Below are 120,565 nucleotides of genomic sequence, written 5' to 3' on the forward strand. Positions count from 1 at the left end.
CACAGGTGGTGGAGTTACATGAAGGAGGCAAGTAAAAGTGACAGAACGGCAACAGAAGTGTGAGATCGATAAGGTGGATATAACACACCCCTGTGCTGATAATCTACAAGGAGAGCACACAACTGTGTCCTTCATGACAAGGAAGAAAACACAGAAGTAGGTTTGCTTGTGGTAGAGATTAACTAGCTGGAATGATGCGGAGATTTTGTAGTTATTCATTTGTAAAGTAAAGTGAAAGTGAAGGACATCTGGGAACTTTTTGGCAAATAAGCAGGTCAATGTGGACGTGCTGTTTCCCTCAAAGACACTTCAGGAAATTAAACTGTTACTTATTAAGGAAGCAGCTGAAATTTGTCCTCAACAAGTGCAAAATGTAGCTATGAAATTACTCAATTTCTCAAAGATTTACATTTTCAGGAATCAATTCAAATCTACCAAAGAAAGGTAGGAGAAGAGTAGTGTTTTAGAACAGCTGAGTGAAATCCATGATGCTGATCCAATAAGAATGTGTGAATGTGTCATAAGAAAATCCACCAACATCCCACACTGGAAGATCTTTATCAGACAGAAGGATTTGTGTGACTTACACACGGATACAGACAATTCCGGAGGACTCACTAACTTTTCATGTAACTGAGAAACAGCAGTTTGGGGAGTTCATCCATCCATTGTCTTCTGCTTGTCCTTATCAGGGTTGTGGCCAGGCTGGAGCCTATCCCTGGTACCATATGGCAAGAAGCGGGACATAAACCCTGGAAAGGTCGCCAATCTGTTGCAGGGCAGTTTGGAGTGTTAATTTTGGACATCAACATTTTACTGATGACTAATTTTGACAGCCAAAAACTTAAAATCATTGTAATCATAATAATGCTAAGAAAATTTGGGTTCTGGGATTCATGTGAATACCATCCAGGACTGGTGAGTGACGGCCCAATGGCGCTCCCCGATGGCAGCAGTCTCCCCCAGCAGGACCACATCTCCCACTTTGAGGGATAGTGGGCTACACCTGTGAAACACCCCCTTCCTGTCACTGTAACATAGTTTACCTCCACATTTAATCCCTGAGATTTCTCAATATAGAAAAAACAAGCGCAATTACGAGTTTTTCTACACGATAAAGAAATGAACAGCTTTTACTTTGGTTTAGTATGATGGGGGAAGTTTTTAAGGAAAATTGATGAAAATCCATTTAAATAGCAGCAGGTAACATCCCATCAGTGTTCATTCGCCAGCGCTAGGCTCTACAGCTAATCTAAGCTCACATTGTCTCCTTTAAAAATGTGCCAAAGAAAAGTGGCTTTTTTAGAAAGAAAATGACATTAATTTCATTCACTGAGATATTGGTTTTTTACACCTGTTTGAAGAAGCAAAGAAGAGACAAAGAAACAGTTTTTTTCCACATGAACTGAGGTGTTTTTACTGCATTTCAGTAACAGACACAGCCTTATTACACATCGCACTCACAGCGAAGAAGAAGACACATCCTCAATGTCAGTGGACAAAGTGATCCAAAGTGGCCTTTAGGGAGAGAGAGCCTGCAGGTTAGAGCTACAGGCTCTCTTCAATCAAAAGCTGCACTCCAGAATGCAGGCATTAAAAGCACCCAGTTGATGCCTTGGTGGGTCAATACAACACACACAATGGGTGTAGATGTGATCGACAAAACTGTGGGGCGGAGGGGGGAGGAAGGGGGGACGATCCACTGACATAAAATCACTGGAATGGAGAGAACTTTTCATGCAGACCGTACAAAAAAACCCTCTCTGGAGTTATTCTGAAAGCTTACTGGCACTGGAGGATGTGTGCAAAAAAATGAAAAACCTAGCCACTGTTGAGGAGAACTGGCCTATTTTATGACCTAAAAAGTACACATGGGGCGGCCCATTCACCGCCGTTGATCAGGTGATGCTCCAGTGATGCTATGCCAGTGCGGGGTCATGTTAAAACAGGTAGGCCCCCTCAGGATGTGAAAAGGTTAACCCAACCTTTCCTCCTGGGGGGTCAACACTTCTACTGATTACTGCTAACACCAGTTTTGTCCTTTTTGTCCACATGAAAAAAACTTTTCTGTGTTATTTTTTGGAATATGATACTCTTGCAAAGTCATACACATCCATATAGATAGATCAACTCTTTTTTTATGTCAGCATACAAGGTAAGCTGGGTGACTATATATGAAGACAACAACTACAACTTTCACAGCACTGGCATTGGTTAATTTTAAATACAGTACTCAAGCATTGTTAGATTGATAAAATCAAATAAGATCAAATAAAAAACAAAATAAAAAATTAAAAGGAAATATAAAACCCCCGAAGAAAAAGAAAAGAAAAGCTACTGTATGGAAGTTGGTTTTCTCCCCTAATGTGTTTCTTTTGTATTTCAATGGCATGATGTACATTATTTGTTTTAACCATACCAACATCTATCCAAAGGGAAAATTGTCTATGCAGGGTATCGCTTTGGACTTCCCTTGATTTTACACAGTACCATGCATTTATCATTAGCTTGTATTGTATTTATTCATTTATCTTGTCCTCTAAATTTTGACTGAAATCATCAATAAACGTGTTAAGATAGCGTTGTCTTCACATAGACTCGGGTAATGGTGTTTTAGTCGGTCATTTCTCGGTGCACATCCACCCTATTGCATGTTGACAGGTTTTGCAGGATACAGTGGCGATCGTGAGGGGTAGAGAGGGTAGGGTGGGGACTGCGGGTGGTGGCTGGAGGTTATGTGGGATCAGGGTTATAGGAGGCGGGGTTGGGAGTGTGTATGTTGAAGGAGAGGTTCGGGGGGTTGTCAGCTCCTAGACGACAGCCTTTGAATCCTTGCAGACCTGAGTGGTGGTGCCTGAGTTAGTCTGTTTAATGTCCGTCCTCCCTCCCACATGGTTCAGTGGTCTGAAACGAAAAGTGAAACTTTGAGTTAGGAGGGGAATGCTGCCAATAATTACTCCTGTACTGGGAAGTTTACTCTACGGGTTTCTCATGAAAAGATTCCATCAGTCTTTAATGAGTAATACTTTGTCAAAAAGAAAAACAGGTGATTGTTGTTGTAAAAGAACGTCCAAGCAGACAGACTGAAAGTGCTTCAGCTATGAGTCAAGACACTTATCAAGCCCTTGACCTCAGTCTGTTTCACACTAACTGATCAGCTGTGGCTCCTGTTCTCGGGCTGTTTTATTAGGAGGACATAATCATCTGTGATAGCACTGACAATGATAAGACAGTAGGTTCAAATTTGTACTGCTTTGTGTTTTCATCTTGGCAACAGCAACCATCTGAAAACAACAACTGAGAATGTGCTAATAGAAAAGTATGGGTGACTTAATGAGTCTGAGGACCACAAGGGGAAAGACTGGAAAGAGAAAGGAGTGATTAACTGCTCAGGTGAAAGAGTAATTGCTGCCATATTTGCTCCTCATTTCTGTTGGTGACGTAAATAAAGCTGTTGCAACACTGCAGTTGTTTTTCCTCCCTTTTGTTCCTTTCCCCTTTTTTTCTTCTAAAGGAGACACGGGGCTGTAAAAAACCTTTGTTTTTCTTCTTCTTCTCCTTCTTCTTCTTTTTTTTCTTCCAGGGCACACCTACTATGAAAATACACCACAGGCGCTTGACAGTAATTTCCTCCCCGGTTTCCAAAAACCCCCCTGCGGTGCTCCTGCTTTCCCACTTGATTCTCCGTTGTCGGCCTTCCTCCTTCCTTCCCTCCCTTCCTCATCGTGGAGGAAAGAATGAATGAAGGGAAGCCCCTGTGTCTGTCATGACTGAGCCTTAATAGTGATAGCGATCATGCAAAGTATTCGGCACTGACAGGAACGTAGTGCATGTAAATGCAATACGCCTACCGCTGCTTTCCTATGGAAGAAAAATGTCGAGCGGAAGTGATGGACGTGTGTGCGTGGGTGTACACGGAGCTGATCTAAGCCCACCATCACTGGCTGGAGCTGGTTAATAAACCCAGCAGCCATGTGGGCATCATTCAGGTCTTACTGTACCTTGATGGGGCCATCCACTGGGTCCAGTCCCTGCTCCGACAGCTGTTTCAAGGCACTTAGAGCAGCCTGAGAAGAGAAGGAACAACAGATGGTCGAGTGAGTGGGGAGGGAGGGAAGAAAAGGAAGGGAGATTTGGGTGGGAAGAGAGTGAGTGTCACCCTTCAGCTGCTTTTCAAATAACACTTAGTCTGGGAAACCTGATGCCAGCAGGACACTTTCCCTTCACTCTCTGTTGTCTTTGGCCTCTCTCCTCTCACTGTTTATCTAGCGTTATTGGGTTAACATTTCCACTTTATGTTTTGGCTGCTCCGCATTTTCCTACGTCAATCCAGAGTGACATCTGTATTCGTGGCGACCGTAGCTAAACAAAAGCAGCAGGTCGGAATAAATCATAAAGTTTTCAGCGCACAGTGCGCAGAAAAATCCAATCAGTCTAGCCTAAAAAACACACTAAAGACAGACAAGTGTGTATGTAACATTTTTATTGTTAATTGTGTAATGACTTAATTAGGGTTAATTTGTGGCCGAGAAAGAAAACTGTAGTGCAGCCTCATGTGCTCGGCAGAGTATTTATCTTAGAATTTACCGTGTCTGCCACATTTAGCTCATAATCACAACCAGCCACTTGAAGCAATCCGATGCGATGTCATTAAAAAACGGCACTACATGCTATCTATATTTTCAAACTTGGACCAAAAATCCCATGAAGTCATTTCCTTCCTGCTCATTGCCTGCCTGTGGCAGCTCGAGGGGCTGCTAGCAAAGTGAGAAGGGTCCCGCCTGCTATCATAACATATACAACATGTGTGGGAGTCAAGGGGTGCAGCATAGACACACACACACACACACACACACACACACAATGCAACTTGGGCCTGGAAGGCAACAACAACAACAAGCGAGTTTTTTCACCAGTGTTTTCTTAACATTTGTACTGTGACATTAAAACTTTACAACCACTGACCACAGTTTGATATAACAGCTGTTTACATGTCCCAATATGAACTGTTCTACCTGATCTTGACAAGTGTGAAGGAAAAATCATAGATCCTTCCATTATTCTTAACCTTCATCTTGGATGTGTTTAGCACTTTTGTTCCTCTTGATACAGATTGAGGATACAGGGTAGGTGGGGAATATATCCAACAGCAGAACTAATACCACTGGTATCAACACAAATGACCCCATAACGAGGAAGCACTTGGCGACAGTGGGAAAGAAAAACTCCCTTTTAACAGGAAGACAACTCCAGCAGAATCAGGCTCTGGCTCAGGAAGGGGCAGATATCTACAGGGTCACCTGATCCAGCCCTAACAATACGTTATATCAAAAAGGAAGGTTTTAAGGATAATCTTAAAAGTAGAGAGGGTATCCATCTCGTGAATCCAAACTGGGAGCTGACCTGGGAGTGGGACCTGAAATCTCATTTTACTTTTCCAAGGAGACACAAGTAAACTAGCAGTCTGTGAGTGAAAGACTTTCAAGACTTGTATGTGAGCAGAATGATTTTAAATTTAATTCTGGATTTAACAGGGAGCCAGTGAAGAGAAGCCAATATGGGAGAAATATCCTCTCTCTTTCTAGTCTGTCAGTACTCTCACTACAGCATTTTGGATCAACTTAAAGCTTTTCAGGGATACAGTAGTCCAGTTTAGAAATGATAAATCCATAAACATAATGTTTCTCAGCATCACAGAGGGACAGGATGTTTCTAATGTTAGAGATGTTGCGCAAATGGAAGAAAGCAGCCCTACATACTTGTGCAATATGTGCATTGAAGCACATATCCTAGTCAAAAAACAACTCCAAGATTCCTCACAGAGGAATGTGAGAAATTCCTCAAGTTTATGCCATCCAGACCAAGTAATATGGTTAGATATCGTGTTTCTTGGGCCTAGTACAATAACCTCTGTTTTATATGAATTTAGAAGCAGGAAATCATAGATCATCCAGGTCTTTATGTCTTTAAGACCTGCCTGTAATTAAACAAATTGGTCTGTTTTCTGGCTTCACATATAGATAAAGCTGGATATCATCTGCATAGTAATGAAAATGCATGCTATGCTTTCTAGTAACACTGCCTAAGGAAAAAATATCAATCTATATGTCTACACGAGTGATCACTGTTGGAGATACTAACACTTTGTGTCTAAAAGTACACATATTATCTGTTTGAGGAGGAACTTGTTCTACTGTTTTGTCTCTGAGCAATTATCTGTGATGGTGCTGGAGAGATGAAGAAAGACAATTAAAACTGAATTAGTTTTATATAATTAGATTTACATACCTAAAATGAAAAGAAATATAAAGACAGGCCAAACACAACAAAACCAAATGGGATGGAAGTCAGCTGACTCACTCCACCACCTTATAGCTCAGTTACACTTGAGTAAAACTTGAAAGGCAATTTTAATGTCCCTGATAATTCAGCAAATTTCATCACCCAGTGTATCCAGTTACACTTCTTTCATATACTTTAACATACTATAAAAACTCATTGTAACAAAGAGGAAAAATCCCAACAGTTTCACTTTATTATTCAACACACATCTGCTATGACAGTGGCCTAAGCTAGCCAGGACCCGTTACACTTCATCACTGGTTAATCAGAGTCGAGATAAGACACAAGTGGTTTTGCGCTCTAGATGAGTGAGATGTGATGACTGGCTGAGTTTACCTCATTATGAAGCCCACCAACGTCACTCAGTACTTTATTCTCATAATAAATTAGCCATTCTCCTCACAAGGATATCTGACTGAGAGGCATTTTCTCTGATAGTCCAGAATAGACAGACAGAGACATCTCCATGTGAATACCCATTTGTATTTAAGCCATATGCAAGCGAGAGGAAACATTAATCATGCTTTAATCCTGAGAAAATATGAATCCCAGTACATGCCATATCACTATGTCTCCATGGAATGCAATATGCCCAGAAGGCTGTTACAAACTATTATCTGTGTGCTTGTGTCCAAAATAATTTTAAAAGTGTTTCACTTCAAACTATGAGAAACATAAACCAGGAACTGTAATTTATGACTGACAGGTGCAAGGGTCAAAATCTGGTTTGTATCCATCAAATTGAGGGGAAAAAAATCTGTGATGCGTACAGGTACTAAAAAATCTACAACGCTAATAGCTGAACTGATGTAAAAAATTGATACTGCTGAGTTACTACTTATAGGCCCTTTCTCCAGAGACACAGAAATCAAGTGAAGCCCTTCTGAGTCTGTAGCAGATAATTTATGGTTCGGGTTGGGCTATGTGTGTTTTTTTTACTCTGTGAGCATCTGACAGCCAACAAAGATTTAGAGGTAGAGTATACTTGAAGAGATTTAAGGCGAAAACCGCCCAGAACATGACAGATGATGGGATTTTTTCACAATTACACTTTTAATAACCACAGATGATACAAGGGGAACGCTGCTGTAATGCTTGTGATGATTTGTTTTATAAATATGCAGTTACATGTCATTTTACAATGGTCAAGGTTGTCCACATACTGAAGTGGGAAGTCATCAAGATAAGAAGGTAACCAGTCAGATTCATCTAGCAGATATTATCAGTATCATTCCTGATCACAAAAACAGGGGCAGATATCCTGTTTTCTCACATGACAAATAACTTGAAATCAGCCTTCCCATAAACTTCTTTTTTGTTGTATTTAAGCAACCAGATTGGGACCATTTTCTCCCTGAGTAAATAGCTAGAGACCATCTGTTGGAGTGGGAGGGGTGCTGGTGGTGGGGTAGGGGCTAGAGATAAACAGCCATAAATCAGGGGGCTTGACAGTGGCAGCGTTGCTGATATACGACAGGCAGGCATAAGGCACAGCAGCACAGTGAAGGACACGGAGCCTAAGACAAACACTGGGCCTATCTGTGGGAATGGCAGCCAGTGAAATCATTATTTTTCTAATGTGATAAGTTGACCATCGTTAGAGTCAGTCGCTACACTGATGCATCAACACAAGGAGAGTGTGTTTAGTCTGAGGCCGGGAAACGCAAGGTGGAGGTGTTCCATCTCTGCCATGGAGCAAAGAGACAGTGAGAGGCGGGTGAGGAGACAATGAGGAGGATGCTGTGCCCCAAGCCGTTGACAAATGGAAGAGGACAGCAATGATTTTTGAATTTGAAGCTTAAAACTAACTAACTAGAAAATTGTTTAATATCCTCTTAAGTCTCTGTCTGCTTTCCCACTCCCACATACCTCGCAATAGCTTCAGTGGTGTAAATATTTGGTTGTGAGTTTGAGAAAGTTAGAGCCAGGTCTAAATCCAAAAACAAAAAGGTGTGGGAAAGGCAGTTTGTCTGAAACGGTGAGATCCCCTGACAAGCATTTCTGAGTATAGCATAAGAACAGGATTACATATGATCATGGACAACACAAACTATTAGCTGTTGTTATTAAACTATGCCCTGGTCTGCTTGGACAAATGGACAACGGTGCCTATATATTCAGGAATGTAGTGTCAGAAATAAAAAAAAAACATGATGAGGAAATTTTCATCCCTTGGACCCGAGCCGAACCTCACATATGAAATGTTTAATATGCCATGTGTAGCCAACTTTAAAACAAACAAACAAAAGCCAAAAACAAGATCACAGTTTTTGCAAAAGCAACGTGCTGACACAGAGCCCCCCAGCAGGAAGTAACAAGCATGAAGTTCTACATACAAGTTTACCTTTTGTTATAGCATGTACAATTCTAGTAATGATGCACGGATCAGCCCAACTTCAGTTGGGTTGGGCTGATCTGCAAATCAGAGGACACATACTGCATTGGTGCCTGGTAACTGTTTGTTGTGTCATATCAATTTTTGGCTGGTAAGATGTTATAAGATGGTTTGAAAAAGAGCTTAAAGAGTTTTAATCATATATTTATTTATGACATTGGCTAACTGGGTAAGTTATCAATCCCAAGAAAACAGCATTATACTCTTTTTACCTCACAGTCATAGAGATGTAAAACACTGGTGTCTCCTGTGTACTTTCTGCAATTACTAAACATCCTGTGCATTGTGTGTGTATTTCCATTCGGGTGTTCTTCAAATGTTTGGACGTTTGAAGCACAGTTTGTCGAATCTACAGGGAAACCACTCCAGTTATTCCAGTTATTCCTCTTTATTTGCTCTAGCTTTAGATAACAAGCCAGCACCCATCATTAATGCAAGCCTGGTAGCCAACCTGAAGAACCCCAAAAGCACTTCACACGTGAGCTCATCCATCTATCTATCTAGCAGTCCCGAGTTCAAAGGCTTAGACAAACACTGGTTGAATGTGACAGGTCTGAGGAGGATCTGTAACCGTGGCTGAGCTCCTGATGTGGAGTGACAAGGGTGGCTCATTTTTCTGGGCCTGCTGCGCTCTTAATAGCTTCACCGACAGAGGCTACGCTTCCATCAGCGGCTTAGCCAAACAAAGTTCAAGTCCCAGAGGAGTCTACCGCATCAGCATGTCAGATCTGATGGATCGTTGGATCACATTGACCCTGACAAATCAGACCCCTGTATCAGCTCTCACTACTAGACAACTGAGTTTCAGAGAAGCAATATAGACAATCTGGGGAACAAAGAGAAGACACAGCAGAATGCTGAGAACCAGGGATCAGCGTTTTCAGACTTTGAATCTCCATCACTTCATTCTCTGACCTTTAGCAGCCATCAAAGACACCAAGGAGGCCCCAATTAGGTGAAGACCACCAGCATATCATTCAGTCTTGCATGTTTGCTTTCTGCACGTATTCTGAAAGAAAACATTTGCCTAGTTTTTTTCATTCTGTTGGGTTATCAGATAAGATCCTGTTTATGCTCTACAGAAGGCAAGATGACAGTCCAGTCATCAGTACACTCTGAGATAATCCACAGAGTACTGAAGTGTCTCCCTTTTAACCAAGAAAAGGCTTTGTTCTGGTTCTGTGCAGTCCAGCACAAATAACCCTTTTCTAATCTCTTTTTTTTTTTTTTTTTTTTTTTTTTTACTTTGATTTTTATTAGGTTATTTTATCATTGTGGACATACAGTAAAGAAAATAACAAACAGACATACATATAAACAAACAGAGTCTGGAGTTTACATATCTTTCTCCATTTATCACATTGCAGAAAAAAAAAAGAAAACCTATTATGTTATTTCATTTGTGTCACTTCTGAATGTTTTCCACTTCCTCCATAGTCTGTCGTATTTACCTCCCATCAGTCTAATGTTGAGTGTTATTTTTTCCATCTCTGAGATATCCTCTACAATACTGATCCAATCCTGCTGGGTGGGAGGATCTGGATGTAACCACTTCTTTGTAATTGCTTTTTTTGTTGCGGCCAGAATTATTTTGACTAAATACACGTCCTCTTTTTGTATGTATTCTTTTATGTTTCCTAGATACATCTGTGTCTCCCTTTTAACCAAGAAAAGGCTTTGTTCTGGTTCTGTGCAGTCCAGCACAAATAACCCTTTTCTAATCTCAAGTCCATTCTATGAGAATCAGAGTCAACCACCCCTCCCCTGCAGCTGAGCCACAAACCACACCCCACCACACTCCCATTCTCACTTTGATCAGGCTTCATTATCTAAACCAGGGGTCTCCAATCCCAGTCCACGAGGGCCTGTGTCCCTGCAGGTTTTAGATCTCACCCTGGGTCAACACACCTGAATCACATGATTAGCTCATTATCATGCCTCTGGAGAACTTCAAGACATGTTGAGAAGGTAATTTATCCATTTAAATCAGCTGTGATGGATCAAGGACGCATCTAAAACCTGCAGGGACACCGGCCCTCGTGGACTGGGATTGGGGACCCCTGGTCTAAACCATGTGTCATTTAAAAGGAAAAAACACAAATTCTTCCTGTTCTTAAGACTACAATCCACCCCAAGCTGCTACGCCAACATGCATACCAAAATAAAACCCATTAAGCGTGAGAGACTAACCTGAAATGAAACCAAAACTGAAATCATTCATGAGCTGCTCGACAAATAATAATAATTATGGGCAGAAATTGGAGCGCTGCATCGCTTACAGGAACAATATTAGCCAAGACACACTTCCTCACTTCTACCAAGTACCACTACACACACCCCTGTTATACACAAACCACAGCATTGTTACACAAGCACTTCCAGTTTCATTGAAGAACTTGAGACTGCGATGGGGTGGACGAACTGTAACTCAAACTGTTCGCTTTTGTTTGTTCAATAGTGCAATAACCCTTCATCCTCTCATCCCACAAAAAAACATGCCCAATCTTAGTAATGCTTCAAAATTGACGACAGGTGACTGTTCTGGGGCTGCTATGAGATGGGGACGCAAAGAACATAAAGGGGATGCAGGACAGCTGCTGATGAAGATGATCTAAGGGATATCCACTAGACTAAACAATGACCAGAGTGGATATCAAACAGGGTGTTTTACAGGGAGGACCTGGGAAGTTGAGAAAATGAGTGCGCTCATGTCGGAGAAGTTCTGAGGCTGGATATATTGTTCTGTAGAGGGTTTGTTCTGTTTTCAAAAGGCCACATAAAACCTTGACAGTGCTCCCTTTTTTTGCGCTCATTCCTCAAAGCAGAAAGAAATATGAGATACCCGGGAAGAGAAAACCCCAGCCATCTTTTTTTGTCCTTTGTTAACCCTGTTGTTACCATCATGTCATCACGTCAAACCTTCCTCTGATCTCCAATAAATTCTGTCAGATATACTTTGCAGACCCTCTCTTCTCTTTTTCTTAAATATCTGCCATCTACTCCTCGGCTTCATCTCATCCCTTGGCTTTCGTTTTCCGCTAAATTCTTTCCTTTTTCCTCTACCCACATCAAAACCCTGGACAGGGATCACTGGAACATTCCGGGACAGCTCGTGCAGAACACCTGTGTGTGCATGAGGGCTGGCAGTGTATGCTTCTATTTGTTAATGCGGTGTGATATGTACATGGATTCTTGAGTAACTACAGAGAAAATGTATTCAGATCCACACACCAAACCTCTTCCTCACTCTCTCTCCAGATTTCACATCCTTTCCCACATCAGAGGCATGAATAAAAGAGGCAGTGTGTGCCTGGCAGTGGCCTAGCTTCAGCCTGATATGACGTTAATTCCTCTGAAGTAGCACTTCATGTATGTGGGTTTGCTTCTTTCCAACAGTGTAGCAATTGTGATGTGACAGCTAAAAAAAACCTTCTCTATGAGGAATTCAATTTGATTTCTCCGTACGACTCGGTCACATGTGCATGCTTCCACATTATGCTGATCTGAATTCCGGGAGTGGATAGTGTTTCCCTTTGTGCATCTTCCAGGCGTGATATTAGCCCTGAGGACTGGCTGAGCTAAGTTAGCGGATAACGGCTGTGGGGCTCCCCAGGGGAGCAAGCCTCTGCTGACATGGGAAGCCATAAATAAGGGCCCGGGGCGCAGCACCATGTCATGCGTCATTTGGGCCAGAGAGGCCTGCTTTATCCCCTTCCACCACCGCGCTGCTGAGCATGGCACCTCCTAGGGCGTAAATACAAAACATATGGGCAAAGGGCGAGGGGCAGAATCACCTCAGCATACCATACTTCTGCCTTGTCAGCAAAGCATCTTAGAGGATAAGCAGATACAGACGGGCTCTGTGATAAGACTGAGTTAACTTTGCCACGATATAACTTTTCAAGGAATTTTATCACTGGGCTCAGTTATTTTTGATACGATAACATTACATCAGCAGAAGCCGCATGAAGCAGATAAAACTGCTAGCACTATTTTTAAACTGTTAGCACTATCCAGCCTGTATGAACCGTTCAGTATATATGGCTTGCAAAAGAAGAAAGAATTATATTATTTAGTATTCTGCTAGAATTCTTTATTCTAACATTGTGCATGCATACATACATATAAATAGAGAACAGATTAAAATTTTAACTGGAAGTCACAATTTTCCTTAAAAACATAAAAACACCAGTCAGTTGCATTTCTGTGCTGTTGTGTGTAGTATACCAGTCCTTTGCCTTCACTATAATCCAATCTAGGTCAATGATGGGGCGATCGTGGCTCAAGAGTTAGGAGTTCGCCTTGTAATTGGAAGGTTGCCGGTTCGAGCCCCGGCTCGGACAGTCTCGGTCATTGTGTCCTTGGGCAAGACACTTCACCCGTTGCCTACTGGTGGTGGTCAGAGGGCCCGGTGGCGCCAGTGTCCGGCAGCCTCGCCTCTGTCAGTGCACCCCAGGGTGGCTGTGGCTACAATGTAGCTTGCCATCACCAGTGTGTGAATGTGTGTGTGAATGGGTGGATGACTGGATATGTAAAGCGCTTTGGGGTCCTTAGGGACTAATAAAGCGCTATATAAATACAGGCCATTTACCATTTACCATTTACCAATGATAAGCAACTGCCATCAAGAGTCTCTGACACAGCAGAGAAACTTACATTTCCAATAAAATGAAGGTAGGGACACATTTTCAGTGAGAATGGTTTACTCAAGAGAACCTGTGTACGTCTGCCAAATTACTCAGTGATTGTTAATGAAACACTGACTAAATTCTCCTTTGGATGAGACACAGAGCGTGTGGAATGCATTAGTGACGGGACTACTGCCTGTGAAGATACTCAGTCTGTCAAAAAAACAGCCTCAAGGCCGGTGACTCACCAACCTGACCACTGACTAAGATGAAAGTTCCCTAAAACGTAGATGCCTTGAATTTTTATGGAGAAAAAACCACCATACAGACACAACCTGGATAATGAGACCATCTGGATGGACTATTCTTTTATGATTCATTCAATGAACTGAGATTATTTGATTCATAATGTTAATGGCATGCCTATGTGGATGACACAAATAAAAAAAACCTCTGATTGTAAGTCTTTCAAAGTACTGGGAAGTTGAGATTTTCATAAAATGTCTTTCTCAAGTTCCTTGTCTGGGATTATAGTAAAGTCATGGTGGGAGGCTTGGAAAACAGCACCTAACCATCCATTTCTATCAGGTTTCCCCGCTGACTGCAAAACAGAGTTACATCACCCCGTCTCCACCTGCAGGGATCCACCTTTCTATGCCAGAGGGAGCAGCTTCTATAATCCTGGACAATTGGACTCAAATTGCTCTGGGGAAGGCACAAAAAGCGGTGGGAAGGAAAGCCAGCCTTCAGGCACTCGCTCTCTTATCAACGCAGAGATAGTGATCGGCCCCAAGAGACGTCCCATTTCTCTCTTTTCTGCGGGCTAATCTACCTTTCCTTTCGATCTGACTGTCAAAGATGGATCCTTTCAACAGCTGTCTCCCTGCCAATTCTCAGTGTGTGGGTTTTAAAATGACAAACTCACACTGTTTGCTTGGTGATGAAGTGCACAGACAAGTTAAAGTGGGCAGTGGTACGAGGGTGGGGATGCAAATGTAATAGTTGTGGTTGTTGCTACACAACCAAAGGAAAAAGACCTTTCCTACGTGCAGGGTGGAAGCTCAAACACAAGAGGTAGGATCCAAGGTCTTAATCGCATCCACAATTTGCATAGATAATAACCTTAGCAGAGATACCACATGAAACAAATCAATCTCTATTGAGGATATCAGGGTGGATGTCAAAGAGCATTGCTCGCTGTTATCAGCCCTCCCAATTTAAATTGTAGTCCAATTATTTCTTCATTGTGGGATAAGTGATAGAAGCTAATATCCTGTTTGTATTAAAAATGGTTCAGACAAATGAGAAGTTGGGTAAGATGAGTCATCAGGACAGTAACTTCATGCAAGTTAAAAACTCCTATACCTTGAGTTACGAAATTTTTTAACAGTTTAGGAACAAAAAGAGAACTTGAGTGCAAGACTGATAGAGACTTAAAGTTATTAATCATCCCAAAACCTAAATATAGTTATACTGTGACTCATTCTAAAGCATTACTCTTTGAATTTACACCCAAAACATTAAAAGGTTATATTCATTGTGTTTGTTCTCGACCTCATTTTACATTTTTATCTAACTGAATGCTTGGCACACATAAAGTGATTATAGCAGTTGACTAACAAGCATGCAGGTTTAGTTTAGTTTATTATTACACTCATTTGGCTTGTCAATGAACCTGATCATTGCTGTTAATCACACTATCTATTTTGTTCCGACGCAGATCGGTCGGGACAGTTAATAGTTAACTGTTAATGCAGGAAAACAACTCCAAGTTTTTTTTGTAGGGATATAGGAGATAAAGGTTTGTTGAGCATTGCATCCATTTACTTGACTACATGAGCTCTTTAGAAATACAAAAACTATTAGAGAAAACAAATGGTAAATGGCCTGTATTTGTATAGCGCTTTACTAGTCCCTAAGGACCCCAAAGCGCTTTACACAATCAGTCATCCACCCATTCACACACTGGTGATGGCAAGCTACATTGTAGCCACACTGACAGAGGCGAGGCTGCCAAACACTGGCGCCACCGGGCCCTCTGACCACCACCGGTAGGCAACGGGTAAAGTGTCTTGCCCAAGGACACAACGACCGAGACTGTCCGAGCCGGGGCTCGAACCGGCAACCTTCTGATTACAAGACAAACTGCCAACTCTTGAGCCACGATCGCCCCAAAACAAGTCAATAAAAAACGTTCCCTCAAATCTAACAGCTGCATTGTCAAGTACAGCAGCTTCAGAAATATTGATAATGCCTATTTGTATTTTATACACCATACCAAGTACACCGGTCAAGGATGTTCCAGTGTCATTTACATGTAACCAATCTATCTTTGTGAAAAGGTGCTGCAGGATTTGAAAAATGTTAGAATTTAATCTTTACTTAAAAACTCCAACAGTATACCATTACATCTAACTTACTACATGAAATCTTTAAAATAAACAAATGAATTACATGAACACTTACACAGAAATTATTTGAGTGTTTTCAGTTCGGATTTATAGCATGTTGTACTGTAGCACACAAACAGCAATGGTCAATAACTTGTCCTAGATTTCAAAGACCAGAACACATCAGTAGGATTAAATAAACTGGTACTATGCTAATTTAAGTCAAATTTATGAAATTCAGATTCCAATTAGTTCATGTAAATGATCGTGTGTTGAAACACATAAATTGGGGTTTACAGGTCTCTGTGCTAGCACCACGAGTTTTCATGTTATACAAGCTTCATTTTGGCAAAATTATTAGCGAATAGCTTCCACTGCTATGCAGACACAATGCTGTGAAACATTTGTGAAAGAATAGGTCTTTCTAAAAAGGTCACTGAATTCCACTGAAGTATTGTAACAGGATGCTTTCATTGCAATAAGCCAGTCTATAAAATTTCTTCATTTGTAGAGCTTCCATGATCAACTGTATTATTGTGAAACAGAAGAGTTTAGGAGCCACAGCTACTAAGCCACATAGCGGCAGACCATGTAAAGTTACAGAGTCTCCAAACGTTCAGGCCCACAGCATGTAAAAGTTGTCATGCTGACTCAACAACCTTGTCTGGCATTAACATCAGCACTAAACCTGTGGGCTGGGAGCTTCATAGTGTGGTTTTCCATAAGGGCTATGCCATATTATACTGACTGTGATAATACTGGTATAAATTTTTACATGATATAAAAGTATCATATCACCTTCAGTGTTTAAGTCCCCCAGTGTGTGAGCTAATTTAACAACCTCCAACAGACAATGCTTTGCAAAATTTCCTCTAAATGTGGAATCAACAACAATTGAGGCAAAAACAAACTGTCAACTACAACCAGGCTATGAAGGAGGCCACACTAGGAGCTACTGATGAGCGACTCAAAAGTAAACAAATGACTCAACCAAGCATCACTAGCTTCACTTGCTAGGTGGACATCATTTAGGAAGAGTAACCAGTGCAGGGAAATTACTGATGCAGTTAGATTGTAAAAAAGCACAGCTTTAAGCAGCTGGCTAAAAAGTCTGACCGAAGATACGAATTATTTTTCAGTGTTATGATTGAAAACATTGCACAGGCTCCTGACGAGTCACAAGGTTAAGTTACTTTAGTTACTTAACTAAAGCAGCGGTCCCCACACTTTTTGGCGCCACGGACCGGTTTATGTCCGCTAAAAACTATTTCAAAAATAACGCTAAAACCTGATAAAAACCCTGAAAACCATGAATTTCACACCCGAGCCTCAACTCACGCGGCCTGGTACCAAACGACTCCGTGGGCCGGGGATTGGGGACCGCTGAACTAAAGCATTAAGCAGTTATTCTTATACTTACTACGTAAAATGTCTGGGGCAAACAGTAACTGTGCTACTTTTGACTTCTGCTGTATCACTAGATATATTGTTGAGTCACTACTACTGCACTATAAGGTTTACTGCTTTATACTGCTTACTGCTACCGGCACCATGTGGCAACAAATTCCCATTTTGAAATAGCCAGTGAGTCATCAGTGACAGAAGCTCATTTACTCACACTTTAAATGTTGCTGCCTGCACCCCCACCCCTGACCACATCGTAAGAAATACTATTATCGCAAATGTTCTTGAAATATTGTGATATAATTTTGAGGCTCACCCCCAGTTTCCATGAATGAGCATCTCCTGTAGTCGTAACGACTAGGTGGCCCAGTACTTTTGCCCATATAGTTTATTTATGTAAGAGACCAAAATAAAGCAAATCACTTACTACAACTGAATCCAAGTGACATACATTTTGTCATTAGTTGGTGAATATGAGGATCCGTGTTGATGTCTGCGTGTCTGCCATTTTTGGGGGGATTGTGTGGACTCGATCGTAGAGACTTTACAACGCACCAACTGCGCATGTGCCCCTGCCAACAACTTTGGCCGTCATGTGTCAAGCTGTTGGTGTGTCAGAGTATAATCAAAACTTTAAAATTATGCTGAAAACTGTCGATTGTGACAAAACTGACACACTGATATTTAATATTATCAAAAATTCCCAATAGTTCACAGATAGCCAGTCATTGATGAGGCTTTCTCAGTGGTTGTATACAGGAAATTGTTCTGAAATGGTGCTACATACATTAGAAAAAAATGATTTTTAAGCTTTATAACTTGCTGCCTTTTCAGGAGAAGCTTGTAGGCGTGAATATTAGCAGTATATGAAAGGGTTAAGATACAGAGTAGAAGATGTGCTTAGGCTATATAGTGACAGAAACCAGCTGTATGTAATAATCCTCGACCCTCCATCATGAGCCTTTTTATATTTTTGTGTTAGAGACAGCAGTGTTTATGCGGATACATGTTTGCTGGACAAGGACATCCGGTAACAAGAGAGGACATGGAGTCAGACAGCGTTTTACACATTCTTCCTCTTGTCTCTTGTGCTTTGTTGCTCCCTCAGCTCCTTTTTGGACTTTAATCACCTACTACACACAAGGGACCCATCTTTAAAACCTGTTGTGCTGCTTTATAATTTGCAATGGATCCCCACAAAGCTGGTGAGTGTTTTTCATTAGAATCATAAGAAGAAGACAGACATTTTTATCTTACACTAAAATCCAAAGAAATACTGAGCTGGGCCTGAAACTCACTGTGTGACAGGAGCGACTGAGACCCATCATGCCTTAGCCCTTCATGTGTTATGAAAACCCTACTTTGTTCCTATGGCAACTGGCAGTGTGTATTGAGAAGACAGATTATGTATAAGGCATGTTTACAGAAAACAATAAATTCCAGCATGCTTATATCAAGAGGCAGGCTTTCCCTAAAAGGCTGGTTTTCTGATGAATTGGTTGAGGGGCCACATAAACTAGCCAAAGATGGAACTAGAAGAGAATAAAAGACTTTTAAATGTTAGCCTAATGCATCTGCCAAGTTAGCATATAGCTGGCAGGCCTGTCACAAACAACATGAAACCGACCTCTACAGAAAAAAAACAATGTTATGGACTCCAATTGCAAGCACATACATGAGCAAAAGCCAAACACACAGTAGGTGACGTAATAAGCAAACATAGAATAGCCTTACACACAACATAAAAGCAGCATGACACAAGGTTTTCCAAAGGGAAGGGATTTCTATGTCTCTGTTTATCCCTATCTGTATATGTATAGTATACCGTCATGGTAAAAAGAAAGTACACCCTCCTTCATTTCTAAGGTTTTATGTGTCAGGACATAATAAAAAACATTGTCTGGTCTTTACAAGTTAAAGTTGGGTAAATACTTCAGCTGAACAACAACATGCACTGCACTTTGACATTATTTGACAAAAAACTAAGCTAAAATGCAGCTGTAGGTGAAAAACTAAGCACACCTTTACTGCTTCAATAGAAATTATGGTAAGCAGATGCAAGGTGCTGCTAGATCAGACAGTGCAATGCTTAGAGAAATTGCAAAAGACCCAGGAACTAGATCTTAGACTTTACAGGCCTCATTGAGCTTGTTAAATGTTAAAGATAAGTATGGCTTGCTTAGGAGGGTTGCCAGGAAAAAGCCTCTTTTCTCTAAAAAGAAGCAGCACGGCTAAGGTTGGTAAAGTTGTGTCTGAAGAAACTACAAAATGTCTTTTGAAAAGATGAGACCAAAGTAGAAATGTCTGGCCACTCTGGGCATAAATCATGCAACCACAGCAAATCTGCATTAACACCTCACACCAATGGTAAATAAATAATAATAAGATAATTTTTATTAGTGAAAACCTCAGATCTGTGTGCTTTTTTCCCATGCCTGTATATTGCACCGATACTTGGTGGATAAGTACAACACTAGAATGTAATTTGGTTAAAATGTGAACACTGTAAATGTTTTGCTTAGTCACAAACTTCCTTAAAATGAAGCTTTTCATAAAATAAAGAACACAATTAAAAGCATTGTCTGGTATAGCCAAACTAAATAAGTCTATCAGTGTTAACTTTTATGCAGCTGCACAATACAAAGGCTATAATCTGTTATTCGTTATCAACGCTTTGATCTTGCCCATTAAATGAAAGTGAGGACTTATCTGTGGGCAAGTTTTTATGAGCAAACTCACACATTTTTACAGCATGGCAAACAGACAGTAAACACCAAGACTGTGCTGTGTTTTTATGTGTATTAAGACACAGCTAATTAGATGGTGAACAGTAAAACAGTGAGTAGAATCGTAAAACAGGGAGCAGAGACAGGTCTGAGTGAGGGATCAGGTACAAGTAACAGACGTCAGAGTCAGGACACAGCAGGCCACTGACAAATGATCGAGGTAGGGTTTCTCATTTGTGCTGTCTTCTCTGTGGTGAAAATGTAAATAACAGACTTTCTTATGTAAAAAAGACCCCTCCACCCCCTTCACCAAGTACCCCTATCCCTCTATTCTTCTACTCCTGTCTTCTCCTGTGCAGTGGTTGGTCCCATGAAGCAGGGGTCAAGGTATTAATGGAGGACCTTGTGGCCTTGTGTGCCTCTGGAAACACTTCCCCCCCTCCACCACCACCAGCAACACTCTCTGCTCACTTATAAATCAAGTAGGCTTCATTGAGAGTGTCAGGGTCCTCTGATGTCCTAGCTATGTCTCATTTCAAAGTCCTTCTGAAAGCTCACACGGTTCCACGTTTACTCACTGGACACAAGGGAGAAGTGTACGTGGGAGTCAGTGTGAGACTCAAAGAGAGAAAGACAGACAGAGAAGCAGAGAGCAAAAAAAAAAAGGGAACGAGTTTGGGTTCAGAGAGAAGGAGAGGGAAATCAGGAATAGAAGAATGGAAGGGGTCCCTGAGGGAAAGTGGGAACCAAAAAACAAAGGTTTATGTACCAACTGTGCTGAATTAAAGCTCCTATTTGAAAGCATCTCCAATAAACCACACCAGTTTGGGGAAAGCCATTAACTGCATCACTCAAACAAGATGCGTGCATATATGTGCATGTGGGCATTTGCAAATGAAATAGATAAAACAACTTCCTCTACTGAACACACACAGTTTACAATGCACTTATAGAACTGCAATCAAAACATAATTCCCTCCCTTGTGGTAAATCGAGGTGTACATTCTGCAGAAGTACATGCAATCGCTGAGATAATAACACTGCGGTTTCCTTTAGTGGAAGTAATCACAGCAAAACACAGATGAGTAACATATGGATTTAAAATATTTTTTTCTGGACTGCAGCTTATTGTTGTAGTAAGCATTCATATACATCATAAAAGGAAACAATGAAATAATATAGTTTCTAAAGAGACACACATTTGTAAAGCGAGCATATGAGAACGCCTTTGATCAAACTTTAAAACTAATCAACAAAAAGATTACAATTAGCACTTTCTTTCATAATGGGCTAAACTGTTTGAGGTATGGAGTCTACTCCTTAAAAAACATAATTCTCCAGTCACACAGTCCTACAGACCAGTTGCAACCGCCTGGCAACCACCAGTCACTACAGAAAAATTAGCATTCCCTAACTGGTTGCTCGTGGTTGCTGAAGCCTCATTCACAGAGCTGTCACTAACCCCTTGGTAACCAGCAGTTATGCCTTATCCCTTGAGGTCACGCTTGCCATCTCTCCCCTTTTACCAGCCATATAAGCAACCCAATAATATAATTGAAAGGAGAAATTAGCTACTTCTTCTTTGCATCTTATATATTTCACTGGAAAAGCACAAGTTAAAAGCTCTAGCATCAACTCTCTGGATAACGCAGATCTGTAATTCATCACTGAATAGTGCTTCATCAAATCACAGTCAATGACTGTTTCTCTTTGGCCCACTAAAACCTTTTTTTCTTCTGTTGTTAGCACTGTTTTTGTCACAGGCACTGACTCCTGTTTCTGACCATTTGCTTTTCATTTCTTTTGTTGTGCAATTTTCCATTTTCAGGACATATTGCTTTGAGTTTTCTGTCCAGATGCTTTGAGATCTTCCTTTCGTAATCTTCCCGTTTTGCCTGACTGGGAACAACCAGCATCTCTTGCCACACTCTGCTGGGTTTCCATCTTAAAAGAGTTGTACAACCCTTTGAGCGTTTCAGCTGACAGCTCTCTTGTTGGGGCTGTTCTTCCATTAAATCGATCAGGTGCAACAGCTTCTTAAGATATGCAAACACACACTTTTAACATCGGACTATTTTGCATATTAAGCTTTGATTTAAAAAAAAATTTCCTCTTAAAAAATGCCATAAATTAAAATCATTTAAAAAAATTGAGTTATGCTTCAATAAGCCAGACTGTTCAGCAATTAAATAACATTTTCTATCATATCTCTGAACATCCTCCAAGCATAGTACACTATCTGAAGTAGTCATTTCTAACATATAGCACACAACAGGATATAGTTCACTTCATGTTGCTAGAACAAAACAAACAATTAAATGTGTAGTCTCCCGAGGGGTCCAACAGACATCACAAAGATGATACATGAGAGTATCAAACTGACATTTTCTTTCTCACATGCAGCTACATTGTGTGACCTCTAGTGAAGTCCAGAGCTGCATTGCATGTGTGAAAATGTCTTTATATAACCAGAGTCAGTGATTAACCTAGCTTAGTAAAAACAAACAAACACTGGAATATGGGGAATCAATGCTCTTCACACGTAATAAAAATTACCTAGTAGCATCTCTAGAGCAGAAAAGCAATTTCAAGGAGATGACATGTCTGTGGGAAATTTAAGGTCCCTGCCATCATGCAATCATACAGCGCTATCCATAAAAAGGAAGCTTTAACAATTTAATTATGATATAAGTTGTTAATGAGTGAGATTAAGAAATGATGGTAGATGGGGTTTTTTATCTTTAATCTCAGTCCCCATAAAATCAATAAAAGCTGCTGTATATATGTAATTCATTGCCCTGCAATTATGTTCCTTTGCATATGCATACACAAAGACATATAAGCTTTTCCCCAGCAAAAGCCTAAAGAAAGGGGTTTTCACCTAACGCTAACATGTTCCCATGCAGTCCCCCAAAATCCCAAGTGCATAATGCTGGATGTGGATGACACTGTGCTTGATTGGTTGACAACTAGACTGGAAAAGGAAAGAGTGCTACAGCGGATTTTAATGGAGAAAAAACTGTGTGAAAAAAAGCACAACAAAACATCCAAAAAAGAAAAAATACAGCATGAAAAGCCCAGACAGTGGCTGCAGTGTTGCATGCTGCATGTTCCATTGTTTTTAACACCCAGCTCAACTTCAGCTCTTTGAATGTTATAACTCCGCTCTACTCAGCAACTGGCTGATGGCTTGACAGCAGCACGAGCAAGACTAGCCCAAAGACTGGTACCACAGACTTTGTACACTGCCTCCATCGACTCTACAGGTATTTGGACCATTCACGGACTGCCAACGCTCTACCACAGCTGACAGCAGTCTTTGTTTTGCTCTTGGTGTAGCAACACATGAACCAGGTCAACCTGGAAGGTTTCTCTAACTAGAGCCTGTTATAGGCAAGAAGCTTTCCAGCTCGCAGACGCTCTTTAGAGCAGGCAGTGATAGGAAAAGACAGCAACTACACTTTCAAAACAAGAACATAGCAGTTGTCTACAAGCAAATCGTGTCATTATCTCCAGCAAATAAAAGAATGACAAAATAAAATCATAAAAAAAAGCCCTGTAGGGGAGCAGTGTGTATTCAGTAATGTCGGTAATGTTTATGGCTCTATAATTGCCTAATCTGACACAGTGACAAACATATTAACCAAAGATATCTTGTAGTCTCAGCCCTTTCAATATTGGACAGCAGTTGTGCCCGTTACCCATTATTTGTGACTTTCAAACAATTCAGTATAGAGTCATTTGAATTACCAGTAGATCAGAATCACATTAGTATTTGATCAATCAGATATTTAACTTGGTGCAGGATGCAGAGCATATGATAGAAGTCATATTGAAGAGAAAAGAGGAGGCACATTGGTTGCTAAGATGTGCAAAATAGGGGCTCATCAGCCTTAACAAAAAAGAGCGAATGCCCATGTTTCACTTGCCACTGTAGCCTCTTCCGCTCACATTTATGTAGTGACAGTGTGGTTTGCTTAATCTTTCCTTATCTCCTTTAAATGCAAAGGGCTGGGCTGAATTTGCATATAAAACAGAACACAAGTTGTCACTTGTGACTTTATTTACAGAGGAGATTTAGTAGATCACGAAGATACTGTTAGGAGGCGGGCAGGCACACACACACACACACACACACACACACACACACACACACACACACACACACACACACACACACACACACAAAGTGTTAAACCACAGGGGTAAGTGACACCTTAATTGTAAGTGGTGTTAACCTCCTATGGGACTGTTGTTTTGAGTGTTTCAAAATGTCTGTTGCTAGAGGCCTGAGAATTTGTTCACATCGGGATGAGGGGGAGGTGGCTGTGGTGGTGGGACTCAGACAGACAGAATAACATTCCCCAATTGCTACGGTCATTTCCATAACTCAGTACACATCCAGACACACTGATCACCGCTAGAGGTTTAGTTATTTGCAGCTGAACACTTAAGTAGATTGGATAAAACAAATCACTGGTAATTCTGTAAAAGGCAGGAGGAACCTCGACTTCTGCTCCCCCCCCCAAGAAGCTGTCAACAAAACCTGAATGCCAGTAATTTCGGTAAATAATGACAGTATTCAGTGGGAATCAAAAACAACCGTTGCAAACAAATAGGGTGTACGCATCTCGGAGATCAGATTTCATCAAGTCAGGAAAGCAACAAAGAGCATAATTACAACTCATAATACAGGTCATTGTGCAGCATGTGTGTTTGTCTATGTGTGTGTGTGATTGTATTTATGCTTGTGAGATAGACATGTATGCCTGCAATTACTGTCAGGGTGTGATATGGTTTTGGAGCAGTCCTGCGATGATTAATTCTTTTTTTCTTTAAGTCTTTTTAACCACAAGAAGTGTCGTTCCATATCAAGTCAAAGGATTTTATTTTAAATCCAGAGATTTTCCTTGAACAATAGGAGTTTGGTATATTTTGCAACTTTCCAAGGACAGGATGAGACTGACAGTTTCAATGTTGGTTTGTGTTTTATCTATGTCGTAAGACATTGGCCTGGATGGCAGTGGATGAAGAGATTAGGATGATTAATGCACATCACTGTCACAACTGTGCACCAAATGGATTATTTCCAAAGAGCTCAAATAGACAGAGGAAGGCTGAAGCTCTGAAAATGTCTTCTTGGCATCACTCTACTGCTGTGTGGCTTGTATATTAGGTCAACAAAGCATAAGTGGATTCGGTGAAGCAGCTTGCATAACACAGATTATTAAACGGAGGAGAAATATTAACCTTTGAGGAGTAAAACATCACTGTGCTGCCATTAGAAAAAGGTGATGTCCCCACAGATGACACATCTCACACATTGTTACTGAAAGATTGCAGAGCAGAGGAAAAGATTAAATGCATGGTCCTTATCTTGGGGACCTTTTCAGCAAAGCGAGCTATCACTCAGTATCAAATGACATGAAGCTAATGAGCAAAAGACGCTACAAAGAGCAGTGGGTAGCCCAGCTCTCCTTTACCTCCCACAGAGGTGCCGAGTGAAAGAAGGTGCGACTGCTTTACAAACCTTTATCCGCACCTAATTTGTGTGCGTGAGAAATCACACGCAAAACCTGACGCCCCTGAAGGCTGCAAAGTCACTGCCAAAACATCTTGCTCCTCTCACCGTGAATGTGATAATGAATCCGGCACCTTTGCTTGTTCTAAAGTAGTCACACTGGTCTGGGAGAACAATTCATTTCAATAAAAACATAAATTATTCTTTTTGACAGAATTTTGATTAAAAAGGTTATTTGCGCAAAAAAAGCCAATATATGACAGAATGACAAATCGGCTAAGAGAAAGGATCTCACTCTTAACGTTATTTGCTCTCAAAGTGTATTATATCTCCAAAACTCCAGTTTCAGAGACACTCCAAGCAATGGAACGTAATCCAGATTGGCAGGCACAGTAACACTATCTGCGAGCGAAAATTGCACTAATGCCTTTATGTGAGTGTCTAAAAATTGTACTAAAACGTGTCAAATTACTTTGTAGCTCATACCTTACTAACACGTGCTGACAGCCTGAAACGCAGGCCTTTTTAATTTTAGTTTTGGAACAGAAGTTATCATATGTTTTGCTAGCACTTGTGGGTAAACTGTGTTTCTGGACGTGCAGTCATCCATAAATGTGTTATTACTAGTACATATTAATTATTCAATTCAATTTTATATAGTGTCAAATCACAATAGCTGCCTCGAGATGCTTTGTATTTGCAAAGGTAAAAACCCTACGATAACACAGACGGCTCCTTTTTAGCAAGCACTTGGTGAAACCAGAACCAGGCTCATATATTCCCAAAGCATGGATGACGGTTAGTTCAGTGATGGTCACTAGGAAAACACTCAAATTCCCGGATAGGCTATGTAACGAAGGGCATCTGGCGTAAAAAATTGGCCAAATCAAATGCATCTGCTGTGGCGACCCCTTGTGGATAAGTGAATAGCTAACAGATTTTGTGGTTAGCACTATTGCCTCACAGCAAGATGGTTCTTGGTTCTAACCCTGAATGGGGTGTTCTGTGTGGGCAGCCCAAAGACATTGGTGTTAGGTGAAATAGCGATTTTAAACTGGCTGTGGACATGAGGTAGATAAAATGTTTTAAAACATATAGTACAAATATGGTCTCTATTACTAGAAAATTGCTCTATTAATGGCAGTCCATTCTTTTTACTTAGATTACTTTGAAGTGAAAATCTGATTGGCCCGAGGACCATAGTGCAGCTTTTTGAGTACATTCTTCTCCACTGTAGTGGAACAAAAACAATTTGCTAAATAATGGACTAATCAATTGACCAAAAAATAAATAAATCAAAAATCAAAACAGATTAGCTTGTTTTGGCAAATCTGTGGGATGCACAATCGAATTGGAATCCGGGGAGTTGATTTGATTTGATATACCTTTATTAGTCCCACAAGGGGAAATGGGTCTAAGCCATTGCCTTGGGGCCATTTTCCAAGCCAATACAGAGCAGCTTTGTGGTTTGGTGTGTGTCTGGGGGAGCTTGAACTACAATGTTTACATTGGTGGTACGTGTCAAGGTCTCCCAGCAAAATCTTCCATGTTAAAAAGACTTATCACACATTAACTGTTGTGGCAAATGAGTTTGTAAATGATACAAGTCTACTGGAGCAGACTTGTATTGTTTACACATACATACAACTTTCTCACATAATGTCTAGAAAGGTTCAAGGTTATAGTGCATGTGTGAAAATGGCTGATGTCTACCCTTAAAAGCTTTGCTAATGTTCCAAGAGGCCACTAGGAGATATCAACAAGTCCCCTAATGGGCAAGTTCATGTTTATTCCTACTGGCGTTCTCTAGGTAGCGAAAAAAGACACTTGTATCTCCCATTTTCTCATTCCTTGCCTCAACAGTCTTTTGTTTGCCCAGTTAATCAGTTTCTCTGCAGTTCTTCTCTAGCCTTTCCCTCTTAATCATTTACACCTTCCTCTTCCTCCTCCATCATTCTTTCACTGCTCTTCTCTCTTCCCGTCACACTCTAATCTCCTGGTCTGAAAGGTGTTTCCTGAGGAGGGCAAGTGGGAAGACAGGCAGGAATGATGGATCGCTCTATAGATACTTCGCTTTGTCTCTCTCTGGGGTAGGGAAAGGGTGGTGATGGGTAAGGGGATAATCATGGTTTGGATACGTCTGACAGTGTGAATGTAAGGTATGAGCTTTTCCTTAGCAGGATTTAGGTTCTGCAGAACCTTTAGAGGAACCTACGGGCACCACCTGTAGTAATCTCTAAATGTTCAGGTAGCTTCTGGGTGAGGGTTGTATTGCTTGATGTTGGTGACTGCTAAGACAGGTAATTTTTCTATAAACCAGCAACTGCAATAAGTTTATTTTCCACTTGCTGTTTTTGGCTAGGCACAACAATGTAGAGCTTAAGACTAAACAAAGTCCAGGTCTCATTATGTACTATATAAAGAAAAAGACATCCAACCCAAATATGCAATAGTGGTCTGCAGTGACTCGCAATAACGTAGTGTAAACAATACTTGCATTTCTAGCTGATGAGTTCTTCAACTGACCCAGTTAACAGAAGCAACAGACCAATTCTCCTGCAAGCCAAATTTTTGGATCATTACACTCAGCCGTGACTTGATATCAGCCAAATATTTATGGCGTCATTTATTTTGTTCTGAAATGACCCAAATTTTGTGTCAGGATGTTGTTTGCCAGAAAAAGCGACAAAAACACAATCGAACCAGGGTCTTCCTGGCTCAGAAACTGGTCCTTGATGGGCGACTGGCATGTAAGTATAGAATCAGGGCAGGACACTGTGTTACTCCAGCTGATTGAAATTTATCTATCTTCCTGTCATTTTTGATCACGTCACAAGTGAAACCACAACTAAAAATCTCCTTTTCTTTAGTTCCACCAAAAAAACCCTCCATGCAGGCAATCAGTTACTATACACATTTAATACGTTTAATTAAAAACTGTCTCCAGTCCTCATTCAGGTGATTGGTGTTTCGATGTCTGAGTGACAGACCAGTGTGCCCTGTGTTCTCCACATTCAGTGATTTAGGATATGTCCAGGTGCTGGTTTTGGTTACAAAACACTGGCACATAAAGAGGAGACAGCTAAGACAGATAAGCAGGGAGAAGAAGCTGTTCAACAGCTGCCAGCCTGGTTGGGTAACACTCCAGAGGACCCCCTGAGAGGAGCACAGCTTGGGGTAACGTCTGCACTGCAGTCAGGGAGGAAGACTTCAAACACAAGGCTTGTACAACCTCTGGCCCTCTGCAGCTCCCTCTCCTGCTGTTCCCCTGAGCTCCACGGGGGATCTCTGAAGACCATGCCAGCAGTTATCCTACTATCTTCCACTATACTTCGTTACTTTCAGCTTTTTTCTCCTAACTTAAACACAGTAAACATGGGTTTATAATAGTGATTACCAGCCCTTAAATGCAACCAAGAAACTATCCACTAGCACTGTAGTAAGTGTTGTATTCACTGCCTTAAAAGGCAACTTCCTTTTTAAATATATACATTTTAAAAATATAAATCAAAGTAGAGGTTTCAGGCATCTGCAGTGGTCATGCTGTAGCCTATTCCATACTCACTTGGGTCAAACATGAATCCAAGCCTTTTCAACACATTTCATGTAAACAAAGACAGGAATGTGTGTAACATTTAGAGTCCCTAAACGGGCTCCTTATAGCTCTGCCCTTTCATCCTTTGTTCCAATATCATTGCTCTGCCAGAGCACGATCAGATTCCCAGTCAATTTTACCAGAACTGTTACATTTTCTGTGGTATAAACGAACAAAAATGGTCAAGAGAGCAAGAAAACAGTGTTTACCTACTGTAACCCTGGCGTGGAATGAATTGGGAATAAAAGCACTGGCTCAGCAAATAATGAACCACTTATGCAAAACTTTGCATCACAGCTTCATGATAAATTGTTAAGGAATACCTGGAAAAACTGGTACAACTTAATAACCAAACAAATCCAGAAAAAAGTGGCCCTCATTACCTGAAAGAATGTCTGCAACACATTTTAATCCTAACAGATTATAGTCAATGTGTCACATCAAAGCAGCCAAAAAGTGCCTTTGCTGCAGGAAACCCAAGCAGTCACAGCTGACAATCTGGGAGACAGGGCTCCTGGGACCTAGGGTGGCTCAGCTGAGGACATTACTGCACGCAAAGCAATCCCACACACAACCAAATGCACATAGACACACACAAGAGTCTGGTGGCAGACAACAGTCACCCTGTCATCTTCGATTGCAGGCCACTCATGTTGGACCAGCGACACCTTACACTCAGACCAGAGGGCCTCGGCCCCCCTGGTGTCCCACTGCCGCCACAGAGGGACTGCCGGAAGAGTTAGTTCAGCTCTGAAGAACAAACACAGGAATCAGCCTGTCCAGAAAGCATGTAGTCCTATCAAAAATATGTCTAAATACAGTATGTTACGGAGCCTGTTATTTGTTTTTGGAAGTGAGATAAAAGCTGTTTGAATGTGAATTTAACCAAGCAAATCTAATTTAACTAAAATGAATTAATACAGTATAAAACCACAACACAACAACAGTCTCCTCACAGTGCTTTTTTGATCATGTAAAGACTATAGAACAATAAAGAGAAACCCCAACAATCCAATGACCCCCTGTGAGCAAGCACTTGGCAACAGTAGGAAGGAAAAACTCCCTTTTAACAGGAAGCAACCTTTTTCAGAAACAGGCTCACGAAGGGGCACCTATCTCCTACAACTAGCTGGGAGTGAGAAAGGACAAAAGACACACTAAGGAAGAGAGAGGGATTAAAATTACCTAATGATTAAATGCAGAGTGGTGAACAAACACAGAGAGTGAAAAGAGGTGAGAGAAGAAGAAACAGTGCATCATGGGAAGCCCCCAGCAGCCTAGGCTATTACAGAGTAACTAAGGGAGGGTTCAGGATCACCTGATACACCTGATCTTAATAACATGTTAATTTATCCTTGCTTTTATGTGACTTAGAAAACAGGGTTATGGTACTTTTAAAAGAATACATTATATCTGATTTCTCAGCTCATGTGTGCCTAAGCTGTTCCTCCATATTAAATAAAGGAATCTATCATTAAACCCTAATCACTAATCTTCCTTTTATTTAACACCTCATTTATGGACATGCGCTTGTTCAAAAACCTAAGTAAAGCCTGAAATGCCAGAACCATGCAAACACAAATAGAAAATGAGTACTATGGGGTTTTTTCAACTCTATTTTGTGTTTGCAAACTCCTTCATAACTGTACTCTGTATCATGCATATCTTTCCTTTAACATCATGGGCAGAGAAGTATGGAGAGGATTTCCTCTGGCTGTGGATCTTTATCAGTTACTCTGGCCTAGTAGACATAAACCTCCACCAGAGTGCGGATAACACTGCAGGAAATTCCCAGCGAGATCATAAATTGAGTCACCGCATGTCACTGTGGTAATTTTGTGTGTGCAGCAACAGAGAGAGGCTCCAGGAAAAGTTTTTTATCAGGTCTTAGCGCTGAGATTCCCAGTTCCATCTCATCAGATTTACAATCTTTAAATGTACATATTAAATTGTGAGATGAGAGTGCCTGTGAGTGGGTGCTGAGGCATTTGGCCTAGGGGACACATAGCTCACTCACTCACTTAGTAATTGGCAAATCAATCTGAATTTATGAAAGCGCATGCCTAAAATGAACTAGGAGACCTTTTACAATAACTTATAAGTAAGTCAGGTGCAGCCACTAAGTCACATGCACGTTTACAGGAACTGACTAATTGGCTCTTTCAGCTTTTCTGCTTCAATTGTAACAGGGCTTCAACAAGAAACACATGTGACGTCATAATTTTGCTTTAACTAACATTTAAATAATTTGACGTCATTGATGTAAGCATGGAACTGTGAGTCCATAAAAACAGGATGACTGAGGGAACAAATATAGTTGTTGTGTTGCTGATTGTTGCATTGCCTTACTGTTTTTTTTTTTAAGTGCTGTCTCAGCATTGAGTCTTGCCTAGTAGTACTTCAGGGGCGCTCAGAGCTACTTATCCTGGAATTTATACTTTTTCCCACCACGGAAACAGCCCATAAAGAGGTCATACAGGGATAGCTTCCATGGTTGGAACATGTAAAAAAGGAGCATGACACCCTAATATGACCTGCTAGTTCCTGTGATGGAAAATGGTCTATGGTAAAGCCATCCAAATGTGTGATGCCTTCAGAATTGTTAAAGTGTTGTGGACTGAAGGGCTGCTGGGGGTAACCCCTTATTGTTAGGTGCTCCCTTTGTGGTCATACTCTTCACTGTACTGAGAAGAGGAAAAGAAAGGCTTTCTCTAACAGTCGGTCATGCCCCAGTGCTCCTGGCAACAACAGGTCCCAGGGACGCAGACCTGCCTGGCCTATATTGGCTTGGCTCTCAGTTAGCGGTGGCGACACTATCCCCCTGTCAGCTGGCCCAATCGGGGCCGACCAGGCCCTTTATTAAAGCTTTGAAGACTGCTGAACAAAGAGGCGTCCTATGTTTAGATGATAGATTGTAAGCAACTGGTTTTCTGCTTGGGCAACACAAGACAAAGAACCTCCTTCTGAATGCAGTGAGTATGCGAAAGAGAGTGAGCGAGAAAACTAGAGAGGGAGGGAGGGAGAGAGAATGACAGGGTCTGCCATAAGTTTAATCAGATTTGTGGATGAGGATTATTTTTGATGGATAGAAAAACTAAAGCTGTCGGGACGAAATGCAGTGAGTGAATATTAACACGGGTGGGTCTAACACCCTGGTGATTAATAATAAAAGCAGAGATTCTCTGTTAATTAGAGGATGAGACCTGTCAAAGTCTCACAATACGTCCTATATAGTACACCATATACAGCATACGGTACACTTGACTGCACCAGGAAAGGAAGCCCATCTGATAACATAGTGGGACAGTTGCAGTTTATTTTTTATTATTATTGCAAAAAATAATAGAAAATCAAGATTAGCTAATGATATTTACAGTTTAATATGTACTCAACTTCTTGATCCGATTTTTGGATGGATAAAATCTTTGATTTAACTGTCAAATGTCTTTAATAAGATACTTGATTATTACAAGTATCTGTTTATAATATTTGATATGTTATCTTTCACAAGCATGACTATCAGTATTAGATTCAACTGGAAAAACCAACTTGATTGTACTGATTCTGTAGCACTGCTAACCAGCGAACTAACTATAAAATATCATTATTTCATTTCTTGCTATTTCATATTTCTGTGAAATGTTTTTACAATTGTCAAATTAATTCTTACATTGGAAAAAAACTTTTTTTTTTTTTTTTGGTCAGGTCACTGTAACCATTACCAATGACCACCAGATTTAAAAATCAGTTTGTCCATGAGTCCAAGTACACATTTTTGCCAGATGTAGTGTCATTTGTAATGAACACTCTGCAGGTGTCTTAGATATCCCCTTCACAAGGGGTAGACTTGAGATCACAGTGACCTTGGACTTTGACCACCAAAATCTATTCAGCCCTGACTTTAGTCCAAGTGACCATCTGAGCCAAATGTGACTAAAATACATCAAGGCCATCCAAGAGATATCATGTTCACCAGATTTGGATGGACAGGCAACCAAAAGCATAAACGCTCGGGCCACGGCGGTCACTGTTATGGAGCCATAAAAATCCAATTTAATTGCCATGAAGGATCATTGATTACAGTCCACAGGAAGATTTGGTCAACTCAGAGCGCTTTATAAATATATAAACGTAGGAAGAAATATATTTCAGTTTTTTTAAAGTGGATATATCTATAGTCAATGTACTTCTTAAAATGTGTTATGGTAGGAAACCCCCCAGTTTGACAAAGTAAACACAAGGATCAGCACAGAAGCGTCATACTGCTGTGGATGCATCAAAATACATTTTAAGCAACTTAAAAAAGACTCAGTCGGGTGATGGGGGTATGTGGCGGGGTGTGCTCTGTAGCACTGCTGCAGGGAGGCTGACACACCAGAGCTGCATCAGCTCATCACGCCTCCCGTGCATTAAAATCTGTGCTGTGTCCTGACTGTGTTGTTGTTGTTGTTGTTGTTGTTGGTGTGTATGTTCGGCTGCGAGCCGAAAAGCTGCAGCCATGTGTTTGTAACAGCAACCGGTTAATAAAAGAAGTATGCTAGAGAGCATGAAAACATGGCAGGGTCTGTTATGGATTTGTTACATCATGTTATCAGTCTCCTCAAAGCGACTGGACTTCTTTGACTGACATGACTTTCTCTGCAGAACACTGAAGCTGGTAGTCAATGGCCTTGATTGTTAGTTTGTTTGAAACACTGAGTTTGACTTTGATGTTTTAACACATTACACTGGACCCTTAAAAAAGTCATAAAGTAATTGACTCCAGAGGTAAACTGCTAACTTGTGCTTTAATAAAGCATGGATGTTGTGGGTTTTTTGTTTAGTGTACTTTACATTCAGTTCATTGATAACCACAAAAACAAAACAAACAAAAAAATGGGCATATTTTTTAAAAACATCCTCACTTTACTGTTATTGTATACAACTTTTACACAATACTGAATGCATCTAAGCAGACTCACCTGGTCATGGCTGGCTTGGAGGGTGCTCCCAGTGCCGTGGAAAGTCATTTGCACAGGGGAGAGAGTCAGATAGGTCACAAAATCCTTACCACTCTGCGCATCGCTGTACTGCACCTGGACAGAGGCAGGCAGATAAAGTGAGTTACCTCAGATAATGCAGGAAAAAAGAAATCAACGCAGAAAACACAAGGGAACTGAAGCATCTCAAGCTTTTAGTGGGATACAATATTTTTTGAAGTGGTTGGCTTGAGAGTAAATCTTCCATGTCTAATAGCCACCAAGGAGCATTTGTGGGCAATTATCCCACACCGTACAGAGATGGCATTAGGGGAGAATGAATGCAAGAGTGTGTATATGCAGTTGGCAGGGAAGCATCAGAGGGGTTAGTGATCACATCACTGGTGACCCCTCATCACTGAAAGGTTAACTCTGCAGGCATTCCTAAATGGTGTGCAATCAGGACTGTTATGACATGATGCTCCTCTGGGACAGCCTGCCCCTGATATCCAAGGGCTTTTGGTAATACTGCCTGCTTGTCTGCCCTACTTCTTACTAGCTCTCACTCTGCGCATGTATCTGTATTTGCATTGGTTCATCTGCGTACTAGCCTGCCCTACTTCGGTCCAAGACAGCTGCAGGCATCTGAATAAAAAGTAGGTTTCTCAATAACTGTGAGGTAACCGAAAGGAGTAAAATATCTGACTGATGCAGAAAGACAACAGGACAGAAGGAACAAGACAGTGACTTCACATTTGAGTGAGAAAAAGGGTAAAAAAAACAAGTATTCAGGTATGGAAGATTATCACTGTAACACAGCTTCAAGCTTCTGCAGTACAAAAGGGCACAAGCTTCAAACTCTCATCATATATAAGCCTAATCACACACAATCTTATGCATCACTTACATTACAGCATGTATTCTAGCAAATATTTTGATATCAGTAACTGCAAAATCTCTAAACAACAAGAGTGCAGTGAGCTTCGTCATATTTTAGTTGTCTGAGTAGAATCATTTCATGCCAATTAACAGAAAATGTGTGTTATAAGCACAAACCTGTGTGTGCTCCTCTGTGCACCAACTATCCGACTGGATCAAAGTTTCATCTTATCTAGACCTTAATTCAGTGATTGTACAAGCTGAACGTGTGTGTGTGTGTGTGTGTGTGTGAGAGGGTATGCACACCAAAGTGGCTGTATACGATCTGTGACTGAAAGCTTCCAGAACGAGATGTGTGCCTTTCCCTCCCAGTGAGTTACGATCAGCCAGCCAGACACACTGAAGTCTGCCTAAAGACACAGACCCATCGTGACACACACACACTCACATACCCACACACCCATCATAATATATACTCACACAGAGATATGAATATGCGCACACAAAGATATGTTTGTGTGCGCTCGTCATGTTACATCCAAAACATGCACACACTTGTGGGAAAATTCATGCAAACCTGCTGATGAAGAGATGGGGCCACGGTGATAAACTGTGGAAAGCTATTTTAAATGTGTATGAATCATTAATGCAGTAAAGTGAGCCACAGAAAAAAGCATTCCCTGACAAGTTATTCTCCAATAAATTGTCTAGACTTCAACATTAAAGAGAGGAAAAGACAGAAAGGAGGGGTGAAAAAAAGAGGTACTTTTTGGGGTAAGAAAAAAAAGGTTTTGCAACAGTAATCCTATGGCACAAAGTTTGCAAATGAGCTAAAAATACTCATATTCTTGAGCAATAACCATGTGTGACTAAGTTTAGACTACACAGTTATACTTCAGCGTCTGAACACAGAGACACATACAAATCTTTGTATGTGTTTAACTGCCCCGTATGCTGGTGCGTTTAGGCAGGATGGAGGCCTGTGTTTAGGAACCTGTGATGTATGGTGTAATCACGCTGTCTGATCAGCGGGTACTCTGCACGGTTCGTCTGTCATAAGCTGTCAGGACTCCAGCTGAGGGTGAGGCCCTTAATGGTGCTGGAGGAAACAGGCGTTCTTTTAAAGTTGTTCACTGGAAGGAGATATACACTTATATGCATATCAGATTTCTTATAATTCACAACTTCTGCCATTGTCTGCGAGGGTACACGTGTGTATTTTTAGCTAATAGTGAGTACAAATTACAAAGTCAGTATGCTGACTTTGAACGGGCAGAGATCAGGAGCTCTCATACACAGAGTAAGGTAAGTGGCAGCTCTGTTGCCTTTGGTCATGACAAAATTATTAACTACAGGGAGTGCAGAATTATTAGGCAAATGAGTATTTTGTCCACATCATCCTCTTCATGCATGTTGTCTTACTCCAAGCTGTATAGGCTCGAAAGCCTACTACCAATTAAGCATATTAGGTGATGTGCATCTCTGTAATGAGAAGGGGTGTGGTCTAATGACATCAACACCCTATATCAGGTGTGCATAATTATTAGGCAACGTCCTTTCCTTTGGCAAAATGGGTCAAAAGAAGGACTTGACAGGCTCAGAAAAGTCAAAAATAGTGAGATATCTTGCAGAGGGATGCAGCAGTCTCAAAATTGCAAAGCTTCTGAAGCGTGATCATCGAACAATCAAGCGTTTCATTCAAAATAGTCAACAGGGTCGCAAGAAGCGTGTGGAAAAACCAAGGCGCAAAATAACTGCCCATGAACTGAGAAAAGTCAAGCGTGCAGCTGCCAAGATGCCACTTGCCACCAGTTTGGTCATATTTCAGAGCTGCAACATCACTGGAGTGCCCAAAAGCACAAGGTGTGCAATACTCAGAGACATGGCCAAGGTAAGAAAGACTGAAAGACGACCACCACTGAACAAGACACACAAGCTGAAACGTCAAGACTGGGCCAAGAAATATCTCAAGACTGGTTTTTCTAAGGTTTTATGGACTGATGACATGAGAGTGAGTCTTGATGGGCCAGATGGATGGGCCCGTGGCTGGATTGGTAAAGGGCAGAGAGCTCCAGTCCGACTCAGACGCCAGCAAGGTGGAGGTGGAGTACTGGTTTGGGCTGGTATCATCAAAGATGAGCTTGTGGGGCCTTTTCGGGTTGAGGATGGAGTCAAGCTCAACTCCCAGTCCTACTGCCAGTTTCTGGAAGACACCTTCTTCAAGCAGTGGTACAGGAAGAAGTCTGCATCCTTCAAGAAAAACATGATTTTCATGCAGGACAATGCTCCATCACACGCTCCATGCTCCAAGTACTCCACAGCGTGGCTGGCAAGAAAGGGTATAAAAGAAGGAAAACTAATGACATGGCCTCCTTGTTCACCTGATCTGAACCCCATTGAGAACCTGTGGTCCATCATCAAATGTGAGATTTACAAGGAGGGAAAACAGTACACCTCTCTGAACAGTGTCTGGGAGGCTGTGGTTGCTGCTGCACGCAATGTTGATGGTGAACAGATCAAAACACTGACAGAATCCATGGATGGCAGGCTTTTGAGTGTCCTTGCAAAGAAAGGTGGCTATATTGGTCGCTGATTTGGTTTTGTTTTGTTTTTGAATGTCAGAAATGTATATTTGTGAATGTGGAGATGTTATATTGGTTTCACTGGTAAAAATAAATAATTGAAATGGGTATATATTTGTTTTTTGTTAAGTTGCCTAATAATTATGCACAGTAATAGTCACCTGCACACACAGATATCCCCCTAAAATAGGTAAAACTAAAAACAAACTAAAAACTACTTCCAAAAACATTCAGCTTTGATATTAATGAGTTTTTTGGGTTCATTGAGAACATGGTTGTTGTTCAATAATAAAATTATTCCTCAAAAATACAACTTGCCTAATAATTCTGCACTACCTGTATAAACTTGTTTTCATCCATCCATCCACTGCTTATCTGAGTCTGAGTCGGCAGTGTAAGCAGACACCCAGACCTCCTTTGTCCTGGCCAATTTGTCCAGATCTTCAGGGGGACACCAAGATATTCTTAAAATAGCCAAAAGATGGAATCTTTCCACTGTGTCTTGGATCTGCCTCAGGAGAGGGCATTCCTGAAACACCTCACCCAGGAAGTATCCTAGTCAGATCTCCAGACCACCTCAACTGCCTACTTTCATTGTGGAGGAGTAGTGGCTCTGCTCCAAGTCCCTCTGGAGTTATGGAGCTCCTCATCCTATTTCAAAGGCTGATTCCAGATACTCTCTGATGGAACGTTCTAATGACGCTTGCATCAGAAATCTCATTGTTTTGGTCACTTTGGTCATGGCCAGGGGTGAGAATAGCAACGTAGATCAGTCGATCATGGATCAATCAGCCCTTGTTCGTTTTCTCTTCATAGTGGTGTTTTGAATCGCTTTTCATCTGGTCCTACCCAGGACCAATTTGCCTTGAGACACAATACTGGGGCAAACTCCCACCAACAAAGTAGCTCCTGGGATCTCTACGGCACCAGGTAAAGGTGTTGATTCCATCTATTTTGTGAACAACTTATCCAACTACAGGGCTGTATCCTATCTGAGCTAACATTTTGTAACAGGAGGGATATGGCATGACTGCAGTTTTGTGTGTGATCCATTTCCCAGAATAAAGAAACTGTTAAACCTATTATGAAGGAACAGTGGTTCCTGATGTCATAGTTTCTCTTCTATGTAGCATTGCATTCTGTTCATTATTTGTCATTACCATTTAGCTGCAAAACTATGTAAGGAGTAGGGTTTCTTTCTGACCTCCCCCTGAGATTTCCTACACTTAAATATCTTAACAACTACTGGATCATATCCAAAGTATCCTAATGAATTTGGCTATTCCCTAGCACAGCTCTTGGTCGATTATGCTTTGTTTTCTTTGGGGTATATGTTACAGTCCCCCCTCTGAGATCTGGAGCTGGAAACACTTCCTCTTTAAGCCTGTAATGCCCCTGACACGCTGTATGATACTGGATCATAAAAGTACACATGACGTAGTCAAGCTAACAGCAAAATTGCAGCTAAAATAGCAAAGTGGCAAGTCACCAAACATCAACAGGAGGGTTTTCTTTCTTGGTGGCTTTTTGATAAAAGTGCCTGATTATGAGTATTTACCAGAGACTGTGACCTAGAGGAAGGACAGAAATTTTCGTGATCTCCCAGCATCAAAGAACATAATGGCATCATCTGATTTATGATGATTTGTTGGAAACTAAAATAAATGAGCATCTTAAAAACAAAGGTCTATTCTACCATCCAGGCCGTCTGTTTTGAGTGCATGTTTGCATGCATCTGTGAGAGCATGCATTCTAAACAGGCCAAACTAATCATCCCAGGTCCCATCACAGAAAACAGCCTCTAATCCACTTCCTTCAGAGACAAAGAGGCAGGAAAGTTATGCAAGGCCTGCGATTGATCGGCGGCACTAATGTGGAACGACCTTTGACATCTGGCTTCTAAAGCTGGATAGCTCCAGTGCTCCTCCTCATTTGAACAAACATGAACATGCACAAACTGAAACACAACTGCAGTCATCGCTCTTGCAGCCATGCTAAGAATTTATCTTTAGTGCACAAATATGCACGTCCACAGACAAAAATACAGGTAAAATATCCAAATTCAAGCAATCCACAATGAGGATTGTGCTACACAACGCTGTTAAGGTAACTATGAATACAAATATCTGTGTAGTCACGTTCTCCATGTGACTGCACACTAAACTGAGTGTGAGTGGCACACAGTCAAAAATCGCAGAAATAACTTGGACTTCACAATAAAGTCTCCCAGGCTGGCATTGTTGGTGAGAACCAATTAGAAGTCCATGTTGAGCAACTTCAGTGAGGACTCAAAGGCCTGTGAGTGTTCGAAGGACTCTGTTAATATACCTTTGGCTTCTATAATGGGCAGGAGGTTGAAGGCAAACAAAGTGGCTGCTCTTAAAAACTTTAAGTGCACTTTGCCTGAATCACAGAGAGATGTCCTAAGAAAAAGAACAAAGCAAGTTCGACCTTCTATTGAAACCAGTCCATTATCAGAAACTTCCCAGAGGAGTTTGCTAAAATAAGTGCAATGAGTGACATGAGAAAAATTAACAATGGAATATTTTACTGCAATCACACATGTCAGGCATGCAAGCCTTTTCAAAATTTGTAAAAGGTATCTGTTTCAACTGCTGACACAGTCTGAAGGCTGCTGTTTTAGCAAAACAGATAAGATCGTATTTTGATTGGTACAAAAAGTTATTTTTTGAGGTTATTTAAGAGAAAAAAAGAATGATGTAATCAGACATATACATAGATTGGTGTGCAATTACATCTTCTAACAAAATAAACAAACCTTTTAGGTAATAACCCATTAGGAATATATAGGAGCAAGCACCATCTGGAACACCGTGGCTCATTTTTTTTGCATGTAACTAGAGACAGGCTACATACATACTGCGGCTAATAAGTTACTTGTAATTTAAAGATCACAAATAGTTCTTTAAAACTTTATATGAAGTCAGAGCTGTAACATACAGTGGGGCAAAAAAGTATTTAGTCAGCCACCGATTGTGCAAGTTCCCCCACCTAAAATGATGACAGAGGTCAGTAATTTGCACCAGAGGTACACTTCAACTGTGAGAGACAGAATGTGAAAAAAGAAATCCATGAATCCACATGGTAGGATTTGTAAAGAATTTATTCGTAAATCAGGGTGGAAAATAAGTATTTGGTCAATAACAAAAATACAACTCAATACTTTGTAACATAACCTTTGTTGGCAATAACAGAGGTCAAACGTTTACTATAGGTCTTTACCAGGTTTGCACACACAGTAGCTGGTATTTTGGCCCATTCCTCCATGCAGATCTTCTCGAGAGCAGTGATGTTTTGGGGCTGTCGCCGAGCAACACGGACTTTCAACTCCCGCCACAGATTTTCTATGGGGTTGAGGTCTGGAGACTGGCTAGGCCACTCCAGGACTTTCAAATGCTTCTTACGGAGCCACTCCTTTGTTGCCCGGGCGGTGTGTTTTGGATCATTGTCATGTTGGAAGACCCAGCCTCGTTTCATCTTCAAAGTTCTCACTGATGGAAGGAGGTTTTGGCTCAAAATCTCACGATACATGGCCCCATTCATTCTGTCCTTAACACGGATCAGTCGTCCTGTCCCCTTGGCAGAAAAACAGCCCCATAGCATGATGTTTCCACCCCCATGCTTCACAGTAGGTATGGTGTTCTTGGGATGCAACTCAGTATTCTTCTTCCTCCAAACACGACGAGTTGAGTTTATACCAAAAAGTTCTACTTTGGTTTCATCTGACCACATGACATTCTCCCAATCCTCTGCTGTATCATCCATGTGCTCTCTGGCAAACTTCAGACGGGCCTGGACATGCACTGGCTTCAGCAGCGGAACACGTCTGGCACTGCGGGATTTGATTCCCTGCCGTTGTAGTGTGTTACTGATGGTGACCTTTGTTACTTTGGTCCCAGCTCTCTGCAGGTCATTCACCAGGTCCCCCCGTGTGGTTCTGGGATCTTTGCTCACCGTTCTCATGATCATTTTGACCCCACGGGATGAGATCTTGCGTGGAGCCCCAGATCGAGGGAGATTATCAGTGGTCTTGTATGTCTTCCATTTTCTTATGATTGCTCCCACAGTTGATTTTTTCACACCAAGCTGCTTGCCTATTGTAGATTCACTCTTCCCAGTCTGGTGCAGGCCTACAATACTTTTCCTGGTGTCCTTCGAAAGCTCTTTGGTCTTGGCCATGGCGGAGTTTGGAGTCTGACTGTTTGAGGCTGTGGACAGGTGTCTTTTATACAGATGATGAGTTCAAACAGGTGCCATTCATACAGGTAACGAGTGGGGGACAGAAAAGCTTCTTACAGAAGACGTTACAGGTCTGTGAGAGCCAGAGATTTTCCTTGTTTGAGGTGACCAAATACTTATTTTCCACCCTGATTTACGAATAAATTCTTTACAAATCCTACCATGTGGATTCATGGATTTTTTTTTCACATTCTGTCTCTCACAGTTGAAGTGTACCTCTGGTGCAAATTACTGACCTTTGTCATCATTTTAGGTGGGGGAACTTGCACAATCGGTGGCTGACTAAATACTTTTTTGCCCCACTGTACAAAACATGCATAAAATTGCTCATTTATTCCTAAAATTGTCACAGTCATTTATTGTCAGCAGATTAGACATGTGAGCCTCGCATCTCAGATCAGCTGTTTAAAAGCTAACAATATGCTAGCTAATGTTAGGCTCGAACATCCTAAAGATCAACACAGCATATCGAAACTCTAGCTGTCACGGTCTGGCTGGCAGACCGTGGGGATGTGGGGAAAGGAGGACCCAGGCGCGGTGCTCTATGTATAAACAGTGTGTTTATTTACAGAGTGGAACAAAAACAACAATAAATCCCCGTGTTCTCCCAGACTCCCGTGTCGTGTCTCTGCGTGAATAGTTCGTGTCTCTGTGCTCTCCGCTCCCGTGTCAGCACCCCCCGGTGCTCGCTGCTCTTCGTGCCTTCCACGCTCCTCCTGCGGGAAACAATAGACGCAGCCGTCAGGACACAAATAACCGCGGGCATACACTTACACACATTAACTCAATTCAATGGGACGACTAACGTGGAGTCTCAAGGAAATGATCCCGCGTCGGTGGGAGCTCCAACTCTCTCCTAAGTAGCTCCCCCGACGAGGCCTGATCAGCAGCAGGTGTGTGACTTCGGGTGTGGCCAGTCCTTCCGCAGGGCCACACCCCTCAGGCCTGCAGGTGGCTGAGCTCCATCCTCCAAGCATACCCGCAGACACACACACACACACACACTCACATCTACAAGCATGGAGAAGAGCAGCAGCAACACCAAAATACATATAGTAATAATAATATAATTCATAACTGCTCAGGGATCCTGGGTTGCTCAGACCCAGGACCCTGACACTAGCGATATTGACAGCTGCGGTAAACGGTGGATTGACAGCCTACAATCTGCCTGTTTGTCCTACTGTGGCCACCATAGATAGGATTATGTACTTGAATTGTGAGGGGTAAAAAACACGAATTAAGTTGACTGCAATCTCTAATATAATGACATCTAGTAGTGGGATTTTACACACTGTACCTTTAAGCAAGCAATAATGCAAAGAGACAATAACTGAGGTTAAAATTACAAATGTAAGGAGCCAAAGGTCCAAAGTAGCAGCAGAGCAGTTACTGATTCGAAGATCAGAGCAATTATCCACTTTTTTTCAACAGCTAGAAAAACATTACTGTGTGTTTAAACAGATACGAACATTTTAATATCTCCTATAGTCCATAAAAGCTATTTCTCCCTAGAACGATCCTCTTGATTACTCTTTCGGAATTGCGATTTATAGAAACCAGTGCAGGGCCCTTTAAACTCTGCAGCAGGAGTGAGTGAAGTCTATCATGGCAGGAGGAATGGGGTGTGTCAGCAAAACACACAGCTGATTCAGGGTGCCAAAATTTAGCTGCAGTAATTCAACAACGCTGGTCTTGAACTGAAATCCAGAAATATGACATTATCTAGTGCGATCTGCAGAGGCCAGCATCTATGTTGAGCTCAGTGTGTGTGTCTATAATAAAAACACAAACACCAAAGTCAAATAGAGGAGCACAAATGTACACACACGCACCATTACTGCTTTTGAAAAGACAGAATAACTGTACAGCAATACATTTACAAAGGTCTATTAAATAGAACTCCAAACTTAACACTTCAGCTTATCAGGTCCCCACCAATACACCAAAACAACTAGATACACACAGGCACACACACAGACACACCTTCATTTAGTAAAGAGATAGCAGACACTTTGGGAAATACCCTTACCTCCCTTCAAGAGACTGATACCACTCAAATGTAAGAATGAAACTATAGTCAACAGTCCACGACTACTCTGTCACTTATTGTGGTTTCATATTTAGGAGCATTAAGATAGCTATTATGGGCATTTCTGTAACTTTTGTAAAAGCCAATGTTTTTTTACAACTTCAAAAATGATCACTTTATTGTAATCTCATTCTTTAAGTAGCTGCCCACAGCTTGTGGCCGCGGATGAGGATGGAAGCATCTATTAACTTAAATCAGCAGCTCTGCTCTCACGACCACCACCACCATCTCTTCACCGCAACAGATCAGGCCAGCAGCTGCATCTCTGCTGAAGTCCCACCAATCCTAAGACAAGTCTTTGCAACCGGGGATTGGATCGTCAGGGTCGGTGAGGTAAAAATGGATAGTGTTTGTTTTCTCAGTGCTAAAATAAAATGCCCACAAGTCGTGCAGAATTTTTTTAAGTGGTAAAAGAAAACATTCATGAAATTGCTATTGTAACATTACGCTGTTCTGTGGTCACAGTTATCATAGTACGAACCAAATATCCAGAGAGATTTGGGGACAGAAAACAACACAAAGGGGGCATTTTCATTCTGTGATTTTATATCATTAAATTGTCAACAGATCACTTGTGACTTTGTCTGCAGCTTGTGAAACAGCTCACTCAGTTGAGAAGGAGTCGCAATGAATAGAAGCATCCAGGCTGGAGACTTTCTGAGAACGGCGGCTTATGTGAAGAAAATAAAAATAAATAACTGTTTGGGAATCAAAGCGGTCGGTTAACACGCCCTCGGTCTCCTAATGCTAAGCCTGCACTGACACAAAACTGCAATCACAGTGTAGTTTTGAGAATTACATGAAATATGATCAATACTATCAAAATACAAGAGAACAAAGGCGAGTAAAAAAACGATTATGCTGCATATTCAAATTTGCAATATGCTGCGCTCGCACTTGAGGGTATATGATTTAAAGGTTTGCAAATGGGCTTGATTGTGGTGTAAAAACATCATCACTCAGTTTTGCCAAGCACACAGACGCAGGCATATCCACTAACACGCATACGGAGGGCCACCATGTAAGCAGAGACTGCGCGCCGAGCCAGCACAGCATTAGTGGTCTGATTTATACCACCGACAAAACTTGTTTTCGAAGATCGCTCTTCACACAAATATGCCGCAGAGCGCAGCTGGAAGCCATCACCCTGCCGCGGAAATCAAACGTGCAGGGATTAGCCATCCCAAAATGTATTTTCTAATGCAAATCCCAGAGTAAACAGAGAATAGAGGGATGAGATGATGACAAGGAAGTTGGAAACAAACTGTTAGAGTCTTTGAACGTTTGTACCAGATCAGGCGTTTGATGTTAATACAGAGAGATGCGAGTGAGCAATGGAGATTGGAGAAGAGGGAAAGGTGGAAAGGGAGTGGTGCAGAAAGTGCCAGGGTGGGTACGAGGTGGAGACGGCACCATTTGAAGTGGTTTTTCTGCAAAGCCAAAGAGGGAAGCGTAGAGAGAAGAACAAATACCGTATAAGTGTGAGAAATCCTGGGAACTGCACTGAATGGATATCAACACCAGTCACTCGCCAAGGATAGTGTTTTCATTAACATGGGATTTCCCCCCACAAAAGTTCTGCCTCCAGCACGGCAACATCTACATCCCTCCATTTTCTCCAAATCCATCTTCCAAGTTAAGCCTGCCGTGACTAGTTAAAATAACTCAGCTGATTAATATCTCTACTGTGTTATTGCTTTGGACAGAACTGATAGACACAGTAGATACAAATCAACTCCTCTAGACACAGACTGGAATGACAGTGCAGTGAGCTGATCTCTGTCCACTGTAATACATACCCAAGTAAGTAGACCTTATCAGTTTTTTTAATCCAATAAGTGGTTACATATTTGTACATTTCATTGTGCACCTTTTACTGTGATTCTGTGAATGGTTTGGGAAACATCAAGTAATCTAATATGTTATGCTTTAATGTAAGAATTCTGCAGGTTTGTTGAAAACTAGGTTACACTTAAGAAAGTGATTCTGTCATGTGTCCCACTGCAAATCCAAGATACAAACTCAGGAAGGGTGTAAATTCTAACTTTTGCTGAAAAAAAGCTACCCCCTTTCACCCCTTACTATATAGCTTAGGGTTTTAAGAGTATGAAGAGCAAAACACTATTACCATTGCCATTATAGTGGACCTTATCTACAGAGAAGCCCATTCTTACACTTCAAACTGAAAAATTAGATTTTTTTAAGTAGTAAAACCCAGTTTCTCCCAGTACAGCCTTGTCTTGTTTGCACCTGACCGAACAGATATTCTCATATTTTAAAGACCCAACTGTCTGGAGAGGCAGAGTAATGGCTTGCATTTTACTCCCGCTACACAATCATGAAACATGACCTGAAGCGCTTGCACATAAATACAAATGAGGCCAACCTGAAAGAGCGATATTGTGCCCCAACACATTCTGCCAAGTGTGACATGAGCTGAGAGTTTGACCAGTAGCTTGTGGAGTATCTAAAATGTGCAAAATTCAAGGAAAATACTGCTGTAGACTGAATGCTTAGTGACTCCATAACCTGTTCACAAACATCCCAGTACCAGGAATGCATTAAGTGAGTATCTTGAAAATAAATCTGCAAGTAGACTGAAAACATTTTATAAAGAAAAGGAATTTTCTGCTGAAACACTCAATATTGGTGCACACATATGTGACTGCTTTTGATAACATTTATACTCCCTTCTTTTTCCATTTATCGACTTTTAAATATGTGAAATCCTGCCAAGCAGAAAGTGCCGCTCTGATAAATGCCTGCTTAGTTTTAAAAAATAAAATTCAGGTATGAAGGCATGAGGAGGAATAAATCAGGTCCACAGCAGCAGATCTGTTGTGGTCCAGATGTGTACCATAGCACCATGTGGAGCTGATGGGAAAAAATATCATTAGCATTCCATCAATCACCGATATCTTATATAAACTTTTTCCCCAGCTCATTTCTTACTGAGGTAACATTTAATAATATGAGGCGGTCAGCAATAACTGACTGGTGACTACCAGAGTCAAACACGTAGAAATGGACATAACATACAGAAACATGATAGAAGTAGTAGGCCAGAAAAAAGGTACGTGGACACAGAAACTGAGAATCTGTTATGTAGCTTTCATTCACTTCTTCATCCTGTTCCATGTGTTGTCTATTACCTCCTGCTTTGTTTTGTTTCTGCCCCACTTCCAGCACACATACCCAGCATGCCAACAACACACTAGCCAAATTAATAGCAAATACACAAAGACACACATACGTACAAAAACACTGGAATAAGTGACAGCATCCTTGCTCCAAGCTGGCATGAGTACAACACACTGTTGCTTATCCAATCGGAGCTTCCACTAGAGGCCATTTTCCAATCAAATCAAAGTGGGGCTAAGCAGGTAGGCCCCGGCTTTTGTTTGCAGCGCTGGATGGATGAAACAGACACTATGAGAATGTCCTTCGTTTTTGATTTGTTCCTTTAATCCACTACTAGGAGGTCTCTGTAATCCGCTCACTTGGATGACATAATTACATTTTTCTAATAATTATACATCAGACAAGCAGATTAATATTAAATTGCTAAAAAGATCTTAGTGTGGATTTGACTACTCGTTTGCTGTTGAGTATGGCTGACAGGAAGACGGCTCAACACAAAGCAGCACATTACGTGACCACTGGAAAAGCAGACAAGTGCAGCTTTTGGCAAAAACATTTGAAATCTGTGGTGATTTGGCCGCAAAAACACATAAGAATACATAAGCATTAAAAAGCCTGCCTAGCATGGCTCTGTAAGCAACCAGAGGTTCTCATTACAAACCCACATGATATGAAACATCCCCTCAATAGAACACATATTGTCTGCGTGTCTCAATTACAGCCTGAATTCCTCACTTCAGAAATGCGCACACACACATGCACACACACACAAGCACACGGGAATATGTGAGTACACCGATTATGGTTTGTGTATTTATTCACAGAAACGCATGGGAGGATGAACAGACAAATATATTTGCAGCAATGTGAAATGGGTTACAGTTTGTAATGTTTGGCAACAACACCAACTTAAACTTTACACACAGGCTTTGCCCAGCTCTTCCATTTCCACTAAACAGAACCTGCTGTGTGTGTGTGTGTATTTGCGCATATGTACAAGTGTGTCTGGGCTTGGCCAGGCAGCAGAGCTCTCTCAGGTTACACACACACACAGGAAGGCTCAGAGCAATAACAAAGGCCTTTCAAAGGAACCCTCAGCAGGTTAAGATAAAATGTTTTCGCTCAAACTGATAAAAAGCATCTGCAGCTTAAATGAGCAGGCGCTGGTATCAGTGGCGAGGTATGTGCAGCAGATCGGCCGGGACAGATTAAAACAGACAGCGGGTTGTCTCCCTCTTGGACGCACAGAGACCTAAGAGCAAGTGTATGTGTGCGTCCAGTCTAGTACTGACAGAAACACCTGTGAGGTTTAGTTCCAGCTTTAAATCCTCGGCGTGCCAATAATGTGAGAAACAGAAAATGGATAGGGTGTTATCGAGCAGTTCTAGGTTGTACGCTCCACACACAAGTCCCACTGTGCTGTAGGACAACCGCTGTGATGACTCTAAGATACTGTAGACTCGGCAACCTCTAGCACATACTTTAAATGTGTATTTTCATTTTTCTTTTTAACTGTCCAAATATCTTCTTTATAAACACACGGCTGATGAAGAACACTGTTCTAGAGGGAGAAGAATTTGGACACAGTTGTTGATCATATTTATGCATGGTCATGCTAACATCTGTCATGTCATGTGTGATTACTGTATGGGTGTAGTGCTGGAGGAGAAGGGGGGGGGGGGGGTGTCTTTAACTTTTTTTAGTTGGAATTATTAAATTTATGACATAATTGAATCCAGTTTAAATGACAAGACTTTATTCCACAAGAATAATAAAGGTTAAAGCAGCAAGAAAGTTCACTGAGCAAAACAGGAAAATTCAGATTTTTTAACTTTTTTTTTAAACTTAGAAACATTTGCTTCAAAGATGGTGATCAGATTCGCTTGCGTTCAGTTGGCATCGTCAAAGCGACTTGTGAATTTCTGTATATGTAGATGCCAAAAGATTTGATTTTTAACTGATTTATCACAGTTAATTGCCATATTATCACAAACATATTGCATGTAATTGCCATCTCGATCCCATTTAACTGCAGACTGATAGCAGCAGACCGACTCTGTCTAATTGCTGCTGTCTTGATGCATCAATCTGTTTATAATGATATGGCGATTAACTGTGAAAAATCAGTGAAAACCTCAAATCTGTTGGCACCTACATATGCAGAAATTCACATTAAACAGAATTTCATATTAACAACTTGCATTTGGAGTCCAGCCAGAACCTCATAGATCTGGAGCAGAAATTCCTCTATATATAGCGGTGCAGTAGCTACAGGATGACGATTTAGCAACAAAATGACATGGGTGACAACCTTCCTTTTTGATAGAAATATAACCAGAATAAAACCAGCTGGTAACCAGTTGAGTCAAGTCCCCTATTGCAAAGAAAGACAGAAACTGGTTATGCTCACTGGTAGAGACCAACTCCGACCAGATATCCAGCAAAGTGTGTAATAGACATGCTAGTCCACAGTGTCCATTCCACGTGTTGCCTCTCAAAAATATGAAATGGACATGTATGCAGAAGTTGCAATAACAGCAGAGAGAGATATTTTATTTCAAGCCAACATACAAAAAAAATCACGGGAAAGTGTTTAAACGGATATTAATAACATATTTACATGTATATACATATTAGCCACCTAGCTTAATCATTTCTGATGATTAAGGACCCTGGAACACACTTTATATGATTTTTGCTCACTAGCAACTTGTTGGCTTTAAAGATATTATCTTCCCCTGCTGGAAATGCAGTTTCCGTTTCATGTTTTGGAGAGGCAAAGCGTGAAATGGACACGGTGGACCAGCGTGTCTATTACACATGTTGGTGTGATACTGGGTTGCTGACTCAGGTGTTTTATTTGGAGACAGGCTTCCTCCTACTAGGTGACCTGTGCAATCACCTTGCTATTAAAAGTAGTTGCCCAGAGGTTGAGAGTGTTATATTCTCTGGGCAATCAGTTGGTTGCCTCAAAAATGCTAAAGATTTTAATGTAATCAATGGGCAAGCACCAATTTTTCCTAGGAGCAAAGATGTCAACATCCTATTTTATTCTGCGCCAATAACAAACTGCATGTTGAGATCTGAGAGGGTGTCCAATGGAAATGAAACAAAATCTGTCAGACAACCAATGAGGCTGTAAACAGAATGTTGTTATATCATGCCACTCACTTATTAAGGCTTATATGAACTTTGTACTAACTATGCTGAGGTACTTCCAGTGACAGAGTGACACATTTAATGAATTCACCTATATTACTGCCAATTAAAAATGTTTGGTAAGACTGCAAAAGTAGGGCATAACACAGGCCACTTACCATGTAACAAAAATTATTTTTTAGATGTACAGAAATTTTAGAGGTTCACCTCTTTTGCATCTTACCTGGAAGCCCTGGATGCGAGCCAGGTAGTCCAGCTGCTGTGCTGGCTGCACCGAGACACCACAGGCCAGGTTCTTCCCCTTCATGGGCAGTGAGGCTTCGGCTGTGGGTGACTGACCATTCAGCAGCAGCTCCCTGGCCATGGTAGCGGTTGGGCTGGGTGAGGAGGATGAGCCACTGTAATAAGAAGGGTGTCCTGGGGGTAGCGGGGCAGAGCAGGGCCCCATGTCTTTTGATGCCATGTAGTTAACGGAGTTGCTACTGGTGCTCCCGGGGCCCGGAGCACTGCCACCTTGCTTTCTACTGGCCTCCATCTCCTGATAGACATCTGGGCTTAGGTGGAGCAGACCCTTTTGGGCTGGAGGGGTCAAGAAGGGCGGGAGGAAGGGAGGGAGGTGAAGATTAAAAAAAAGATGTTAGTATGAATAGATAAATGGACACAAAGAAAAGTATAAAGAGTTAAAAGAGGCAAAACAGAATAAAGGAATGACATTAGGAAAGAGAACAGAGAAAAAGGTTATTATGGATCTCATAATTAAGCGTTGAAATCTCATGAATACAGATTCCTTAGCCACTTACATTAAGACAATACCAAGGAGTGTTTGTCTATGTGGGTGCCCAACTGTGTCCATTTGTGTGCCTACAAGTGTGAGCTCCTAAACTGGCATTTCGTCACCAAACATAGTTGACAGTTACTTGTGTTTTGGCAGGTCCAAGCACTATCAAAGCGTCTGCTGGGAAACACACACACAGCCCCTTTCTTTCTCACTCTCAAACACAAACACAGAGACACAAACGGAGCATCCACCAATATCAACAGAGTGTCTATGACTTCATCTTTGATGGAAAACAGCACCGTCACTTCACTGGTATCCTGCTCCAGTTTTTATGTCTTCAAACATAGACCCAGCTGAACCTCAAAGGAAGTTTAGTCACAGACAAAAGGTTCTTGTTATATTATTTTGAATGAGGAAATGTCCCAAATGGCCTGGCCGAGGCACCTTTGTGGTCTAACAAGTGAAACTGGACAATACTTGCTGTAGTTCTAGCCAGCTGAACACAACAGCACCATTTTAAAGCTTTCTGGACTCTGATATCACTGACCTGAAAGTGTTGCGGAAGCAGGAAATGCCCGTGGGTTGGGATTCAATACGTTTGTTACTCTGTGGCCATGGTGAAAGTGAAAGGAAGGAGTACAAGGCATTAAAAGAATGCAAGGAATTGTAAAGAGAGGATAAAAGAAGGAGGATGAGCTGGCAGCTCGTTCAGATGGAAGAGGATGTGGGGATGAGTGAATGTGAAACCCATGAGGAGCCTCCAAGCCCAGCCAAGGTCACCAGAGACAGGAAGACCAGCTGTCTGTGTGTCTGTGCACATGTCTGTGGGCTTGTTTGTGTGTGCATATGGACCAACAGCTGGGAGAAAGCGCTGGAGCGAGCACTTGACTGACAGGTCACTTCCTGTTTCAGTTAACATTTACAATCACAGACAGATATACACAAACAAGGACAGAGTTTTGCACAATTGTAGCTTACTCTAGTGTAAGGTTTCTGGGAACCTGCTGACAGTATTTCCCATAATGAACAATGAAGTTTGCATTCCTTTCCAGAGCAGCAGAAAAGCTGAAGGAAACAAATGAAATCCAGAACTTATTGCTCGTACTACAACAAGTGGCCCCTTGCCAACAATGACACAAATGCTAGGACTTTTCCCCCCTCCTCCTAATCATGATGACAACTTTAATTTGAATTTACACAAGTAAAACTTGCAGGCCTGCACATTCTGAATGCAGCATCATAAAAAATGAAAGGTGTTAGCCAACATGACATCAGCAGTGGACAAAGAGAATTGGAGGGGGGGGAGGAGGAGGCAGTCAATGTGATCCATGTGAGTTTCTGTGACTGCCCAGTGCATGTGAGAGTGTTTGCATGTTTGCATGTGATTGAGTACTTAAAGCTGGTGTCAGATGGTAAGCGAGAGCGTGAGAGCAAGAAACAACAAGAGTGAGACAATGGACGAGAGACAGTGGGAGTGAATAAGCAAGAGTGGCTGGATGTGTTTGCGCGTGATGCTGGACAGTGATTGTGAAATTGTGTACATAAAGTGGGAGAAAGTTAGTGAAAGGGGAGAGCGGGAGAAAAGCAGGCTGAGCCTGAGAAGTGGTGAACGGAGGAGTAGGGAGAGCTTATTTGTGGTACCGGTTCCAGGCAGTTGCAGAGGGGTCCCACCCAGACTCGGTGTCCGGTGGGCCAGGGGAGCATTGGAGGAAAGCCAGAGCCAAGCATGAGACTGATCGAAAACAGATAGGGCCGAAGCCCGCCGCTATAAATCACCACTGTGGAGCAAGACCTTCACATAGCTTACACATGCACACAATGCACACACACACACACACATATGAACAGCAGGAAATGAAATGTGGCAACTCAAGTGAAAAGCCGTGCTGCAAGACCCATGGGAATAGAAGGGAGAAAAATCACCCTCTTACTTCTTTTACTTAGGCTTTCTTTTTATGCTCTCTTCCTGTCTCTAAGCCACCCTGTTTGTTGTAGCAATGCCTTCCAGAGCTTACATAGGGCAAAGGACACTGACGCGCACACACACAAAGAGTAAAATGAGGGTTGTAGGTGCCTGAGGTGCGTGTGTGGGTGTTTTGTCTGGGAATGGAAAGAACAGAAAGACAGAGGGATAAATGGACAGCCCTTGACATATTTACCTACTTTCTCCCACTATGCCTTATATAACGCAGAAACATTCTTTGTGTGGAGCATAGCTCGTCAATGACAGCATTGGTTATGTGTAGGAAATTGCGTTTGTGTTACCTCAGGCTAGTAAATGGAAGAAGATCAAAAATAGAGTTAACCCATTTTGCCAATATGCAACAGCTTTTAAAGCTAAATTAAAAAAAAGGTTTCGACAGAACTGAGTTTTTGAAACCTTTTCAAGGGTTCCGTCCTGCTTTATGTCCTTTTCTGCTATAACTACCTGAAAATGGATCAAAGGACATGATATTTGCCACGTCAGTTACATACATAAAACATTAAAAAATCAGCTGACAATAATGCTTATTAGGCCTCTATATCATCCTCACATTTTGAAGCAGCTGGTGTCCTTTGCACACATCCCTACATGGGGCCCCTGTAGTGAGTTTTCCAACTAAGATGCCATTGCAAATGGTTCACTTGTTGTTTGGGGGGAAAAGAGTGAAGTTTGCCAGCCTTCTGTGGCCCTCTAACACTTTTGAGCCCCACGGAGAGGCCTGTGGGTAATGTTTTAAACATATATCTCGAGCTACACCTAAAATGTGGACTGTGGTTCTTCCTTTGCCTGTGATTTTTAGTTTTTGCCTCTAACCTAGCCTAGTTTCTACTAACCTAGCAGACACACAATGAATAAAATGCCAATGATAACCTCCAGCAGCAACTCTAATTGCTCTAATTTCAGGATTGAGCCAAAAACAAACCATTTAAAATTTGTTTGACCTGAGGTATCCACTCACTAGAAGCAATAATTAAATCACACAGTAAAGTCTCTCTAGAATTTCTATTAACAATCAATCTAAAAACTTGAATATCCTGTTTTTATGCCATAACAGTGCAGACTGCAATAAAAATGCACGGCCTGATTGTAAATGGAATGCCATTATTATAAGTGTAGATTTAAGAAATGCTAGAAAACCTTTTTCCTGATAGCCTATAAATGTAACTTTCTATGTAAGTCTTAGTATCATTTTACCACCGCTTGGTAACTAATAACAGGACTGTATACCCTTTGGCACCAAATTAAAATTTCAGCAGCAACAGATTTATATTTTTGCACAAGTTTTTTTTTCTTAAATTGTAACACTGTGTTAATTGTGACCAACAGTCTTTTAAGACAGACAACAGGAATGACTGTGGCTGATAGTAGGATATGATCTACTGTTATCATCTACATTAAAATAAACCACAGTATGCTACTTTAGGGGATAGGCGTCAATGAGAAAAGACCAAGGTGCAAATACCAACCCTGAAGACACAACAAAAAAAGACTTGTAAACGTGGCAGTCAGAAAAAGTAATTGTTCCATGACCCTTATACCTGGTTGTTCCACCCTTTGTAGTAGGAACTGCAATCAAGCAATAATTGGAAATTAGCCTTTCACATTGAATTCTTCTTTGCAAAACTTTTAATTCAGCTACACTGGCGGGTTTTTGAGCATGAATGAACTGCTTAAGGTCATGTCAAAGCATCTCAATTCAAAATTTTCAGTCATGTGACCGACTCATCATCCTAGCTGTCAATTATTATCTATCCATGGAGGAAAAACAAAGATATGAAGAGAAACTACATCCATACTTTAACCTGGCAGGTTTATTGAATCCCTAAAAGTAGCATTGTCTTTCCCAGAGTACCCATTTGGTCATGTCTACCTGTATCTGTATGTGTATGTAAAAAGAAAATTCACCCTACATTGCTGCCTGGATGAAAGCTTTTAAAGTAAGGATAGCTACATGAATTTTCGATCTGGAGGTAATTGTAAGTGTTACCTAGCTAACTCAAACAAACTACTATATGTAAATCTTTAGTTTTGTTGACTTGGACATTCACAGTGTAGGACCAGAAAAGTTCTGGTAGTATTAATCATCACATTACTGTTGTGTCATAAGAGTAAAGTTGAGCGAGTATTTTTCTGATGTCAGGTAAATCATCCCTACAGTTTAAATGAGACGCCACTGACAGCTTGAGTTGCTGTTAAGAAGCAGGGATTGATGCAATTTGTCCTCATTTGGCAGGTTTAGGTGAGGTTTGCTCACTTGTTGGTGCCATTTTCTACACCATTCTGGCAGCTATAAATAAACGTTCATTAGTGCATTGATTAGTTGCTGTGCTATTGGATGCACTATCTGGCATTTTGGCTGAGTTAAACTTGAAAAGGTTGAAAGTATAGCTGGAGGGTAAAGAACTGCAATACTGTCAGGTGGGCGTGTCCCAGTAGCTCTGACGTCACACGAAAACTTTGGATAGGATTCAAGTCCGGACTTTGACGGTCCGGACCTTTGTTGCAGGCTTTGTTCATGGCTAAGATCATTTTGGGTTAGAGTTGTTTTCTTTTTCTTTTGAAAGTGTACTAAACTAGCCAATAGGGTTGGGAGTAAACAAATTGTTTACTTTTCTAGGCATCTGAAAGAAGCAAGTGCAAATATGGGATACTGTCAGAGTGGATACTAGCCAGGGGCCTAGGTACTAGAGACCTTCTTGCTCCATAGTATAAAGTCTAATTTGTAAATTCATAATTCTTTGGTGACTTTACAGTGTACAAGTTGGGGTTCTGTGTCTGTCCTCCTGCACAATTTATCAAAGCAGCTCCCTTGCCTAAACATTTCCAATAGTGAGAATGTCTCTGAAACTGATTATTACCTCAAGCATGCAACACTTGAGGTAATAAGGGACTTTGGAGATGACTTCATTCTCCCTGTGCTGTTTGGAGTTAATTTGAGAAAATAGGTATATCCACATACGGTACAGTGAGACAAGGGAAGAGCATGGCACAACCAAATGATTGCAACCACGTGAAATTAGGCTTTTGTGTTTTTTTGTTTTTATAACATTTGCTTCAAAGACAGAGACCAGGTCTGAGACCACTCAGATTCAGTTGCTGTCTTCAAGGTGACTTTGGTGCGTCATGATGGTGAAAAACAGCAATAAGACTGACTCAGTGTGCTATCAGTTTGCAGCTGAATGGGGTGAAGCTGGCAATTACACACAATCTGTCACTGTTAGTAAAAATATGCTTATTAACTGTGAGAAACTGTAGTAAATCTGTTGCTTTCCTCCACAAATAGTGATGTAGTTGCTGCAGGAAAGCAATTTGTAAAATGACACAGGCACTCTTGCAGATGTGCTGCACTCATTGGTGACTCAGACTGATAGCAAAATGGCAGTCTGTCTGCGTTTACAAATTACCTGGCAGCTCACAAATCTGAGAGTACGTGCAGTTAGGCCATGATTGTTTAGAGACAGGTTGCCTTTCACCAGACAACCGGTGCAAACACCTTAGAACTGAAGTCATTACAGGCATTTAACCTCTGATTGCAGCTGACTGCTGCAGCTACCTGCACTTGATATTGAATGTGATTTTTCGTAGCAGCACAGATACTGCCGCCCTTGTTTTACTCTAGTGTGACTGAGCCAATTCTAAATTCATTGAGGAAGACAGATTTGAAGCAGTTTTTTCTACGGTAACCTTCCTTTGGTTCAGACTCAGGGCTGGGCTTTCTAACATTTTTACACATTTTACACAAAAAATCTGTATGATATAAAATACGGGGTGGAATCAAACATATTGCTTTCTCTCGTGGCATTATTTGAACAGTGGAAGAAAGCAAATTAACTGAAGTATATTAAAATTTAACATAAAAAATATAAATAAAACCCATCCTGACTACACAGTGTAGTAGTGAATGTAGAGAATTTATGCTTTTTTGGGGGGGTGGAGGTGTAATCACTACGGAAAAATGTGCTGTGATATATCATCACTGTGGGTGACACACTGTGATAGTATTGCACGGAGAGTTATTCTTGGACTCTTACTCATAAGATTAAAGTGCTTCTGAAAAAAAAAGTCTCATTCAGAAAAGATCCGCACAATAAGTAACACTGCCGTTATAAAGAGTCGAAAACAGATGTCGCTACATCAACAAAGATGGCTAAAATATTGAGGATTATAAGTTTAAAAGTTTTAATTTTATTCACCTATAAACACGGGCCCTGTTTAAACACTCGCAAAGTTTGAACAGCTGCAAGGAAAAGAAAAGATTTTCACCCCCCCCTTTTTTTTTAACCCCCAGCCAGACTTCTACTTATTCACACTATACGTCAAAACAAAAGACAAACAAGAAACATCTTCCATTCAGCACTGACAGACACACGCACACAGAAAACTGAGACCAGCTGTATCTGTTTGAATGAGTTGTAAATGGTGTTTATGAAATAAATATTATTCAGACATTAGCGTCGTGTGAGTGTTCTGCGGTTTGGGCAACTTTAAAGAGCTAATTAGCAGATAGTTAAGCCTCATGCTGAGTGTGAGATAAACTAAGTGGAAATGGCAATGGACCAAAGGCACACTCCAAGCCAACAATAGGAACAGTCATCGAAAAAAGGAAGATTTTGTTTCCCAAGAGGCTCTACTCTGGAGGTATTGGGCAATGACCGAAGCTCCGGCTTCAATAGAAACCACAACCACCAAAATAGTTTTTCCAAGAGAACAATCATTGATCTACAAATATTATTTAGATAATATATCTTTCAGAAACTCGACTAAATCACAGATTTGAGTGCTATAAAAATTGTGGCACAGGCTCAGTTCTCATCTGGGTCCTGCCTATCAAGTCTAAACCAGCAGTGAGCAATGCAACAAATCTGGGCGATTACTCTCTCAACATAAGTGTGCTAAGCATGACATCCATTCTCCTCTCCAGAGTGAAGCTGGATGCCCCATGTCAGGGAGCCGGAGCTCTGCCAAAACCCTCCATTAGACCAAAGTGACGACAGCACATTTGAATCTATTAAAGCTATCTGTTTTCCCCTCTGCTGCTCGACATCTCACAGATTGTTCATTTGAGTCACAAACTGCTCTTTCTCAAGCTGCTGGCATTTACTTTCCTAGTTTAAAACTGCTTACATCTGCTTTTTTAAAAACTCAATCTAGAACATCACAAAAATATAATAAAGCTCAGATACTTACATGCTTAAGCAACACCATGACAATGAATTCTTTGGAAACTTCTTTCACACGTAATATTAAAAAAAACAACAACAAAAAAAACTTATGCCACATGTGGCACGACTAGCAAAATAACACCACTGCCAGGCTCCGGAGACAACAAAACAACTAAAAATAGAATGGGAATTCTTGAAATAGCTTCTTGACTTTAATGTGAGATTTTCGGCATTATTTTTTATTTTGATTACAGACAAGACAACCAACTTAACAAGAGACAATGATGGAGGCCAGCTGTTTTAAAATTACACCCTTAAGGTTCTCAGTGAAGAGTCCTTTGAGACAAAGCCTCCTCTATAAATAAAATGCCCTTTAAGGCCATCACATTCCTATGTAAGATCTTACATAAATCCAGACAGGAAATGTATTTTGCATTTGCTGACCTTTTGAAGATGTCCATAAGGTGAGATAATGATCTGTTTCTCCTTTGTATCTGTTTGTACATTAACAGGCTTGGGTATTGTCCAGATATAACAGCAATGGCAAGGCTAACATGATGATGTTTAGGAGGTTAACTATATTTACCATCATAGTTTAGACTGTTAGCATGCTAACATTTGCTAATTATAGTGAGTGATGCCATTAGCTTTGGTCTTTCACTATAAACCAAAGTCAAAGCCATGTATTCCTTTTTGTACTTGATTATCCCACTAGTGAGAAATTTAGAAGAAGACTTTAGTCCATAAGCCACAGGTGTATTCATTCATTGTAGTTCAGGCTGGACCTACACACTGGCCCAGTTAATTGACTGGTATTGTGATTTTCACAACCATGCTGCTAAAAACCTGCACAGAGATCCAAATTGAAATAAAAAAAATAGCTTAATATCTAGTAAAGACCTACTACTAATCTTGTGTGCTCAATGCACATTTTAACTACCGAATGCCTTTTTGAACATTTATTCCAGAGCATGGATATCACCACTTCTGTTTTTTCCACTACTTTGGTCCTTTTAGCACTAGTTTGACATACTAGTTGTAATGATTTATTAATTACTTATTCTGTTTCAGCAACTAGTTACAACACAAACTTTACTAAGGAAGCTGAGCCAGAACCTGTAGCATGAGAGTCACAGGTAGTCCGCTATCTGATGCATTCGTGGCCTTCTGGATAATGTAAGCCAGACAATGTCAGGGGAATCAGATTAGAGTATAACAGTTTCCTTTCATACATTTAATGAACAACAGGTGATAGTCTACCTGAAAATTACTCAATTTTTATCATGTGGTGTTGGCTAGGTAGAGCATACTCAAGGCAGGTCACATCTACCCAATCCACTGGAAACCAGGCAGTTACCCGCTCTATTTAATGTTTAAGAGTGCAACCGCATGAGCACACATGGAAATACCTTTACGAGATCACTACTCAACTGCAAAACATTTCTCAAGTAAATAGTCTAAAAATCTTTTATAGCAAACTAGCCTTGTGTAATTAGCATTGTGTACATTTTATTTACTATTTTGGTTTTGGTCTCATCAGTTTGAGAAATCTGCTAACTACTTTAACCACTGATGTGATAAACCTTGTAAACATGTATGACAGTTGCAGTGTCTCTATGTGTTGAGGATTAAGGGTATGTGTATGTGCACATACCCTATACTCCTGTGCACTTGTGTGTTAATCCTGAGTGAAAGGCTATGTTTTCTGCACAGGAAGGCAGCGGAGGGACTCCCCGGAGGGCCTCTGTGTGCCGGCCCTGTAAGCCTGTGTGAATGAGCCTGAATTCGCAGGCTCCCCACGAGGACGCACGGCCAATTAAGCTGACAGTCAGAGGCCCATTGACCAGTCACAGAGATTAAACGCCGGGCCATCTCGGTGGCTAAAACCACCTGCAGGATGGAGGGAATGATGGAGAGCCAGAGAGGAGGAGGAGAAGGAAATGGAAAGAAACACGGGGAGACGTGCCGATACTCACTGTTGCTTGTCGCTTCAGTAAAAGACGCCTTTTGTCCATTCCAGCCTTTGTTGTCCATCTGTAGTGATGTGGAGAGAAGGAGAGAAGGGGGAGGTAAGAGAGATGTAGATTCTTGAACAGACAGCTTCTTCACGCATGTCAGACAAGTTCCTTCCTACTGTTTGGTCAACAAAGAGACGAGTGCTCACAGGAGGGGATGCTTAAGGAGCCTAGTGTCTCTAGGCCAGCTACTTAATTAGGGGGGTTGTCAATGTTTACTAACAAAAAAAAGAGGCTCCTATTCAATGTGTTACTTCTGCTGTGGTGTGTGCGTCTGCTTGCACAAACACACACAGCCACAAACACATGTGAAACACAAACAAATCATTTCTCACATGTGTGACAGCTGAGGAGATGACATTGCTGTAAACAAATTCACCCACGCTACAGTGGAATTTCAGTGCAAGAGAGCTCACAGCTCACAGAGAGAAAGGAGGAATGGAAGGAGAGAAAGCGCTCGAAAGAAAGACAACCTATCTTACAAAAGCTACAGAGCTCTGAGTTGTCTGAGATCAAAAGAAAAGGAAAAACGAATTCGTACAGAGACGTTGTCGGAGTTGTCGAGCTATTGCACAGTCACGTATCGGCCAATAACTTTGTTCTGTCTAAATATTGTTTCTTGAGTGTAACCAGACAGGTCTCACCTCTTGCCAGAAATTAGCTTAAACAGGGAGACTCACTGCTTATTTCCATAACAGCAGACTCACATATCTGAAACCTTAGAAAACAAAACACAGTGGTTTATAGGACTAAAGAATGAAACATCCAATGATGTGATTTGATTACATGTCTGTAACGTTTGACATTCCCCTGGAGACTCGTGTAAGTGGGGCATTCAGTGTGCAGAGCGTTTAAAACTTTCAAAAACTCCTCTGCTGAAGTCTCAGTAGCAGTAACTACACAGAAGATCAAGGTAATTAATGTCAGAGCTGAGGAAATCAAACTAAAAGGAAGGAAATTACTGGCTGCAAACTGAGATGCGCTTTCTTCGGAGCATGTCATGTTTAACTCTCCTGCAGTGTTGGTCAAGTTACTTGAAAAAAGTAATCAGTAACTAATTACTGATTACTTCCACAAAAAAGTAATCCCGTTACTTTACTGATTACTTATTTTCAAAAGTAATTAATTACTTAGTTACTTAGTTACTTTTTAAAAACACGATTTACAACCTGAAGAGGTGATAAAGCGATAGATCTTTCAGCCCAATTCTACTTTTTCTGCATAATCCATCATACAAAATGTAATCAAATGGAAAAGTCTCTTTTTTTTTTAACTTGTTTTATCAGTTTTAATCTTTTAACTTTATGCATCAAGCAAAAATTTAATTATATGCAACATTCTCTGACTTGAATAAATTAGTTTAACATTTAAACCTATTTTCTGCACATTCCAGCACATAAAATAAAATATTTTTTGTGTTTACACTCACTCTTTCAAATAGATGCAAGTAAAACACAGCAGAAAATAAATAAAGTCAAAGACTCAGCGGTCCTGTTGCACTATTTTCACCTGTAAAGCAGGACTGCGGTAGGCGGCGGTTTACCCTGGTGCAGGTGTGCCGCGGTCAGTTGAAGAATCCGCGAGTTTCTCTGTGAGTTTCCCATTACGTCGTTGCACACTCGGTGCTTGCTTGGAAGTTTAGGGGGGTTTTTTTCACTGTAAAAAGAAGTTTTCTTCCCACGCACGATGGACACTAATGTTTTTGTTACTTTTTATGGAATCAAACTCAAAGTAAGTTCAGTACTTCCACGCTTTAAACGCTGCACGCTCATACGCTCTCCCGCACTCGATATGTGATCCATTGTTGATCTGCACACAGCTGTTGTCACTAACGGCGCACTCGCTTATGTCACTGTCATTCTCGCAAAAAATCACGGTTTTAGTAACGCAGTAATGCAGCGTTCCTACGGGAAAGTAACTGTAATCTAATTACCGTTTTTGCAATAGTAATCCCTTACTTTACTCGTTACTTGAAAAAAGTAATCAGATTACAGTAACGCTTACTGTAATCTGATTACAAGTAACGCGTTACTGCCCATCTCTGCTCTCCTGTAGTTCTAAGATTTGGTTTTCTGAATAGTATACATACAGTATATGCAGCATCATATATCAAACTAATGAGCTGTCTGGGGAACAATTAACATTCTACAGAGAGACTGGTTATGTAACTCTATCTGATTCTGCCCCCTTGAGCTTAAAAACCAACGAGGTGAATAAAGATGTTGGTGATCAATGGTTGCTTGCAAAACACATATGGTTTAGAGAAGCTGAACGGGTTGTATAATAGGTCAGCAGCACTGGGATTTGAGATAAATCTGGGAATTGAGTATCAGAATTACTGTGCGGGGTTGTAGAGATGAGATAAAGTCAGGGCAGTGCATGAAGTTTCCTAATTAGTTCTTCAGCATACAACTTTATAGGTACCATCCGCTATCACCATTCTTATAGCTCTGATGCTAATAACAATTGCAAAGTGTTATTATTTGGGTGTCTCTGCTTAGACTGCTGCCCCCTGCAGCCCCGACCTTGATAGGCAAACAGAAAAGTGACAGAGGCAATAAAAACCCATTGGAATAACTCATGAGTGTCTGTAATTAAGTAACCTAAAGCAACCTACATACTATACATTTATGTTGCACTCATTAGCCATTATGTTAGGTGCCCGAAAGGACATTTATGTGACTTTGAACGTAGCATGGTTGTTGGTGCCACACAGGGTGGTCTAAGTATCTAAGTATTCCACAAACTTCTGACCATTCTCTGTAAACCCGAGAATGGTCCAAAAAAGAGAAAATGAGTACCAGTTCTCTAGGAGGGCAACAGTAACTCAAATAACTACTTGATACAACAAAGGTATGCAGAACAGCATCTTCAAACCTTGGTGCAGATGGGCTACAGAAGCAGAAGACCACACTGGGTGCCACTCTTGTCAGATAAGAACAGGAAACAGGTGCTACAATTCACAAGGGCTCACCAAAATTGCAGAACAGAAGATTGGAAAAGTGGCAGGATCATAATTTCATGTAAACGACATGAAAACACCGATCAACCCTGGGTTGTTTCAATGGTTCACGCTGCTGCTGGTGGTATAATGGTGTGGGTGATATTTTTTAGCATTTCCATACTTTCATAGGTCCTTTGGTACCAGCTGAGCATCTTTTTAATGCCACTTGACTAGGAAGGTGAGCTGTTGTTGACAATGTCCACCTCTTTATGACCACACAATATCCATCTTCTGATGGCTACTTCAGGATATTACCCCATGTCACAAGGCTCAAAAAATCACAAATGTATTTCTTGAACATCACAATGAGTTCAGTGTACTCAAATGGCCTCACAATCAATCCAACAGATCACCTTTGGGATGTGATTCACATTATGGATGTGCAACTGACAACATCTGCAGCAACTGAGTGATGACGTCATGTCAATGTGGTTCAAAATCTCTGAGGAATGTTTCCAGCACTTTAATTAATCTGTGCCACAAAGAACTATTGCAGTTCTGAAGGCAAAAGGGGGGCCAGCTTAGTGCTATCAAGGTATAACTAATAAAGTGTTCACCTCTTCAGCAGTTTTAACATGTTTTCACTTTAGTAGCTACAAGAAATCGGAACCAAATGTAATCTGTGGATCATATTGATATATTCATATCATTATGAAACAAATGCGATAATTTATAGATGCAGTATAAGAAACCAGTGCTGGGAAAGTTTACATTTCTAAAACGGCTGTGAACAAAACCTTCTGTATAATTAATTGTGTGATTTATTCCTCCCCCCCCATTATGTAGAATCTTTTAAAACTTCAAATAACATTCAACAATATACAACTACTACCAGTCAGGAAGTAAGATAAATAAACAGTTGTGCAGCAAAGTGGGAGGCTTGTATATAAAACAGATATGAAATATACAAGCTGGCGAAGGCGTTTTTACCTCAGCCGGGTTCTGAGGGACTGTGGAGGCCTTGTATCCCAGCTGTAGCAGCATAGCCTCAGCTGCATTCCGCTTGGCAACCTTCTTGTTGGGCCCTGTTCCCGTGGCAACCTCATTATTCACCTTCACCTGTATGGGAATGGAGGAAAACACGCATATAAAGAAACCAGTACACACAAGTGAGATAAAGACACTAGCAATATTTGCTGATTCACAACTGAACATTCTGGTTTTGCTGATGCATCCTGTTGTGATAATGACTAACTGTTCCTTAGTTTTTTTTTTTTAAAGTTTCTTTTCTCTCTTTTTCAGAGCTGAGGCAGCCATGCAGTGCACATTGCACAAAAAGAATCTGAGTGAAGTGTTTGTTTTTCAGTAATCCCAAAACATTAAATCTGTCTATACAGAATGTAAGCAGAAATTTCCAAGAGAATATCAGACGTCGTTATGTTATCCAAACAGACAATTACACTGTACAAATAACATTCTGGGAGCCAAAGCCTGTGAACTGCCAGGCCTCAGCGCACTCAGTCAAAGTGGTCTGACATGCTCGCTAAGTACTCATCTGAATACATCACGAAGGTCACAACAGAAGGAGAAGGAAGGAAGGCCTCAATAAATTCCCCAATCACTAAACAAACACAATCACTCTTTTATCAAAATTTAAACGATGATCAGCTCCTCAGAAAGCGTTTGACAAAAAGGTGGAGCCCTTTCTGAAGTGATGGCTTCAGACAAACGATACGAAAACAGAGACTCATTTGAGCCCTGCTGCCTACCAAAGGAAACAATGTGGAAATTTTAGAAGATGGAGTGGACTGCACAAAAGAACACACACACTCACGGGGACTAATGTGTGCATCAAAGAGGCATGGAGAATAGGTTTGAGGCTGAATTACTGCCTGATGCTAAGAGAAGCTCTGTTCTTCACATGAAAGAAAAGGATTATGGAACGAGAGACTAAGTGGGAGAGTTTGACTGGGAGAGGCAGCCAGGGAAAGATGAATAGGAAGAGAAAAAGACAGACTGCTGTTAAAATGGCGAGCATAAATAACAAATGCACACGTTTAGCAATTTTACGGTGTGAAGCGGTGTGGGTTAGTACAATGCCACAATCTTTCCAGGAGTATATGTCCCAGAAAATCCACCCCAAGATATGGTCAAAGAATTTGCAAAAAACCAAACAAACGAATAAACAATCAAACAAAAAAAGGCCTCAGTTAGCATGTTGAATTTTAAAGTTCATTACAGCACGATTAGAAAAAGACTGAACAAGTGTGGTTTGTTTGGAAGGGCTGCGAGGAGAAAGCCTCTTCTCTCTAAAAAGAACATGACCGCATGGCTTAGGTTTGCAAAGAACAAACCACAAGCTCTCTGGATCAATGAGGCTCATTCATGAGTATTTTCATGGAAACATTCTTACCCTGTGCAAAAAACAATCACGTAAACAAAATTACTAACAAATTCACTGCCATTAGCTAATTTCTTTATATAAAGAAAGATGTTTGATGCCAGGTGACGTAGAGAAAGAGATGTATGAGAGAATCCTGCACATGGTGAAAGTCCAACTGAAGACACTAGCTCAGGCTGAAATAATTGAGGTTAAAATATGAGGTTAAAAGGGCTAAAATATCTCTACCCAAGAAACTCATTGTGGCTCAATTTCTTTTTAAAAAGAAAAAAAAAACAGTTTGGAAATCCGAATTGATACATAAAAAATAAAATAAAGCACTAAAAGACTAAAAGAAAAAGAAAAAAAAGGTCACGCACAAGGAGCAACCAGATTGGTCACTCCAAGATGAGAAACTTGGTTCAATGGAAAAAAGAAATCTAGATTCCCCGGTATCCATGGAACAGTACCAAGAACTGTATATGACACTCAGCAATCGCCTTTTCATTTGGTATTTCATTTTCTTTACCTGTATTCTGAGCATTTCTTTTTTTGGTTTGCTGTTTACGATACATATGAATGTTTCACACGCTAATCAGTGATTCATTAATATTGTTGTACCTGAAAAAATTTAGAAATGTTTTGGAGATACAAAGTATGTGAAGGTGTGGCTGTCACAGAAAAATTTAAAACACAGCTTTTTGTCATATCTGCTGAAACATAAGTGAATTACAAGCAGCACACTAAGTCCAACATCTAAAGACGTTTTTTTTTTTTTTTTCACATGAAGGGTGGGACAGAATATCAAAGCAGCAACATAACTAATCACTTCCTCATGTGAAATACTTTCAATACACACTGATGCCAAATATCAATATTCTTATTAAAACTCTAAACCAACTGTAAACTGGCTGGTACAATTTCTCAAGAGATGAAGTTAGGAAGAAACTCAGAGGGAAAGTACCAGACAACACGGTTAGCAGGGGAAAGCAAATCAAAGAGCTAATTCATTGAATCGATTAATTAAAAGTGAGGAGCAATAATACACAAAGATTCAATTTTCTCTTCTTCTGTTATAAAACTATTGCAGCGTACTGCTAAAGACTGTATACTGCAGAATCACTGTGTTGTGAATATTTATTGAGTTCATAATTTAATAGTTATTGAACTATAGCACTGTATGGATTCCCTACTTTACACAATGAGCTTGACTGATTTGTTAGAGCTTAATAAAACATTTTCAAAATCATGTAATGATCTGATTTACATAAATGTCATCGGCATTTACCTGACAAGTTCTTTTAAAATCAACAAAGCATTTCTCAAGATTGTCCTTCAATCTTAATTGCAAATTAATTTTAACACGTGGGTAATTAAAGAAACACATTTGGCAAAAACAGTAGTTTAGCTTTAACTTGTAAAAGTAGGGCAGGTAAATTAAAGAGGGCAAATTCCAAGTTTAAAGTGCACAGTTTATTAACTGAAGCCAATTTCAACTTGGCTTCAGTTAATAAACTTAATTTCAACTTGCAGACAGATTATTTTTTTCTCCTGTGGTTTTTCATGCATGACCTCAAATAGGCTAAACAACTCTGAAAGAGATAACTGTGGTATCTGATGAGATTTCCTCATACAAAGATCCTACTCTGTTTACTGGACTAATAATAAACACCAAACCACCCGTAACTAAAGGTTGCAGCTGACAGAGGAACATGACATTTTATGAATACTAGCTCCTTAATTCCAGTATCATCCTGTGGTACAGAAAACAGACTTCGTGCCACCGACAACTTGAAATGTAATAGCATAAAAAAAAGTTGGCTGCTCCAGTGATGGAAACGGCTGTAAAGATGGATGTTCATCTATTCTAAGCTTTAACTGCATCTATAAACATAATAAATGCTAAACAGAATGTTTCACAAAGGAATGCCGAGCATGAGAGACAAAGAGGAGAAGAGAAAACGGTGAAAGGAAACATGAGGAGGCCGAAATCATTTCAATCCAACGTTGAAATGCAGTAAATGAAAACAGACTTTAATGTTCAGTTATTCTACCACATGTTCCTGACAAAATAACCACGTTTGCACCAAATGCATTAAATTATTTACATGTCTTCTGGTGACTAAACATTAACCAACAACATTTTTTCCTGTTCTTTGACATAGTAAATAATAAATACTGCAAAACTGGAAGTAGGTTCCACACTTAAAAGAACAAAGCTGGTCAGTGGTGCAGGAGGGGAATAGATTTCTTTTCTGCACATTAGCAGGCTGTTCAAAAACGACCTTGTTTGAACAAAGGGGAGCTTGTCATGCTAACACAGTTAGGGATCATAATCCCTGTGGAAACCTAAGAAACCTCGCACCCACGTTCATTACCCACATATAGCCATCCTCCGTGTATGTAGTAGCCTGAGATTCAGCAGATATGAGCTAAGCTCCTTGTCTTTTACAGCATATATAACCCTTTTTAGGACTACTTAGCAGGCCACATTAGCAACGGCAATTTATTTATTTACACAGCACATTTCATTACAAGTAAACTCAATGTGCTTAAAAAAACGGTAAAATAACACAACAATAAAGACCTAGCTATGTAGGACTATGATACCTTGAGGCACACACAGTTATTAAGTGTACGTCTGTGAGAATAAAAAGGTTTTAACTTGTTTTTGAATGCGGACACAAATGGAATTGACGTCAGGTCAGCGGGCAGTTTCTTCCAAAGAAGTAACTGAAAGCACCCTCAGCACACTCAGATCTAACTGAGAGTAGTTGAAAGATCGGTACCTGATGACCAGAGAGCTGTAACTGGGTTATAGACACTGAGCAAGTCAGAGATGCACTGAAGGGTCAAACCACTGAGAGATTTATGAACTAACAGAAGAATTTTAAAGGTAATCTTGTATTGAACTGGCAACCAATGACGTTACTTACATACGTGTAAGGCTGCTACAATGTGGACAAGCTGAAGACGTCCTACTGATGATTTAGATAATCCCGTAAATAAAGCGTTAGACTACTCTATCCTGTTTGATATGAACGCAGGGGGCAATGTCTTAGTTTGAGATAAGAGCAGTCCTGGTGACTTTAATAAAATAATTGTCAAATTGAGATCACTGCCCAAAATTATGCCACAGTTCCTGACTTGCTCACTGTGTTTGAGAGAAAGAGATTATAAGTATGAATATATTTTCTGTCTCTGTCTCTTTTTGGAGCAACAACAAATATTTCCACTTTGTGTATATCTTTTAGTTCTTAAAGATTTTAAAGTCAATTTATAGTTGACTTTTCTATGATTTCTCTCAGATCTACAGCAGGTTCTTTCAGCCATCTTTACGTTTTCACTATTTCTCCAAGGTTCTCAATCGATAATTGTCCATCATTTCATCACATGACAACAGTACTGGTAATGTGTACTTTTTACTTTCCTTTTTGTTTTGGCAGGTGAATGAAATACTTCTGAAAATATGCAATAATAATCAGAGATAGCAAAGTCTAAAACATTTGTATATGTGGGTCAGTAATATCATCCAAAAACACGCCAATAAACTGATTATATTCAAAACTCAGTTAACTGTCAAATGGCAAAAATTTGCAGCTAAAAATGATTCTATACAACGATCACACCACCTCCTGCTCGCACGCATGCAGCATTCAAAACTACAATTAGTCGTCGATATTTCAATCAGCTGTTCAATCACTCTTATCAAGCCAGGGTTTTGTTAGAAGGATAAAATCCAGTTTATTAGTAACAGTGACATCATTAAAAATAAAAGCCTAATTTGCTAAACATCTAACATTCAGAAGCGCAAATTGGAAAGTGGACTTAGTTGACTGAGACAAGGTGGGTTTGATGAGTACAATGTGTTCTTTGTGTATGGTCTGCTGTTAATTCCTACTTTAATATGAGAAAGTGGTCTAGTATTTGCAGGACATCATATAGTTGGGAATGTCTTTTCTTGTAGTAGCATATTCTGTGACCAGGAATGTACCTGCATGATGAACTCCCGACGTCGGGGCATCCCTCTCTCTGAGAGCAGCAGGTACTCGGGCTCCTTCTCCTTTTTGGCCTGCTGGATCTGGGCTAGACGGCTGATCGGGTTCATGCCCTGTCCATAATCTGGTCCTGTCTACAAGGGAAAAAAGCCAGTGATGATCTCTTGTAATAACCATAATCATTTATTCTGCCATGCATCCCTGTGTGTGTGTGTTGGTTCACTTTATTAAAGTACCTTGAGGATGGTCTTGGTTCGTTTCTTGTAGTGTGTCTTGGGTTTTTCCACAGTGGGTATGGAGGGAAGCTTCTTCAGGTCCTGCAGGATGGACAGAGCGGCACGTTTCTTGGACAGCTTCTTGCTGTTGCCCTCACCCTCGGCAGAGAACTCCCCCACGGTGACACGGGTCAGGAAGCTTTTCATGTGTGGGGGCCCACTCTCCTTCAACACCTGGAAAGGTTTTTGGAGAAACACAGATGGGAGGGGGTTTTTTTCATAAAAGAGAAATTAAATAAAAATGATAGTACAAAATCTGAATTTATATATGTGTGGGTTTTTTCTCCTGTGTGGAATATGTATAAAGGAGTGTGTGCAGAGCTCTCTGTGAGCAACTACACCAGGTGGTCCAAAACATCTGCTCTCAATGGTCACACACTGCTACCCACCCACATGTGGGTGTGTTATCCATATACAAAACACTCCAAACTGAACAACACTGACGCACAAACACACATATGAAAAGTAACATGTTCCTAGATGACAGTCTCTAGTGATGAAGGCTCAGTTTCCTTCCTCTAGCCTCTGGTCACCTGGGAGACCTAAAACAAACACCGGCTGGCGTTAGGTCATGCTTCTGCAATCACATCTACTTCAAGTCCAACCACAGTGTGCGAGTGTGTGGATGTGTGTGTAGCAGGTGGGGTTCTTATATAGGAAAACATGCTGGAGGAAGAATTAAGTTTCACACACTTACTGAGTCCAGCTCTACATGTTCGGTGAACGTGGATCGGTTCCTAGCTCGATGGCTTTCTCCCTTGCTTTCCTTGCTTTTTTTGGTTTTTTTGCTGCAGCAGCTGTGTGCTGCTTTGGATTTTTTCAGCCCCCTCCCACGCTCTCTCCTGATTTTCTTCTTTTGAGCTTAATTTGCGGTGCAGACAGCACAAATTGTAGTAATCAGATGCAATCTAGCAACAGTTGATTTGAACTCAGTGACCGATAAAACAGATTAAACTGATAAGCGGAACCTAGAGCATTCCTCAAATACTTCACACATCAACACAGACTAATACCAGACCTTTGGGGAAACAAAGGATAATGTGTCCATACCCCCTCTTCAATCTACACGACACCCAAAAAAACAAAGATTTTAGTTCAATTAAACTCAAGTGACAAGGCAAGTCCTGTGCATGAAAACTAAACAAATAGAAATCAGTTAGTGAATGTTTAGACAGATACCACACATACAACTATGGCCACAAGTAAAACAGAAAACTCAGAGCAGACACGCATAGTTTTAATGCAACTAACACCTTTTATCACATACATGATCACTTCTTTTCTCTTCCTACTCAACTGACTCCAACATTTTCTTAACAGAGGATACACTGGCCCCCATGTTTCCCATCACTGTTAACCTGTCAGCCTGTGGGCAGTCCTGCACAAGGAATTCAAGTATACAGTAGGTTAGCATGTGTGCTGTAGTGAAGCCTTGAAGCACTAGCTGTCCAAGACATCAGGCAAACTTACTCCCACCCAAGGGATCTAACTCTGGTCTTGCTCATCACCAGAAAAGGGAAATGTAACATGGCAGCTTCTTGTATGTTACAACATTCAGTGGGACTGGAAGCATCCCGAGTCAGATTTCGTTTTTTAAGGCATAGTGCTGACGATGACGTCGCACATCACCGGCCGCACTCAGCTAAGATTATGTCACTTTGAGGAAATAGAAATGGATTAACAGTGAAATGTGTATTTAGGGCCATAAATATCTAGATAATAACATTTTTGCAATAGATTTTGAATCAAACAATCAACATGTGACTGACTTTCAGCCTTACTTCAGGAGACTTAACAAAAGTACTGCATAAAGGAATTACAGCCATTTTTATTCATTTTTATACAGAACTTCACATATACTGATCCTGGATGTGAATGTCACAGTAATTCTGGCCTTATCGAAAAAGTTCTTTTTCTAGGATGGAATGATTGTACAGCACACATCTTTAATGACATTAAAAAAGAAGAATTGGTTGCTAAAGTTATTTCTCTAATAAACATAAACATATGCATACACTCACTTAAATAAGATAAGATGAGATAAGATAATCTTTATTAGTCCTACACGTGGGAAATTTGTTTTGTCACAGCAGAAAGTGGACAGTGCAAAGTTATATACCAAAAATTAGAGAACATAGGAATACAATAAGAATAAGATACTGTGCAAAACTGTACAGACTAGAGTAGAATAAAATAAAATAGTATATACAATAGGATAAAAATAGAATACAAATGCGATATACAACCGAGTAAAAATACAAATCCACTTATTAAATCTTTTAACAAGGCTAAGCCCTACTAACTTACTGTTTGTGATCATGATTGACTACAACTGGTAGCTTTTCTTCTTTCCGCATAAAAAGAAGTTGTTGTACAGCACTCATTAGATTGACCAATACTTAGAACAATGGGAAAGTCCAGGCAACTCAGTAGTTCTGAGAACTGGAGATTTATACAAGTTGGGAGCCATTTTCTAAACAACTGCAGATTCCAAGATCATCATAAATTTAAAAAAAAAAAAAAAATACATAAATACAAGTTATTCAGATGTGTCACCACTTTGCAAAGGTCTGGATGAAAGGTTTTATAGTCAGACGAGACAAAGACTGAGCTATGATGGGAGTAGATTTGACCACAATGACAAGAGGATGTTTGGAGGAGTAAAGGTGACGCTTTCAAAATTTAAGAACAATGTACCAGCTGGCAAGAATGGTAGTGGAACCATCATGCTCCAGGGCTGTTTTGTTGCCACTTGTATTGGTATATTGCAAAAAAGTGGATGGAATAATCAAGAAAAGGACAACCTCAAATTCTTCAACTTCACCTCAAATCAAATTAACTAGATAGCTGTTCCTGCAACGATCCCAAACCCACATCAAAACTGGTTTTGGAATGGATAAAGATGGCTAAAATTGAGCTTCTCTAACGGCGTTCCAGCCTCGACCTCAACCCTTTTGAAAGTTTGTGGACTATGCTTCAAAGCAGGGCACGTGCCAGGAAACTAAACCAATTTAAATGAACTCTGCCAATTCTGCCAAGAAGAGTCGTCAAATGTCCAGACAGAACTATGCCAGAAGCTTGTTGATGGTTACTAAAAGTATCTAGTCAAGGTCCAACTTGCTAAGTGACATTTAACCAAAACTTACTGGGGGCGGGTACATATCTGACTATGTATGTCTACTTCTGACCCTGTGTGGATTACAGAAAATCCGAAATAAATAAATAAACTTGTGCACCCAATTCATATTTTTAAAGTAATAAAAGATGTACTGCATGCTCTACAGTCACTTTACCTTAGAAAGAGAGAAGTTCAACGACACCATTAAAAGCCCTAAATTACTGTAAAATCTATGACTTAACGTCTGAAGTCTGGAGCCCTTTGACATCACCTAATGCTGTTTCCTCTTTTGCAACGGTCTGCTAGGCCTTTATTGTAGCCATCTTCACTTGTGTCTTGTTTGTGGGTCTCTTTGTCTTCAGTTTTGCATTTAATAAATAAAAAGTATTAAATATAAATCAGGTATTAAAGTATTAAATACAAATTAAATATAAATCTTGGGTTGACATCCGGTGGCTGACTCGGTCAATTCAGGAATATCCTATTTCTTTGCCCTGAGAAACTCTGGGGCCATTATCCATTTATTTACTCATCCAATTCAATTCAATTCAATTCAATTTTATTTATATAGCGCCAAATCACAACATAAGTCGCCTCAAGGTGCTTCATAGATACAGAGAAAAAAACCCAACAATCATATGACCCCCTATGAGCAAGCACTTTGGCAACAGTGAGAAGGAAAAACTCCCTTTTAACAGGAAGAAACCTCCGGCAGAACCAGGCTCAGGGAGGGGCGGCCATCTGCTGCGACCGGTTGGGGTGAGAAATCCACTTTGACAACGATAAGCTTGCCTCCTCAACAGTGTTCTTAACTTGGCTAGATGCGATCAAGGGGTTTTCATAAACACTGAAAATATTCTGCAATCATCTCCTTAAGTTGTCTTCTGCAGTCTTTCAGATCTTTGGGTGTTGCCAAGATGGTCAGTGCTTGTTTTTCAGAAGTACCAGATTGGGGACTTGTCACTCGTAGAGTTTTATTATTGAAGGTTTATCTTTAACAGTTACCAAATGCAAGTTCAATAATGACTTTTTATCTGGTTAGTATGACATGATTAAACAAGGGAACAGGGCTCAAAAGTGACTGTCAATTCACCTTTAGCATATTTTTTACAAATACCTAAGGACCTATATGTAAAAGACAAGTCTTTGATGCTGTTGTAACAAATAATCAGATGTGCAAGACAGGAAACCTTTTAACCTCTTCTCAGTTCTATTGTCACTCAAACCTTCTGTGTCTCCTTGTTAATCACACTGAACATCAAGTCTTTAACATTTAGTGAATAAGCAGAGACTCAGTCAAGAAATGTTCTGGCACATAATCTCCATAAACAGAAAACTTAAAAGAAAGAGACAATATTTTGGTTTTCATACTGATTAAATTAGGTATGACATCAATTAATTAATGAGCTGGTTTTGGCAGGCAGAATTTGTCACTATTGGACAGAGCCAAGTTAAATGTTTCACTCTTTTTGGGGGATGGCTGTAGCTCAGGAGGTAGAGCAGCAGAAAAAGCAGATAGAACTAGTCCATTTAGCATTTACACATCTTACAGGGGCATTGATCTTTACATCTAACTCTTGGTGAGAAATCTACTATTTCTTGTTTTGAATGTGTACAGCAGTTACATTAATTAACAGAGAAAAGTCAATGTTCTGTAACTACATTCATCCTCTTTGTCATTCAGGAAGGTGTTTTTGTGGGTTTTTCAGAGTGACAGACTCACACAAATACCGGAGCATGAGCCCTCCAGAAGTGTTCCACTTGCTTATAATTCATCTGTGCTGTTTAAATTGAAAACATAAAGTCACCAATGGGAAGAACGAGATCAAATGTGGCCTACATGGACATATGGCAAGTCAACAAAAAGTATGAGACAATGCGTATATATCTACGCATTCAATGTCACATCTTATGAAGACTCTAGAGCGGCTCTTCCTCAACCTCCTCCGACCACAGGTACAACATGCCCAGGACCCACTACAGTTTGCATACAAGGCGGGTGTCGGAGTGGAGGATGCCATCCTGTACCTCCTACACAGAGCCCACTCACACCTGGATGGGGGAAAAGGCACGGTCAGGATACTGTTTCTTGACTTTTCCAGTGCCTTTAATACCATCCGGCCCTGTATGCTTCAGGAAAAACTGAACAGGATGGAGGTGGACCCCTGCCTGGTGGCTTGGATCTCCGACTACCTCACCGACAGACCACAGTACGTCAGGCTGAAGGACATCACGTCTGACACTGTGGTCAGCAGCACAGGAGCACCACAGGGAACTGTGCTGTCCCCTCTTCTCTTCACCCTGTACACCTCTGACTTCTGCTACAACTCTGAATTATGCCATATTCAGAAGTTTGCAGATGACACGGCCATCATGGGGTGTATCTGGGATGATCAGGAAGAGGAGTACAGAAGTCTGGTGAGGAACTTTGTCGCATGGAGTCACACAAACCACCTGCAACTCAACACCTCAAAGACTAAGGAACTGGTTGTGGACTTCGGGAGGTCCAGAGAAGGTCCACTGCCGGTTCAGATAGAGGGGGAGGAGGTGGAGGTGGTCAACAAGTACAAGTACCTCGGGCTGTGGGTGGACGATAAACTGGACTGGTCATGCAACACAGAGCACCTGTATAAAAAAGCCCAAAGCCGACTGTACTTCCTCAGGAGGCTGAGGTCTTTTAACATCTGCAGGAAGCTCCTGAGGATGTTTTACCAGTCGGTGGTTGCTGGAGTACTTTTCTATGCTGTGGTGTGCTGGGGGAGCAGCACAGCAAAGAGGGACTCATCCAGGCTGGAGAAACTGATCAGGAAGGCTGGCTCTGTGGTCGGCATGAAGCTGGACACTCTGGTGACAGTGGCAGAGAAAAGGACATTAAAGAAACTGATGGACATTATGGACAATGCCAGGCATCCTCTGCACACGGCCATTAACAACCAGAAGAGTCTGTTCAGTGACAGGTTGCTTCTCCCCAAGACAAGAACTAACAGACTTAAAAACTCCTTTGTCCCACATGCCATCAAACTGTTTAACTCCTCTCTGGAGGGGAGAGGGAGGAGAAACAGGAGGACAAAGGAGGGGGGAACAACTAAGCTGTAGTGCCTCTTCACCTCACTGTACAATACCTTGTGCAATACTTTTTGTAAATAGTCAACAGTGCAATAGACTCAATACTTGAAATGTGCAATTCACTTGTATTTTTATTTTTTATTCCTATTTATTCTATTTATCCCCTTCGTATATTTTATTTATATTTGTCTCTGTATTTATATATGTGTGTGTGTGTGTGTGTGTGTGTGTGTGTGTATATATATATATATATATATATATATATATATATATATATATATATAACAATTCTGTAACTGTAACTTCGGTCGTTGCTGTGCTTTTTGGAAGTCGAATTTCCCAGAGGAACCCACCCGAGGGATTAATAAAGTTCTATCTTATCTTATCTTATCTTACCTACTCTTGGCACACGATGGCGGCAGACAAGCTGCAGTCAGTCTCCTGGCAGATGACACGGGATCTGCGCCACACCGATGGGATTTCAGCACTTCCATTCATTTACACGCACAGTCAGACACACATACATGCAAACAAATAGACAAACACACCCGTCTGCCACCTAATGACAAGGATCAGATTGTATACAGGAAACCTTTGGTAATTCAATGTTGATTTTTTTTTAAAAATCCCATCTATTCTTGTCTCTTTATTTGTTCTTATTCAACCATGTCTCCAGCTCCGCGTGGAGACATTAATACCCTGAGCAGTCTGAGGATTTGAGCATGCGAGAACTCAGGTACTCTAGAAGAGGAGGCTATGGGAGCAGGGTAGGACAATAGTAGGGACTGGTAAAGGGAAGAAAGGCTCTTTTGTGATGAGTGGTGGATGGACAAGCCCTGAGGGAAGCTGATTCTTGTAAGATGGGTGGTTCTTGGCTCGGACCCTCTTCTCTTGTGTCCTCCTTGGAAAAGGAGCCTCCGATCCAACACACAAGCCGTGATTTATAGATTGGTTCCTCTTTGATGCTGACATCTGTTTGATATTGCCTGACGGTGGGATTAAATGAGCCAACTGGCTCTCAGGGTGGCAACGACCCTCATCGCTGCAGAGGGATGGGAAAGCAGACACTCGCTAACAGTGACTCACGGGTAATTTCATGCAACAGTAAGGGCAGGGATGAGCTGATGTGAAAACATGGTTTCTGTGAAAGGCATTCACATGAGAGATGACCATTACTGTTTTATGTGGGACGCATCTATGTGTGTTAGACGAGGGTGTGCATCAAAGAAGATTCAGTAAAGAGGAAAGACATAAAGCTAAACTTTGTCAACTTAGTTGGAATTTAATGGACTAAGTGTGCAAAATGAAATCCATAAAAACAAGTAATTTAGTAATTAACACTTGATCTCCAACCACAGCATACTGGCAGAGCGAGAACATACTGCATCTAAGAGTGGGGATTAAAGTGAATCTGCTCAAGAGAAATGAAAGCTATGAGGGAAAGAGAAATGTATGTTATGCAAGGAGAGGGAGAGGATAGATTTCAATCTCTGTGCTTGTAATTTTTCTTTCGTTTTATCTTTAATTATTATCTAGTATGTTGGTTTATGGAGTTCCACGTCTAGAAAGACTGCCGTCAATCTTAACAGATCAATCGCTAACAGTCTTGCCACCAGTGACTACTCTGAAGAAAATTGCCGGTTCAAGTCAACTTGTCAGTGGAACAATCGTTTAATTTAGCGGCAGTTTAACAAATTACTTCTTAATGAGGGGAGATCCATCAAAAAGTGCTCTCTATTTTTGTTTCTCAAACAAAGTACTGAGTGTGATATCTTATTGTGTAATTCTTAAATAATTGGGTTACATTCACAATTTCATTAGTAGTTTATCCTTTTACTTAGTGACACTTCATCAGTGTGTTACCGAAAAATGTAAACTAGTGAGAATATGATTGTCTTTTTATAAGGAAAATGGGGTTCAAGTGCTTCAGGATAATTTAATTCTCACATGTAAGTGACACAAATAGAAGGTAACTCTATTGTAAAGTGATTCAACTCGATTAACTGTATCCGGGTTTTCTTTTCAGTCCTCTTTCCATTCATCGCCAAATGGCAGCTCCAGCAACTGGATAAGCAGTTAAGAAAATTGATGGACGGATGTTTCTTTTTTCCCTTCATTTACTTATTTCTTTGATTTCCCCTTTTTGAAGTATTTTTTTCTTCTTCTTTTTTAAATGTGTGTGGCCATTTGTCTTTGTTTTATTTTCATGGCTGAAAATAAAACAAAGACGTTCAACATTGAATTACCAAAGACAAATGGGAGTCTGTGATGGGAGGGGTGGGGGGTAGCTATCAGGAGGCCACTGGAGGGACTGAAAAGTTTTGTATTTCTGCATTAATGTTTAATCCCTAGAGGTTGCCGCTTGATTCAAATGCCTTGTTATATGTAATCACATGCTTTTCCAATTATTTATTATTCATTTATTTAAAAATAAATAATTTGTTGATTACTGTTTGTTGCCATCTGACACTTCAACATTTGCTTGATGTAGCGCAGAAAAAAAAATGAACCTGATCCCTCTGATTTAAATAATGATATCCTTTTACAGTAGAGGGTAGACCAAACAAACCAAGCTAAACGCTGCTGTCAAAAAGCGCACACAACTCGTAACTTGTGAAATAGTCAAAGAAAATGAACTGTTGACAGAAATGTAGGGAGATGGTGAAAGAGAATAAGTGTTGTGAGAGAAAGCACATGGAGAATATTTACTGATTTACTGCTCATCAGACAGCAGTAATGAACAGTCTGTCTCCAGACTGACAGTGAGCAGAGGAGAGACCGCTCGGAGGAATGTGGCTATGTTCTTCTTTTAAAAACTGCTGCTCTCAGCCTCCAGTTTGGAGGGACTGAAAATGAAAGTGAAATGACTGCTGCCAGTGACAAAGACATAACAGATAATGAATCATGTCAATCCAGACTTAGCTGGATGAAATTATTAATAGCAATTCCAGGAAGGTAAGTGTAATTCCTCTGGTTAAACGCAAGGTAGGACTCACAGGGTAGCCATTCCATACCCTAGTGAGTAAATACATTTTGTTAACAAAGAAGTTGAAAGGTGGAAGGAAAAAGGGAGGATTGGATAGCTTCGCAGATAATTTTTCCACTGTTGTGTAAACTCTTATTAACAAGCAAAGTAAACACAGTGAGAAGATTTTACCTCCCTTCCTCTCCTTACAGTTCATTTCCTCTCAGCCCATCTTCACATCCCCTAGTGTCTGTGAGGAACTGCCCTCTGTAATTTTGGGACTGATGTAAGAGAGGTGGAAGGGAGGAACTCTGTGGAGGAAGGGAGGGGGCACACATTGTAAACTGAGCCTCTCTTGTTTTTGGCACCTTGCTGAGTGCAGAAGAAGAAGTGGGGAGCGATGAGGGAGAGAATATTGGACGAGTCAGCTGAGATATGGTGAAAGCCAAGGAGCACTGAACCAGAGGGTCATACAAGGACACACTAGATTTCATGGACTAAAAAAAAAAAGTTGTGTTGTGACTCTAATGGTCAGAAAAGATGTGGTAGGATTCCCTGTAGAATCCAAAGGAATCTTGTCGGGCAAAGCTAGTAAGGAACTTAATCCTGGTCATATCCAGTGGACCATGTGAGGGGAACAATGTTTTAAGTTTTGGATGTCGGGTTTTACCAGCTGATGCAAAAAGCTTTTCCCAGAAGCAGCCGTGATTAAGAAACAGAAACTATTGTATGCCAAGAAAGCCCATCCTGAGGTGGCATTAGACATGACAGACAATGTACTTCACAAAAACGAAAATCCCTGAATACAATGATTACACATCCTTAACTGTAAAACCAAAAGTGAGCCAAATGCACAGAATTACCAAGTGCCTTTACTCAGGTTTTCAGAAACACATGTAATCCCTGTTTTAATGGCAAAAGGCAGAATTCTGATAACATATTGAAGCTTGGTTTAGCAGATGATGCTAGTAAGTAAAGTTCATTCATAAATAAGCCTGGTTTTAAAGCCTTATTAAATGAGTCTATTAACAATCAGATACAATGTAAAGTCAGTACAATGAGCTTGACTCAGGAACCGAATTTAAGTTAGTTAAGCATAAAACAAACGAGTTAAGAGGCAGAGTTTTGAATGGTGTGATTTTGTCATCATAGTTAAATTTAACAGTAAGTTTGTACAAATAAAGCCTACTCAGAGAGCACAGCACTCAAATAATGGAACAAAGCTCTGCAGTCTTGTGCTGTATAACCGTTTTGCCTTCTGGGCAGGGATGGGTGTCTAGATTGAAATGTGATTTAATAAAGTAAAGTGTCTTTTAGGGGTTTGTACTCGATTAGCACCAGCTAAGCTGAGTCACCAGTCACAACACCACACCACTGAATCCATTCCCACATGCTTAATCAATTCCATAACCGCACTGAAACACACTCTCATATGTAATGTGTCTCACTAAGATAACAGAGCTCACTGACGCATAAGTAAAGGAAACGTCCGTCCTTATAATAATAAAAAAATGCATTATTAATGAAGGATTCCCACCGTGACTCCTTCAAATTCCAGCATGTTATCTTTTCACACGGCTACTGATGAAAACAATTTTAGAAACACTTCCCACATTTTGACATTACATAAACCCCGGACACCACGACTATTTACACATCATCTCACTGCACAGTTTATCTTCATTCTGCATTCCTTCTGAAATTACTTCAAGGAAGATCATAACTTGCAATTCCCCTTGGTACCAATAATAATAACATTGCACGAACATATCCTTGTGGGTATTTCTCATATCGTTCTCACCTCAAAATTAACAGACAAGTTCCTCTTGAGGGCAATTTCATAGACCAGGCTGATCTCTGATTTACTGGCATCAGCGCCTTCCTCCGTCTCCCCCTTTTCCTCTGGATTCTGGAAAACAAATACAAGATTCGAAAGAGGGAAATGTTTAACAAAGGTCTGTCATTTGATACAATGGTAAAATGATAACGAATTTTTTATTTTTTATTTTCACAATTTCCAATGAACAGTGACTCAATGTTTGACATGTCATCAAACATGGACAATACTGAACTGCACACCAGCAGTGTGGACGTCGGCCAACCTGCCACAACGAGAAGCTTGTCTGTATTCTGGAGACAATCCTTATCTGATATGGAATTAAAAACTTGGTTACATGGACACGACTGGTGGTCCTCTGTCTGCACTGGAAGGCCTCTTAAATTGATTTTCTATTAAATTTGAAATTTTTATAGTGAAAAACTGTTCCAGCTTAAATTATCAGTTATAATTTGTGAACATCGTAAACTGTGTCCTCCTTAAAACAAACTAGAGAACAAGAAAAGCTTAAGATCAAAGGATCAGCGCTCACGGGGAGAATCACACATTTATATCTAAGAGACAGGCTCGATGACATTTCACCGTTAAAAATTAAAACTATTTTCTGTCTCCCACAAAAGCAAAAACTAATTAACCTATGAAGCAATTCTGGACTTAACATATGACGGCTCTGGGTTGAACTTACGGTTGAAATTACGAAGCTAGTGATAAGAGCAACTTACAGTAATTCTTAAATTCGTTCCCATTAATGTTTGAATTGAAATCTTTCAATTTGTCATCACAGTATCCTCTGCTGATGATAAAACCTAGTTTGCAACACAGATATCACGTCACCAGGCACACAACAAGGGGTTTTTTGGTGCTATCTGTTGATGAATGTAGCCGTCTCACTTTTTGTCTGATTAACTCTGAATGACTGCAGTCTTTCCCTTTGGACTCCTTTCCTTTTCCTGCCTCAGTACATGACCTGATGGCACATGACTAACACTGTGAGGTCTCTTAAAATTCACAGGAAGGAGTCCTACTGCACCTACCCCACTGGGTTAAAGACATACAGATGGTAAGAGGCATGTGTGACTAACTTATGCTGAGATATACGCCATATTCTATTTTGGTCTAAGACACTTAGATTGGCATTAATCACACAGTAACATTAGTGTGATATTGATCATAAACATAAAAACAAGGTCACAGGTTTATGAATCAGCTGTTGCTGCCTAGCAATTGCCAGCAACTTTCAGCAACTACTTGCCAATTGGTCGGGGACTAGCAACTGGAGACATAGCAGTGTGAACTCAACTCAGGGATAAGAGAAAGAACTTGTAAACTGTAGAAAATTGTTTATACCTGCAAGCAGGTAAAAAAGTCTTTTTTAGACCTTTCAAACAGAATGAGGACTAAACTTGAGGCTGAAACAGCAACAGTTTTGTTACATAGTATTAATTAAGTTTCAGAATAGAAATGTGAAATAAATTTAATGTGAAAACAAAACAAAGCTAACTTGCTGCTGATTGGAGTAAAGGCTGTTAAAAAATAACATGGCCTTAAGGATGGACACTCATCCCGTGATCTAAATATGTAGAGAGGGCATAAGTAGCACACAATGATGCTACTTATTCCCCCTCTACACAAACAAAAAACATTTAAAATGGATCAGAATTTAATTTAAGGCAATTTAATGCTTTTTTTATGCCATTATTATTATTAATAGCATTTTAAAGACACAGTTTTACTCCCTCAAGAGAACCTTAGAGAGCTGGTTAGGTTTAAAAAAATAAAAGGTGGTGACAATGATTTGTTTGGTATTTATTTTTTATTTGTCACAACTATGGCTAACTAATAAATAAGCACTGCTATACTATACAATACATATCTAATGTGCTTAATGCCCTGTATAGACACGGACATGAGAGAAACTTGAAAGTGACTCAGAGCACATCTCATTTTTTTCCCACTGCTCTCATTTCAGTTCTAATTTGGATTCATATTTATCATGATCACATGTTTCTGTTTCACTGATATATTTGATTAATAGCATAAATTAATCTCAAAGCTGCATTAACAAGCTGCTCGATAAGTTTGGGTGCAAACCAGAATGACTAAGCAGACCTGGCAACCTTCCAGTGACAAAGACAAATAGAGGGCTAACTCTGATTCCAGCAATTCATCTATTTATATAATAGTATATAAATATAAGTATAAGAAGAACCCATACAGAAGTCTCAGATATTAACAATCACCTTGAAGTAGCTATTGTCAATGAAAAGAAGAAAAACATTTCATTTTTATATTTAGGTCAACTGATTTTAAAAGGGATCATCGAAGGATAGGAAGAAGGGGCTCCCAGAGGATGAAAATGAAATTCAGTAAAATTAAAGGCAAGCTTGTTTGTTTCACAGAGCTTGCACCTTGAGCTTTTAACTTTTCCCAGAGCAACATGCATATACAGAACTGTGCAAAAATCTTGCCCTAGCTATTATTTCTTTAAACTTTGTTTCAAGGAGCCAGGCTTTCTTGTAATTTTTGAAAGCAGTCTTGACGAATTCAAAGTTTTTCTTTGGACATTACCTGCTTTTACAATTTACCTGACCTATTCAGAGAATATTTTGTTTGTTAAGACGCTTAACATTGACCTATGGATCATTCAGGTGTAATTAATTTGGTACCTAAATCAAAGGAAGAATGAGTGCATGTGCATCTACACATAACATACAATTTAGCAAAGAAACAATTTGTTATGAGCAGCCTGATGCAAAAAACACTTCCTCTTCCCATGTCTTTTTGCACCAACAAATAACTTCTAACCAAACACTTGTCCCAACTCCAGGATGTTGTGCAGTATCTCCTTAAAAAAAATGTGAGGAAACTGATAAAGTGGAGGACAAAAGAACAGTCATCAGGCCTATCATCACTGTCAATATGTATGGAGGGAGTCAGGAGAGAGGTCTACAGTCACAGTGGAGTCTCTGTCATGGTTCGAGGCTAGTACGTTTATGAGAATGCATCATTTTTTTGAAAGAGGTAACTTATATGGTAACATATATTTATGAGTATAGTATCTGTTTTTTCTATTAAGAAACTAAAAAAATTACTTACTGTGCCTTTAAAGAAATGACAAGAAAGCTTTTCTAAGAGAGTTCAGGCCTGCATGTTTGCATGTTCTAATAGGTCACTGCACCTATTTCCCAATTTCCCACCACAGTATAAAGAAACGAAGGCTAGCTCAAAGCTAAACTCACTAGTGGGGATATAGTCATTCATTTAAGCATTTAATCATTAAAATTGCAGGTGTTTTATGATTCCCGGGAATATATCTTGTTGCCCCACTGGTGTATAAACAGTATAATTACAGTGTCATTGATATTTACCTGCGGTCTTCCTCAAAATAAAGGTTTGACAGCCCGTGGTGAAAAGAAACATTTTATGCCGGAGGGCGCCCACTTACACATGTAGGATCACACAGACTCATGCAGAGACAGAATGAAAGACGTATACTGTAGAAAGAATGTTCCTCAATTTGTAAATCAAGACTCAGAAGCAGCAGCAAACAAAGAGCTCATTTATGGAGGCCGACGCCACAAGACAGCAAGGCAGGCAAGTGAGAAGAGCCAAAGCGTTTTGAATAACCATCAGCGATGCCAGGCTGTGAGGATATGGGGTAATTTGATTTCCGGTGGGAGATGATAACAACAGTTAACAGCTATGCCCGAGGGAAACTCTGGAAAGGTACAATGACACTGGGAGTAGGCAGAAAGAAAAGCACAAGAAAAAAGAAACAGGGGAAGAGAAAATAACCCTGTGCCAGGTGCAAACTAAAACTATGGAGATTGCAGGGCTTAAATTATACATTGGAGTAATTAGAGCTGAGGTGAATCTGGATTCAATCTGATGAAAGGTGAATATGCAATCATCTTAGCAACTGCAGAAATATTACAAAACATGATTTAGAGGCATCCTCTAAGCAACACCAAATCAAAATAAAGAAAAAATCCTTCCACCTTTAATTAATGAAGGCGTTTATAACAGTGGGTAGGATGAAAGCTGCAGATGAGGCTCCAAAGAACAGAGGAACAATCTAAGTGTTTATTAGCTTTGCCAAAGCTTAGAAAGCAGCCATAAGATGTCCAAGACTGTGTGCTCGTGGGTGCTGGAAAGCATGTACAAAGCTCTCAAAGCTGAATTCTGTTGATTTGTGTTGTATTTGTGTACATTTTAGAAAATTACATTTGCCAGTTTAACCGAATGTTCCCCTTAAGTTGTCTATAATCGGATGGACTGACAGCTACCACTGGATTACTTTGATGCAGAAGAAATATTTATAACTTGAGGATTCTCAAAGCTGCAAGGTTTTGTGAATCTATATGTTAAAATCCATCCAGACCTCCAGAGAGTCATTCAAAGACCCACTAAAGTACTCAAAACTGCCTTTGTAGTAGGTCCTGCTACACTAGGTGAAAGCAATACCCGTCACGTTGATACTGACAGTGATACTTGTTGTGCAGAACAGGTATCAGATTTATATCATGAATAGCAGCCAGGGCTTTTATTTGGTATCGGTTTAGTAGGAAACTCATGGTACTGAACACCACTAGTTTCAATTCTTTTTCAGTGTATTTCAACATGCCCAAATATAAGTACGAGCCAACTCCATGTGTGTACACTCCCCAGAATAAGGATAAAGACTGTAAAGAAAGTACACTGGATAATGAAAACACTTTCTCAGAAAAAGTGACGAGACCAACAGGACTACTGTCCAGTCATTGAACTCTAGTCAATCCTACTTCTGAACCAAATCAAAGTAAAGTTCAATGTCGCTTTCAACAATTTCAATATGAACTCTGAGAACTACGTCACTATTTGTAGAGGAATTTCTGAATCTGTTTCAAATCTATGAGGTCCTGGATGGACTCTGGATGTCAACAGTTAACATGATTTTCTGTGCGTGTACCTGGCAGTACAACTGTCTTGATGCATGCTCGGTCATCCAGGTAAGACAATCACAGAATGTTCAGATGCTACCCATCAGCCTTCCATTTGATGCACCAGTAGTATCGATTTTCAAATATTCTTGGGTAAAATACAAACCCCAAGTTGTTCTCTGATGCATCCGGAGCGTGCATCGGTGTGTGAATGTTCGAAAGCACTTACATAGGAAAAGTGTAGAAAAAAAGTGCTTGTATGAATGGGTGAATGAGGCAAGTTGCATAAAATCGCTCTGAATTCTCAGAGAAGAGGAGCCCTATATGAGAACCAGTCCATTTACCAATCCTAGGTGACTTCCTTCTTGAGTTATCACATTCAGAAGATTTTCTGAAAACATGACCTCTGACCTATGACCTTGAGGTCGAGGTCACTGAGAGTGGAACTTGTCTGAGACTTTCAGTAGATGCATCTATGGAATGAATTAAAAATCTTCCATCAACTTGTTCTCAAGTTATCACATTCACAAGTTTGGTTGTCCAAAATTGTCCGTAAGTCAATAAGACTCAGTCAGAAGTCAGTAGAACTTAGTAAGTGCAGGTTAAACATTGGGAAATATGCAATGTTATTGTAACCTTTCTGTTTTTATGTGTTTCCGCGTGTTTACCTGTGGTGGCCGCTCAGGGATGGGTTCATTGCGGAGGGCTTGCAGGGCCTTCATGGCAGCGTTGTGTCTGGCTGCTTGGCGAGTGCGTCCCTCACCAATAAACTCATGACTCCCTACAGACAGCTGCACATAGAAGATCTTAGGAACAGGATAATGGTACCTGGAATTTAAAAAAAAAACCCACAAAAAAACATTAGCAAGAAGAGAAGATGTATCACGAAACTAGTAGTGCAAAATATGGCAGATCAGGAGTGCACATTAAAGGACATTAAACGATCAATATGTCGCCTTAACCTTAAGCGAAGGTTTACATCCGCTTTAAAAACAGATGCTAGGGAAAGAACTGGCTCTAACATAATGAGCCAAGTTATCAATTCTCACCGTTTACACCATTTCCAAATTAAAGGCCCACTACTTCATCAGGGTCAATTACTACACAATAGCCTGTTGGCCAACCACTTGAAAAATGCAGTGCTATTGAATCTCAGCTCAGGCATGCAAAACAAAGCGCAGGGACATATATCCTCTCTTCTTTCTTCTTGCCCCAAACATAGATTATTCTCTCTTTCTTTGGGTCCTGACAGAGTGGGACTGAGCTGTCACTGAGCAGATTTAGAGGTCTGCGTGTGTGATACCCCCCTCCCGGGTCAGTAGGAGAAGGGCTGAGAACGTCTGCTGGACTGAGGACAAGGAAAGAGAAATAGTGGGAAAACTAATAAGAGAAGAGAGACGTTTTTTTTTAATATCCGCCGCGCTGTTCACTTTCTTCTCTGCCAATTTACACTTATACTCATGAGGACATACAGACACCATATGTGGTCGACACAAATGGATAGGAGCAGTTAAGATTTATGGAAATGGGTCTTGACTCGAGTCTGGTTCCCAAACTGTATTTAATTTTTTCGTAACCTTTTATATCTATACTAAGTAAATACAGTGACATCTTTGTCTTGTACAACGACTGGTTGTAGAAAACTGAAACTGCCTTTAGAGATATACAGCTTTCCTTTTTTCTGTGTTCACATTTCTATAGAGCAACATCCCACTTGGTGTCATAGTCCAAATAACTGATTGGGTGCGTGTGGGAATTTGGGGAAACCCAAGAAGCTTGATGATGCTGGACAGGAAAATCAGCGTGCAATGGAAACTTTTGCAGTTTCTGTCTCAACAAACTGCACACATGCACGTTATTAAATGAAAAGGTATCAAGGCCTTATGTTATCATTAATTTATTATCTAGTGTCGTACAGTACAACAACACAAAGAGCTGCCATGCTAGCAGCTTCCAACAGTGGAGCACTAAGCTAATGATAACATCACAATGCTAACAACATACTGAAATTTACCGTATACACAATATGAGTTGGGGTTCACAATATGGGGATCCTGGCCTCAGTTCAGTTCAGTTCATTTTTATTTCAGTTCCTTTTGGGGATTAGATATTTTTCAGGGATTTAATCTCAAAAATTACAGTGGCTCCACCGTGTCATCATTAAAAATTCACCTTACTTGCAAAAGTTCCCCAGTTTAAGATAGGGAGGAGACACATTTTTTAAAAAGTTACTGTGCTAGTGCCAGTAGCTCGAATAAATGGTTGGGTTTGGTGAGGAAGAGCAACTGGCGTCAAAACCTGTGCCAAATTAAATATTAGGATCCATCCACGTTGGTGATCTCTTGGGGAAACATGGGAGTAACCGTAAGTACCTTCTTAGTCAAAAACAATTCACTGTGGACAGTTGTGGCCAAGTGTTTGACGTAGTGACAAACATGCTCTTACTTTTAAATTCTTCATCGACTCCTGCCTTGTTCCAAGATGTTATTACTTTGGAAATTCCAATTTTACCATAACTGATGGAAACTGCATCAAGTGCCTATGTAATTAAGAACCAACAATAAAATCTAACTTGAAGACTTCATTAAGATTAACACTGATAATTGTTTTACAGTGTTCAATAAAAACATTCGTTCATTACTTACAGCATCACAAAGGTCTCCTAGAAGAAATTCGAGCCATTTGGCAACCATCTTGGTAACATTTCCGAGAGATTAGTTCAAGTTAACAAGAAATGAGTGGGAGAGGCATAACTTTGACTTCAACACTTCACGACTCACCAATGAAACTTGATAAAATGTATAAATATTTGGCTGATTGTGCCACAGATTAGGGTTTAAAAACATTTTATACACTCACAAGTTAGACTTCTGTTACAGGTTCCTGGAGTTTGTTGACATTACAGCTCAATCCAAAGCATCTGAACAAATGTCACAATCATGAACCTCTTTGTGTAACAACATGACTCACTTGGCATTACAGCTTTTCCCCATGAATTTCTTTTCAAAATGATTAAAGATAACATATCTGTTACAGTTACACATTGCTTCTTTTTTAAATTCTCCTCCCTTTTTTCCCTTTTTTGTCTTGAATTTTCTTAATGTCTTGCTCAGCAGGCCTAAGAATGAGTCAGCATATTACTCCCAGAATTCCAGCAGGTCTTTCTCCAGCCCACAGGCCTCCTCTCATTCGTCTGCTCTCAACTTCTGGCCACAGGGGCCTTCCCTGGGCGGGGGCCTGTCTGGCCCTCACACGTCAAGTGTGGCCCCAGGGTCTCAGAGGACATGCCAAGTGCAACATGGGCTCCAGCCAAAAGCGCAGAGCTGAGACGGGAGCAGCTGGGGCTGAAGCACTGAATACAGGTGCAGAGAAGAACAGAAAGAGGGGTAAGAAAGAGAGAGAGGAGTGAGACTGAAGGAGAGAAGGAGAGAAGAAGAAAGGGAAAGAAAAGAAAGGGAGAAGAGAGAGAGGGGGACGTGGAGGGATGCCTGTGGGAGACTCGACTCCACAACGTGGGAAAGTAGTGGCTTACACACAAGCAAGTAAGCCAAGAACACAGGCGAGCACATATACACTCCGAAAAAATTACACACACACGGCAGGAAAATCACATTAGTGCTCGAAAGAGAAACACCTCAGCTAAACCAGCATGGTCTGTGTTATCAATCATTATTTTTGTTGTTATTACTGCTACAAAGAGCAAATTGAACCAGAACATCTGAGGGAATGTTTGGAAAATTCTCAAAAGGAAGAGAAAAACTATTAAAAAAACAAAAATTGTGTCGGCTGATGACGCAGATGAGTGCATGTGCGTATCTAGTTATGACTCAAGGGAAAAAAAAACCCAAATGCTGCAGCTCAATCAAATGATAACTCATCAATGTTCAGCAGTGAGTAATGAATTTGACTTTGAAGGCACAACCTTCCCTGCGGCTCTCTTTGATGTTGGCCATGTGATATTACTTTTTCATCTTAATCATTCAAAGACTTATGTCTGAACATACAAAGAGACAGATACACTCAAAGGTTCTAGTTTTTTTCTTCCAAGGCCACACACAGGCCTGCTGGGAAATTGGACATTTGGCGTATTAATTATCACTAAAAATGACAGTGTGACATTTGAGCTGGAAACCATTTTCAGTTGCATGAAAAGTATTTCCTCTCTAAATCGTTATATGTTATATATGTTCCTAAATGAGCTGATTTCTCAGCCTCTACCTTGACATTTTTATTATTTCTCAGTATATTTATATTCACAGTAACAGACTTGTTTTCATTGCCTGTAAATCTGTAAATTCTTACACTAACGATATGTTCACACACTCACACAGAGAAAAATACCACTGTCAGAGAGCCTTTACCACAGGAAATTTAATAAAAATGTATCACACTTAAAGCTAGTTTTCCTTGCCTTCATTTTTCAAGTTAGGCATCATTAAATATACGAGACCCATCATCCAAATTAATCAAATCAATTCTGCACAGTCAGTAAAAATAAATAAATAAATAAATAAATAAAAATCAATATTATCAATAATGTAATTCAAGATGGCTCAAGGACTTATAGAGATGGCAGAAAGAGAAAAAACAAAAAGGTAAGCATGACCTCAGAAACACTCCACTATCATGATGTCATTCAACTGTTCTTCAGTTATTTGAAAATATAGCGCAACAATATCGTTTGTTATATAAAAGTGCATGTTGCATATAAATGAACGCATTTACAGTGGAAAGATGAATTTGTTGTTTTTTTTTGCAGATTTGATTCTGTGTTGAGCTGTTGCTCTGAAAACATTTTTACAGTTGGGCATAGATCTATGCTGCTGGGTTCATTTGATTGTGCGTCTTAAATATAACACACATGTTCTTTAAAATATGCTTTTAAAAAAGCTTCCTTTGGCTGGTCTCTTATTTCTAAGGGGTCGCAACAGTAGATGGATCTATATTAGTGATTTGGCATAAATATTTAGGCCCGTCTTGAAGCAGGGAGGAGACACAAGTCCTTTGTGTGTTAACTGAATGTGTTAACCACTACACTATGGTTAAAAAAACATGTATTGCATGGGATAAAGTATTTTTAGCCAGTATCAGTATGGTGTCATAGGTCACATTTCACATTAGAGTATTTTTTCTCTAACAAAAGTCTTTTTACTATAAAAGCTCTAAATCAGCTGTTGAGCGACGGCTAAGACAAGATGACCCGTACTCTCTTCAAACATGTTTGACTAACAAAGCCTAATTTGGTGCGCCCCATGCCCCCAGCCCTCTTATAGGAAGTACACTTCATAACTTTCAGTGGAAACAGTGCAGAACAAAACATTAATATAAGATTAATACAAGATGGTGGAAGTGGTGATTAATGGTGAGCGAAATATTTATGTGGCAAATTATGAGCCCCTTAATACCAATCATCATGGTTTTGCGTTTAAATAGAAGTTGCATCACCTTCTCACTTCTTTACCATCTTGAAATTACTACTTTTAATATTAAATTGTACTACAGCTTGAAAGGAAAACTGTTTTCCTCACACCGGTGTCATAAATTTCACAAGGCAATGAGTTTAGTCCAGAATCTGAATCCAAAAGAAGCCCTTTGGGACATGGCAGACAAAAAAGATTTACAGCATGAAAATGCAGCTGACGACTCCGAAGAAAGGAAGTGACGCTGTCAAGTCAGTATTCACCAGAAAGAATATTTACAACAACTTGTGGAATCTCTGACATGATGAGTTAAAGCTATTGTGAGAGCAAAGATGGGCTTTACAGATTTGAAAGAAATCTATTACGCTCATTTCCAGAATAATTCTTAGACTCTAATAATGTAGCTTTGCTTCACTCACAGTTCAAAATAAACCTTATTTAACTCAAAGTGGATCTTTACAAAGACACTCGCTTCATCCACTATTTGAAACCAGCTCTTTTATATCCTTCACCTTCCTTATTAGCCAGCTTTCATCTGACTGGATGCCCCTCTCAAACAGAAGGTTTCAACGGGAGGTGGGTGGGGCCTCTGTGCTCACAGCGGCAAGTCTGGAGCGCCCTCGGTGGCTGTATAAATGGTGGCAGGGCTGTGGTGATGTCACAGTTGGCTCACAAAACAACCAATGTGGCGACCATAATGGGCCCTCTCTACTCTCACTGACATCACTGAGAGAAAGGGTTCGAAAAAACTTCCTGAAACTCAACATTAGAGCATTTTTAAGATCAAAGATTACTTGCACGTTCATTGATGTTGTTATTTTTATAACTTGAGCATTAATGATTATAAGAGTCATGACAGAAAATAAGGAAAATCAAAAAAGCTCTGTTTTAACAAAGGAAAAATACTGAGACCCATTCCATTTAGCCCATCTACCAAAAGCTTTAAAGTAAGTAAAGCATCGTTTATGTGTTCCTCTTATACATGGGATGAAAAGGTAACAAGTCTGCTACAACAAAATGCTGCAATGAGAAAAAAGTGGGCCAATCAGACACAGATAAATGACAGAGCATGAATGAGGGAGGGTACTGGCCTACTTGTCTTCCAGGGTCACTGAGCTTTAATACCAAGATCTGCTAACCACACATACAAACATGAATAGCGGTATGTATGGAACCACATTTACACACACACTAAGCTTTTGAAGGGGGATGGGACTGCACTGGAAGCAAAAGGGTGACAGAGATCTGGGGGGAAAAAAATACAAAAACTTGGACAGACTCATTCTTCCACCAGCTGCATTTTCTTCCAAACTCCTGCCAGACCTTTACTTGTTTTCTCTCCCTCCCAACTTCCATACTTCATTCCCTGTGTCCATCATTGATTGCTCTCCTTCCCTTCAGCCTCACGCGATTGCACATGCAAAATACAAAGCGGTGTGAGAAAATAGCCCATGTTGTCAAGTAAACACAGTTTTCAAAACATCTAGTGTCATGGTGTTAGGTTGTGTATTAAGATTTCTTTGGACCCTGTCTGAGGTTACAAACCACTAATCCACATGGGAGAAGCTGATCCAGTGTGATGTTCGAGGAGTGGTTCCAAATGAAAGCATTTTTTTGGCTCTAATTGCTCATTAAGCATGATTTCTGGAGCCCCCTGTACATGAAACTCAAAAACAAAGATTATGGGTGCTTAACTCAAATATGTCCATGGCCAATGTCTTCTTTTGTTAATAACTTGTATGAAACACTACAGACGTTTTTATTATATATTCAAGTTCTTTAAGGGGGATCTGCAATGCATCTAAAACCGCTGGGTAATTCAGGGTTATTTTTTCTCCCATATATACTGTTATACCGATGGATGCGATGGATGGATGTTGATCAATGGATCAACATATAGAAGCCAAAGTTTCTACAAGTTTTGATACTTTTGGCTCTTTCTGATGTCACTAAGAGCGGCTATTATTAATATGGTTATATCAGGCACACAACTGAGGCTCTGACCACAGAAGACGGGCAACAGTAACTCAAAAAACCCTTTGTTACAACCAAAGTATGCAGAAGAGCATCTCAAAAGACACAACAGGTTGAAGCTTGATGTAGATGGGCTACAGCAGCAGAAGAGCACAGCAGGACAAAGACTGGAAAAACGATGCCTGGTCTGACGAGTCTTGATTTCTGCCACAACATTCAGATGGTAGGGTTAGAATTTGGCGTAAACAAAATAAAAGCATGGATCCATCCTACCTTGTATTTATGGTTCAGGTTGCTGCTGGTGGTGTAGAGTGGGATATTTTCTTGGAACATTTTGGCCTCTCAATCAAATAGAGCACTTCTAGGTAATGTGGTAAAATAGTGCTTGTGTGACGCTATCATATCAACATGGAGCAAAATGGGAACTGTTTCCAGTACCTTGTTGAAGCCATGAAGAATTAAGACTGTTCTGAAGGGAAAAGGAGGTCCAACATAGACCTAGCAAGGCGTACCCACTAAAGTGTCCAGTATGCATAAATGCTCTCTGTTATGTTGATCATTAGACAAAAACAGTGACAGCCAAAGACCACCCAGAGCTTTGAAAGTGTCAATGGAAAGCATTTGTTTATTCCCTAACACCAATTTATAACCCATCTAAATCTATACAAATGAAAAATAAGCTTTTGGTTAAGGGGCTTGAAAATGTAGCTTAAAACAATGTCTGGCTTTAGATTTTGTTTTTAATACTATATAGACAAAGGGAGGTTTTTGAAAGCACAAACAGAAACAGAAAGGAATAATGGGAGAGAGAGAGAGTGTGTAGGATCTGTGTCAGTTTCACAAAAGTCACAATAAGTGCTACTCAGTGAGTGGTTCCATTAGGCAACTGTGACAGAGATAAACAGATTTGCTGTCAAGCCTTTAGTGTTATAGAATTTAGAATCTCGTGGCATTTTAATATAAAAACATCAAACATACAACAACGTGTCAAATCACTCAGGTGTCCAGTGAGAGAACTTTAGTAAAATAAAGTGTCGACCTAAGACTGAAGCTCTCATTTTATAGTTCATTTAGCATCCCTTAAAAGCTAGTCTTGCCACTCTTAGCCCTTGACGGAGCCATAACGGCAGTTTTCATTATAACTGGGAGAGAAAAAGCTGTCCATGTAGAGTCACCAGTAAACTCTGCTAAGAAACAATTAATAGTCTTGGTGACTTTCCATCACAATAAGGTTCAAAAAGCTTTTTTGCCCCATAGGTTGAACTTCTACTGTGCATGTAGAGTGCTTCACGACGCCAAGATGATTGGCTAGTGCTTCTAGGTTCTGCAGATGACTGGCTTTTGGGGGGAAGGGGTGGAATATGTCACAAGAACTGCCACATTCAGTGACATAAAATTTTCCCATAGATTTTTGTTCAAGATTCATCGACTGGTTTGTCTCTCCGTTGCATTAAATCAGAGATTTAATATAACTAAACCTTACATTCTGTAGATTTTCATTAAAGCTCACCATGGGAGCAATCTATTTCCTCCCTCATATTCCTCCAGTGTAATGCATGGCTGTGTCTTTGTACTGCAGACAGCTGGTGTCTCTTATGGACAACTCAAATCACCGACTTTAAGGACAGAAGATATTAATCTGGAATAACGAACAGGCGCTGTGCATAAACCAAAGCTTTCATGACTTATTTTAATTAAATTGTCAAAAATGACAGTGTTCATTGTTTTTACTGTTGTGGTTTTCATTTTCTACAAGAGATTAAAGCTCTCTTTGTGCATGCTCTGTAATCAGCGTGCTGTCTTGGTGCCCTCCTTGTACTCCCATCACAGCTGTGTGTAGGTCCTGCCCGCTCTATTGCTGAGCTGCAGTGGTGCATTAAGTACTGTTTCCATACATGATAGTATCATTTATAGTAGCGAAACTGACAGGTAGCATACTCCAGGGAAAAATATTAATGTGCTAGAGTAAAACAAAAAACAAGGCTTGATTTCATTAGGTTAGTAATAAAAGCAACCACTGGAAAATAGTCTATTCGTTAATAATCTGACTGAAAACAGGCATCGCGTGAATAATTCTGACTTCTTAAGCACAGAAGACTGTGCCAGTGTGCGCAAACCAATTATACCACTTGTGCATTTATGTGACATAGCAAGAAACAGTTCTTAGCCCCTGTGCCCTTTTAGTGCCAATTGTTAAGTCTTGGGTGACTGAGAGGAATGGCTGGCTGAGGATCAGCATAAAATCAGAGCCTTCTGTCCTCATTAAGAATATTACTTTGAGACCTGCTGTTTTATGTTCATTGTCATTAAAAGGGAAAAACTAATTGCTTTGTTAAAATCTCATGCCATTTTCTGAAAATAAATACTACGAATTTCTTATGGCCAGATTATTACGATGTGGTTTCTGTGTCAGCCATTATGCCTGTCACAGTTTTTACTTTGTATTTTTATACCAACATCTCTAAAGCAATATGCAGCACAATTTTTGCCATTTAATGCATCTAAAAATTAATGAAGCACTCTAATTGAGTGCTCCAGGCATCAGATAGGAGACAGTATGTATGAATATTTGCATACTATACAACTAATAAAGAAATAAAAAATAGCAAATTTAGTGATTTAGCAGCAGGCTAACTAGTTAATTTATCGACAAAGGCAATGTTCTAGGCAATACTATTTATTTCTCTTTATTGCTTACTGCTCTTTGAGTCTTTCAACCAGATGAGAACAAAGCTGTTTAAACAAGCAAATATCCTGCTGATGTGTGCTTAAAAGTGTTTTTTCCCCTTTTTTTGGCTGAACTGTGGTTTGCTTATGCTGAGAAAGAAACACAGTGTCAATTACTTACTGTACAGGATGTAAAATAAAGACTGGATGATATGATTCCACTTGTAGGACCACCAAAGAAGAAATGCAGAATCATTTAAAAAACAAACTCTGTTTTGACTTTGCACGCTCTGAAGAAAATTATAATGATGCAAGATGACAGTTCCTAAAAAGGAGGAGATGCATATTTCAACCGTGTGTCTGCTGCTGGCTTTATTCAATTCAAAGTAAACCAAGGATAAATTTGTAATAGATTTGTGATATTTCTGTAATCTTCGTCACATCTTCCAGTGATGGATCCAACTGCAGCAGAATGATGATTGTGATGTGGACCTCGTTCAAAATGTGGTTTAAAAAACTTTTGAATCTGTTTTCCCAGAAACAGGAACCTATCCGCCTACAACGACTGAGGTTAGAACATCTGGGTGTAGCCCTGAACTATAAACTAAACTGGAAATGTCTATCTACAAAACAGTTGAAACACTTCTTACAGGTATAACACCTTTAAGTGCAATTTGCCAATCCGTATCCTGGTGGCAATGTTTAAGAAATAATCTAACAGTCTAAATGAGATCACAAAAAACTACAGGAGTTTTTCTGGAGACTACACTAGGTGCACTCCAATTTACAGACATAATGGGTGAACATAATGAAATTGCTGCTGTTAATACTCTGCAGCACCAGAAAGTAGGACAGTAATGTGTCCCTATGAGCTGATGTGCATTAACCCGTGATGAACCATGCCAACAATGGGTGCAGATGTTATGATGCGTGTTATGTGGTTCTGGTGTCTAATGCCCTAAATAAAGAGCGATCCAAATTACTCAGCAAACAGCCAGGAACGTCAACCATTCCTCTTGACAGATGTTTACTGCAAAGTACTGATATTGCACAGCAACTAAGGAGGTAAGGCTAATCGCTTTGAGCGCTGCAGCAAAGTGCACAATTTCTTGAGAAGAGATTCAAGTGTTATTTTTGCGAAAAATGCACAGACGTCAGTTCTTTGTAAAAATGCCTATTTAGTCCTCTGACTCCCCCTGACAAACATCCTAAAAGGCAGCATTATGAAAGGTGATTCCACTGATTTAGCCTACTTTGTACATCATGGCCTCAGTTCCATTTTTAAATTCAATGCATCAAGGAAGAAAAGGAGGAGAGGAGGACACACAGGGATACACAAACAAGAAAATCCACTCAGAAGAGAGGAGATGAAAGGAGAGCCCAGACTTCTTTGTCAGTGAGTCTGCTGAGCACAAATCATTCCAAGCATTTGTTTATGTTGGATCTGTATTTCACTCCTCCACCCCCAGTCTCTTCAATAAAACACTGCTTTATGAGTTTACACCCATTTGTGCAATTAAGACATGTTATCCTTTAGACTGGATTTCCGCCAATGTTAATTTATCTACTTATGTAATTTATGATTTAGAGACACACACGAATATGTGGAAAATTTTTAAGGAATAATGCAATAGGAGTAACTCCTCTGAAGTTTACCTTGGGGGGTTTGGATGGGCAAGAAAACTGTATCTGTAATGCCTTACTGGACAAAAGAGCACACAGTGTCCCGATTAGGCCGTTTGAGACTACAAAGCCCAATTGGCCAGAGAGCACTACAGAAAAATAAACCTGAGTGGGAGAAAGTGAGCGAAAAAAAGATGACTGTGTGTGCAAAGGGAACCTCGGAGGATATCTAATACCTCCACAGTAGAGGAGATGACATGAAATGTTGAATATAAAAAAGCGCTCATGGGCAGATTTGCCTTTTCAATGGGACAGGTTGTCCCAATTAGAAATGTAGATGACAAAGTACACCTGTGTGTCTGTGTGTGCCCTTTGTGTCTGTGCTGCTGTCATTGCTGTTTGATGTTATACCGTTTTCCTGAAGGCATGGGAAGGGTACTCAAATATCCTTCCATTGCAACTGTCTCTTCTTATAGTTCTTTCATGAAAGTGATTTTACACTGACATTTCCATACAGCTACAGACCAAGTCTGGAGCACAATTGTAAGGCGATTAACCCTTTACATGATGTGACATTCAACAATTGAGGAATATGCAGCATTTATTGAGGCCTGTGTATAGACCAAAAAATATAAAATTATACCTGATATATTTGTAAACCCTGAATGTAATTTTTCACAGGACCTAAAGTTAAATTTGTTCCCTCCAGTTGTTTGTAGGAGTCTTTCTTCTGTGTTAATTACATACCTTTAAGCATCATACAGCAGCAGGATCCATATGAGCACCTCCAAAGCTAAAGTTTTGCATACATTTTAAATATGTTCAAGTACTGTAGTCTACTTATAATAAATTGTGGACATGGAGGTACAACTGATCAAGAACAGTGAGAACAACAGCATTCTTACTGTTCTTACAGCATAAAGAACAAGAACAGTAAATAACACTCGAAGATGTACTCTTTTTACCCGAAAGAGGTTAGCGTCATACAAAGCATCACAGAATAAACCATCTTTTTATAGCAACCATCCTGAGGATGAGTTTTTAATTCACCGTGAGTTCGTCTTTTTTGTTTATGCTCCCACGCAGATCATCTTAGCAGTGGCATCATTGTGTACAGGGAGGCGTTTCAAAAACAACATGCAGATGTAACCTCTCTAATCATCAAAGTGACTAACAAAGCACAGCAGCAAGCAGCCTATTAAAAATGAAAATGGATTTTATTATACCATAAAAATTATTTGGATGATTTATGAATGTAAAGAATTTTCACTTAATTGTTTTTTTTTCTTTTTTTGTTTTGCCCTGATAAATAGTTCATTAGTTTAGTTGGGGTATTTGAGCTATAAGTGAACTCTCTGCGGGACTATTCAAAGGGGGACACTGGTACAAATAACCCAGTGGCATTAATAGTGAATATAAATATTCTGCCCTTCCTGATTTCATGTAATTTTATGTATTGTATAACACTATTTCAAATTATTTTTATCATAAGTCCACCAATATATTCAAAGCAGGCCTTTATGTGTAAAAGCATTCCCTGTAATTATTGCTGATGTGCACCCATGTACTCAACCCTGAAACCAAACACACGAGACATCCCATTTAACCCTCAGTGTAGGCTCAGTATTATTCAAGCCCCCTTTTATCTGCTAAATGCTCTATGTTCAATGCTCACTAACTGCAAAATGGATAAAATGTAGTGGATTTATCAAAGTTATTCCACTGAAAACAAGTGCCTGCTGTGACTGGAACCAAGGTCAGTAGGAGCAATGACATCGAACCACTACATCCATCCAATGAGCTAGAGGCCACTAAAACGTATCTGTGGGTTTCTCAATACAAGTAGAGATTTAATAAACAGTAATGTTTCTCACAGTTGATCTAAAAATGCTTTACAAACCAAAGCAAATTGGGTCTTTACTTATTTTCCTACATACAGCAGACTGGCCAATATAATATAAAACAGGCACTGAATTTTCAGCAGTAAAGGTGAGTCACTCTTCCTCTCAGTTTCCTACAGAGAAAGCAGTAATGGCCAGCATAGTATCTGAACATCATCACAGGAGGAAATGTCACAGTGCAAAGCACCCCCAGTATTTCAGCCCACTGTTCTTCCAACAGACATGATGTTGGTGTCATAACCAAATGAGGACTGGGAGGAGGTAGGCGGCTTCAGGCCGCTAAGCTTTGCTCTAACAGGGAAAGTCCTATCCAAATTCCAACTCTGACAGAATGCAGGATGCAGGCGCCCCGCCCCCCTGAGATCAGAGCAGCAGGAGGAAAGCTGGGAGCGTCGTGGATAAACTGGAGGAGCGCAGTATGACTCATTGGAATCAGGTGTTCCAATGATAACACAGGGGTTGTCCGTGAAAACGGTTGATGTAACCAGATTTCATGATAACACAAATATTTTCCGATTCTGTGATCATTTTTTTTCATAATCACTCAGGCTAAATTTCCACACATGTTTCATAGCAGCTCAGTAACTGACTGAGAGAGCTGATCACTGTTGTTCAATGGTGTGGTCACGTCTGGATGATAGCAGAGATGAATCACTGATTTAAAGATGGACTTGGATGGGAAAGAATTATGCATAAGTCCTTCGCCATAAATAAGATTCATTAAGACTCTGATAAATGTACATTTCATATTATCGCTGTATTTTCTCATCAGGGCACTTTCTGAATGAATCAATACTGGTCTGGGCGGTGATTAGCGCGCTGATAGATCATAGCCAGACTGCCCTTTTAATGGTCAGATTTTCCATCAACATGACTTTGGATCACTCTTATTCATCAATAGGTAAGGGCATGGGCATGAGGAAACCTTCGTTTCCCTGCACCATCATTAAGGTGACCGATTGTGGATATGGCCTGTCACTCTGCCACATAGTTAGTCATCTAAGTAAGAGAATTCATATTCAGAAGGTCTTACTATCATTAATCGGGGCTTGACTACACTGAAAGAAAGAGACCTCATGGAAACATAATGACCTTGGAATAATAAATGTCTTTCTTATGTCACTTCTGTTTGAGACACACACGTCCTCCAACCCCCTTTCTGCTTCCTTTACACAGTGCCATAAGAAAACAAAACAGGCCATGAGGAATAGATACTGCCTGTCTCCACACTGTGACATATGACATTGACAGACAGATGCTGGAAAACAGATTTTCTCCTCTACCCCATTTATCTTTCACCCCTGTTTGCTCCTGCATGGATCAAATAGTAGAAGATGTAAGCCAGATGCTAGACTGTCTCCTGACTACACTCTGTTACCCAACAGTGCAACTGATTGACTGACATCTTTTAAAAAATAAACTGCGCTCAGCAGAACTGATGGCAGAATGCTGCACCTAATAACATTAATGAACAAAAATATAGATGGAAAAAAATCTCTTCTTCATGACATTTCACTTTGCTTAGTGCTTTAATATTGAAGATGTTAATTTAAAATCCTTATGATTACAACACTGAACCCATACACACAGAAAAGCTTTCATAAATTCACCACATTCCTAACTTGCAGGTTACAAAATGGGATCTAAGGCCTTCACTAGGCACCTTGAAAGAAGTGTTATGGGACTTTACATGAGGAAACACTGCCACCTTGAGGGGATTATAATGTGTCCTGAAAATAACACCAAGTATGTCAAACAATCCTAGATGAATACTAACTTTATTAGGAACAGTGCACTTTTTGGAGCCGCATAACTCAACTTCTGTTAAGTTTTAATCACAAACTATGTCAGTATTTAAAATAATATAGCATTTAGGAGACTAATTAATATAACTAAATGTAATGTTTATCCTAAGCTGACAGTTGAGTAAAATTGTGAAGATACGCTTGTGGGATAAAACTAAAAGCCAAACAAACTATTTGTGCACTGTCCAAAACAGAAAACAGATTTCCCATTGTTTTCCTAACTGGGAGTAACAGGGTATACCTGGATTAGCTCAGCAAATTCACAGACCTACATAGCATTTCTCTCCTGGGGGAGAGGAGATCATTAATTGCACCTCTGTGGCACTTTTACAGAGTTTAGGAAATGGTCGGGTGGCTCCAGCACAGAAAAAACAACGAAAGAAAGTTGACAGAGACAGAGTGCACAGGGAACCCATGAGGGCACCACGTTCATCAGTTTAGAAAACATATGGAGCGGAGAGCCATGCCTGACACACATTTAAGCCAGTTGGGATCAAAGAAACATCATCTAAAATTTATCAAGACCATGTCCACACCAAGTCAGATGAATGTCAAAGACCCTCTCTTCCTTTGTATATTATCGCAGATTATCGACACCCACAACAAAGAGAAATGCTAATCTTGGTGGTTGGATAAAGCATGTGCTGTTGCATTAGAATCAGCAAGCATGTGCTGTTGTTACAAACAATGCAGCAGTGATGGTAAAACAAAGAAAACCTAAATCTAACTTTGGTTGGGGTTCCAGGTCGAAAGGTGAGTATAAAAGACTTTACTTAAAAAAAAGAAGCTCATCTTGTCATGAATAATTTTCCCCCACCCTTAAAGGTTGAACAATAAACCAATCAGCAAGTAGCTTTGAAACTAAAATGAATAACAGCTGAGCCAATCAAATCATTCATTTTTGGGAGCTCACCTTTGGTTAAACATCCCTCTGAAGTTATAATTGGCTCTGTAGTTGGGCATCGGCTTGGGATCCAAAGGCCTGTAGATAGCCGGCTCCCCTCTCTTCATGGCCAGACCATTCAGCTCAACTGTGGGTGTTATACTGCCTGTGTGAGTGAGATTGCAGATGCAAGCACGGAAAAGATTAAAACCAAGACAGGGAGGTTTTTAAAAACACTGATGTGAACTTCTTTTTCTGGCAGCAGCAAACAAAATGGCTTAAAATGGTCCAAGCAGTCTAAAAAGATGGAAACAAAATATTTTCTAGAAAAGGCACACAGGCAGAAAGCTGCACTGTGCAGCCTAACATTTGCCACGTGAAACTGCATTCTAAGTAAAAAGTACCCTCAGGATGCATGCACCACTAATACCACCACTTCTCAGTGATGTTGCATAATTTATCACAGGATTTTTTGGACTTTCTTAATCCCATTAAAAGCCTGGCTTTGAGGCCTTTTACCACTACAAAGTCGCAGAGGGCAAGGGAGGTAAGTCCAGACTAGTGGTATTAATTTGGCTAGTGATAAACTGTAAGCCTGTTCCTAGGTTTTACTGAGACACTTTATACTGTTTTTTGTTGTTTCCTTGAACATCAATTATCTGAATATTCCCAGTTGCTTGGCAGCAATGCTGGGAAGAAAAGTCACTCAGATGAAAAACCAAAATGCCCCCTAAGTACATAAATGCATTGCACTTTAAATTCATGATTGTACAGACAGGTATAAATTAACTTCCTCTGTAAATGGACTTTTTAGCTCTATCCAGTGTGCTAACATCCAATCCATACTTTTATTTTAACACCAGACTTTAAAATGAATGAACATTAGTGAGTTTCAATTAAAAAAATCTAAACATTGTTTCCAATTTTAGGAGGATGAGACAAGGCGAGCTACTAGAAGTGTAAATGCATGGGTTTTAATGCTAACTATAAATTCCTGCAGATGTGTGCACACAGAAATGAACAGCACAAACTTGCTTTTAACCATCTGCAAGAAAATGAAACTGCTTCTGGTAAACAGGTTAAAAAACTGAAAAATGTTCACAGTGCTGTCGTAATTTTAGATCTTGTTCACAGCAAACTGCCATAAAAAAAAGCACAGGATTGATTCGTGTCTGCAAATATCTAGGGTAAACTGCTGGAGTCTAATATTATGTCAGATGAAATGCAAAATTTATGTTTGCACAGACAGATGACTGTAGATTTTGTCTTTCATCTCCTACGTGGAAACTAGGGAGTGATTTTACCATGACCAGTAAAAATAGATGGAACAATTACAACAAGATGTTTCATATGGTGACCAGACTTTAAAAACTGTGAGCCTATTCTTGACAATGGCTCTGTTCCACTGAAGTATTTTAACAGTTTGACAGTAAAGTGGAGTGTATAATCCCAAGACCTGACCCTGCAGCAGCTTTATCAAGTTCATTCATTGTTTATTTGCCATTTATTCCATTGGATACTCTTGTCCACAGGATGTGGACCCTAACCTTTTTATCCATGTATCACTAGCATCACAAGTCAGTGACTCACTACAGCCTTTTAAACTGCCAGTAAGTCCAATGAAGAAAAGATGAAAAAAATGTGTCCTTTTATCTGATCTTCACTCTGTTACACTCTTAACTTTTTGATTATTGGCGCATATTTGCTATTCCAGGAAGCATGGTAGTGACTATGCCTGCGTGGGTTGTCTCTGGGTACTCTGGCTTCCTCCCATAGTCTTAAGACATGCTTGTTTGGTTAACCGGTGATTCTAAATTTGTTACAAGTGTGTGTGTGACTGTCTATCTCTGTCTTTCACCTTTCAACAGCCCAGATACGCTCCAGCCTCTCAATAATCCTAAGAAGTAAGTAAGAAGCAAAAAAAAAGAAGAATGTATAGCTTTAATATTTGCTGGTCTATGATTCCAACTTCAAACAGTATCAATGAAGAGGTTAAGCTTTTAAATGTTAGACATAGTGCTAGCAACTAACTTTAAGATAGGCCCGGATTGTGCTTTAGGATAACAGTGGACCAAAGAAACAAGCTTAGCTTGAGAAAAATTCCTCCTTACAACAAGGTTAAAAAATACTGTAAAACTTTTGGAGGATGAAAACCTGCTTTGTTGCCCTCAAAGATTTGAGAAATCTTGACACTCTTAGTTAATGAACAGGGAGTAAAAGTACCTCCTTCTTGGCGGCCTCATTCTCCCTGGATCTAAAGGCAATATCTTCTTTCTGCTGCTACAGCTGAGCCACAGCCCAAGTTAACATTTAAGTTCTTCTATAAGACATACAGTGTTAATTATTAATTTAATACCTAATAATATATGAATAGAGTGCTGTCTATTTTTCCTGTAAAAAAAAGACACCTCCATTTTTAAGAGTTTAGCAGATTATAACCAAGCATCAACTTGTTTTGCAGCTTTTTCCAAATGGTTCAAACATTCTTCTTGAAACTATAGCAGCTATCACATGCATAGCCATAGAAACAGTAAAAGGTGCAATTCATGGTAATCCTTCCCAGCCACTTGCTTTTTTAACAGTTAAAAGAAATTCAGTTGTGGCTGCAGTACCTGGGTTACTGTTGATGTCAGCTTTAGGGGAGCGGGGCGCTGGCCTGGGAAGGACACTCTCAGCCAGTGCTTTGGCAGCTGTGGAGTGTTGCGCCTTTTTAATACTGGTGCCCTCTGCCTCCCACACCTGCTCCCCAAGAGTCAGCTGCACGGTGAAGATCTGGAAGTGACACCCAGAGAGGAAGACATTACCCAACATTTTTATCAATATCCTTGTTACAGAACTTTTGGCAGGAGTTCGGTGCTCTCAGCACAGCCAATAACTAATTACTAATTACAAAAAGTGCAAATGCTTTATTTATTTAGCACATGTGGATGTGTGTCAAAACAAGAATTACACTGAACTACCTCCTGAGATTTATTAAATATTATTCCATATTGACATGATAACGCTACATCTGAAAAACTTTTTTTTTACCTTAGCGTGTGCAGGGCCTCTCTCATTGAGGAGCTTGTACTGTGGTTGGATCCTGTTGAAACGGGCTAACTCATTCACCAAACACATTGGAGTTTTCTCTTTAGGGTTTGCCATGTTCTCCTGGGGCGGGCCTAAATCATATCAGAAGACGACATATTTAAAAACATGGTAACTAAAGCACTCATCTATCCATCTTCTTCCACCTATATTCATGAACAAGTATCATTTTTTAATATAAGAATTGGATACTTCCACTGAGTGACAAGGGATGAGATATTAGCAGCGGATACAGCCACTGGAACACTTCTAACTTGCAAATAAAATGCAAACTTGTTTTATTTTTATAAGTAATTAAGGGGAAAAATCAGTAAACAAGCACTTAATAAATAACTAATAAATGAATCTGTTTATAGGACAATATTGTAAAGTGTTTTTTCCTTCGTGTTGTGGTCAGTCCGTGAGCTACTGGCTTATAGTGCAGCAATCGTGGCTCAAGAGTTGGCAGTTCGTCTCGTAATCGGAAGGTTGCCGGTTTGAGCCCCGGCTCGGACAGTCTCGGTCATTGTGCCCTTGGGCAAGATACTTCACCTACCCCTCTGTTGGCCAGAGGGGCCGATGGCGTGATATGGCAGCCTCGCTTCTGTCAGTCTGCCCCAGGGCAGCTGTGGCTACAACTGTAGCTTGCCTCCACCAGTGTGTGAATGTGAGAGTGAATGAATAGTGGAATTGTAAAGCGCTTTGAGGGTCTCGAAAAGTGTTATATAAATGCAATCTATTATTATTATTATTATTATAGCTAACATATGACAGGAAGTGTTGGCAGAAATTCACTTCCTAAATCATTATTAAAGAAGCAGTGGTACCGAAACGTTTCTGAATTTAGGTTAGGTCATGAGAAATAATGAGCAGTAAAAGGAACATGAGATAGAGCCCTTTAGGCCAGTTACCTAATTGCCTAAAGTCAATTTTTTATTATAGAATAACTATGCAAACACACACATTGTATTGTAGACTTGGGTACAACTATAACCTTCATCATGCACACAGTTGTCTGTATGAATCATTGTTAAGGTCTTAAATCTATACCAGTATTATAGAGTCATAATATATTATGACTGAGGTTATGAAATTTTCACAGAATAACTCACTGAATCATCCCCCAAAATGAAAACACTAATGAAATGTAGTCCATCGTTTGTTGGAAATCACAGAAACTATTGATCGCTGAGCATGTACTGGCCATGGAAAGCCAATAGTCAGTGTTTTTGTTTGTGTGCGTATGTGTAGTTTTTTTTAAATCACATTGCCCCCTGTTGCAAGAGTGAAACCAGGAATCAAATATTTTAGCCCTTCAACACTCTATTTTTTGAATAAGCAGAAATTTAATAACACAATTTTACAGATAAGCAGTTAAATATCAACCACTGCCGTGGGTGATGGTATTTTATTTGCAAAATTGTTAACCTACTGTAACAGTTTTTAGTTTTCATAGATAAGTAGCAACTCCACACATGATGCAAAATAATAACTAATTTCCCCTAAAGACAAACTTGGGGGAAATTCTACCTGGCGGTGTGGCAGACACAGGGGCGTCCCCATATCCGACTGCAGGAGCAGGGCAGGCGGGTGTGGGGGCCGGGCCTGTGCCATTGACGGAGGGCTGCAGACCCAGGGATCCTTGACTGGCCATGGCCGTTGGAGGGACTCCAGGGGAGAGGCCAGGACCAGCCAGGGGCGCTGAGGTCTGTACTTTCACTTGAGCCATGCTCTATTCCTGAAAGCAGAACAAATTTGAAAGCTTTTGTTAGAAATACACTTACTACACTGTAATTATAACTACTGAGTAGTTTAAAAATAAAAGAAAATCAATATTCATTCACTAGCAGTACACAATACTGCATTAAGCATCTGTGAATCTGAGCACAAATGCACATGCACAGTTTAAAGCTAAATGTCATTTGACAGATTTCTCTGGGCTAAGCCTGGAGAACAGACTTCAAACTGAACAGCCCTAGGCCTATCTCACATTCTGATCCACTGGCAGCTAATACACCCAGACAATGAACCTTTATTTGAAGGAGCTTTGCTCGTGTTACGGCTGAAAAAACTCCCTGGCAAAAAGGAGGAATCCGCTGGTTGTAGCCTGAACAATGCAATCTATATTAAACCACATTTTGAGGGACACAGCCCATTATCAAACAAATAAGGGTCAACAAATATCAAACAGCAGAATGAATTGTAGTATTTATTTATCTCTTAAAATATGCATGCAATATTTAGCAGAATGCAGTTAGACACAGTACACAGGCTGTGACTGTGTAATTTAAGTAACATAAGCATATATGCTACTGTGTGTTTTTGTCTAAAACAAAATCATGATTAAGGTGATAAAAAAGTCTCTAAGATAAAAAACAATTGCTCCAAAATGGCTCCCACTTTTGAGTCACACAAATAAGTGGCAGACAGTGATCGGAAATGAAGGAAATACTTTGAGCATCCCCACAGAGGTCAAAACAAAAGGTCAAAGCTGAGCTGAACCCCTGGAGTTTTGGAGAAATTCAGTGTCATCCCTTGGACACTGCATGAAATGCTAGCTTTGAATATGGCACATTCAGGTTTTTAAATATTGCATATCTGATTTTGCAGGTGTCACTTCTCTGTATTGTTTAGGGACCATGTTTGAACTGGTGTAAACATCAGCCAAGTTTGCACGGTCAGAAAATAGCTAATAAGGTTTAAATGCACCACAACTGATGTATCTCTTACTGTAATATGACTTTTATTCATTGCATGTCATGAAGTTATTCCTGTTTAATTCGTAGGTGCATCATGCCTGCCCGTGGGGTACTTGTGGTGATAGTCCCTCTTGCTTTTCTTTTTACGCTCTCACAGCAACACGCACAAATACAGCGGCAAACAGCTGCCTGTTTGCACGGCTGTCTTTCACTGCAAGTTGAACATGGGGGTTGTGTTACGTTGGGGTTGACTGGCAGAGCTTCAGTGCTGTCTGCAACCCCTGAACATTTATTACTGTGTCCAGCTTAGCAGGAAGCTAACGTTGCCAACAAGATATACGCCGTTTCTTCCCAATGTCAGCTCCTAAAAACACGCAGACAGAATAGGCAAGCATGCATGCTGTCATGAATATGCCTTTATGGTTTCCCCAGATGAATAAATCCTATCTAGCCACCCCCAGTTGCGATACTTTAGCCGGTTAAAGCTCATCATGGCTGATCGGCCGAGCACCCTTCTTGCTAGCATCTCCAAACCGCCCCATCCTTCCCGAAATCCTGGGGATTTTCAGTCAACCCTGATATCATATACGAGTTGGCGACAACGTGGCAAATAATCCACAGAGTATCCGACAACTATGGGAAAAATATTTCAGGACATTTTTTTACCTTTATCCAGGGCCAGACCCCAGTTACACCTCCAACATTGGCAAACACTAAAGAGAACTGGATGGAAGAGGAACCGACCACCTTATTTGTCTGGGTAAAAAAAGAAATGAAAATACGTGTCACTGGACTCAACATGGCGTATCCATGTAATATTTCACGCATAAAGCTTGTGTTTAGCTAACCTTGTTGTGGCTGCATATCGCATATCGCTAACGTACTATGAGTGGAGTTTGAGGTGAATTTTGAATGAAGCCACCCCCGCCGCGGTAAGGATGGTTCAGTCCTGGTGCGCTTCCTCGGATCCCACAGTGTAACTTTTGATTCAGAAACAAAATTAATATTTCCAAAGTTGTTTTGTGCACATTTGTATCACCAAATGGATTTTTAGTCTTATTCGTAAGTTTTCCATTTTACAGGTCCGTGTTTCAGTGAAACTTAAGGTTTTGTGCTAATGCTATAAAATATAGTTTTACTTGGAATATTTCCCCAACCATCCATTGGGAATTTTCTCTATTTGATTAATTAATTAAAGCAAACCCTATGAGTGTCTCACAAACAATCTAGTCAGAATTCTGCATCAAGCTTTATTTGGAAAAGTCCACGCTGGGGCAGTGGTATTGTACTAAGATGAGAAATTTAAAAAAAGAAAAAGAAAAGATGGCTAGGGGTGGGTGGGTAACCTACATACACTTTATATTTAACAAGGAATAGATAACCATAAAGGGAAAATATCACGAACTGCTAATCCCCAGATTTGACAGCTAAAGCGTCTCCAATAGAGGGCGTCACTAAACCACTTCTCCCTGTGTTATTGTAGACAGAAAAATATCCAACAACAAATAGAGCAGTATAAAAAACATAATTCAACCAAAATAAGTGAAGTAACTTGATAACAGATTGTAATTTTACTTGGCCAAACGCATGTATATCTATTGTACAATCTGAAATTACCCTTTCCCCCTTTGTTTTTGGCTGAAATAATTTCTCACACCATAACGGACCAGTTAAAAAAAAACAAAACAAGCTTCAAATGAAAGCTCCATTGCTTTCAAAAGCGTCAGATCATCAGTTTTCCTGCCACACTACATCTTTATCTTTGCACATGTTTCACAAACCTAGTGCAATTCCACAGGCACGTCTGAGATCTGTGCCATTCACTTTTTACAGACAGATGGAATTACATGCTTCTGAAATATGCAGTTTATGTAATGTGTCACTGTCACACATTTATCTTCTTTCTCAATTTGGTCATCATCCTTCTGCCTTCAGAGCAGAACTACTCAGTCTTTTGCAAGCTATTTAAAAAGGAGAAGAAAAAAAACCCATACTGTTCAGACTGAGGTTGAATAAAAGTGAATCTTTGTTTTTATTATCGATTATGAAAATGAACAGGCACCTATTACATGGAGCTTGCACATCCCAGAACAAAACTTCAAATATAAATAACACACCCTTATTAGTGTTGACCACTCACAACAACTTGCAAGCTAAGAGTTCAAACCACATTTAAAAAAAAAAAAAAAAAAAAAAAAAAAAAAAAAGTAACCTAAGGGGGAAAAACAAAACAAAAAAAGAACAGCCAAACCCTGTAACATAACCACAAGCATGTTTAAAAAGACAAAACAAGCCTTTATTGATCCTTTAGGCGTCTCTGTGCACTGATGCTGCTGTGACTACATTTACACAATCAGTGTTTCAGTCAGTCTTATTCTCGAAGCAGTGATAGCAGATACGACCTTATACAATGAAACTAATAAAAAAAAAAAAATTGGTTAAATAGATGTCCTTAAATTATCAATATAGTTTTTTGTTTTTAAATCTTCAGATAGCCGTGTGCTGTGGTAATCTCCTCTACAGAATAGAGCATCGTCACATTCACGCATGTTCATTCAAGAAACTCAGCTAGACCCTGGAAAAGGGAAAAAAGAAAGAAAGAAAGAAAAAAAAAAAAAGTAGTAGATACAAACAACTCAAGATGGAAAAAATTCAAGTATCTCTGACTGGATGGCGATAAACATGTCTTTAGGAATGGAGTGATTACACTTTGAAATGAGCACAGCCTCTGGAGGTGAGCACTGTTAGCATCCATCCTATAAACCGTGACCTCAGTTATGGAACGACTAAAAGTTGCCACAATGTTAGATGCCAATAAGAAAAAGTAGGGTTTGAAACTGCATGCACCCCTACTGTAAAACTACCTTTTTTTTTTCTTCCTTTTTTCCAAAACCAGCTTTACATGTTTGTTGCTGACCGTACACAACCTAATTGGCAAAAGATGCAAAGTTCCAATGAAATAAAGCACTCCTATCATCATTCTGCTATAAAGTTAATGCATCCTTTGCCAAGTTCTTGCACATCATCTAACAATTTAAAGACGCATGTATGTACAGAATAGTTTCAGACATGTTACAAGTTTACAACATAACAGTCTCTTTTGGTGAAAATATAGTTAAATTCAAAATCTCTGATAGGTGTCTTTTTAGAGGCGATCTCTTTATTGAAAAAGTACCTGAGCCAAAACTCTGACCAGGGGGAAGAGAGAGAGAGAAGGAAAAAAAAAAAAGTATTGTCTTCATACATTCTAGAAAGACTTTGTCATTCTAGAGATAAAAATGAAGATTTAAATAACAAAAAAAAATAAAAAAAATTCAAAAACATACTGACCCGTCAAAAGCACCCCCTTTTCAAAGTATCAACTAGTTGGGAAAACAAAATGCCAAAAAACAAACAAACAAAAAATTCAAACATTTCAGAAGATTAAAGCATGAAATAATAATAAAAATATATATCATACAAATACAAATGGATCATGCGATGACATTCTTTGAATGGAAGAGAGGCTGATGCACGTCTTAAAAGGCTGGACCAGAAAAGTTCAGCCCAGCTTTATGAGGAGACAAACGCCGAGGTCACTGGATGACTCCTGGATCTACCGTCACGCCTGTGCTATTCCCGTGTGTACCAAATTTCAGTCCGATGGTAGGAAGAACTGCAACCAGGTCTTAAGAGTTGGAAGATGAAGAAGAGCGCGTGTGCTGTCGATACAGTGGTTAAAAAACTAAAACCCTTGAACCTGATAAGCATCGAGGACTGCTTACAGTACACCTGCAAGTTGGGAATAACGTAATAGTGCCTTTTTAAACTAGATACCATCACAGTGCATGTAGTACTACTACTAATAATAATAAAAACAGATGAAGCATTTTCTTGGGGTTTTGATGGTCAAATCCCTTCCAGAAGACTGTTAGATTTAGATCTCTCTTTGTAGGCCCCAGCATGCATCCACCGGTTATTATTGCACAACACAAGGACCTTAAAATGCAGCCACACACAAACAAAAAAAGTAACAATAATAATCTTAAAAGAGGAATTATAAGTATCAGTACAAGTCTGCCTTACTTGCTCGCTGCATTGTGACCTTTTTGCCCTCCCCCCAAAAAACGGGAAAAAAACAAAAAACAAAAACAAAACAAAAACACACACAAAAAAGGAAGAAGTTCCATCTTGGGTGCAGCTAAACGTTCCGTTATTTTCTATTTTACAACAGACTAAAACATGCAGCCAAGAGCCTCCAGCGCATGGTGTCCATTGTTCCAGTCAAAGGTCAGAGTTCAAAGACTGAATGATTAAAAAGTGCTTTACGTAGGTCAGTAGGACTTCTCTCTTCTACCATTAATACAAAGTTTGTACATTAGCATGTATCATCTGTGAAGGCAAACAAGACAGCATGAAGATTAGAATTACAACAGGAAACAGACAAAAAAAAGTTTCACGTTCAGGAAGTGCTGAAAACAAATAAGACCTTTTTCTTTTTTTAAACTCACCGTGATACCACCATTTTGTTTTCTTTGGGTTTTTGTTACATGTTCTTACATAAAATGAGTTATCGGGCGGTCGTCTCTGCAGAAAACAAAAAGCAGCAATTAGATTTAACATTTAACACGTGCCCACAAACCGCTACCGCCCACACCGGGTGTCGCACACTTACCTTTTCTTTGCAGCTTGACAACATGCTGATAATGCTAAGACAAACTGATTGCACCGAGAGCGCTGGCGACCAGTCTTCCGTTAGGATAGATAGACAGATGTGACCGTTGCTATACACATGCGGGTGGACAGGTATATTCTCTCCTGTGAACATTACCTGCACAATGAAAGCAAAGCAGACCACATCAACGCAACTGAATATGTACAAATAAAAATCCCACGAGGCTGGCGAGCTTTAAGATCCTAAAGAAAGAAGACGCATAAAAAACAACTTTGGGGTGGTTGGGGGTTACGTGTGTGGTCAAAGAGCCAGCTCGGGGACGATCTTTGGAGAAAGCTAAAACATTCATTCCCGTCAATTAATGACAGCAAAATAATTAGACTTGCTGCAGGGTTAACCCACTACTGCAGGGATAGCAAACTCATTTTACTTTGTGGGCCACATGTAGCGAGCTGGACCAGTGAAGCTCTCCCATTCTTTATTGCTGATTTAGTGACCGTTTTACATAGTGGATATTTTGTATACCTTGTACAGCACTTTGGTCAACAGACGTTGTTTAAAATGTGCTATATAAATACACCGATTTGACTTCTGTCGATGTAAAGATGCTTAATTATGGATTTAATCTCAGATATTTTAATGGAAGAAAAACCAAAACCTTGTCGTTTACGTCCACAAAGCTGATTCTGTTCATCTGGATGTCCAGTTTTCAGTGGGAGAAACGTTTTTTCACTTATCCAAGTGACTTCTTAAAAAGTAATGAGATGTTTCCCCCACTGAAAACACAATGTCCAGATAAACAGCATCAGCTTTCTGGGATTTCCTTACTTGGATAATAGAGCACAGGGGAAGTCGTATCAGTAGGAAAAACTGTAAGACTAAAAAGCTGTAGGACTAACTGTGTAAACACAGTTAGTCCAAAACTTATGCCTTCTTTCACATCTTACTAAACTGTCCAGTTGGTCGGACTGAAGGCTTTGTCGGGCTGATTCTGGCCCCCGGGCCTTATGATTGACACCACTGCTCTACAGGGATATGAGGCTCTCGGATTAGGACAGAGGGGCCGGGACACGGTGGGAGAGAGAGGAAAAGCGAACAGCGTAGGGAGAGCTAGAGAGGAGATACAGCATGTTTTATAAAAAAGTAGACACGTTCTATAAAAAGCACTGGGCTACATTTGACTTTGAAAAAGGCACAAGAGTGAGGGCCAAGCAGGAAGATATGGGAAGTGTGAGAAGCAAAAAGCTAGAGTCAGAAGTGCTAAAGCAGAGAGAAGGGGGAGCGGGTAAAAAGGGTAATGAAGGGTTGAGTCAGTCTGGCACCAGACCGGGCCTCACGGGAGAGTGCAGGCTCCACATCATGAGGGGGAGGGAGGTGACTGATATGACTAGAAAGCACAGCTAGCTTTATAGTCTAAAGATAAAGACCAAAAAAAAAAAAAAAAAAAAAAATCTCTTAAAATATTTACTCAAACCTCCAAATCACACCAAGCCAACAGCGTCTTTAGGTAACCTAAATCTTCTATTTCACTAAGATATCTAGTCTCGGGTCCATGCTGTGCCTTGTTCTAGTGCTGAATCTGTGCTCACCACAAGTTTCAATATTTCTAACTTTAGAAAAAGAAAAACAGAAGTAGCCTCTGTTTTGTTTCATAAGGTGGGCCTCTAATTTGCATGCGCACAACTGCTCAGAAATCAGAATCACCCCAAAAAAAAACAAAAAAAAAATAAAAATTGAAAGCTTTTTATTAAACTCTCAATCATTTTTACCACAACTGAACATTTCTGTGAAGAAGCAGCAACTTTTCAGCACTTTTCAGTGTCTGGAACATCAGCCTTTGTGGGTTCAAGTTCAATGAGGAAAAAACACACAGAGGAAATTTCATACTAGTGTGCGTACCATTCTGTCAGCAAAGTGGCTCTAACCAGAACAGGAAAAAAAAGGTATGCAGCTCCAGTGAACACAATACCCATCTCAATGTGACAGTGAAGAGGTGATTTTAATGACACTAGGCAGAGCTTCAATGGAAAAGGCCAAATCTGAGACTAACCAATAAAAGAAAGCCAAGACTGCTAAACGCTGCATGCATTTGACTGAGAAAGGCTGGAAAATGGTGGTAAGATCAAACAATTCCACCTTTAAAGTGTTTCCAACAAAAATTGAGATGGTTCGTTTTGTAGTGGGTAAAGGAAAAGATTTATATAAGATTAAAAACGAGATGTCGAATAAAGAAGGGTGACCCTCTATTTGGAAATGCCATGCTGTAATCTGCTGGAAGCGGCATGACTGGACCGCACGCAGGACAGTGATCTAAAGAACAGCTCCGAAGTACACAAGAACTCTTTATAGAACTGGTCAGCTCGGGGTCTGTCTTTAATGGAGACGTTACTGCAGTCACCAGATCTCAACCATACCCATTAGATTACCTCAACAAATTTGAAACAACGATGTCTGCAACGGTTCTTTGACGAAAGCAAAGTCTGAAGGCCAAAAAACAGATGTGACATTTTAGGTCGAGCCCAAAGTTTTCCAATTCTGTCTTATTTAAAGCTGAAGTTATTATTGGAGACTGATTCTAATCTTAAAAATTTTGTAAGCATTAAAAATAAAATAAAAAATTCTAGAGAATACTCTGATTCCACATTTCAATCTAATGATGATTAGTTTTAATTGCAAAGCTTCTATTTTCCCCATGTGAATGACACAGAATGTTCAAATGACTGGTGGAGTGATGTGCAGAGCTTGGATGGCTAAAACATGTCAAAAAATGAGTAAATGAAAAAATAAAAAGCCCTTATACAATTGTAACAATCTAAACTGTAAGATTACACAACACTGTTTAAAATTTGACATCTTTGTTTTAGAAGATGCTGCACAGGGTTAAAGTTCTGGTAGGAAATCTGGAGTTTCTCCTGTGCGCATGTAGCTGTGAAAAGGCTCAACAGAAACTGAAGCTGTTATGCAAAAATTGTCAAGTGATTTTGATCAGACTTTGTTTTCTTTTCCACGACAATAATAGGATATAAGGTGAAAGAGAAGTTCCTCCGAGGCCCCAGGAGAGGACTTCAACAGTGGATAAATCTGATAGTGTGTCCTTCCTATTTGAGAGGGTAACAGCTAAGTAGCTCAATTTATCTAATTTTCTCTACCTATTTTTAGACGGGCAGGCTCCTAATCAGTGAAACAAGACTGTTGAGTCAAACTAATCCCATCAAACATGGCTTCAGTGAGACTTCTGCACTGCTGTCTCTCAGTGATTCCAAGCCAAGATTCATTGCACTAATGACCATAGAGCCAAGATGTTTCATGAGATTACAGCAGGTATCTAGCCGATGAATATAAAAGACTGTTTCTACAGCTCTTCAGTTTTTGAGTTTATTTCAATCGGAACACCACTGTGGACCATGAACTCAGGAATATCAATCTTTGATATCAAGCTAGGAATGGATGTGGGACATTCGATCAGAGTAGCAAACGGTATCCTTTGTTCATCTGCATCTCCTGCACCCACAGTGCAGACAAAACAGATCCATAAGACAAGATGGTTAATAAAGTGAACTTATAGATAGCTTCAGACAAAGTGCTTTAAAATGTTTAACATTTACCCACACACCTACGCACAAACAATAATGACTGCTGAGCTTACCTGAGGTGAATCAAAAGGATATCGACTACTAAATTTGAAAAGCAGCTGAAATTTCTCTCCTTCATACAGTGTGCCAGGTGCTCCCTCCATATCTACAATCCACCTAAAAAATTAAAAAATAAAAGCACAATATTAAAGTATGTCAAACAAAAAAAAAAAATTACATAAAATAACACAGATCACCTTGAGATAATCAGGGTCTAGTAGTCTCTGACTACAAATCAGAGTGATGTAAATATGAAAAAAGGCCATTTTCTTTTAAATTTATGGAGTTGGTGGAGGGAGATCCATTAAATTTCAACATTAACTCTCTTAAATTACAACTTACAATAATGTAAAAGTTAAAATTTCATTAACTTGCACAAAAAAACAAAACACATTTTTAGAGATTTACACAAATCAGAGGAAAGAGGAAACCACAAGGAACCACAAAGCCCTGCGAGGTTGCCCACAATTTGCATGGAGGAAATGAGCAAATTTACCCTCGATTCACCATATTAGCAGAAGAACCTGCGCCATTAAGGGACCCTGGGCCTATACAGATAAAAACAGCACAGTTTGAATGAGGTGCACCAATTACTTTTGCGACCCTCACACACCCTGTGTGTAAATCCAAATTGCAAGAATCAGTTGATTTGTGGTTTTGGGGGATTGGAGTAAAGATCTTGCAAATTTTTGACAGGATAAACTACTCAGGCTTTTTCCTTTTTCCTCATACGTAGTGTACTTGACAGTGAACATAAACCTTCAGTGCTTTGGGAGAAAATGGCATTTCTATAAAAGCAAAATTTGGTTTATGAGTGATAATGTGCTCTGTGTTCAATCTTACAATTCTGGAGTAGGTGGGAAACAATGACAGCTTCGACATTATTTCTGTTAATAATGTGCCGTTTTATAATTTGGCAGCAGATTAGCTAGAGACAAGTACAGAACCACATGTAATTATCATTAAAAAAATAATAATAAATCATACACAATGTGAGCTGCCGGTTCTCCAGTAAGTGTGTGTAATCAAAAGCTTTCAGTCTGACTCATTTCAGTGACATTCAATATTCATCTGGGTTATGATAGTGCTTTAGTAATAATGTGATATTCTATTGATCTACTGGACAAAATCTATTTTCGCTTCGGTGGCCAGGCTACAGAACTCTGCTGACTGAGCTGCTAGCAATTCAATCCTGCTCAGATGATTGCAAATACAGAGCCTTGTGCCTCTGGGATGAAAGACAGCCTACCTGCACCGCACACTCTTTACACACACACACACACACACACACACACACACACACACACACACACACACACCTCAAGACTGCTGAATGTAGCTTCACTGGTGGCAAAAACAAATTGAGTGCAGAACAGTTGTGGGGCTCATAGTAGAATCCTTAGAAGAAAAAAGCATCACAATCTCTGCCCTATTTTTTCCCATGCAAGCAGTGCAGACAGGACACCAGAGTCTTGTGGCTGTTATCCAGGTTTATAGCCTCATGCCTCATTCAAATCTAGACTGGCACACATGATCATTTAAACCTACATATAAAGTCTGTTCTCCTTAAAACGTTGCCCTTGGAAAGGGTCAGTCACAGTGTCTAAACGAAGCTCCACTTTTCCTTCAAGAAGTTCAGAGCGAGGCCTGATTGTGCTACCAACTCATGCCGAAAACAGTCAGGGACTTCAAGGACATCACGCTCAATGTGCTCAAATTCCCTATAGCCTGGTGATTATATGATCCAGTCAACAAAAATAACACTGAGACATTTAGTGAAAGTGTAGGGACAAGGACAAATGAGTACACCTGAGAGGCCCAACAGTGCCTTTAAGCAGCAGTTTCCCTGTTTACATTAAGTGACTCATTACACCATCAAGCTAACCAATATAGCACCAGCACACAATACACTTAAAAAACAAAACAAAACCATTGACTCTCAGTGTTGCTCGTTACAGTACAAAGTGTACTATATAAACAAAAGGTGCAAAGCTGAAAACACACTGACCCTTTATTGCGGTAACATACCAGCTTGTGTGCTTCTATGCCAAGCACAACAAGAGTATGTCATACTCCAGTCAGGATAATAAAGACATTTCATGACCACAGTCAATCGTGACAACAGAAAGTAGCATAAAGACACCTTGTGACATCAGAGCAGAGCGTTTAAAAAAAAAAAAAAAAAAGACACACCTACACATGCCTTGTCAGAGAAATTATATACAAGGATCACAAGCCAGCAGGACTGGTTAGGAGACTTGGCAGTCATGCAAGGCATTTGTTAGACCAGGTGACTGTTATCTAATGAGGAAGATGCCACCATAACTGACCAGTGACAAACACTCCAATGTGCACCCTCTCTTTCAGACGGCATTGGAGGCCAGAAACCATGCCACACAACTCGAAAAGTTAGTAACTTAACAAGTCCATGCTTCAGCTTAGAAACTAGTCTCAAATCCATTTAAAGACTACAATTCAAGTCATATTTCCTGGCAACAGTAGTCATGGGGTTTAAGGGGATACATCACGACAACCAGACAGAAAGGTCAGCCAAGCAACCTCTGTTTCTAGCCCAACTCCTGCATGCCAGCCATTAAATATTTTATAAGGATGAATAGTGACACTGTGCATTAGAGACACTCTACGAAGGGCCTGTGGCTGCCAGTTGCTGGAATGACCCCAATTCCTCACCACTACACACTGCTGAGGCTGTGGTGTCTTACCTCCAGCCGCAGCTACCTTTATGGCATGCGGCATGCTTGCCACGCTACCCGTTTAAAGGAATGAAACCTGGCATTTCACAAAGCCACATGGTATTTGAGCAAACACGATAGGCATATCGGTGATAAAAACCCAGAAGTGCTGCCACTCTGAAACAAATGAGTCACAAGAAATTAAAAAAAGAGAGAGAGAGAGAAAGAAGGACTTACTGTGTAATGGTGTTCTGTACACTTTTTTCATTGAGCGTCATTCCTGGGGGTGGATCGTTTTGCAAGGCTAATAATTCCTTTTGTAGCCTTTTCTGTGGGAGAAAACATGATTGGGTTTATACCCCCCAAAAAATAAATAAATAAAAAGTTGAAATACTGGATCAAGTCAAGTAAAATCAAACAGAGTAGTGGCTGAGAAATTTAGCACGTGTTCATCAATTTTATTAAGAGGCCCATACCCGGAAAAACACTGATACATCAATGATATTCCAATGAGGGGTTACCGTTTATTATGTTTATTAGTAGTTAAACGTGACCCAAACAAAACGATTTCAAAGAGGTAAGTGTTTAAAAAAAAATGTATGAAATTTGCTTTACGGGTTTGATTTATTTAGACGTTAACAGCCAGTCAACTGAACAACGCAGTTTCTGTGAAAGTGATGCACCTGTTCAGCTGTTCAGGAGGAAACTGCAACTGTTCGATCTGCGCACCGTCTGCTTAGCTCACTGTGGTGAGAGCCCGGCCACATAACCGCCAACATTTACGGGAAACATCGGAAATTTTTCCACCTCATATCCTTGAATTATCACGCCTTTCTGAGAAGAACCTACACACGGGCCAAGTCATCGACATACAGTTCCAGGAAGCTAGCTTCTACTAGCCTTGACTTGCTGTGGATGATGATGATGATGGGCTAGTTGTATTGCTAGCAAAGAGCAGCCGCTAAACCTGAACAGTTGAGGATAAATGTCATCGATTTTACAGTAACGTCACCACCACTTTGGGCAAATACGCGTAGGTAAATGAAGTGGTCGATAAAGTGCCAGGAAAAAAATAGTCGGGAGGTCCGGTAAAAATCACAAAATAAGCGATCGCTGTCAATTGTGTTCTTACCTGCATCGACGCCATGATGGAAACCCCCCCCTCCTCCTGCCTCAGCGCAGAGTGTAGAAACGTACGTCAGGCGGTCACGTGATTTAAGTTGTTTTGACAGCAGAAAACAAATCCACACGAACGTGTGTGTGTGCGCGCCACCGTCACCGCCAAGATGTCCGTAACATTTAGCAGATTTATCACAGCATTTCACCAGCGATAAAGACAACATAATATTTTTAAATATTCTTTAAATATGGGGGACTTCGGGCACCTCCAGTGACCTTTGCTAAAGGATGTATTTTAGTTATTAAAAGACAGAAACTTCCTACCTTTGAGGTATAACATGATCAGACGCTCGGGTGGAGTAACCGTGCCTAAAAATGAGAATAACATTGGTTTCTACAACCTCTAAGTGTGAGAGTAATGACTCATCATGACAAAATGCTTCAAAGAACAGACTTCCTGTGATCATCAGAGTATTTAATTACATTTTTCGTTTTCCTGATGATGATTATCATTATTTGAGCTGCTTTAGCTCGTTATGTTATCTTACTGTCATTTTTTTTTAGGTGTCAGTGGCTTAAGCACAGGAAGCATATTCATTTATCTGTGTAAGCAAAATTTTTGAACATTTCATCCACTTGAACTGCAATTTGATCTAACCTCCTAATGTTTCCTACAGAGAAAATGTCTCTTGGTAGCCAGAGTTGCATCAGATGTGATATAAGCTCTCGCCTCACCATGGGAATTAATAGTTGGGTGTATCACATGGCATGGCTGGTAAGCACTCCATATAGGCACCAGTCAAATGTATGGACACAGGCAACGTAAATTTCTGAAACTTGAATGTGCAAGGCAATGTTTATTCAGAATAATAAGATCACATCTATCAGCTTTACATTTTTATGTAGTTTAAGTGAT

General features: G+C 40.2%; 2 protein-coding genes and 1 long non-coding RNA gene across 4 annotated transcripts; all 3 read right to left on the minus strand.

The window, feature by feature from the left end:
• Positions 1-1,382: 1,382 nt before the first annotated feature.
• stau2 (staufen double-stranded RNA binding protein 2) lies at positions 1,383-108,297 on the minus strand. 2 transcript variants are annotated; one of them, XM_085468508.1, is made up of 15 exons: positions 108,218-108,297; positions 106,383-106,590; positions 104,817-104,947; positions 104,399-104,558; positions 101,817-101,952; positions 86,182-86,341; positions 80,559-80,666; positions 69,570-69,782; positions 69,330-69,467; positions 63,946-64,074; positions 59,973-60,030; positions 50,296-50,651; positions 33,963-34,076; positions 3,997-4,067; positions 1,383-2,904 (listed from the first exon to the last, which is right to left on the minus strand). In XM_085468508.1, the coding sequence occupies exons 2-15, from the start codon at positions 106,579-106,581 to the stop codon at positions 2,811-2,813; spliced, it is 2,067 nt and encodes a 688-aa protein (XP_085324634.1). In that variant the 5' UTR covers positions 106,582-106,590; positions 108,218-108,297; the 3' UTR covers positions 1,383-2,810. The 2 variants fall into 2 exon arrangements, with proteins under 2 accessions (XP_085324634.1, XP_085324633.1); XM_085468507.1 differs by having other exon boundaries at positions 2,806-2,904; positions 4,002-4,067.
• Positions 42,222-48,471, minus strand: LOC146702023 (uncharacterized). The gene is made up of 2 exons (XR_014922265.1): positions 42,487-48,471; positions 42,222-42,396 (listed from the first exon to the last, which is right to left on the minus strand). It is a non-coding gene; the product is annotated as an uncharacterized LOC146702023 (long non-coding RNA).
• A 1,257-nt stretch (positions 108,298-109,554) lies between the features above and the next one.
• Positions 109,555-119,747, minus strand: ube2wb (ubiquitin conjugating enzyme E2 Wb). Its single transcript, XM_085468509.1, has 6 exons — positions 119,663-119,747; positions 118,768-118,859; positions 115,852-115,954; positions 112,206-112,361; positions 112,042-112,117; positions 109,555-111,922 (listed from the first exon to the last, which is right to left on the minus strand). The coding sequence occupies exons 1-6, from the start codon at positions 119,675-119,677 to the stop codon at positions 111,909-111,911; spliced, it is 456 nt and encodes a 151-aa protein (XP_085324635.1). The 5' UTR covers positions 119,678-119,747; the 3' UTR covers positions 109,555-111,908.
• Between the last annotated feature and the right edge of the window lie 818 nt (positions 119,748-120,565).

The sequence above is a fragment of the Copadichromis virginalis genome, linkage group LG9 (assembly GCF_057382275.1).
Source record: "Copadichromis virginalis isolate Kocher_CV1m ecotype Utaka linkage group LG9, C_Virginalis_male_GT1.1, whole genome shotgun sequence".
NCBI classification, from domain to species: Eukaryota; Metazoa; Chordata; class Actinopteri; order Cichliformes; family Cichlidae; genus Copadichromis; species Copadichromis virginalis.

Coding starts and splice junctions, on each gene's coding strand:
- stau2 (XM_085468508.1), bottom strand. CDS start 106,581: ATGGCTCAAGTGAAAGTACAGACCTCAGCGCCCCTGGCTGGTCCTGGC. Junction 80,667..86,181: donor TCCCTGAGCGGCCACCACAG/GTAAACACGCGG, acceptor TTTGTTTTCCAG/AATCCAGAGGAAAAGGGGGA. Junction 60,031..63,945: donor TCCCTCAGAACCCGGCTGAG/GTAAAAACGCCT, acceptor ACATCACTACAG/ATGGACAACAAAGGCTGGAA.
- ube2wb (XM_085468509.1), bottom strand. Junction 115,955..118,767: donor GTACAGAACACCATTACACA/GTAAGTCCTTCT, acceptor TTAATTTTTTAG/GTGGATTGTAGATATGGAGG. Junction 112,118..112,205: donor TGTCAAGCTGCAAAGAAAAG/GTAAGTGTGCGA, acceptor TGTTTTCTGCAG/AGACGACCGCCCGATAACTC.